This window comes from Dromiciops gliroides, chromosome 4 (genome assembly GCF_019393635.1).
Source record: "Dromiciops gliroides isolate mDroGli1 chromosome 4, mDroGli1.pri, whole genome shotgun sequence".
NCBI classification, from domain to species: Eukaryota; Metazoa; Chordata; class Mammalia; order Microbiotheria; family Microbiotheriidae; genus Dromiciops; species Dromiciops gliroides.
Genome location: NC_057864.1, coordinates 189,649,791 through 189,791,216, shown reverse-complemented (window position 1 = coordinate 189,791,216; position 141,426 = coordinate 189,649,791). Strand labels below are relative to the sequence as shown.

General features: G+C 45.0%; 7 protein-coding genes across 14 annotated transcripts; 3 read left to right on the top strand and 4 right to left on the bottom strand.

Moving 5' to 3' along the window:
* Nucleotides 1-42,824: 42,824 nt before the first annotated feature.
* On the top strand, nucleotides 42,825-76,656 carry UBTF (upstream binding transcription factor). Of its 6 annotated transcripts, XR_006356314.1 has the most exons (22): nucleotides 42,825-43,446; nucleotides 46,482-46,604; nucleotides 48,912-49,087; nucleotides 49,432-49,515; nucleotides 49,618-49,773; nucleotides 52,453-52,517; nucleotides 52,788-52,908; nucleotides 53,278-53,388; nucleotides 53,869-54,002; nucleotides 54,124-54,265; nucleotides 55,248-55,289; nucleotides 56,344-56,457; nucleotides 56,645-56,800; nucleotides 57,776-57,931; nucleotides 58,071-58,181; nucleotides 58,555-58,643; nucleotides 58,789-58,978; nucleotides 61,344-61,391; nucleotides 61,754-61,822; nucleotides 61,950-62,093; nucleotides 62,246-63,646; nucleotides 76,640-76,656. XR_006356314.1 is itself a non-coding variant. In XM_044001607.1 (21 exons), exons 2-21 carry the CDS (start codon nucleotides 46,547-46,549, stop codon nucleotides 62,369-62,371), a joined length of 2,292 nt encoding a protein of 763 aa, XP_043857542.1. In that variant the 5' UTR covers nucleotides 43,044-43,446; nucleotides 46,482-46,546; the 3' UTR covers nucleotides 62,372-64,895. The 6 variants fall into 6 exon arrangements, 5 of the variants coding, with proteins under 5 accessions (XP_043857546.1, XP_043857542.1, XP_043857544.1 ...); XM_044001607.1 differs by lacking the exon at nucleotides 76,640-76,656 and having other exon boundaries at nucleotides 43,044-43,446; nucleotides 62,246-64,895; XM_044001609.1 differs by lacking the exons at nucleotides 42,825-43,446; nucleotides 76,640-76,656 and adding an exon at nucleotides 43,703-43,888 and having other exon boundaries at nucleotides 62,246-64,895.
* Nucleotides 68,282-79,039, bottom strand: LOC122754826 (translation initiation factor IF-2-like). Its single transcript, XM_044003279.1, has 2 exons — nucleotides 77,805-79,039; nucleotides 68,282-68,702 (listed from the first exon to the last, which is right to left on the bottom strand). Exon 1 carries the CDS (start codon nucleotides 79,037-79,039, stop codon nucleotides 78,110-78,112), a length of 930 nt encoding a protein of 309 aa, XP_043859214.1. The 3' UTR covers nucleotides 68,282-68,702; nucleotides 77,805-78,109.
* Nucleotides 78,719-86,818, top strand: ATXN7L3 (ataxin 7 like 3). The gene is made up of 13 exons (XM_044001613.1): nucleotides 78,719-78,870; nucleotides 80,425-80,535; nucleotides 81,011-81,143; nucleotides 81,670-81,841; nucleotides 81,934-82,031; nucleotides 82,186-82,208; nucleotides 82,464-82,509; nucleotides 82,685-82,716; nucleotides 83,048-83,116; nucleotides 83,393-83,436; nucleotides 83,753-83,824; nucleotides 83,921-84,054; nucleotides 84,265-86,818. The coding sequence occupies exons 2-13, from the start codon at nucleotides 80,485-80,487 to the stop codon at nucleotides 84,411-84,413; spliced, it is 1,023 nt and encodes a 340-aa protein (XP_043857548.1). The 5' UTR covers nucleotides 78,719-78,870; nucleotides 80,425-80,484; the 3' UTR covers nucleotides 84,414-86,818.
* An 82-nt stretch (nucleotides 86,819-86,900) lies between these two features.
* Nucleotides 86,901-90,906, bottom strand: TMUB2 (transmembrane and ubiquitin like domain containing 2). Its single transcript, XM_044001612.1, is given in 4 exon segments — nucleotides 86,901-88,288; nucleotides 88,468-89,028; nucleotides 90,273-90,301; nucleotides 90,304-90,906. Coding segments are annotated over 4 exon segments (1,200 nt in total). The 5' UTR covers nucleotides 90,550-90,906; the 3' UTR covers nucleotides 86,901-87,924.
* Nucleotides 90,907-91,094: 188 nt separating this feature from the next.
* Nucleotides 91,095-94,879, bottom strand: ASB16 (ankyrin repeat and SOCS box containing 16). Its single transcript, XM_043964751.1, is given in 5 exon segments — nucleotides 91,095-91,661; nucleotides 92,141-92,254; nucleotides 92,746-93,232; nucleotides 93,722-93,989; nucleotides 94,420-94,879. Coding segments are annotated over 5 exon segments (1,356 nt in total). The 5' UTR covers nucleotides 94,721-94,879; the 3' UTR covers nucleotides 91,095-91,475.
* Nucleotides 94,880-94,919: 40 nt separating this feature from the next.
* Nucleotides 94,920-109,231, top strand: LOC122726790 (60S ribosomal protein L26-like). The gene is made up of 2 exons (XM_043964752.1): nucleotides 94,920-95,029; nucleotides 108,763-109,231. Exon 2 carries the CDS (start codon nucleotides 108,786-108,788, stop codon nucleotides 109,218-109,220), a length of 435 nt encoding a protein of 144 aa, XP_043820687.1. The 5' UTR covers nucleotides 94,920-95,029; nucleotides 108,763-108,785; the 3' UTR covers nucleotides 109,221-109,231.
* On the bottom strand, nucleotides 97,991-122,782 carry HROB (homologous recombination factor with OB-fold). 3 transcript variants are annotated; one of them, XR_006352818.1, is made up of 11 exons: nucleotides 122,689-122,782; nucleotides 121,735-121,785; nucleotides 117,646-118,764; nucleotides 116,204-116,287; nucleotides 114,729-114,866; nucleotides 113,967-114,075; nucleotides 102,847-102,907; nucleotides 102,417-102,502; nucleotides 101,814-101,939; nucleotides 99,953-100,100; nucleotides 97,991-99,164 (listed from the first exon to the last, which is right to left on the bottom strand). XR_006352818.1 is itself a non-coding variant. In XM_043964748.1 (10 exons), exons 1-10 carry the CDS (start codon nucleotides 122,716-122,718, stop codon nucleotides 99,100-99,102), a joined length of 1,956 nt encoding a protein of 651 aa, XP_043820683.1. In that variant the 5' UTR covers nucleotides 122,719-122,782; the 3' UTR covers nucleotides 97,991-99,099. The 3 variants fall into 3 exon arrangements, 2 of the variants coding, with proteins under 2 accessions (XP_043820683.1, XP_043820685.1); XM_043964748.1 differs by lacking the exon at nucleotides 102,847-102,907; XM_043964750.1 differs by lacking the exon at nucleotides 97,991-99,164 and having other exon boundaries at nucleotides 99,940-100,100.
* Nucleotides 122,783-141,426: the final 18,644 nt, after the last annotated feature.

The following is a 141,426-nucleotide window of genomic DNA, read 5'->3' as shown; positions in this document are numbered from 1 at the left end:
CTGAACACAACTCCTGAGACACCACAAATTTACTATCTTTCTCCCCATCCCCACCCCTGGGAAAGCATATGTATCTACTTCTCCATTCATTAGACTAGCACAATGTAATGGACTAGGCCTGACTCAAGCAAATCTCCTGGTGGTTTAGGTCTAAAACTGGAACAAAATGAGAAACTCATAATCTAACTAACAAAAGGAGTTTTACATAGTCATCGAAGTGGGTTGGCCTTCAGAGCAGGGAAGGAACATTAATCCAAGACAAATTATCAGTTCAATTGAGCATAGTTTCCCAGTATTGTTCATGCTGATGGTCTGTGGTCTAAAGCCTCAGGGAAGAGTTCTAACCCTTTGTGTACTGGGTGTTTTATACCTACATGACCAGTAAGTTATGTCAATGGCCCAAGCCTTAATCCTCCAAGCCAATCTATTCATGAAAAACTAGGCTAAGTTGCATGAAGTGGGAAGTCTCTTTGGTTATTGCTCCCACTACACACAAGCTATATGGCATCAGTACATATGTGTCTCCACATTGCTCTTTCTCATGTGCAATGTCCTGTTTTGGGTTGTCATTTCTTAAAATGATTGCATCCACAGTTATAAGCCCCTAACCAATGATTGCCATATTAAGTTGTTGTTGCTAAGTCATTTTTCAGTCATGTCTGACTCTCAGGGACCTCATTTGGAGTTTTTCTGACAAAGATATTGGAGTGATTTGCCATCTCCTCCTGCTCATTTCACAGATGAGGAAACTGAGGCAAACAGGGTGAAGTGATTTGTCCAGGGTCACATAGCTAATAAGTGTCTGAGGCCAGATTTGAACTCACAAAATTGAAGTGATATGTTAATTCATTTAATGAAATAAAATACTAAAGTGATACTCCCCATTTGGTTTCCCCACTTCCCAACACAGAGGGAAAAGGACATGTTAATTCCTTTGATATTTAAAGTTCCCCAGAACCTGGTTCTTTCTTTTGTTTTTTTGTGTTTGTTTTTGGTTTTGTGGGGCAATGAGGATTAAGCGACTTGCCCAGAGTCACACAGCTAGTAAGTGTCAAGTGTCTGAGGCTGGATTTGAACTCAGGTCCACCTGAACCCAGGGCCCATGCTTTATCCACTGTCCCACCTAGCTGCCCCAACATGTTAATTCAAATGAATGGCAGGTATCCTAACTACACTGCCTAATCAACTTACCTTCACTCAAAGCTAGACAAGTTGGGAAACAACGTAACTGCCACTGATTTTTGCTCACTATGTGTACCTCACAAAATTCCCCCTACTGAGAATGCCAAAAGAACACATGCCCAGTTAGAATTAATGTTAAATGAATTTTCCACTACTGCAAAACTCATACAAACTCTATGGGCTTGATCCTGGTATAGTCTTAGGAAAAACACTGAATTCTCAGTTTGACCTTCAAGACTTTTAGGACCAACCCATCACCCTCAAACCCATTTCCATGTCATAAGCAGAGCTTGCATTAAGAAGAAAGTTACAGGGGCAGCTAGGTGGCGTAGTGGATAGAGCATCGGCCCTGGATTCCAGAGGACCTGAGTTCAAATCTGACCTCAGACACTTAACACTTACTAGCTGTGTGACCCTGGGCAAGTCACTTAACCCCAAATGCCTCACCAAAAAACCCAAAAAAAAACAAAAAAAAGAAGAAAGTTACATATATTATCTCATTGTATCCTCATAACACCCCATAGGATCCTTAGTGGCAATATTATTATACCATTTTGTAGACAGGACTCATGTTAAGTGAGTGATTTGCCACAGAACCTGGAGCTGGGATTGAGACCCAGGTCTACTAAATCGAGGCTTCTTAAATTTTTTCCACTCACAATCCCTTTTCGCCCAATAAATTTTTACATGATCCTGAGTATATGGGTATGTAAAACAGGTACACAAATGAAACATTTACTGCCCAATTATTGTGACCCCCCCCCACGTTCAGTTACATGACCCCTTATGGAGTCACGACTCCCAGTTTAAGAAGCTTTGTGCTACAGGGGCAGCTAGGTGGCGCAGTGGATAGAGCACTGGCCCTGGATTCAGGAGGACCTGAGTTCAAAGCCAGCCTCAGACACTTAACACTTAACTAGCTGTGTGACCCTGGGCAAGTCACTTAACCCCAATTGCCTCACAAAAAAAAAAAGAAGAAGCTTTGTGCTGGGTCATAGGGCAATATTGCATGCTGACACTAATCATATTTTAGCTCCTAGATTCTAGCTATCTTATTGACTTCCTTGTCAACCAGTATCTTCCCCAGGAATCCTGAGACAGAATAGCTTTATCTCTTGGGACTTCCTTGGTTTGATCTTTCTGCCCTAGCTAAACAAGCCTTTTCATTATCTCTGTCTCACCCTCTCCAACCTTAGAATCATTAGCCCCTGGGGGCAGCTAGATGCTGTAGTGGATAAAGCACCAGCCCTGGATTCAGGAGATCCTGAGTTCAAATCAAGCCTCAGACACTTGACACTTACTAGCTATGTGACCCTGGGCAAGTCACTTAACCCTCATTGCCCTGTAAAAAAATTTTAAATTTTTTTTTAAAAAAGAAGCTTATAGTCTAGTTGGGGAGAAGTGACATGTACACATAAGATGATCAGAAAACCAGAGAATAACATAAATATGAATAACTAAAACACATCAACAATGTCTGATATTATAATCCCTATTCCAAACCCATAGTTCCCCACCTCTGAAAAGAAGGGAGGGAAGTCAGGGGTAGAGCCAAGATGGCAAGAGGAAAGACACTAAATGCACAGAGCCCCTAATACAATTACCCCAAAAACAGCAATAAAAGAACCCCCGGAGCAGAAAAAAACACAAAAATACAGACTGAGATTATTCTCCAGCTATAGTGAGTATAGTCTAACCCCGTGATCACGCCAACAGAGACCCCATCCACACAGCCAGAGGAATTTACCCCAGAGCCTCTGAATCAGTTACAGCACCAGCGTCTTCTAGAACTGAGCATGTGGTCGAGAGGGTTGAATGGCTGGCCGGGGGGAAGTGCAGGGGTACCAGTGGGGACATAGGGAGCAATTCGGCTGTCCCACCCCAGCGGGGAACCAGGAAGAAATCCTGAGCGGCGGGAGGCCCAGGTGGGGGAGGGGCGCAGGCGCGTCGAAACTAAGAACCACACCACAGAAAGATTTGCTGGCTGGTTGTTTAGTAAGTAGGCTTGAGGTTATCTTTGGACCAGAAAACAGGCCAGGCGAGGGTAAAACCACCTGCCCTCCCTCAAACCAAAACACCTGGGACTCTCTGAAGCTGGGAACAGTAGTGGAACCGAAAAACAGGGCCCCCCAGCGGAGAGTTTAATTCAAGTAAAAGATGAACAAGCAAAGAAAATTCAGAACTATAGAACTATAGAAAGCTTCTTCAGTGACAAGGAAGATCAAGGAGCACCATCAGATGAGGAAATCAACCACAGGGCCCCTACATTCAAAGCTTCCAAGAAAAATATGAACTGGTCTCAGGCCATGGAAGCTCTCAAAAGGGACTTTGAAGAGAAAGTAGGAGAGATAGAAGGAAGATTTAGAGAGAAGGAGGAAAGAATGGAAAGAGAAATAAGAGCAATGCAGGACAGTTATGAGAAAAAAGTCAACAGTTTGAAAAGCCAAATGGAAAAGGAGATTAAAAAACTGTCTGATGAAAATAATTGCCTAAGCATTAGGATTGAACAAATGGAAGCTAGTGACCTTATGAGTAACCAAGACACAGTAAAGCAAATCCAATTGAATGAAAAAATAGAGGACAATGTGAAATATCTCCTTGGAAAAACAGCTGACCTGGAAAAAAATCCAGGAGAGATCATTTGAAAATCATTGGACTACCTGAAAACCATGACCAAAACAAGAACTTAGACACCATCCTCCAAGAGATTGTGAGGGAAAATTGCCCTAATATTCTAGAAGCAGAAGCTAAAATAGAAATTGAAAGAATCTACCGATCACCTCCTGAAAGAGATCCCAAAAGGAAAACCTCCAGGAATATTATAGCCAAATTCCAGAACTCCCAGGTCAAGGAGAAAATATTGCAAGCAGCTAGAAAAAAGGAATTCAAATACTGTGGAGCTCCAACAAGGATAAAACAAGATCTAGCAGCTTCTACATTAAAGGACCCAAGGGCATGCAATATGATATTCCAGAGGGCAAAGGAGCTGGGACTACAGCCAAAAATCACGTACCCAGCAAAACTGTGTATAATCTTTCAGAGGAAAAATGGGACTTCAATGAAAAGGAGGACTTTCAGGCATTTGTGATGAAAAAACCTGAACTGAATAGAAAATTTGACTTTCAAATACAAGACCCTGGAGAATCATAAAAAGGTAAACAGGGAAAAAAAATGATGAGGGACATTAAAAGGTTAAACTGTTTACAGTCATACATGAGAAAATACTTCCAACTCATAAGAACTTTTTCAGTAAGGAATACACAGAGGCACAGGTCTGAACTGAATATGAAGGGATGGTATTTGTAAAGCATTTATATTTTTTTTGTATACCTGTCATTTGTGGAGCAAACAGGGTGGGTTGTCTGGTGTCTGGGGCTGGATTTGGACTCTGGGCCCCCTGGGCCCAGGGCCCATGCTTTTTGCACTGTGCCACCTAGCTAACCCATGATGACATCTTTAAAATAGGGGTGAGGGGTAGGAGGAATAGACTGGAGGGGGGAGAGGGGAGAGGTGGAATGGGGAGAGGTAGCTCACATGAAGGAAACAAGAAAAAAGCCTGTGGAGAGGAGGGGAAGAGGGGGAAGGAGAGGAGGAGTGAGTGAACCTCACTGTCATCAGAATTAGCTCAAAGAGGGAATAACATATATACTCAAGCGGGTATAGTAATATATTTTCACCCTGAGGAAAAGTGGGAGGAGAAGGAGATGGTGGGGCAGGGGAGAAGAGGAGAAGGAGGGAAGGAAAGTTTGGGGGAGGGAGCTGTAAAAAGCAAAACACTTTCGAGGAAGGTGAAGATGTTCTGCATAACACCACATGTATGACATATATTGAATTGCTTGATTTCATAGGGAGAGTTGAGGAGCGAGGGAGGAAGAAAAATTTAGAAAACAGAATTAGCTCAAAGGCCTTAACCTCATCAGAGTGGGCTCAAGGAAGGAATAATACACACACCCAATTGGGAAGAGTAATCTATTTAACCCTACAGGAAAGTAGGAGGGGAAGAGGTTAAGGAGGAAAGGGTAAATGAAGGGAGTGTAGAGCGGGGAAGGGGGCAGTCAGTAGCAAAACACTTTTGAGGAGAATTAGGGCAAAATAAGATAGACAACAAAGTAAATATCATTGGAAGGGAATGGGATGGAGGGAAATAGTTATGATGATTGACTACAATGTCAAAATGTATGGTACTGGGGCAGCTAGGTGGTACAGTGGATAGAGCACCAGCCCTGGATTCAGGAGGACCAGAGTTCAGATCTGGCCTCAGACACTTAACACTTACTAGCTGTGTGACCCTGGGCAAGTCACTTAACTCCAATTGCCCCACCAAAAAAACAGACAAAAAAATGTATGGTACCTACTCTGCTGGGCTATCATGAAAAAAAAAATTCTCTGTCAAGTTCAAGGTACTATATAAAAATTATGATGAACAGAATACTATCAGAAAAACCTGGAAAGACCCACATGAACTGAAGCAGAGAGAAATGTACTGTATACAAAATAACAGCATTAGTGTAAGATGATCTGCTGGGAAGCACATGGTTATTTTCAGCAAGGCAATGATCCAATATAACTGAAGAACTTATGAAAATTGCAGTCCACCTACAGAGAAAAAACTGATGGTATCTGAAAACAGACTGAAACACATTTTTTTGTTGTTGACAATTCCTTAATCTGAAGTTTTGTTGTATCTGTTTTCTCTCACAACTTTGGTAATGTAGAATTGTTTTCCATGACTACTCATGTATAATTTATGTTGAATTGTTTGAGTTCACGGGGTAGGGGTGGGAGGAAGAGAAGTTGGAACACAAAGTTTTTTGTCTTTTTTTGTTTTGTGGGGCAATGAGGGTTAAGTGACTTGCCCAGGGTCATACAGCTAGTAAGTGTCAAGTGTCTGAGGCTGGATTTGAACTCAGGTCCTCCTGAAATCAAGGCCCATGCTTTATCCACTGCGCCACCTAGCTGCCCCAGAACACAAAGTTTAAAAAAAAATTTGATGTCAAAATTTGCTTTTATATGCAATTTTGAAAATAAAAGTCTAAACAAATAAACAAATAAAAATTTTAAATAAAAAAAAGGAGGAAAAAAAAAAGAAGGGAGGGAAGGGGGGCAGCTAGATGGCTCAGTGGTTAAAGCACCAGCCCTGGATTCAGGAGTGCCTGAGTTCAAATCTGGCCTCAGACACTTGACACTTAATAGCTGTGTGACCCTGGGCAAGTCACTTAACCCCCACTGCCTGCAAACCACCCCCCCAAAAAAAAGGGAGGGAAGTATATTTTCTCCACTGTTTCCTGAGATCGAGCTCGTCAACACTACAAGAATTGGGGGGATTTTTATTCCCATTTACACTGTGGTGATATTGTATATACTGTCTAGTTCTACTTACTTCACTCTGAATCATTTCATATAAGTTTTCCAATGCTTCTCTGAATTCCTTATAGTTTCTTTTTTCCTTTGTTATTTCATAGTAATATTCCTATATATTCATATACCACAATTTGCTTAACCATTCCCAATTCATGGGCATCTCCTTTGGTTGCATCTCAGTATACAAAAAGTGCAGTTATAAATATTGTGGTATATTTGGAACTCTTCATTCCATTTCTGACCTCCTTGGGATTATATGCTATGCCTGGAGGTAGGAAATCTGGGTCAACAGGGATGGACATTTTAGTCATTTTTATAGCATGATTCCGTGTTGCTTTCCAAAATGGTTGAGCCAATCCATAACTTCACTAACAATGTATTAGTGTACCCGTCTTTCTGTAGCTCTTCCAACATTGACTATTTCCATCTTTTCTCAATTTTCTGGGTATGAGATAAAACTTCAGAATTGCTTTGATTTTAATTAATTTTATCATTAGTGCTTTGGAACAATCTTTCATATGATTGGTAATAAAAGAAACTTTTGAGAACTGTTTTTTTAAAATATCCTTTGACCAATTATTCATCGGGAAATGATTCTTGGTTTTGTGTTCTATGTTAGCTCTCACTATATTCTGGATATCAGACTTTTATCAGAGATTTCTTTTATGGACAAGTTTTTCTTAATTGGCAACTTTCCTTCTTGTAAACTAGCTGGGTTTTATTCATGAAAAAAACTTTAGGTTTCTCTTAATTGTAAAATTGAAAATTGATTTTAATTCTATTTTGCTAAGACTTAATAAAGATAAATTTAATATTCTTTTTTCATGGTTCCCCTTGTAAACTTCACCCACGACCCAAATCCCAGAGAAACTTGACTAAAAGTCAAGCTTTTACTTTGTACTTAACTCCACCTGTAGGATCCCATCCATCATCCACTTTCCAGAGAAATTTGATAAGTCTAAAAAACTTAAATCTTATTAATTTTGTTTTTTGGTTTTGGTTTTTGTGGGGCAATGGGGGTTAAGTGACTTGCCCAGGGTCACACAGCTAGTAATTATCAAGTGTCTGAGGCCGGATTTGAACTTAGGTACTCCTGAATCCAGGGCCAGTGCTTTATCCACTGTGCCACCTAGCTGCCCCTAAATCTTATTAATTTAAACTATTGTAGCAACTACTCCTATCCCCTGAAAACCTTTGTCTTGTGTTTGTTGTTCAGTCCTATCCAGCTCTTTGTCTTGGCAAAGATACTGGAGTAGTTTGCCATTTCCTTCTATAGCTCATTTTACAAGATGAGGAAACTGGGGCAGCTAGGTGGCACAGTGGATAGAGCACTGGCCCTGGATTCAGGAGGACCTGAGTTCAAATTCGGCCTCAGACACTTAACACTTACTAGCTGTGTGACCCTGGGCAAGTCACTTAACCCCAATTGCCTCACTACCAAAAAAAAAAAAAGATGAGAAAACTGAGACAAACAGGAATGAGTGACTTGCCCAGGGTCACACAGCTAGCAAATGTCTGAGGTTAAATTTGAACTCAGATCTTCCTGACTCCAGGCCTGTCACTTTATTATACCACCTAAGTGCCCCTTTCGTCTTGTGACTAGAAAGAAATAGCTGTGGTTAAGGAGGTGTGTGTGTGTCCAAATGATGTAATCTCAATTCTGACTATGTCATTAATAGCCAATTAGAAGTTTGTTGCTTGAGATTTTACTCTGTCCTCTTGCTTATATAAGACCCTGTCTACCCTCATGCCAGCGTTTTAGTCATCGAGAGACCATTGACCCAATTTATTGGTTACTTGTAGCCTAACTAATTAATTGATCATAGTTGGAACTTTGTCTCTCAGAATCTCTATTACAACATACTCAATATTATGTATTTTGTCTTTTGTGATTATCCCTGGTCCCTTCTTGGTTAAGAATCCTGAAGGAGTGTGTTCTGGAGCCTATGTCAGACAATCAATATAATTGTACAAGGCTCAGTTTGGGGTTATCGTGATTTCTATATACATTGTTATAATCATTATGTATATTGTTTTCCTAGATCTGCTTACTTCGTTCTTCGTATTTCATACTTGAATGCTAAATTTCACTCCAACTATTTAGGCCTTCCTTTATTTTTGTAAAAAGTGTTTTGAGGGGCAGCTAGGTGGCACAGTGGATAAAGCACCAGCCCTGGAGTCAGGAGTACCTGAGTTCAAATCCGGTCTCAGACACTTAACACTTACTAGCTGTGTGACCCTGGGCAAGTCACTTAACCCCAATTGCCTCACTACCAAAAAAAAAAAAAGATGAGAAAACTGAGACAAACAGGAATGAGTGACTTGCCCAGGGTCACACAGCTAGCAAATGTCTGAGGTTAAATTTGAACTCAGATCTTCCTGACTCCAGGCCTGTCACTTTATTATACCACCTAAGTGCCCCTTTCGTCTTGTGACTAGAAAGAAATAGCTGTGGTTAAGGAGGTGTGTGTGTGTCCAAATGATGTAATCTCAATTCTGACTATGTCATTAATAGCCAATTAGAAGTTTGTTGCTTGAGATTTTACTCTGTCCTCTTGCTTATATAAGACCCTGTCTACCCTCATGCCAGCGTTTTAGTCATCGAGAGACCATTGACCCAATTTATTGGTTACTTGTAGCCTAACTAATTAATTGATCATAGTTGGAACTTTGTCTCTCAGAATCTCTATTACAACATACTCAATATTATGTATTTTGTCTTTTGTGATTATCCCTGGTCCCTTCTTGGTTAAGAATCCTGAAGGAGTGTGTTCTGGAGCCTATGTCAGACAATCAATATAATTGTACAAGGCTCAGTTTGGGGTTATCGTGATTTCTATATACATTGTTATAATCATTATGTATATTGTTTTCCTAGATCTGCTTACTTCGTTCTTCGTATTTCATACTTGAATGCTAAATTTCACTCCAACTATTTAGGCCTTCCTTTATTTTTGTAAAAAGTGTTTTGAGGGGCAGCTAGGTGGCACAGTGGATAAAGCACCAGCCCTGGAGTCAGGAGTACCTGAGTTCAAATCCGGTCTCAGACACTTAACACTTACTAGCTGTGTGACCCTGGGCAAGTCACTTAACCCCAATTGCCTCGCTTGAAAAAAAAAAATTAAAAAAAAAAAAAAGTGTTTTGAAGTTGTATGTCCCTAAGTCCTGTGTTTGTCTTGATAGGCTAATTCTCAGATACTTCATGCAATTTATACTTACATTTTTTTTTTTAATGAGGCAATTGGGGTTAAGTGACTTGCCCAGGGTCACACAGCTAGTAAGTCTTAAGTGTCTGAGGCCGTATTTGAACCCAGGTACTCCTGACTCCAGGGCTGGTGCTCTATCCACTGTGCCACCTAGCTGCCCCTATACTTACATTTAAAACAACTGCCTTTCCCATCAATTCTTCCTGGATTTTGTTAGTAACATATAGAAATATCCATAATTTTTATGAATCTATTTTATATCCTGCTACTTTATTAAAGCTATTAATCCTCATGATGAGTTTCTTCACTGATTCAAGGGATTTCTAAGTCAGCTTCTTATGAGGATAAGGATAATTTTGCTTTCTCTTTGCTAATAGATATTTCTTCTTTTTTTTTTTTTTTTTGTGGGGCAATGGGGGTTAAGTGACTTGCCCAGGGTCACACAGCTAGTAAGTGTTAAGTGTCTGAGGCCGGATTTGAACTCAGGTACTCCTGACTCCAGTGCCGGTGCTTTATCCACTGTGCCACCTAGCCGCCCCCCGTAGATATTTCTTCTAATTCTTTGTCTTGTGCCATTGATACATCTAGTATTTCTGACACTATGTCAAATAATATTTTAGAACTGATCTACAGCTAAATTTACTGGGTGGCAGGTAGGTGGCATAGTAAATAAAGTACCAGGCCTGAAGTCAGAAAGACTCATCTTCCTAAGTTCAAATTTGGCCTTAGACACTTACTGTGTGACCCTGGGCAAGTCACTTCACCCTGTTTGCCTCAGTTTCCTCATCTGCAAAGGAAATGGCAAACTTCTCCAGTATCTTTGCCAAGAAAACCCCAAGTAGGGTCACAAAGAACTGGACATGACCGAATAAAAAACTTACTGGGATATCTTCCATTGCTCCCCTAATGCAAATAATGCTAGTTCATGGTTTAGGATCCTTCCATGCTTATGTTTTTTTAGGGCATTTACAGTAAATGAGGATTGTATTTTGTCTAAAATATTTTAATCATGGGTTTTCCAGAATTTATTATTTTTATGACTAATTTGTGTCAATTGTTTTCTTAATCTTGAACCTTGATTGCATCCCTGATATAAATTTAACTTGGTCATAATGAATATTTTTTTATATATTGCTATAGTCTCTATCCTATAATTTCACATAAAATTTCTACATCAAAATTATGAATAATATTGACCTCATCACCTGCTTTATCCTTCCATCGTTTGGAAATCAGGGTCATATTTAACTCATAAAAGGAATGTGGTAGAGTACCTTCTTTCTTTAATTTTTTTTTTTAGTGAGGCAATTGGGGTTAAGTGACTTGCCCAGGGTCACATAGCTAGTAAGTGTTAAGTGTCTGAGGCCGGATTTGAACTCAGGTCCTCCTGACTCCAGGACCAGTGCTCTATCCACTGTGCCATCTAGCTGCCCTTTCTTTAATTTTTAAAGCAATTTATTTGACATAAGGATTAATTGCTCTTTAAGGATTTGCTATGAGGGCTGGGCCTGAAGTCAGAAGACCTGAATTCAAATTGGGCCTCAGACATTGCTAGCTATGTGACTCTGGGCAAGTCACTTAACCCTGTTTGTCCAAATGCCACAAGGGAGTGGCATGTGTGAGGAATGATATCCCAAGGCCTATATCCACACAGACAAGTATAGTTCTTCCTTAAGATGTGTTGAAGTGTGGCAGCTAGGTGGCGCAGTGGATAGAGCACTGGAGTCTAGAGGACCTGAGTTCAAATCTGGGCTCAGACACTTTACTAGCTGTGTGACCCTAGGCAAGTCACTTAACCCCAATTGCCTCACCAAAAATGTAAAAAAAAAAAATTTTTTTTTAAAGATGTATTGGGGCAGGGGCAGCTAGGTGGCGCAGTGGATAGAGCACCGGCCCTGGAGTCAGGAGTACCTGAGTTCAAATCCAGCCTCAGACACTTAACACTTACTAGCTGTGTGACCCTGGGCAAGTCACTTAACCCTGATTGCCTCACTAAAAACAAACAAACAAACAAACAAAAAAGATATATTGGGGCAGCTAGGTGGCGCAGTGGATGAAGCACCGGCCTTGGATTCAGGAGTACCAGGGTTCAAATCTGGCCTCAGACACTTGACACTTACTGGCTGTGTGACCCTGGGCAAGTCACTTAACCCCCATTGCCCCACAAAAAACAAACAAACAAACAAAAAAAGATGTATTGAAGCTATCCTTGAGACTTAATTGGCCCAGGTGGTGAAAGCTCAAACTATTGATGTAGCTTCCTGGGGCCCCACATTAAAAAACTAATGCATGAGGAGTCAGTGTCCTCCCTAACACTGGTTTACCCCCACACCATATGCACAGAAAGAGAATCTATATACCCATCTGGATCCGGACTATAATCTTGCTGAGCATCCTTTTCATGCCATGACTGTGTAAACCTCCTTTTAGTAACTATTAGATGGTCTATAAGTATTTCACTTATTCCAAACCTGAATCTGAAGGCACCAGACCAGCCTGAATCAGAGCCAGCTTCTAATACCCCCAAAGCATCCAAGCACTAAACTAGCACAGGTGATTGAGCAGAAGCAGGCAGGATGTTTCTATATACATTGTTATACTTACTTTCCCTATTTTATTCTCCAGGCCAGCCACCATCTCCCTCCCTGCAATATCAAAAGTGAAAAACTACCCAGACATGACTGACTAAGGGCCTATCTTCTCCTCCCTGTAAAATTCATGACCCTAATCTGCCCTGGTAAATTACCCTGTGGCGGAGATGATGGGGGCAAAGCCACCCTGCATACCAATTTGGAGTAGTGATGGTGAGTAGCCAAAACCTCTCCAATGGCCTACCACTTGTGCCAACTAAATTATTAGGGGATTAGACTGGGTTTTCTAAAATATTACTAAATTATATACTAATGGCTATTGCACCAGTTTTGGCAGTAAACATTTATTATTAATTAATATCACATATTATTAAAGTAGTATCTCCCTAACTTCCCCACTAGTCACAGGCTTACAGGACTAAACAATTACATACCCAGTGTATTGAGCCAAGAGGAGAGGGCACGTGGAAAGTAAAAGAGAGTCCAGGGGAAAAAGTGAGCAGGCGCCTCTCAGCCTAGTCTTCTTCCTCCTTTCCTTACACGCTGATCAGAGCTAATTGGCGGGGCAGCTAGATGGCACAGTGGATAGAGCACTGGCCCTGGAGTCAGGAGTACCTGAGTTCACTAAAAAAAAAAATTTTTTTAATTAAAAAATAAAAAGCTAATTGGCTAGCATCATTCAATTCCATTGGTTGACGTGACTTGAGGGTGGTCCATATTAAAATGAACTGCACCATGACATCAGGATCTAATGAGAAACCCCCAGAGGGGCAAAGGGGAATTCAGATAGGTGTGGCTTAATCCCCTCAATTCACTGGCTCACCCTGAACAGAATTAGGCCCTGAGTTTAGCTAAAGTTTCCTTGACTAAACATTCCAAAGTGGAAGTGGGGTATGTGGGGGAGGCTAGAACTGGGTCCCCACAAGAAATCCATTATTATTATTATTTTTTTTTTTTGGTGGGGCAATGAGGCAATAAGAGACTTGCCCAGGGTCACACAGCTATCAAGTATCAAGTGTCTGAGACTGGATTTCAACTCAGGTCTTCCTTTATCCACCGCACCACCTAGCTGCCCAAGAAATCCATTATTAGGGGGCAGCTAGGTAACACAGTGGATAGAGTACCGGCCCTGGAGTCAGGAGTACCTGAGTTCAAATCCGGCCTCAGACACTTACTAGCTGTGTGACCTTGGGCAAGTCACTTAACCCCAATTGCCTCACTAAAAAAAAAAAAAAAGAAATCCATTATTAATAATTATTTTCTCACATACTTTTCTTCCTCCTATTACCAAAATGTCATTACGTCCAAAGTTCCAGTGACCTCACTCAATGTATCTATCCTTCCTTTGCTGTTCCCTGTTCCCTACCCACTGAGGTCACCTCTTGCCCCTAAGTATCTCAGTCAGGCTTGGGGCCTGACATGCTATTGGCCTATTGAAACATGAATTTCTGGCATAGTTTATTTGTAAAAACCTCCCATTAGTCCTAAAACTGCTAGAACAGACTAGAACAACTCTATACCCCTTATGATTATAAGGAATATAGAAAGGCCAGGATTAAGAATTTGCATTTAAATAATAGAAATGAAGGGACTGCTAGGTAGCACACTGGCCCTGGAGTCAGGAGGACCTGAGTTCAAATCCAGCCTCAGGCACTTCCTAGCTTTGTGACCCTGGGCAAGTCACTTAACCCTGATTTCCTAAAAACAACAACCACAAAAACACACAATCCTAAATAATAGAAATGAGATAATTATAATAATGATGCCCTACCATATACTTCAACATTTCACAGTTACATATGAATGAATGAATAAAAACTCATTAACTAAGTCTTAACTAAGAACTTATTACATAAATTGGTGTAGTTATAAACAGAAAAATAAGAGCTTAGCTGTCAAGGACCTTACAGTCTAATAAAAGAGGGAACATGTATAGGAGGGTAGATGGGAAGGCCCAATGGTCCAGAGGGCTCTATAGTGGGCATATATTATTACTATAACCACAATCATTATTTAGTAATATTTTATTAGTGCTATGGACCAGACTTATGATTTCATTGATATAGAGAACCCCTAGGTAAGACAGCTCCATCTACCAATGCAGGGTGGCACCTTGGTACCTTCTCCACAACTCAATCTCCGTTCATTTCCCAGAGCACTGAGAAGTTACAAAATTTGCCCAGGGTCACAAAAACATCAAGGCAGGACTTAAGCCCAGACTTTCCTAGCTTTGAGACCAGCTCTCTATCCACTATGCCACACTGCCTTATTATTATTATCATTAATTATTGTTATATTATAGAAATTGATTCTCATCATGGCCTGAAGAAGTAGGCGGTTTGTTGTTGTTGTTGTTGTTGTTCAGTCATTTCAGTTGTGTCCAACTCTTCATGACCCAATCTGGGGATTTCTTGGCAAAGATCCTAGAGTGGTTTGCCATTTCCTTCTCCAGCTCATTTTACAGATGAGGAAACTGAGGCAAACAGGGTGAAGTGACTTGTTCAGGGTCACACAATGAGTAAGTGTCTGATGCCAGACTTGTACTCAGGAAGATTAGTCTTCCTGACTCTATCCATTATGCCACCTGGCCGCCCTATTTAAAACATTGTTCTCTCCTATGTCATAAGGTGAAAGATGGGAAAAACCATCAACCATTTGCTGCTCCCAGCCGTGCATGGTCCCTAGAGCTCTATCCTAAGATTTCTCTTTCTCTCTGCTCTCTTTCTTGGTGATCTTAGTTCTTTTGGATTCAGATCTCTATGTGGATGACTCCCAAATCTCTATATCCCATCCTGGTCTTTTTCCTCATCTCCAGTCCTCTGTCACCCACTGCTTGATGGATATATAAGCCTAGATGTCCCAACAGCATGTCAAACTCAACACATCCTAATTGGAACTCATCGTTTCCCCACCAACATCTACCCTTCCCCCTAACTTTTGTATTTATTTTTAGGGTATCACAATCCTTTTAGTCACCTGGGCTCATAACCCATCCTTGTCATCCTTGACTTCAACTCTCTCACCACCCCCAATTGTTTATCAGTTGCCAAACCTTATCAATTCCCCCTCCATATCATCTCTCATATCCATCCTCAACTCTCCACTCCTGAGCACACAGCTGGATTCCTAAATAATAAGAGTAACAATAATAATTGATTGGTGTTTGAATAATAAAGTTTGATTTATCTTCACATTTCTTTTAAGACTTTAAAGAGATTTTCCAAGACGTAGGATAACTCTACCTGTCCTTTGCCATCTCTAAACTAAAATGCTTAGATTAAAATCATCTAGATTAATAAAAAGGGTTTCTGGCAGTCTTGTGCCTTAAAAATAAGCACAATCAACTTTAACACCTGCTTGTCTCTGTGATATGTCTGTTACCTTCTATAATTTCATTAAGTGAACTGGGGTGGAGGGGGAATTCAGATTACCAGGGGTTCCCTGATGAACCCCACTACTACATTCAAAATAAATATAATTTCAAACAAAGGCCTATGCCCTGCAATCCCCTAACATATGGTGTAAAAGAAAATGGGGTGGGGGGCAGCTAGGTGGTGCAGTGGATAAAGCACCAGCCCAAGAGTCAGGAGGACCTGAGTTCAAATTCGGCCTCAGACACTTGACATTTACTGGATGTGTGACCCTGGGCAAGTCACTTAACCCCCGCAAAAAAAAAAAGAAAGAAAGAAAAGAAAAGAAAAAGAAAAGAGGAAAGAGTCATACCCTAGCACATATAAAATTGAGACTTACCCTCATCTAGTGGGCAGCCTTTAACTCAGTGACTTGTGAAATCTCTTCTCTGTTTCCATGATTCTACTTCATTGGCAGGACTTTCCCAGTCACTGTTCCCCAACAATAATCAGTTGTTCCAACATCCTCCATCCTTGGCAAGTGACACAGGTCCTTCCCATTGCCATCCAGAACTCCCTGGAGGCCTCATGATGTCCCTGTCCTCTTCTCTGTTTCCCTGCCTTATGATACTTGGCTCTCTTGTCATTGATGGTGTTAGTTACCTTATTTCTAGGGCAGTCCACAGAGCCCACTCTGTGAAGTGTTAGAGATTCAGCCACCAATGATGCAGCTTCTTCAGGACCACAAGGCCCAGAGTAGTGCCCTAGGCTCCTCTAAAACTTCCATTGTTTTCTGCCCTGACCCTACAGGCCACCTCCCTCCATACAAAGGGGCCCTTCACTAGGCTGGGGCAATATCTCTTTCTCCAGTCACTCAAATGAGGCTTTGTTCTATTCTAGATTGACTTGTGTGGATTCTACAGCTATTTGCCTGTTTCCTCTTCAAGTTCTTTGGATTCCATGCATTGTGTCAGTACCTCCCACCGAAGCTTTTGGAGCTCAGAAAGGCATTCTGGCTTCCTTGCCAGAGGAAAACTTCGAGAAATTATTCAAATTACCTTGGGCTTCAATGTTGCCCATCCATTGGGGAATGGCTGATGATTGTGATGAAATACTTTGTGCTAATGCTACAAGAAAAAGGGGGAATGACTGAACAAGTTGTGGCATATTATTCTGATAGAATACTATTATGCTGTAAGAAATGAAGATTAGGGGGCAGCTAGGTGACACAGTGGATAAAGCACAGGCTCTGGATTCAGGAGGATCTGAGTTCAAATCCAGCCTCAGACACTTGACACTAGCTGTGTGACCCTGGGCTAGTCATTTAACCCTCATTGTCCCATAAAAATGAAACAAATAAATGTGTTTTTACAAAAGAAAACAGGGGCAGCTAGGCGGTGCTGTGGATAGAGCACCGGCCCTGGAGTCAGGAGTACCTGAGTTCAAATTCGGCCTCAGACACTGGACACTTACTAGCTGTGTGACCCTGGGCAAATCACTTAACCCCCATTGCCCCACAAAACAAACAAACAAACAAAAAAAACGCAAACAAGGTTAAAGTGACTTGCCCGGGGTCATACAGCTAATAACTATCTGAGGCTGGATTTGAACTCAGATCTTCCTAATTCCAGGCCCAGCACTTTAACCACTGATTATTATACTAAAAACGAAATAAAACAAAACAATTCCCAGATCTTTTTATATGAACTTTCCTAGTTGATTTTTGAAATTCAAGTGTAGGATTTTATATTTATTTCTATCAAGTTTCACCTTATTAGATTTTTTTCCCCATCTCCTTCTTTCTAGCATGGTAAGATCTTTTTAGATGCTCAGTAACTGAACATTCTATCAATCCTATCCTCAGGCCATCTACATTTACACAAACCATTTCCCATTTCTGAAATACACAGCCTCCTCATCTCCATGTCTTAGAATACTTCTTTTCCTTCAAGCTTTTGTCCAAGTGCCCCTCCCACACATACATAATTGCTAGTGTTTTCTCATCCCTCAAATTATGTGGCTTTATGCCTATCTGTGTACAAGGTATATAGGCCTGCCTTGGAGATATGACCACAGCAAAAAAGCAAAAATGCAATAAAGTGGTTTCCCAGTATATATAAAAGTTATATTTTTTGTTTGTTTGTTTTGGGTTTTTTTGCAGGGCAATGAGGCTTCAGTGACTTGCCCAGGGTCACACAGCTAGCAACTGTCAAGTGTCTTAGGTCAGATCTGAACTCAGGTCCTCCTGAATCTAGAGCTGGTGCTTTATCCACTGTACCACCTAGCTGCCCCCGAGTTATATTTTTTAAATTTTTTTCTTTTTGCAGGGCTCTGAGGGTTAAGTGCCTTGCCCAGGGTCACACAGATAGTAAGTATCAAGTGCCTGAGGCTGGATTTGAACTCAGGTCCTCCTGAATTCAGGGCTGGTGCTCTATCTATTGTGCCACCTAGCTGCCCCATAAAAGTTATATTTACACCATACTGTAATCTATTAATTATGCAATAACATTATGTCTAAAAAACTATGTATATACCTTAACTAAAGATACTTTGTTGCTGAAAAATGCTAACCAGCATCTGAGCTATAAGCAAGTCACGATCTTTTTGCTGATGGAGGATCTTGCGTCAATATTGATGGCTGCTGACTGTTGAGGCTGGTGGTTGCTGAAGGTTGGGGCGCCTGGGGCAATTTCTTAAAATAAGACAACAATGAAGCTTGCCCCATGGATTGTCTCTTCCTTTCACTTGAATACTTAGAGGCCATTGTAGGGTTATTAATTGACCTAATTTCAATGTTGTTGTGTCTCAGAGAATAGGGCGGCCAGAGAAGAGGAAGAGAGATGGAATGGTGGGGTTAGTGGAGCAATTAGAACACACACAACATTTATCAATTACGTTCATCATCTTATTTGAGAATGGTTTGTGGCGCCCCCAAACAGCTACAATAGTAACATCAAAGATCACTGATCACAGTTCTCCATAACATATATACTAATAATGAAAAAGTTGGAAATATTGCAAGAATTACAAAAATAGGACCCATTCACAATGTGAACACATACTGTTGGGAAAACGGCACTGATAGACTCACTTGTCAGAGTCAACACAAACCTTCATTAAATAACAACCACAACCAGGGGCAGCTAGGTGGCACAGTGGATAAAGGCCCTGGATTCAGGAGTACCTGAGTTCAAATCCAGCCTCAGACACTTGACACTTACTAGCTGTGTGACCCTGGGCAAGTCACTTAACCCCCATTGCCCCACAAAAAAACCCCAAACAAACGACAACAACAACAACAACAACAACCAGGGGCAGCTAGGTGGCACAGTGGATCGAGCACCGGTCCTGGAGTCAAGAGAACCTGAGTTCAAATCCGGCCTCAGACACTTAACACTTACTAGCTGTGTGACCCTGGGTAAGTCTCTTAACCCCAATTGCCTCACTTTAAAAAATAAATAAATAAATAACAAATAACAACCACAACCACAACAACAAAACACAATATCTATGAAGGGCAATAAAGCCAAGCACAAAGGAGATATGCATGTATCTTCCCAGTAGAATGTAAGCCCCTTGAGGACAGGAATTATTTCTTTTTTGTCTTTATATCCTCAACACCTAGCATAGTACTCTGCCTATAGTAGGTACTTTGGGAATGTATATGGAATTGAATCTGCAGATTTGATAAACATGACCCTTATGCTCTCATCTTTGTGTTTTCTCATGCATTAAAGGAGGGAGCTGGGGAGCAGCTAGGTGGTACAGTGGATAAAGCACTGGCCCTGGATTCAGGAGGACCTGAGTTCAAATCCAGCCTCAGACACTTGATACTTACTAGCTGTATGACCCTGGGCAAGTCACTTAACCCCAATTGCCTTACCAAAAAAAAAAGAGAGAGAGCTGGAATAGAAGGTCTTCTCATTCCACCATAGCTCCAGATCTATGATCCTATGATGCTAAGTGGATGATAGAAATATTCAGAGCAAATTTATTATAAGGGTTTGGGGTTCCCCCCTCCATGAAGGGGAGGTGAAACTCAACTTTTATTCAGTAAAAAATAAAATTTAATTAATTTCTTTATATTAGAAGCAGCTATGTATTACAGTGAATAGAGCGCTGGACCTGGAATACAAAGTTTATGTTTAGAGTTTCTTATTTGCTTAAAAATAATAAAAGTGGGGTAGGGGCAGCTAAGTGGTACAGTGGATAGAGCACCTGCCCTGGAGTCAGGAGGACCTGAGTTCAAATCCAGACTCAGACACTTGACACTAACCCTGGGCAAGTCACTTAACCTCAATTGCCTCAAAAATGAAAAAGAAAAAAGAAAAGCAATAATAGTGGGGCTGCTAGGTGTTGCAGTGGATAGAGCACTGGTCCTGGAGTCAGGAGGACCTGAGTTCAAATCCGGCCTCAGACACTTAACACTTACTAGCTGTGTGACCCTGGGCAAGTCACTTAACCCCAATTGCCTCACCAAATAAATAGATAGATAGATAGATAGATAAAAGGAATAATAGTAATGTCAATGTTGGCACATCCTTGAAGTAATATCTTGCCCCAAACCAATTATTCTTTAACCATTTCTTCTAAACATTCCCCCTTCAGACCTAGAAAAAAATAACTAAATTTATCTGGAGAATCAAAGGTCAAGAATCTCAAGGGTAGTTATGGAAAGGAAGTGCAAAGGAAGGGAGCTTATCATTATTCAATCACAAACTAAGCTACAAAGCAATAACCATTTGATACTGGTTAAAAAACAGGCAGTTGGTGCCACAGTGGATAGAGCACTGGGCTCAGAGTCAGGAAGATCTTAATTCAAATCCGACTTCAGACACTTAGTAACTATGTGACCCTGGGCAAGTCACTTAACCCTGTTTGCCTCAGTTTCCTCATTTGTAAAATGAGCCAGAGAAGGACATGGTAAACCACTCCAGTGTCTTTGCCAAGAAAACCCCAAATGGGGTCACGAAGAGTCAGACACAACTGAAATGCCTGAACAACAACAAAAGTAGATTATTTCGCATACAGAAGCAAATGAACACAGTGTTCAGAAAACCCAAAGACCCCAATGACAGGAGCAAGGACTCACTCTTCCCAAAAAACTACTGGGAAAACTGGAAAGCTATCTAGCAGAAATTAGAATCAAACCAACATTTCACATTATATACTGCAATAAGGTTCAAATGAACCCATGGCCTAGATATTGTGGGGATTAAAACTGTCCAACCTATAACAAAAGAAACTGAGGCAGAGCTCTGAGCCAATGGCACTTTGTTAAAAGGTCCATGGTATCCTCTAATGAAGTAGACCTCAGATCTTCCTTATGATCTGAGATGCCCCCTTCTTCCAGGATCTTAGTTTTACAAGGTTTGATACCTGAACATTCTTTTTTTTTTGGGGGGGGGGAGCAGGGAAATAAGGGTTAAGTGACTTGTCCAGGGTCACACAGCAAGTAAGTGTCAAGTGTCCGTGGTCGGATTTGAACTCAGGCCCTCCTGAATCCAGGGCCAGTGCTTCATCCACTGCACCGCCTAGCTGCCCCGATACCTGAACATTCTAAAGAGATTATACAAAGTACAGAATCCCATTGGAAGATAGACCTTGCTTTGCAGGCCAAAAATGATACATCAACTAAAAATAGTATGGCATCAAGGGTGGGGTGGGGTGGGGTGGGGTGGTCTCTGGCTGGGCAAAGCATGGGCCATCTACATTGACTAAGTGACCATAAGAAGGTCACCTGTTCACGTTGGACAAGAGAGTATGGTCCAGAGATACAAGAATAAGTTGGAGGACTTTCCATGTAATTGAGTCACCTCCGCCACACTGGGCCTGGTCACCATAACAAGGAAAAACAAAGGTGGAGGATTCCTATGATTAAGCAAATGAACCTACAATCTGCAGCTCATAGCTCTGGGGCCTAATATATATGGAATCATCTCAAACTGATTAATAATAATTGGAATAGGGATGGGGTCCAAATGAATTATTTCTCATATTCTCCCCACTTTGATCCACAGAAAGACCCCAGTCTTTCTTTAGATCATTACAATCTATTTGTTTGTTTATTTTTACGGGGCAAGAGGTGGGAGAGGGGGGGTTAAGTGACTTGCCCAGGGTCACAAAGCCAGTAAGTGTCAAGTGTCTGAAACCAGATTTGAACTCAGGTCTTCTTGAATCCAGGGCCAGTGCTTTATCCACTGCACCACCTAGCTACCCCTCTAGATCGTTACAATCTAAATGCATGGAGCAACACAAGACCACTAAGGGGACCATTGCCTCACCGAGGCACAAAGGTGACATTAGGGAAGAGGGAAGTGGGCACAACTTATAACATACTGATTATGTTCTATTTGATTAAACATTAACTCATAATATACTAAATATGCAATAAATGTCTGAGGTAACTCTCTCTGTCACAAGGGACAAATACCTCCTAGCAAAACATGCCCTACAAGATATGTAAATTGTTGAAGGGGTTATATGGGGTATATGACATCCTTGAAGCAGTCTTTAAAACATTTCCACAACTAACACAACATAGAGCCCGATAGCAATAGCCTATAGCAAACCCACCACAAATTACACAAAGAAAAATCAGCTGTTGTGGAACAACTTGTTTCATCCCATTTTATACAGTTGCCCGGTCTCTGAAACATCCTCTGACACAGTCCTGTGGTCTTCTGAAGATCTCTCCTCTAGGAATACTGGAATGACTGGGGTTTCAGAGTGGCTTCTATTGGATTTGCTTCTCTAGTTTAGGTAACTTGAAGAGATCCCCTTCTCTGTTAAAAAAATCTCTGATAAAATAGATCTTAATACAATTCTAGTTTCCTATGACAATAACTAGGTCATGTAGAGAGACCTAGCTCATACCTTAATAGCACAAATATGAATATCACTAGACCAGAGAATTTACATTTTTAGGTTGGCAAATTCAAATAACAACTGACAATTTTTAAAAAATTCTGATGGGGGCAGCTAGGGGGCGCAATGGAAAGAGCACAGACCCTGGAGTCAGGAGTACCTGAGTTCAAATCCAGCCTCAGACACTTAACACTTACTAGCTGTGTGACCCTGGGCAAGTCATTTAACCCCAATTGCCTCACTAAAAAAAAAAATTCTGAACCCTAATTTTATATTTGGCATATATAATTACCTAGTCTTGTTACAACTACTTATTAAAATGAACTGAAAATTTTTCACTCTAGTTATTCTCCTTAAGATCCTTATCCCTCTATTTCCTCCCTTAGGAGGATGATATTCTGCTAGAGAACTATTAACAGAACACCTTTTTTATAAGATGATGACCTCTGATACACAACTGAATTTATTTAAAAGTTGCTAAAATAAAACCAGACCAGGCTGGAGCTCTAGGCTAGATAGGCCTTTTCTTAACTTTCTGAACTCCACATGTTCTTTTTTTTACTAATACCTGGTATGCTTTAATAAATGTTTAATGCCCCCCCCAAAAAAAAGTTGCTAACATATTTTCAATTGTAACAAAAAGTTCTGGGATGGGATGTATAAGTAAGTACATTGAGTAGTCAATTTCAAGACAATGTAGATCAAAGAAGTTATTTATAATAAAACATGTTTGCCTTTCAGGACATACTCAACATCAAGGTGGTAATAATAAATCCAAATAAAATTGACTTTTCCCACTTAGGTAACACAAGATATTCTATCACTTTTTTAAAACCAAAACTGATGTTTCTGTTTTATGCTTAATAATTAATAGCTCAGATATGCTCCAGTATTAACCTATGAAATAAGGATTTAATATGTATTCATACTGATTTATACAATATAATATTTATTTTTTATACTGCAATGATTAGAAAGAAAATAGGGACATTACACAGTAATGGAAAAATACTTTCCTAACTTCATGTCAATTCCAGACTAGAGTCATATAGACAGCCCATTGTATTGAGCCAGGCTTAAAAGGTGGGATATTTTCCACTAAAGAGGAAATATCATATTGGAAAATTTGAGTCAGTAAAATTCTACATGGGCACATACCAAGAGTCATTCTTCCAGATTTCCCCATGAGAACTCCACCTGTAATCTATGGATGTCAATCCCACAAGGTTACTGGCGTCATGGATCATTGGCCTAATAGGATTCCTTGATGATTATACTGGAATCAGACTCAGAATAATATCAATTACAGTTCCATGAGGTCTAAAAGCAAGTTCTAATAATGATAGCTTCATAGCTTTAGGTGGATTTAGGGTTTTTTTTTGGTTTTTGGGGGGTTTTTTTAGTGAGGCATTTGGGGTTAAGTGACTTGCCCAGGGTCGCACAGCTAGTAAGTGTTAAGTGTCTGAGGCCAGATTTGAACTCAGGTCCTCCTGAATCCAGGGCCGGTGCTCTATCCACTGCACCACCTAGCTGCCTCTGTGGATTTAGTTTTTAAGGATCACATATCCTTCATGTAGATGAAAAAAGTTCATGGTCTATAATTTTATATTTCTAAAACAAGTCATGTTCTTAGGTAAGCTCTGAAGGGTCTTCTTCCTTCTAAATTTGCTTGCCACGTTCTAAAGAGAACACAAACTCAATATAAAATAGAGCTATAAGAAGAATCATTATATTAAGAATACACAATTCCGGGGCAGCTAGGTGGCACAGTGGATAGAGCACCGGCCCTGAAGTCAGGAGGACCTGAGTTCAAATTTGGCCTCAGACACTTAACACTTACTAGCTGTGTGACCCTAGGCAAGTCACTTAACCCCAATTGCCTCACAAAAAAAAGAAAAAAAGAATACACAATTCACCTGAAACTTGAGAGAATTTCAATTGTTACATCATGAGGGCCTGAATTAGAAAATTAGTCTTTGTCTCTCAACATTATTAGATAGATATTTCAGACAAAACTTTTTCACATATAAAATTCTTATATTTGGCCATTTTGAATTTTGTTGTTTGTTTGGTTTTTTGGTAAGGCAATTGGAGTTAAGTGATTTGCCCAGGGTCACACAGCTAGTAAGTGTCAAGTGTCTGAGGCCAGATTTGAACTCAGGTCCTCCTGACTCCAGGGTCGGTGCTCTATCCACTGAGCCACCTAGCTGCCCTCCAGCCATTTTGAATTTTGAATCAAACCAATTTTGAAAATTGTGTTGTATCTCCCACTAATAATATTATCATGATGAAAGAGTGTTGTAGGATGGTCTTTTATAATCTCAACAACCCACCAGTTGTAAGGCTCATGGTTTCTATTATTTGTGATTAGAAGACAATTCAAAATGATCCCTCACTGTACTAACATCTATAACTTAATCAAAAGTAACCAATAGGGTTCATCTTCTTTTACACTTGCCCCTATCGATGGAATTTGCTATGTGAGGAGAAAGACAGGGACACAGCAGTATTAGTTCTGTTTGATTTTAGGTATAAGTCTCAAAATTAACTAGATGGGAAAATGTCTTATTTACCAAGAAGGGGACAGGTCAAGAGAATCCTACTTTCACCTTTGAGAGGTCCCAGGGACCTGTGGCAATCCTCATACTGCAGGGGCACATGACATTTCCCTTGAATGATGAACCAGCTGGATCAGAAACTTACACCTAGATTCAAGATTTAGAATAGCAGAAAACTGAAGTCCTAAGAGACGCTTCCTCAAACAGCAAAATTTCACTAATTACAGGTTAGGGCTAGATAATTGTTATTTTTCTCACATATTAGCTTCAAAATCTCATCTAAAATTCCATCTATTCATAAATCCCAGCTATTTATAACCATCATTCCCCTACCTTGGTCCACAGATAAAGAAAAAAGGGAGACCATGAGAACATTAATAGAATACAATGAGATGAGACCCCCATCAGAGTCCATGTAGACAAGAGGATCATACCTGGGTACAATTTCCTTGATGAGAGCTATGGTATCAGATGGAGCTGTAGCTTTAGAAATAGGGAATATTTCAACCTTGGTCAAGGACTGACTTGGGCACAATAATAATATTTTTCTGTAAGTGCTCAAAGAGGGGTGCAAGTTAGCAAATGGTCACCAGTGGATGTGACTTAGAAGGCAAGCTGGAGATGCTAATTCACTTTTGGTGGAGTTGTGATTGAATCCAACCGTCCTGGAGAACAATTTGGAACTATACCCAAAGGGCTATGAAACTTTGATCCAGCAATACCACTGCTAGGATTATATCCCAAAGACATCCCAAAAAAGAGAAAAAGGCCTATTTGTACAAAAATATTTATAGCAGCTCTTCTTGTGGTGGCAAAGAATTGGAAACCAAAGGGATGCCCATCAATTGGGGAATGGCTAAATAAGCTGTGGTATATGATGGTGATGGAATATCATTCTGCTATAAGAAATGACAAAGCAGGATGATTTCAGAAAGACCTGGAAAGACTTGCATGAACTGATGTATAATGAAGTGAGCAGAACCAGTAGAACGTTGTGCACAGTGACAGCAAGATTGTTTGATGAAGAACTGTGAATGACAACTATTCTCAGCAATACAATGATCCAAGACAATCTCAAAGAAATAATGATGAAGCATACTACCCACCTCCAAAGAAAGAACTGATATTGATGGAACACAGACTGAAGCATGCTATTTTTCACTTTTTTTCTTTCACTTTTTCTTTTATTCAAGTTTTCTTATAGAAAATGACAAATATGGTAATATTTTACATAATTGCACATGTTTAACCTATATCTGATAGCTTACCACCTCAGGGAGTGGGGAGGGAAGGGAGAGAAGAAAGGATAGAATTTGGAACTCAAAACTTTAAATTAAAATGTTTGTTGTTTTTATCTTTTTTTTTTTTTGCAGGGCAGTGAAGGTTAAGTGACTTGCCCAAAGTCACACAGCTAGTAAGTGTCAAGTGTCTGAGACCAGATTTGAACTCGGGTCCTTCTGAATCCAGGGCCGGTGCTCTATCCACTGCACCACCTAGCTGCCCCAAGTCATTTACTCTTATTATTTTCTAGTCTGTAAAAAGAAAATATGATCTAATAATCATATAACAGATATATTTATAACGTAACTGTATTCAGATTGAAAAAAAAAGGAATAGGGGCAGCTAGGTGGCACAATGGATAAAGTACTGGCCCTGGATTCATTGCCCCACGCAAAAAAAAAAAAAAGAATAAACTTGTTTTAACAGCTTCTCTTAGCCTTCTTGTATTTAAAACATCACCATTTAGGTGATAACAACTTAAACTCCTTTCAAACTTATTACTTCCTAGAATGTCATTTATCACATTCCCCCTACCATTTTCATGCTAATCATAGTAGTTTGCTTAGTGCCTACAACTTGCCAGGCCTTTTCTGTGTCTTGAAAGTTGCTTAAGCCTGTTTTTAGTAATACATTAAAATGTTTAGTCTATAATTTCTCAATTTGTTAACATCCCATGCCAATTAGAAAAAGTACCTGTAAATGGGATAGCATTTTGTTCAATTGTATTCCTTAAGGTCAGAATAGTATAGTGCTCATCATCCTTTATACCAGTCAGGCACTGCGTTTAGCACTTCACAACTATATGTTTCTCCCAACAACCCTAGGAGATAGGTGTAAATGTTCATTATTCCCTTTGTACATGGAAGGACTGATTCGATTCTCTAATTTACTATCATTACAATATTTTCAGTCCAATCAATTTTGATTTATAATGACTAATGGCAATAACTAAACTTCATTTTGCACAAGGTTCCATTATTTTTAGTTGGATTATATTTAAAAAAAATTCATGGTAACACTCCCAATTTCCCATTACTGCTTCTTTATTTCTTTGAATCACCCAAAGACTCAAATCAATTCCTTTGAAATTTTCTAAATTGCTAATCCTTGTATAACTATTTAAACCAGGGCAAAGAGATAATCTTTTCTCCATCAATTAATTAGTTAATATGCATTTTATGAAATTTACTTTGTAATCTTAGATTGATTGGGGAAGGAAGACATGTAGCAACTGTCAAAGGGCATTGCTTTTATAAAAAATTCCTAAATCTTTTCTATTTCAAGAGGATTAAGACCCTCTCTGAAACCTCCTTTTCGAAATTGCAAAATCCTGAATTTACACTGCCAGTGTAAGCAAACTTCAACTTTTTTTGCTCATGCTTCACTTTTCTTATGCAACACTGCTCTTTCTTTCTTCTACTTGCTTAATTCCTCTAGTAAACCCCCTTTTTGGTTCTTTAGTGGTTACAACTGCACAGTTGGCACCAATTTCATTTCACACCAAAAATTTGCCTTTTGGGCAAAAAAAAATCACAGTTTTTGTAAGTCATAGGCAAATACAAACTTAGCACAATGAGTTCCCCATTTTAAGGTGTAACAGATTTCAGCAAGATTTCTTCAAAGAAGAAATCATTATTTCCTTCCCAAGTTAACATCTTTTATGCTGGAAAAGCATTCATCCAGCTATTTTGACAATGCCCAAGAGAGCTGGCCAAAGCCCAACTATGGCACAGGAATGTCACAGATATTGGTAAATAATTTTTAAGTTCTGCTTTTCCCTCTCAAAATTTCAGTATTTTATATTTTTATATACCATATGCTCATTTTAATTTGATCTTTTCTAATCCAAGGACCCCCTGATCATTGACTATCATCATTTATGGCTTTTCATGGCATTCAGACTGGCCACCCTTACTTTCAAAGCTGCTATCACTTTGAGCTGCTCAAGAAGGCCTTGGTGTGACCATAATCAGTCCTAATACCATTTGTTGCTATTTTGGGGGGGCGGGGAAATGAGGGTTAAGTGACTTGCCCAGGGTCACACAGCTAGTAAGTGTGAAGTATCTGAGGCCAGATTTGAACTCAGGTACTCCTGAATCCAGGGCCGGTGCTTTATCCACTGTGCCACCTAGCCGCCCCAGTCCTAATACCATTAAAGCTACTAAGGACCTTTCTGTCCTATTAAAGGGCTACAGGGCTCCACAGTTAGCCCCCACTCTCTGCAACTGCAATCCCAGTGCCCTGCTCCTCCAGTCACAGGCCTGGCCACCAGCAGCGCTGCCTTTTCCCCTTTCCCCTTTCCCCTTTTTAGGTAAATTAAACTATTCCTTATATTTTTAGGTTTTGGGAAATAAAGGTTCCTATCCTGAAGATTCACGTGGTTCAATCCCCTTCAGCCTTTAAGAGAGGCTTCTTGTGATCTGGTTACAGACTTGGTGTCCAGGCTCATAAGACTAAGAGATCCCCAAGGAGGCCCTAACTGGTGGTACCCTCTAGTAGGTGTGCATGCACCTAATTTATTCCTATATCTATCTTTTTTATATTCTTGCTTAATTCTATCTTTAATAATTCTTTCCCTAACTCATTTTAGTCTTATTTATACAATTTGAACTTATTTTCACTAACCATCTGATTTCAACACAAGTTTTACTGTTTTAATTTATCTAAGTAATTGATTTCAACTGTAGTAGTATCATCAAACTTCACTTACCTTTAGCTGCTTTCTGATTTCAAAACAAGTTTCCTTTTTCTGGGAGTATTTTGGGATTCACCTTCAATCAGGAGTCCTAATCCAGGACTTGCTGGGTGCCCTCGGTTTGGTTGTTTAAAAGCAGTAAACAACTGAAGGGTATATGAACTTCAATCCTACCCATTTTTATTCTTTTATAAAGATGGTCTAAGATTTCCTTATTCTACCTTCTAATAATAAAAATTCCTTCCTGCAATAAACTTGTCCCAACTTTAAGTACAGTTTTTTCAAGTGTACTTGTGTGTGTGTGAGGCAATGAGGGTTAAGTGACTTGCCCAAGGTCACACAACTAGTAAGTGTCAAGTGTCTGAGATCGGATTTTAATTCATGTCCTCCTGAATCCAGGGTTAGTACTCTATCCACTTCGACACCTAGCTGCCCCAGAATTTTAAGTGTCCTTTTATTGTACACTAAAATTAAAACCAATTTCACAGACTAATACCCCAAAACTTGAGGCTTAGAGATTCGTTAGCTGAAACTTCTTCAGCCTTAGCAAATGTGTTTCTTTTTCAATTCTGGGTTGTGGAATTAGGTAAACTCACAGGAGTTTTATTCTAAATTCAACTACATTATTTTCTGAATTTGTATTATTTTAACATTTCCCTGAATTCCTATTTCATTGACTCTCTCCTGAACAAGTCTCATGATTAATGACAGTTCTTAGAGTGCAAACTTCAGCTTTAAATCAATTCCCAGTCATTTAAAAGGTCCCTTTTAAGGAATAACTGATCTGTGAATTTTGTTGTTGTTTGCATTAAATTCTACAGAGTTTTCTAGTACCCCATAAATTTATCAAAATACTTTATAAAGACATCCAGATTATAATTTAGAAATTAAAGAAATTTGATTGTTCCTTTTTCACAAATTTGGTTTCCAATCCTTTTTTAATCTTAGTTTGCAATTAATTTCTGTATCTATCTTTCATCTCATCAATCTCCAACATGGCCAGCGTTGGAAACAGAAAAAAGAGAGAGTTTTGTCCTCTTTTAAGACTTTTTTTGAAAGCTTTTTTTTTTCCACAGCCTATTTCTTTTAGTTGATCATGCCAAAAGAAAAGGTATAGGTAAAACACCTGTTAGCTATGGGTTAGTACAAAGCACCAATAGCGTAGCAGACAAAAAAATCACTCATCTTTTATTTTCTTTTAAAGATTTTCTTAACTCTATATAGTCCCTTTCTATCTGAAGTAAAGAATCCACTATTCCTAAATTTAGTTTCATCATTTACAAAACAGACACACACAGAACATATAACAAGGCACAACATTAAATCAAGCCTGAACTTCTCCTAAATTTTTTTCTAGATTTTGAAGTCAAGATCTTACCTGTCTCCTCTATTAAGTATAGATCTTATGACCATCTTGTGGCTGGGGTCCTGCTGTCAGCCTAAGGTGATTCTTCTGTTTCCTAATTAAGTTAATGCTTTTAGAATTTCACCCAAAAAATGTAATTTAGTAAGAATACAAAATTGTTTTAGTCTAAATTGCCAGTTGGGTTCACCCACTTAAAGTGCACTTTCTATTTAGAACAGGTCCCTAATAGAAGAACTGGTTAAAGTTCTATTCTTTTAGACTTTTTGCCAAAGTATAATCACAGGAAGTAAAACTTCGAGACAATGAAGGATTTAGCAATATCAATAGTTCATTTGTCCTAAGCTAATTTCAAGAGATTGTTCAATAAAATTCCCTAACTTTTTAAGTAATTAAAAGTTCCATGCTTCGGCCAAAACAATCCACTAAACTCCTTATTTTCTCAAACCAAACTTTAACAGCTTAATAGCTTTTTCTTTAGACACTCCCCAACAGGGAGTCCACCCGTATCCCAATGGGGATCCTATAGGATACATTTCTCCTCTTATGCCTGACCCCATGGCTCTCCTGGGGATGTCCCCAACCAGGAGTGGAACTTCCTTCCTCAGAGGAACTTCTCCCAAGAGAATTGTACTACATTCCCAAGGTACCCACCTTTTGGTTTATTCTATCTGAGAAGTTCCCCACTGAAAACACTGGAGACCATCCCCTTGACTGTCCCTTGCTGGCCTGAGTTCCACCTTGGGAGTCTTTCCTACGGCTAACATTGTAATATTCAGGGTTTGTTTTAAATTCTCCAATACTTCCAATTTTTAATTTCTGGGCTTAACCCCTAGGGTCCTAAGACCAGTCAACTGGGGCCTAAAGGTCCTTTATAAGTGAATATTCAGCAAAATGTATACCTACTTTCCTTTAAAACTTCCTAAAAAATTAGCTCTGATTGTCACTGACTGACTTAATCCTAAGAATATACGTGATAATAACCTGGCTCACTAAATGAAAGGGAGCTCTCTCCTTTCCGCATATCTGTAAAACTAAAATGTACTTTCTTCTCAGGTCAGAAGAGGTTGGGATTATTTCCACAGTGGTCACATGCCTAGACATCTTACCATTGAGGTAGGGAATCTCTCACCTAAGGCTATTGGGTCTGGCCTGAATTACTGTTCCCTCAAGGTAGTGTCAGAGCACTTGAGTGGGAAATCACTCTCCCAAACCCTACCCATCCAGGGACTAGTCATAGGATCCTCTAGATGGGTTCCTCACTCCACTGTGAGCCACTAAAAATTCCCCCTCAACCAATTTGAGAGATTTCTCTACTGATGACAAGAATGATTTAATTACTCTTTGTTAAAAGAATTTAAAGGCAAAAAAAATCTATTTTAACCCTGTCAACAGGAAGTTTTAAAATTAACTAAAATTGTACAAAAATATTTATAGCAACTCTTTGTGGTGGCTAAGAATTGAAAATCGAAGGAATGCCTATCAATTGGGGAATGACTGAACAAGCTGTAGAATATGATTGTAATGGAATATTATTGTGCTATAAGAAATGACAAGCAGGATGATTTCAGAAAAACCTGGAAAGACTCATATGAACTGATATATAGTGAAGTGAGCAGAACCAGGAGAACATTGTACACAGAGCAATTGTGAATGACTTGACTACTCTCAGCAATACAGTAATCTAAGACAATCACGACTAATGATAAAGCATATTATCCACCTCCAGAGAAAGAATTGATATTGGGGCAGCTAGATGGCGCAGTGGTTAAAGTACCAGCCCTGGATTCAGGAGTACCTGAGTTCAAATCCGGCCTCACACACTTGACACTAGCTGTGTGACTGTGGGCAAGTTGCTTAACCCCCATTGTCTAAAAAAAAAAAAAAATTGATATTGATTGAACACAGACTGAAGTAAGCTATTTTACACTCTTTTTTTTTTACTTGAGTCTTTTTATATAAAATTACTAATATGGTAATGTTTTACATAATTTCACATGTATAACCTATACTGATTGCTTGCAACCTTAGGGAGGGGGAAGGGGAGGGAGGGAGGGAATGAGAGAGGGACAGAATTTGGAACTCAAAATTTTAAATAAAAAAAATTAAATTAACTAAATGGCTAGCTGGCTGAAAATGAGGAACTAGCAATTCCACTACTCAATCTCCCTGGTCTTAACAAAATGAAAATAAAGAAAGCGAAGGGGAGGTGGGGAGCTAATAGTAGCCTATGTATAAAAAGTTAAGATTATGTCCAAGGGGGGCAGCTAGATGGCGCAGTGGATAGAGCACCGGCCCTGGAGTCAGAAGTACCGGAGTTCAAATCCAGCCTCAGACACTTAACACACACTTACTAGCTGTGTGACCCTGGGCAAGTCACTTAACCCCAATTGCCTCACTAAAAAAAAAAAAAAGATTATGGCCATATGATTTGTTATAAAAATTTAATTTGAGTGCTCTGGAGCTTATAAATTTAGCTAGATCAGTCACAGATTTAAAGTCTCTCTTAGTCAAATTAAGAACCATCCTTTAAGAAAATGAATTTAGAGTAAACCAAGGTAGACTCATCGGTCTTCAGATTACAGAGACTTGCCTCAGGCTCGGAGAATTTGGGTGCAGACAGGGAGGAGATTCCAAGCTCCAAGGTCCAGTGTTCAAGGGGAAGCCATCAGCAAAAATTCTACCCAGTGTGCATTTCCTTTTTGAATCCCTTGAATGGACCAGCCTAAAAAGATTAAGGTACATGCACAACAGTCCCATCCAAGGGCCATTATTGTGGGGATTAAAATTATTCGACCTATAATAAAAGAGACTGAAGCAGAACTCTGAGCCAATGGCACTTTATTAAAGGGCCAATGGTCCCCTCCAATGAAGTGGACCTCAGATCTTCCTCAAGATCTGAGATGCCCCCTTCTTCCAGGATCTTATCATTACAAGATTTGATACCAGATTTGATACCTGAACATTCTAAAGAGGCTATATGAAGTACAGAATCCTACTGGTTGATAGATCTTGTTTTGCAGGTCAAAAATGATGGATCAGCTAGAAATGGTATGTCAGCAGGGAGGGAGGGTCTCTGGCTGGGCAAAGCATGGGGCACCTCCATTGACTGAGCAGTCATAAGATGGTCACCTGCTCATGTTGGACAAGAGATTGTGGTCCAGAGATACAAGAATAAGTTGGAGGACTTTCCATTGAGTAATTGAGTCACCTCCACCACACTAGGCTACCATGGTCACCATGACAAGGAAAAACAAAGATGGAGGGCCTCTAGTTAGCTTCCTATGATTAAACAAGTGAACTTAAAACCTGCAGCTCTGGAGCCTAATAAACAGACCTTATAATCACTACTATGGAATCATCTCAAACTGATTAATACTGATTGGAATAAAGTAGGGGTCCAAACGAATTATTTCTCACAATATAAACGCTCACCTCAAAAACAAATTAGAGAACAAAGGAAGAGACACCTTTCATGTCTATGATAAGAAAGAGTTCATGACCAAACAGGGGATAGAGAGGATCACAAGAAGATAAAATGGACAATTTTGTTTATATAAAATTGAAATCTTCTGCACATACACTTGCAAAAAATAAAATAAAATCAGTTAAAATTAGAAGGGAAACAGTTAAATAAGGAAATTTGTCCAATAAAGTTCTGATATCTGAGATACATAGGAACTGATTCATATAAATAAGAACAAAAATCATTCCCCAATAGATGAGTGAACAGAGTTAAATGACACTTGCTCCCTAATCAATAAGCCCTTATCATCTGACTCATCATTTCTTCAGGAGGCTCCACCTTGCTGTTCACTTCACTTCCAGCTCAACTCACTCCCTGAATTGCTCCACCTCCCTGCCAGTCACCTTGCATGTCTCCCATTCCCATATCTTTCAAGTCCCATTAGATTTTGACTTAGGGACTGGCTTGTTTTCTTGTATTGGTATCCCAGCACTTAGCACAGTGTCTGACACATTAAAAAATGCTTAACAAATAATAAATGGGGGTACAAATGAAGATATACATTTTCAGACATGTTCAATGTGTGAATTTATTTTATTTGACTATGTTTATTTGCAACAAGTGATTTTTTTTCTTTTTGTTGTTTTTTTTAATTAGACTCTAGGAAAGAAGACTAGTAATAATGATGCCAAAACAAGAAGAAAAGGAAGAAAAGACAGTCATTGTAGCATTTTTTAAAAAATAGAACAGAAATTGTGTTCAGAAGCAGACAGACAAAAACAGTTTTGAAAACGACATATTGGCTTAATTTTTTTAAAGCAGCAATTCATATAAAATCTTCTCTGTTCTTCTAGGTATATTTGTTGGTGGTGGTCAAGCTAAGAATAAAATAAAAGAAAATTTGGTTAAAAGTAGTTTAGGACATTGAATGGTTAAGTGATTCATCAACTGGTATAGATTAGAAACAGATGTGAACCCAGGTCCTTCTTATTCTATTCACTATGTCATACTGCTCATTTTGAGTGAATGCTATTTTTTAAGGTTTTTTGAACCAACCTTCCTTCCTTCCTTCCTTCCTTCCTTCCTTCCTTCCTTCCTTCCTTCCTTCCTCTCTTCCTCTCCTTTTAATCTGGCCAAATGTAAACTCAAGAGAAACCTCGCTTGCTTGAATTTAATAAGAAACCAATCCCTCCTTAATAAAGGAGACTGAGTGTCTTAGTCTCAGGGAATCCAGATTCCTTTCTCTGAACTTGAATCAATCTTCTCTTAGAAGCTGATTAGGCCTCTGATTCCAGTGAAACCTGAGGACTTGAGAACTAGACTTTGTCTCCTTGACACTGATTAGGCTTTGATACAGATTTTTCACTCAGGTGGAACCAATGACTGCAATATCATTTCTTAAACATTCCGAGACCTTAGAGGGAATACTTCCACAATACTCTCTTGGAAAATCTGGCTCTTGATGTTCTGGTCAAACCTACATGTCTGGTCTTGTTTCTTTCATGTTACTCCTCCATGAATTCTGTGTTGGGCCAAACTAGTCATTTCCCAAACTCAACATGCCCCTCCCTGACTCCCTGCAGGCTGTCCTCCACACCTGAAAATTTTCACTCATCACTGCCTTTAGCTTCTTTCTGGAAGGCTCACTTAGGGGCACATAATTTATTCATGGAATCAGAGCATCTCTGAGCCTGGAAGGGACCTCACAGGCCCTTTGATGAACTTATATCTGAACAAAAACCCTTCTTTTTTTAAACTATAGAGCACTGAGTGATCAATTAATTGCCACCAATAAGGAGAGTCCTAGTCACACTTATTTTATTTTATTTTTTAAGTTTGGCAATTGGAATTAAGTGACTTGCCCAGGGTCATACAGCTAGTAAGTGTTAAGTGTCTGAGGCTGATTTTGAACTCAGGTCCTCCTGATTCCAGGGCTGGTGCTCTATCCACTGCACCACCTAGCTGCCCCTCACACTTAATTTTAATTTGTAATTTCTTCAGTTGGTATCTCCTCTGTATCATAGCAAAGGGTCTTTGAGAATTGCTGTGGCTAGCCTCATGATGGAAGCTAGGCTGGTCCTCTAAAAACAGACATGCAGGTTATCATCAGGTTTATCCTTCCTACCAGGAATTATAATCACCCCACCTCACCATTAGTGAGTGAGGAATTTGAATGGCCTTAGCACCTTGTAGCTAGGTAAGTGAAGTAGATAGAGTACTGGGCTTGGAATTAGGAAGACCCAAGTTCAAATAGGGCCTCTGACACTAGGTGTGTGACCCTGGGGCAACTCACTTAAGTTTGAGAAAGAAAGAAAGAAAGAAAGGAAAGGAAGGAAGGAGGGAGGGAGGGAGGGAGGGAAGGAAGGAAGGAAGGAAGGAAGGAAGGAAGGAAGGAAGGAAGGAAGGAAGGAAGGAAGGAAGGAAGGAAGGAAGGAAGGAAGAAAGAAAGAAAGAAAGAAAGAAAGAAAGAAAGAAAGAAAGAAAGAAAGAAAGAAAGAAAGAAAGAAAGAAAGAAAGAAAGAAAGAAAGAAAGAAGAGAAAGAAAGATTGATTCTCAGGCAGCTAGGCGGTGCAGTGGATAAAGCACCCACTGGCCCTGGATTCAGGAGGACCTAAGTTCAAATTGACCTCAGACACTTGACACATACTAGCTGTGTGACTCTGGGCAAGTCACTTAACTATCATTGCCCCCCCCCAAATCCCCCCCCAAAATAACAAAACAAAACTAGTTTCCTCATCTGTAAAACGAGCTGGAGAAGAAAATAGCAAACCACTCCAGTATCTTTGCCAAGAAGACCCCAAACGGGGTCACAAAGAGTAGGACATGACTGAAACGACCGAATGACAGCTGATCTTGTAGTGTCCCAGACCAACTCTCCAACTCAAATCCCTCTCCTACTCCCTCCCACACTTTTCAGCTCCTGTTTATGTGTTGTCTTTCCCTAACTAGAATGTAAGTTCTGGCATCGTCTCTTTGTGTCTGTACTTAGCACTTAGTAGTATCATGCTTAATATATAGTAAGGCTCGATAAATGTTTCATCTATCTTGGTCCCTCATTAATTCCAAGGAAAGCACAGTTGTAGGAGCTGAAGCTCTCTTAGTAATACCTCATCAGTTTTCTATCAAGTATAGTGTGCCCTCCCCTTACACTTATACTTATACTCATACTTAACACCATCCCTGGCAGTTTTAACAGGCTGGGAAGGGAAATCAATTAATCAACAAGGACTTATTAAGTATTTACTGGGTGCTAGGCACATTTGGAGTGGGAATGGCAAATACATATAAAAATATAGTATGAATATAAAGTTAATGATTATATTTATATAATTAACATATAAATATAGCATGTTCAATATAATAGATATTATATATTTGTCATTTTATGTTATATACTATACTATGTCTTCCACCTTCAAAATGCCCAGAAAGTCAGGCAGAAGACCACAGACATAGGAAAGGGGTTGCCAGCAAAATAAATGCTAGCTCAGGAAAAGAAGTTGGCAATCATTTTAGTATGACCACAAACGGGCCCAAGATGTGAGTAGCCTTCAGGGCTCTGTGTTTAGAGGGAGGGAGGGAGGGAGGGAGGGAGGGAGGGAGGGAGGGAGGAAGGAAGGAAGGAAGGAAGGAAGGAAGGAAGGAAGGAAGGAAGGAAGGAAGGAAGGAAGGAAGGAAGGAAGGAAGGAAGGAAGGAAGGAAGGAAGGAAGGAAGGAAGGAAGACCAACCTGGGATGCAACAGTGATCAGTGTGGTACTATAAAATGCTCAGTCCAGGTCAACCCTAGCACTTAGTTCTGAGATGACATAAGAGGCCCTGAAGATCCATCACTTTGCACTTCCAAGAATCAGGAAGGCCTAACCCCAGGAGGTAGAGATTGACACAGAAGCCCAACTAACCCAGGAGGAGGCCAAGCAAGGGCTAAGCACCTCATACCAAAAAAGCACAACCCAGGCCTTGGCAGAAAGTCCAAGTTCAAGGACTAAAGTGGAAGAAATGAACAAACCACCAAAAAGAGACACCAATTAGTATAAAAAAAAAATAAGGTAGATCTAGAGATGGCCCCCAATCTAGCCCAGGAAAGCAACTTTATAACAACTGCAAGCAGAAACTCAAAGGAAAAAGATGAATTTCCCACAAGATAGTCAAGCCATGGATATCTAGAAAAAATAAAGAATTAAATTAAATCTCTGGAGGAAAGAATTAGAAGGTGAATTAATAGATTGAAAGTAGTAAACCTACTCCCTGAAAACAAAAACGGACCAAAAGAAGTCAGCGTCTCCAAAAGACAATGAGGAATAGTAGAACAAAATCAAAAGATTAAAAAATTGAGGAAAATGGAAGCTAATATAAAAAAAACTAATTTGGAAAACAAGTCAAAGAAAGATAATTTTGATGTCATTGAACTTGAAAACCATGATTTTTTTCAAAGCCTAGACACTATATTTCAAGAAACCGTAAATGAAAACCATCCAGATTTATTTAAAGACAAGAGTGAGGACAAAAAGAATCCAACAATAACCTCCTGGGGAACAAAAAAAATCAAAAGGATAAAACCCAGGAGTTCCATAGCCAAAATCCAGAGCTCCTTTATCAAAGAAAAAAAATATTACAAGCATCCAAAAAGAAATAGCTTAAATACCAAAGAAACACAAACAGGATCATACAGGACCTGGTAGCTTTTACAATGTATGGAAGATCTTGGAACATAATATTCTAAAAGGCAAAAAAAAAAAATTGACTTATAACCAATAATAGTTTTACCCTGGGAAGCTGAGCATAATCCTATTGGAAGGGGGGGGGAAGAAGGGGGGGAGATTTTTTTCCTCATGTTGCAAGCATTTCTGATGAAAAGACCAGAGTCAATTAGGAATTTTGAAAAATCAGCATCAGAGTCCAGAGAAACCTAGAAGACTAAATTTAGTTCACCAAATGAAAGGACTTGTATCATAATACAGTACTAAAGCTTCATTAGGAGAAGAAACTAGCATCCCTTCAGAACCCTAATATCTTCAGAGTATATAGCAGGGGCTAAATTAGAAAAACAGGACTTGATGGTAGATTGGTTCTGTTCTAAAGATTTTAAGAAAGAAAAGAGGTGATAGAATAAGAGGAATATACTAGTGTAGAAAAGGAGGAAGAAAGGGGTGGAATTTGATATTTCTTGTAATTGGTGTGCATTTAAAGTGCACAGAAACAAGGAGTGAGGGGTAAGAGGAGTGGGCATCAACTAAACCTTCCTCTTATTTGAAACAAAGGAGGGTTGAACAAACACACAATACAGTTTTTTGTAGAAATACATTAAATTCAATAGGGAAACAAGGCTGGGGGAGGGCAGTGTATAATTTGAGGTTGTGGGGGAGCAAAGAACTAGAATCTAAGGGTGTGCCCAGTAATCGAGGAATGCCTGAACTATTATTACTCTGTAAAAAAAAAGGCAAAAAAAGATGATTTCAGAGAAATCTGAACAGCATGAACTGATTCAGAACCAAGAGAATGATTTGTACAAGGACAATAACATTATAAAGGAAAACAACTCTGAAAAACAGGAACTCTGATCAGAGCAATAGCTAACCATGTCTCTCTTAGAGGACCTGTTACCCACCTCTTTGCCACTCCTAATTGGCCTTTTTACCCTTATCTTTTCTTTTCTTTTTTTGTGGGGCAATGAGGGTTAAGTGACTTGCCCAAGGTCACACAGCTAGTAAGTGTCAAGTGTCTGAGGCTGGATTTGAACTCAGGACCTCTTGTATGTAGGGCCAGTGCTTTATCCACTGTGCCACCTAGCTGCCCCCGTTACCCACCTCCTGACAGAGATAGTGGACTAAAGGTACAGAGACAAACATTTGGGGATATGGCTACTATGTGGATTCATTTTGCTTGACTATACTTGTTCATTAAGGAGTTTCCAGTTGGTTTGGGTATTTTTTTTCTCTCTGTTTTTAATTGGGGTTGGGGACAGAACTGTATGGGTGCAAGAAAGTTTAGCAAAAGTGATTTTTTTTTTAAGTGAGGCAATTGAGGTTAAGTGACTTGCCCAGGGTCACACAGCTAGTAAGTGTTAAGTGTCTGAGGCTGGATTTGAACTCAGGTACTCCTGACTCCAGGGCCGGTGCTCTATCCACTGTGCCATCTAGCTGCCCCAGTGATTTTTTTTTTTAAGAGAACGCTGTTGAAAACTTTTTTAAAAATTTCAGAAAAGAAGCAAATTCATAAGAAAGGATAAGCAAGCCAGTTTGGAAATTAATATGTGAAGTTTATTGTGCACTTTAAAAAAATAGTATGAAATGGAGATACGAGGTTTCATATGCAATCATCTTTTTGCATTCTGCCATGTATATGGAAACTCACTTTTTTTATATTTCTGTTCAGGATAATGAAATAAAAAAATAAAATTTTATTTTCAAAAATCCACAAATTTTGCTAGAACATTTCCTATAGTACATTTTGTCTGCATTTCTCTTTTGCTTCAACAAACAAGCTGATCCTGTAGTGGGGATTGTTAGGCCACACCATCATGCCCACAACAACAAAAATGGAAATGGAAGAAATTTAAAGAAAAAAAAATCGTCATCATGCTCTGCTCCCTTTGTACTATATTTATCGCGTTGTATCTATCTCTTCTAGCAGAATATAGGTTCAATGACGGCAGAGAGTTGTGCCATTAAAAAAAAATGGCCTTCCTTCCCTAATGCTATTTGACATAGTAGAACCTTAAATCAGTCTTTGTTGAATTGCAAAATTTCCAGAGTTCCCTGAGCCTTCCCTGGTTTGACCCTGGGCAAGTCCCTTAACCTCTAGGTCTCAATGGGCTCATTATTTTTTAACCTGAGGGAGTTGGGCAGCTAAGGTTCCCTCCGACTCTAAAGTTTTTGAATGAAGTTCATCTGTTGATTTAGCTGTTTCTACTATTTATACCACTGAGGGATTCCAGTGCTGTTTTGTGGCCTGTATTTGAAAGGATGGGGAGCCACTTGGAGAATTTTTAGCCAGGCTCATACCTAGTCAAAAGTAGGAAGATAGAAATGCTGAAGTTCTGTAACTTTACTCCATGTCTTTCAAGCCATGGAATCCTGGGAGTAGGTAGAGAGGCTAGGATTGCTAAGGGAGGAAGGGTGGGTCCAGGTTGGGTGCAGCTAGGTTCAAATCTGCAGATTCCCAGTTATTCACTTGTTAACCTCATGAAGAAGGCAACAGATATAAACAAAACAGCCTGCTTCCAAATGGGAAGGGAGCCATCTGTGACTTTTGTCAATCAAGTACTACAAAAAAAAATCAATAATTGCCAATCCTGTAAGTCAGAATCACTCTGCTTCATTTCAAAGCTCTCTATGTAAATGCCTCTTGGCCCAGCAGCATATTAAGACCAGGCTAAGGGCCAGGACACTGGCTTCAGGGTCTAACCTGGAGCTGAGTGGGGGGATGGATATGCCTGGGCCTCAGTTTCCTCCAGTACAGCAGGAAAAGGAGGGAAGGGAGGCCGATAGTACACTCGACTTCAAGGGTCCTGTCGAATGGAAATAACAAGCCCATAACATACTGTGAGTACAGAGAACATACATCCACCAAAATCACACTATTAACAATCAACAAGCATTGATTAATTGTCTGCTGTGTTCCAAGCACCAGGAATAAGAATATCCTAGCCGAAATCATCCCAACTCAAAGAAGAAAACTGCATTCAGAGCACAAAATTTTGGCCTGGGCTTCCCCCCACCCCCCCACCCCGTTCTTGATTATGTAAGTAGGCAGATGTGTGATGAGGTTATCCTAGGAAAGTGTTTTGAATCCTCCCTGGAAACAAGAGGGAATACACTAGCGTCTGACCATCCCCCCATAACACATGCCTTGTGGGTGAGAAAAGCAACAGTATCCGCACCAGAGTTTGCACTTGAGTGCTGGGTGAGCCTAGCAGTCCTCTAACCGGGAAGATGGCGCTGCTGGAGGGGAGGCAATCCACCCCCCACACCCCCTTCTCACCCAGACCCTAGTGGAAGCCTCGCTGGGTAACTCGGCCTCCTCTCCTAGAAGGGCCCTCGGGTTCCCAGGGCTAGATAAGCCACTTCCTCAGTGCAGGGGGCAGAGATCACCAGCTACCTTAAGCCTCCGGGGGAGGGGGGGCGCCGAGGCGCCCTCCACTTTCCCCCCAGACTCTCTCTTTTGACAAACCCCAAGCCCGGGGAGAGGTAGCTAAAAGTGAAAAATGCCTCCTCCTTCCCTCCCCGCCCTTGACGCAGGCCTAACAGGAAGGAGGCCGCCTAGGAGTAGCGGGAGATCCCGACCGGCCTCTGCAGGCAAAGGGCCGGGGCTGCCTGGGTCCCTCCCGCACTTCTCGATGCCGGGAGCTGGTGGTTGGTGGGGGGTCGCGGGAAAGACTGCTCCTGCCGCCCGCTCTCTCCGGGATGACCCAGGCCTTTTTGACAAGCAAGCTGATCCCGTGGTGGGGATTGGCTAGCCGGACCGTGACGCCCATAACAACAAAGGTGGAGTTGGAAGAAATTAGATTAAAGGGGAGAAAAAAATTAAAGGGGGATCTCGCTGGGGCGAAAAGGAGACAGACGGAGAGGGAGAAAGAGGAGAGAAGGCAGATCCAAGTCCCCGTCTCCACCCTCTCACAAGCCCTTTTCCTGGAGCCCCGCCTCGCTCCTAGCTCTCCCTTCGCTCTCGAGTTTGGGTTTTGTTTTTTGGGGGGGTTTTTTTCCGCCTAGGGGTGGGAGGTAGGGGGAGGCTTCTCTCCGGTTGGTGCCAAGCCTCCCTCTTCAGCATCATCACCCACCCTAGGGGAGAACTTTTGGAGAAAATCACGCGTATTACGAATTCCACGGAGGGGCATAAAAAACCGACGAAGGCCCTAAAGGAACAGGGATGGAAACGGGCGAGGGGTGGGGGCCTTTTTGTTTTTCTGGAAATATAAGAAGAGAATTTTGACATATACCCCCCCCTTCTCTTTCTCCTCCTCCTCTTCTTTTGGCTTCAGTGTTGCAAAAGCAAAGAGCAATAAAAAAAAAAAACGCGCACACAGACATACACCGAGAGACACACTCACACACACACACACCACCCCAGTCGCGAGAAGGGAGAGTTGAAAAGAAGCAAGAGGGAGAGAAGCCAGGGAGAGAAGAGAAGGGAAGAGAAGGGAAGGGAGGGAGGGGTAGTGTGAGGGGGAAAAGAGAAGCAGGTTCCCTAATAAATCCACCTCCGTCTCTCTCCCCCCTCACCCCCCTCCCCTCTTCTCCAGCCCAGGGTAGGGAAGAGAGGAGCCGGAGAGAGCAGATGGAGGAGTGGAGTCCGCTGTAGGGCTGTGGAGCTTGGCTGGAGGATGGAGGAGCCGCCAAGCGCCCGGCTGATTGGAAGAAAAAAGCAGAGCGATGGAGGCGGGGGTAGGAGGACGATTTCTCTGCGGGGACTGGCGGCGGAGTCCACGCCCGGGTCGGGCGCTGCAGAGCTTGGCTAGCTTTCAACCAGCGCTCCCCGGCACCAGCCCCACTCGCCCCCCACCCCCGGCCCTCCCGGCGGCTCCGCAGGTGAGTGCGAGAAGGAAGGGGAAAAGCCAAAAAGAAGGGGGATAGTGTTTTTTTCTTTTTCCAGTCCCCCAGCGGGAGGGGAGGGGTCGGTGGGGGGAGATTGAGGGAGCTCGGCCGAAGAGGAGGGGGAAAGGAGAGGCCGGGGAAGGCCTGGGAGGCGGCGGCGGCGGCGGGGCTGGGGCACTGACAGGGCGAGCGCTCGGAGCGCTGCTGCGCTGCGCCGGGGCGGGCGGACGGAGCGGGGCGGGCGGAGCGCCGCGCGTGTGGCTCGCCATTAGCCGTCCCTCCGCTTCGCCATCGCGGGCTTTGTCTGGCGACTCGCTCCCCTGGCGTCGGCTGCAGCAGGAGCTGCGGATCGGCTCCACGTCTCGCACCCTCGCCCAGCCACCGCTCCCCGGATTCCCCCCGGTCCGCGCACCCACACGTAGACACACGGAGCCGGGTAAGGAAGCCCCTGCGTCGCCGTATTTCAGGGTAATGGGGGAGCCGAGAGAGAAGCTGCGGGAGGCGGACCTCCATGCGCTCGGGGAAGGCCCGAGCGAGCCACGCCGAGCTGGATTGAGCCTGCTCCTTGGAGGCGCCGCTTCAGACCCGATTCCCGCGGCGTTTCCGGGGTGTAGAGGAATGGAAATATTTTTTTTGGGGGGGGAAGGTTTGCTACAATTTTTTAAAAAAAACAAGATATTTGGAACTGTTGTTTTTCTGGAAAGGAGAACGAAGCCCAGCGAGGAAGGGGAGAAGCGGTAGCCGCTGCTACTGCGGCCAGCTTGTCCCCCGGCCCCGCAGCGCCGGTTTGGGGGTGAAGGTAGTGGTAGCGAGAAGGAACTAGCAGGGGGAAGAGCATGGATTATGCCCCAGGAGGTAGTGGGAGAACCAAAATTTCTGTGCCGAGCTCCGCAGAAAGAAGATAGGAGATTATGGTGGAGATTCCTTTGCTCCTTCCCAGGGTCTGGGGGAACCATGGTGCCCCCTCTCCTGGGCCCGGGCCTTGCGACCTCCAGCTTTGGCCGAGGCTGCTAGTTCCCCTACGGGTCTGGGGAGGTCGCTCTCGCCGTCAGTTCACTCCTTCTCCCCGGCCCCGATCTCCGCCGCCATCCGGGCGGCTGCGTGTCTCTTTCCCTCGGCCCCCCCCTAGCCGCCACCAGCCACCGCTGCTGCCGCCATCTCCCCCCCCTTCCTTCCCTCCGCCTCGGCCGCCCGGGTCCCCCCCAGCTCCCCGCCCCTCCTCCCAGCTGCCCCCCGTGGAGCCCGCCCGGGCTGGGCTGTGGGAGGGAGAGGAGCCTTCGGGGCGGGCGGGCGGGCGCTCGCTCCCCGGGGGTCGGTGTGCGCTCTACGGGGAAGGACGCGCTCGCTGCCCCGCTTCTCCCGCCCCCCCTCCCCGCTCCTCCTCCTCCCTTCTCCCTCCTCCTTCCCGCTCCGGCGGCGGAGGCTGCAGCGGCGACGGGGGGTGTGCTCGCAGAGCCCGGGGCCGGCCGGCGGGCGGGCGGGCTGCCTGCAGGCGGAGGGCGCTGTGCTTTGTGCTTTTCGCCGCGAGGAGCAGCAGCAGCAGCAGCAACAGCCGCCGCAGCCACAGCCGCCGCCGCCGCCGCCCCAGCAGCAGCAGCAGCAGCCGCCGCCGCCTCAGCAGCCGCCGCCTCAGCAGCCGCCGCCCCAGCCGCGCTCGGAGGAGGAGGAGCTGCCGCGGGAGGGAGCTGCGGCTGTGCCCGGCAGAGCGGGGGAGGAGGGAGCCGCGGGAGCGGGGCACCCGGACGCGGAGCTGCGCCCGGTAATCGGGGCCGGGGCTGGGGAGGAAGAGCGAGAGCTTGCGCCGGGGGAAGGCGATCGAGCAACGTGAAGGGAGGGGACCGAAAGCCGAGGCTGCTCGGGGGAACGGTACCCCGGGAGCGCGGAAGGGGAGAAAGGGCCAGAGAACGTGGGCTGGGGCCGAGGGAGCTGGAGCAGGAGAACGAGGACGAAGCCGGAGGCCGCGCGAGGGGGCCCGAGCCCCCGGGAGAAATCCTGCCCTGGGGGGAGCTGGAGGAGGAGGAGGCTAGGGGGAGAGAGAACGCGGGGCAGACGGCGGAGGACGCACGGGACGGCCGGGCGCGAGGAGGCCCAGGCCGAGCCTGGCCGCGGGGCGGGGGAGCCCGCGTTCCTCCCGGGGCGGGAGCCGCAGTTCTCCCGGATCACCGGAGGGGGCGGCGGGGACGGCGAGTCCTGTACGCCCCCGCCTGCCTGCCCGCCCGCCTGCCTGCCTCCCTCCCTCTCGGCCTTGGCTCGGCTCCCCGGGGGCCGGGGCGGGGGCGCCGCCTGGACTGGGCCGCGGGGCCCGGGGGACGAGGAGGTGCTGACTCCGGCCGCTGGGGCCGCGGCTGCTGCTGAGCCCGGCTCCGGATCGGGGGGCGGCAGGGTCCCCCGGGGCTGGGGGCAGGGGGAGCTCCAGTTGCCCGGCCTGGGGCGGGCTGGCGGCTCGGGGAAGGGAGGGGTGGGGGAGGGCGGTAGGAATCTGGATCCGGGTCCCCGGGGGCGGTGCGGCCTCGGCGCTCCGGGGCTGGCGGTGCCTGCGCAGCGTCCGGGTCCCCGCCGGGCTGCGGAGGCGGGGGGAGCAGAGAATGGAGGGGGGGGGGTGGAGGAGGAGGAGACTGGCGCGCGCGCGCCCCTGTTCCCGCGGCGGCGCGCGCCCTTTACCCGCCCTTCTCCTCCCCCCCCTCCCCTCCGGCCACCCCCCTCCCTCGCGCGTGGAGAGAGTTTTGTTTTTTCCTTGGGGTGGAGCTCGCTGCACCCTGGAGCCCTGAGCAACCACACACGTGGGGGCCTGGGAGTACTCCTGCAAGCCTGCCCACCTCCCCTAGGCAGAGCCCTGCTGCAGGGGGAGGGGGAAGGATGGGAAGGGGGAGGGAGGAGGGGGGCAAAGAAGGAGGGGGGGTCCTTTGCCAGTCCAGAGGGAGGGTGGGAAGTGTGGAGACTGCCCCCTTTCTTTTAGGGGGAGAAGTTGAAGGGGAACGTCCTCTTGCTTCCAGCCGGACTAAATTGGGGAATGGGTGTGCTCTCTCCAGGGTGAAACGCCTTTCACTCCCGGGCTGGCTCAACAGGACAGAAGTGGAAGCTGGACAGCTGGACAATGAACGGAGAAGCTGACTGCCCCACCGACCTGGAGATGGCCGTACCCAAAGGCCAAGGTGGGAGAACCCTTACCCTCACCCCAACTCAGGGCTTAGGAACCCACTTCTCTGTGGGGATATGGAGCTGGCCCTTCTCTAGCCTCAGTTTCTCATCATTACCACCTCCTCCCCCATTTAAGATGAGAGGTCTATAAGCCTGGGGGCATGGTGTTCTCTTCCATCCTGTGCACTGCTTTCAGCACTACCTACTACTTATACTTTGAGCAAAATCATCCTTTTTGGGGCTAGGGGGTAGGGGTTGGGCCTTGAAGGATGGGCTTCCATAAAGCACAAAGAATAAGACTTTAGAAGCCCTTTGAGGGCAAGCAACCTGTTTTATTTATCTTTGGGTCCCTCGATGCTCTGCACACAGTAGGCGCCTGATCAGTATTTGTTGAATGAAGGCATTACAGATCAAAGCAATTGCTCTCCTCTGCTCCTACAAGACTGGACAGATCTAAGTTATTTGTCCTCCATTTCAGAAAATACCCCTGCTCTCCCGACCCCCATACATAGAGTATATCCCTTTTTCCATCCTGGTGTTTAAGAATAAGTATTCAATCTTCACAGGACAAAATGCCCTGTTTCCTTTAGGCTCCAGCCAGCTGGGGAAGTGGGGATGGGAGGTGGGGGTAGCCATTTGATGTGAGGCTATAGAGAATTCACCTCTCACTTTGGGTTTGGAAGGGTAAGGGTTTGGGTATGAAGAGGAGAATTGGTGTTTAAATTGATAGAATTTTCGGGGGTGGCTGGCTTCTTTATGGTTACTTTACTCCCTAGCCTATATTCGACAACAGAGTTCAAACCTTTTTTCACTCTTGGAATACTGAAAGAGTTGTGAGAAGGAGGGGGAGGGTGGGGGAAGGGATAGGGATTGGAGCATCTGGCATTGCCCTGAGAGGATTATGGGTCCGTGTGACCTATGCTAGGAAGGACCTCTGTCTGTTGCAGGTTACTTACTGGATAAAAATGAAAATGAATAAACCACTTTGATTCTGGTCCCTGGGACAGCTGCTTAACACTCCCTTCTTTCTCCCTCACCATCCCTAAACCAATACAGATACAGTGCAAAAAAAACCCAGATTCTGGTTTTGGGTCTAGACTTGGAACAGCTGTTTCAAATCCCCATCTTTGGTTTCTTATAGAGTTGGGCCAAGAAGGCTAGGCATTCTTTTCCAAGGCACCCAACCCTCTTCTTTCACTCCCAGGGGATACTGCCCCTATGCTTCATGGCTGTAGCTTTTTCAGATTCCTACAAGTCCAAGTCCTTCTCCAGCCAAGGGGCAATTCTTCTCTCCTCCCACCCCGATTTCAATTCCATTTCTCCTACCTCTGTAGAAATTCCCCCGTGTATATCCCTTTCTTGTGGGATATGGGGCGTTGAAGATGTTCCTCTTTTACCCTCTGGTTTCAAGATGTGATCAAGAAGCATCTGTGTGAGTCTCAGGGGCTCTCCCACATCCACAGCCAGGGTAGGGTGTTAAGCCTCAGCTACAACTTGGCAGCTGTTGCCTCCCCCGCTTCCTCCCCTCTCAGAAAAGCCAGCTGAACTCCGTGGGCTTCGAAGCAGTCCCTACATCCGGCCCCATTGGGAAGGGCATCCTCTATGTCCCTGCAAGCTTTTGTTCCTCCCTTTTTTTCTCCATTCCCCGCCCCCCCCCCCCAGGACCCCTTTTGTTGCTTCTGCTACTTAGCCTAAGCCAAAGTTCTGTTCCTTAATCTGATGAGGTCTCTTCTTTTCTATATGATTTCAGTTTCTTTTTTTTTTTTTGATATTGAGAGTATTATAGGGAATGATTCTAGGACTAATCCCCAACAGAGAGGTGGCAAGGCCCAGTTAAAATTCCAGCTCTGCAACTTGTTACTGTTTGACCTTAGACAGTTCACTTCATCTCTGCGTCTCTGTTTGCACATCCATAAAATAAGAGGGTTGGAAAAGATATCTTAAGGTCCCTGCCCAATCTGTAGTCTTATGAAAACACTGCTAATGGTGGTGGGAGACAAGAAGCAAAAGATGCCTAAGGACGGCAAATTGAAGCTGGCCTCAGCTCACCTCTTCTCTGTGGGATGAGGAGCCTTCTGCCATGCATTTCTCAGGGAGATAAGTTTGGCCCTGAAGGAAGCTGGGCTTTGGAGGGCAGTGTAATTTGGCAAAGAAACATTTTTGAATACACCTACTCTGCCAGGTGTACTTAACAAAAGGGACAAGAATACAAAGACAAAAAAGTGAAATAGCCCCTGTCCTCAGTGAGCTTATATTCTACTGGGTAGAGCCCAGCTGTAGCCTTTTGTGATAGTGACATCCACCTGGCTCCCTCCCGACAGACCGCTGGTCCCAGGAAGATATGCTGACCTTGTTGGAATGCATGAAGAACAACCTGCCTTCTAATGACAGTTCCAAGTTCAAAACCACAGAATCACACATGGACTGGGAGAAAGTTGCCTTTAAGGACTTCTCTGGGGATATGTGCAAACTCAAATGGGTTGAGATCTCCAATGAGGTAACCGTCTCTAATAAACCCACACCTGCTCTATTCTCTCAAGGCAGACTACCATCATTTGTTCCATGTGGATGTCGTTATCTACCCATTGGAGTGTGTGTGTGTGTGTGTGTGTGTGTGTGTGTGTCCTGTCTGTCTGTCTGTCAAGGGCGTGACTTGTCTTTCCCCTAGTAACTTGGTAGAGAAGGTGCTTTCTTTTGCTGATGTGTAAGAGCGTCTATTACCTGGCTTGGGACTTTACTTTTTACTCTGGTAATATGGTTATTACCTAAGAGAATGAAGTCTGGGACAGCAGCGGTCCCAGCCCCTGACATCCCCAATGTCATTTTTTTGTCCTTCCTAAGGTAAGGAAGTTTCGAACATTGACAGAACTGATTCTGGATGCCCAGGAGCATGTCAAGAATCCTTACAAAGGCAAAAAACTCAAGGTGGGTCTCTTCCAGACTTGATGAGTTAAGAGGGAAAATGAGTCTGGGGTAGAGGAAGGAGAAGGCTGAACCTGGCTATCACTTTGGCCTTTCTCTTTGCAGAAACATCCAGACTTCCCCAAGAAGCCTCTGACCCCTTATTTCCGATTTTTTATGGAGAAACGGGCTAAGTATGCAAAACTGCACCCAGAAATGAGCAACCTGGATCTGACGAAGATCTTGTCTAAGAAATATAAGGAGCTTCCTGAGAAGAAGAAGGTGGGGGGAGGGGACAAAAGGAGAAAGGAGGGGAGGGGTGTGGTTCCACTTTCCCTGTGGAGGCGAGGGCACGCACATAGACACATGTACACGTGTGTGCATGCACCTGTGTGCACACGGGCGCGCGCGCACACACATACACAGGATGTTTAGAATTGTGGTAACTGGGCACACCCATTCACTTACAGGCTTCATCACACATAAATCAACTACTAAGGTGGGGATAGACTTATCCTGTTATACAAGGCCATGTATTCTCTCAAGAAGGCATGGTACAAGTATGTGGACACCTAGATATACACAAATCCTGTCCCATAAACACTTATTTTTGTATATGTATTCCCCCACATACATGCATCCCCACACACTTGGCAGTCCCGCAAATGCTTCATCCAAAACTTGAATCCACATTGTAGGTATGCATGCTTTTCTGTTAACACAGACATGCATAAAGGCATGCTCTCTTAAAAACACATTGATAGCATGGACCCACTCACAGATTAAGATTTCAGTTTCAGGAAGACTAGTGGGCAGGAAGCTGGACATGAGCTGCTGGGATTGACCAAACCCCACAGAGCTAGAAATGGGAACAGTGATTGACAGCTTCTTTATAGAGACTTCCACACCAAACCAAACGTAGGGGGCAGGGAGGGTATGGGTGGGTAGGTGGATGAATGGATGGAAATAAACAGGTAGAGAAACCAGTGTAGCTATAGGATTAAGGATGAAGACTAAGGAAGAGATTGGGGGAGGGGAAGGGGGAGGTGGGCAACAGTGGCTAGAATTTAGGATAGTTAAGACATGGAAAAAGGAGACAAGCAGGAATCAGAGAGGGGAGGGAGAGAGAAGAGACTGAACGAAGGAAAATGGAGGCAGGAGGAAAACAGGAGGTGAGGACAAGTTATACATAGGGAAGAACATCAATCTAAGCCAAACAATGAGGACAGTAAATTTGTAATTTAAAAATAGTTGTAAATGTATTTCAAAGTCAAATGGGAACCCCATCTCTTTTAAGTCATTGCTTCCTGCCCTGGTTGGACCAGAAGAGTAAGAGGTGACTATGCTTAGATGGCACATGTGCACCTGTGTATATATATTACTGTTTACATATACACATGGAGAGAGAGGGGCAGGCAAACAACACAAAAGGAGAAGCAGCAGCAGCATGGTCTCATGGAAAGAACCATCAACCTGGGAGTCAGGTAGCTTGGTTTTTTGCATATGCTCAGTGGGTGACTGAATATATGTCACCAGTCCTCACTAGGCTGCCTTGGTTTTTGTTGGCTGAGGGCTTTCCCCTTAGTGAGATAGATTAGCTTTCAGCATGGTCAGTCTGAGTTCTTTTAGGGATAAGAATTAAAGTAGAACTGGAGAGAGGATGGAAACACTGAAAGGGTAAAGGAAGTTAGGAAAGAGACCAGACTGAAAGATGGGGAGAAGATGGTGGGAAGGGTAAAAATGTAAGAGTAAAAAAGAGAATTAATTCTTCAGTGAGGGAAAAAATAAAAGAAGGGATCATTTTAAAAAGAGAAATGGGAATATAAAGATATAATTCAGAAATAGAAAGGGAAGAAGACTGAGGGAACTGGTGGGAGGTGAGGAAGATTATAAGCAAATCCTGATTGCCTCTTGCTCTCTGTGGTCTTAGATATGTCTTGTGCCTCAGCTCCTCAATCTGTAAGGTAGAGTTTGGACTACATGATCTCATAATTGGCCCACCAGCCCTAAACCTTATCATCTGCAGTAGGAAGGAGAAAACTATAGGAAGAAACATGATTATAAATAAGGATTAGATAGAAAATGTCTATGGGAGGGAGAAATATTAGAGAGGAGGTAGGGTGTAATTGGAACAGGATAAGAAGGGAAAATAAATAGGAATGGAGAAAGGCAGTGAGAGAAGGGATAAGAGGAGCACCCCAAAGTGTGACCCTAGAGGAAACCTGGTAGCCAAAAATCAGAAATTGGTAAGGCAGCAGCTCAATTAGGGCATACTAGCATGAGAGAAGCAAAGCAATTCAGGGCTTGATAAATAGCAAGTGACCCTTATGGATTTGAAATAACCCATTTTCAGGAAGAGGTCACTCTTATAATGAAATGGGACTAGATCATGTTTAGGGTTTACGAAACGCTTTGCACACCCTCATGTTGGAGGCCCTCGGTGGTCTTGTGGAAATTGGTAGTTGAGCCTGTAAAAGAATGAGATGCTTGGCCAATGTCACACTGTTAGGAAGTATTGGAGGAGGACCTTTGGACCCCAGTTCAGATTTGGTGTACTTTTCCCATTGGACCCACCAGTAATTCTGACAGGCAAGTAAAAAGTGGGGCACAGAGAAATGATGGAACCATTATTCTAGACCCAGAAAAGACCTTGAGGCTATCTATCTGAACTGCTCATTGTACAGATGGGGAAATGGGTGTCTCAAAAGTCACACAGGTGGTGTCAGGTGAGATTTAGACCCAGTGCTTAGATGATAATTTAGGGATACTGACTTAGCTGATCTGCCCTTGCTGTTAAAGACAGGCAGACAGTAGCTCTCTGGCTAGCCAGACCTCCTTCCTTTCCTAAGCTCAGTCTCCTCTTTTGCATCAATCTCCTATTGGGGTGAATTTATGGGACTTTCTGCGGTGTGGGGAAAGGCAGACTTTGCCTGCTGGGTAACCCCTCCTCCCCTCCGGCAGATGAAGTACATTCAAGACTTCCAGAGAGAGAAGCAAGAGTTTGAACGAAACCTGGCTCGATTCAGGTAAGGGAGTGGGATCAGAGGAGGGGCTTACAGAACTTGCCAGAAGGCAGCTGGCTTAGGACACTGTGTTCACTTTGGGGAAGGATTCGATTCTGATGAAGACCCCTGGTGGAGAACGTAGCCTGATGGGGGAGGCATGGGAGGTGGTCACAGCCTCTGGCCAAATTGGCACTTAAGGACCTTGGTGGTTCTGATAGGGATGGAGAGGGGTCGGAGCAATTGGGTTGGGATTCTTGTCCCAGCACCCACTTACTGGTACCCTCTGGCTAGGGAGGATCACCCTGATCTAATCCAGAATGCCAAGAAGTCGGATGTGCCTGAGAAACCCAAAACCCCCCAGCAGCTGTGGTACACCCATGAAAAGAAGGTGTATCTGAAAGTTCGCCCTGATGTGAGTGGGCTGGGGTTTGGGAGGGTCTGGGGGGAGGGAGGTTTGGGTAATTGCGCCAGGAGGGGCCATGCACGGCGCTGGGGAGCAGGAAAGGAGAGCCCATGGGCAGGGGGGCAGATTGCACGGACAAGGCCGGGGGCTGGACAGTGTGCGTGTGTGAGAGTGTTTGCGCACGCTTGTTACCCTGAGAGAGGGAGAGAGGGGGGCCTTCCTTGGACCCTCCTCTCCATCCCTTCCCTTCCAGCCCGTGGAGGACGCTGATGTGTCCTCCCGTGGCTTCCTGTCCCCCCTCCTTGGGGGAGGGGGTCTCTCTGCCCCCCTCCCCCTGCCCGGGCTGCCTGTGTGTGTCTGACGGCTTTTGGTTTCCAGGCCACTACGAAGGAGGTGAAGGACTCCCTGGGGAAGCAGTGGTCTCAGCTCTCGGACAAAAAGAGGCTGAAATGGATTCATAAGGCCCTGGAGCAGCGGAAGGAGTATGAGGTCAGGCTTCCGCTGCATTCCACCACTGGGCCCCCCAGCCCCTCACCCCAGCTCTTCATGACTTGGGGCGGGGCAGGGGACCCCCAGAGGGCCCCCTCACCCCTCTACCCTCACCCACTCTACTCCATGGCCACCTCGCTCTGTTTTTGGGAAGTTACTTCCAGGCTGAGCGAAGGGAGGTGTTTAATCCCTGGCCCCAAATAGAGGGAGGGGCCATCTGGCCCCCTCTCCTCTCCCTTATCCCACCCTTGACCCCTCTTAAAGGCTCAGGCTAGAGCAGGGCAGGGCGCTTTTAAACCACCCCACCCCCACCCCCTTTTGCCAGGGGGTGAGGGTATGGCCAGAGAGCTGGCTGCTCCCACCCCCCCAGCAGCTTTTTTCCTCCCCTTTGTGCCCAGAAGCGCCGGCCTCCCACAACCTATCCCTGCTAACCCCTTGCCCCCATTCGCCCTTCCCTCCGCCCTACCCCTGGTTCTGCAGGAGATCATGAGGGACTACATCCAGAAGCACCCAGAGCTCAACATCAGCGAGGAAGGCATCACCAAGTCCACCCTCACAAAGGCAGAGCGCCAGCTCAAGGACAAATTTGATGGGCGGCCCACCAAGCCCCCTCCGTAAGAGCTGCTCCCAGGAGGGGAAGGGTGGGATGGGGGGGGGCTCTGTGAGGGTGGCAAGTGGTGGGCACGCCTTGATTAATGACCCCCACTTAATCGCCTTCCCCTCCCTCTCCCCCAGAAATAGCTATTCACTCTACTGTGCGGAGCTGATGGCCAACATGAAGGACGTACCCAGCACAGAGAGAATGGTGCTCTGTAGCCAGCAGTGGAAGCTCCTTTCCCAGAAGGAGAAAGATGCCTACCACAAGAAGTGTGACCAGGTGAGTGTAGGTGTGGGAAGGGAAGACGTAGAGGACCAGCCACCCCACTTCTGGTTGCTGCCAACACCCAATGGGCATGTGTTCTCTCCAGGCATGGATGGATGGATGGATGGATGGATGGATGGATGGATGGATGGATGGATGGATGCAGGGCTTCTCAACTAGATCTTCAGACTCTAACAAAGGGAGGGGCCCATGAACTTGAATGAGAAAACAAAATCCATCTTCTCCTCCCCCCATTAATCTCTGGCTGAAATTGATCATTTGTTTCAATTACTTAAAAACATTCTTCTGAGGAGTCCACTGGCTTCACCAGATTCCCAAAAGTCCAGGACACAAAAAATTTTAATGATTGTCAAAATCTGGCACATCCACTCTTAAACCTTTTGGTCTCAGGACTCCTTTTTTTTAATACTCTTAAAAATTATGGAGAACTTTTGTGACTGATATTTACCATATTATTGTGAAAATAGTTTTGATGATAAATCCTGAAAGTATCTAGGGAAGCCTCAGGGGGCTCTGGAACATACTCTGAGAATCGCTAGCTCCCTCCTCCTCCTCCTCTCACTCACCCATACGTCCTCTCTGAAATAGCAGCAGAACCTAGAGGCCTTATCTCCTCTCCCTACAAGGGCCATTGTACTTCACAACATAGGACCTTGAGGTTCCTTCCTGGTCAGAAACTTTGTTATATGAGGTTTGCTCTTCAAGCCTGTGCTATGGCTGCTCCTTTCTGTCATGCCTCCCATCGACCCCCATATGTGAATGGTGTTTGTAGACCCTGGGGGGAAGCTTTAAAAGTTTAGAAAGGATATGTCATTTCTATAGTGGACGAGCCTTCCCTGACCTAATGCCGGGCTTGTCCAGTCACATCCCCACCCCCCCACCCCCCCCACCCCCCGCCAAAAAAAAGAATGAAAAAACAGACTTCTATGACCAACTAACTGTATATGACATGACCGTGTCCTCCCTGCTTCCCCAGAAAAAGAAAGATTATGAGATTGAACTCCTGCGCTTTCTGGAGGTGAGTGTTACACATGGGCAGCCCCTGAGAGAGAAGGGATGGAGGTAGGGGCACAGTGGAGAATCCAGCAGATCCTGGGGTTGCATCTGACTAGGGGTAGGAGAATGCAGCAAGACAGACCCCTCTAGGGGGCAGTTAGGTGGCACAGTGGATAGAGTACCGGCCCTGGATTCAGGAGTACCTGAGTTCAAATCCGGCCTCAGACACTTAACACTTAGTAGCTGTGTGACCCTGGGCAAGTCACTTAACCCCAATTGCCTCACTTAAAAAAAAAAAAGACAGATCCCCTCTAGTTTTTCTCATAGATGCAGTGAGGTGACAAGTCAAGTGGAGATGTCATCACATTCATTCAAATCAAAGTGAACCACCAGATCAGTTCAGGAGGTTCAGTAGCAGGCAGAAGAATAGTGGTTCATCAGCAAGGCAGCACAGTAGATGGCACAGGCCCACCAGGCCTGGAGTCAGGAAGAACTGAGGGCAAAGCTGTGTGACTTTGGGCAAGTCACTTAACCTTGTCTGCCTCTGTTTTTTCATCTGTAAAAATAGGGATAATAAAAGTTCCCTCCTCTGAGGTTATTGTAAGGATCAAATGAGATAATAATTATAAAGCACTTAGCATAACAAATGCTTTATAAATGTTAACTTATTGTTGTTGTTACTGTTACCATTATTATTATAGCACTTAGCACTGTGCCTGGCATGCAGTAAGTGCTATATAAATGTTAATTACAGCTATTTTATTCTCCCTTCTAGAGCCCTTGCTCTTGTCAGAGGACTTACCTGGGTTCACATCCCACCTCTGGTACTTCATACCTTATGTGACCTTGGAGGAGCCACTTTCAGTCCCTGACACTGTTTCCTCAGCTGTTTAAAAAAATTAATGAGGAATTTGGCTTCTGAGGCACTATGGATCCCTACGACCCTAAGGCAGAGCTTACGTGAAAGCTTAGAAATTCCTGACTCCCCCTCCAGGGGCTCAGTCAAGGAAGGAGGGGAGGCAGACAAGGAAGAAAAGAGCAGCCCCAACACCCCATGTTCCTTCCCACCCCTTCAGAGCCTGCCTGAGGAAGAACAGCAGCGTGTCTTGGGAGAAGAAAAGATGTTAGGCATCAACAGGAAGCGAGCTACCAGCCCTGCCTCCAAGAAGCCTTCTCCAGATGGTAGCAAGGTAAGGATGGATGGAGGGGAGCGGCGCAGCACCCCGGGCTCAGAGACCAGACCCCAACCCCTAACTTCGTCGGATGTGTATGTAGGCTCCCTGCCACCAGAAACAGACAAGTCACTCAGTGCCCCATGCTTTTCAATGGCCTCTAAGGTCCCTGCCAGGTTCCCGCTAAGGTCCCTGTTTTTGCCAGGGCGGCTCTGAGAAACCCAAGCGGCCTGTCTCCGCCATGTTCATCTTCTCGGAGGAAAAGCGACGCCAGCTGCAGGAGGAGCGGCCTGAGCTGTCAGAGAGCGAGCTGACCCGGCTCCTGGCACGCATGTGGAATGACCTGTCCGAGAAGAAAAAGGTTGGGGGGATCATAGAGTACCTCCCCCCACTTTTCTAGCTCCTGCCAGGAAAGATAGGGACCTTAGAAGCCATCAAGCCCCAACCCTCTCATTTTACAGATGGGGAAACTGAGGCCTGGAGAAGTTAGTAGGATCCTCAACTTAGAGATGTACCTTTGGGAGAAGAGAGCTACTTGGAGACAGCCCATAAAGAAATATACCTGCTTTTCTCCCTCACACCCACACCCATGTCTATTAAACAGCACCAATGTAAACCCAACAACCCTTCCTCCCAGTACAGCTTTTTGAGCCAGGTTGTTAGAGGTAGTTGTTTGGTAGTGTAGCGGATAGAACCCCAGGCCTGGAAAAAGGAAGACCTAACTTCAAATCCAGTCCTGGAGATGTACTAGCTGTGTGACCCTGGACAAGTCACATCACTGCTGTTGCCTCAGTTGGTTCCTCTGTAAAATGGGATTAATAATAGCACCCACCTCCCAATGTTGTCAGGATCAAAGGAGATAATGTTTTGTAAAGGGCTGATTACACAGTACCTTATGCTTAGCACTGGCCTGTAGTGAGCACTCTGTGGCCCTTGGCAGCAGTAGAAGATTAGATCAGAGGATCAGAGATTTAGAGCCCATTGAGACCAACTCCCTTGTTTTACAGAGGAAATGAGCATAGATAGAGAGGTCTGGTGACGTTCCCAGAGTCACAGAGCTAGTAAATATCTTGGGGTAGGATTTGAACTCACGTCTTTCCAAGTGCCAGTACACTCTCCATAGCACCACCTAGAGGCCTCGGGTCTGATAAGGTGGAGGAAGTCTCCTAGGAAGAACCTTAGTGGGGTTGCCCTGGGATAGACCTATTGAAACATCTCTTGTACATTGTATCATTGTTCTGAGAAAGTTATGGCTGAGGGTGGAGGCATGGGACCCACTGGAAACAGGTGTCTCCTGAAGGCAGCCTGACTGCCTTTCTGACCTTATTCACCCCAGGCCAAGTATAAGGCAAGAGAGGCGGCCCTGAAGGCGCAGTCAGAGAGGAAGCCTGGGACAGAGCGGGAGGAGAGGGGAAAGCTGCCCGAGTCGCCCAAGACTGCAGAGGAGATTTGGCAGCAGAGCGTCATCGGCGACTACCTGGCACGTTTCAAGGTTGGAAGGCGGTGTGAGGGCGGCTGAGGGGAGGGGGAACGTCTTCCTCCTAGAGTCCACGTGAGCAAGCCGGCTTGGGGTGCATGTAGAGACACCCCCAAGGACCCTCCCCACATCTGACCGACTTTTCCTTGGCCAGAATGACCGGGTGAAAGCCCTGAAGGCTATGGAGGTAACCTGGAACAATATGGAAAAGAAGGAGAAACTCATGTGGATTAAGAAGGCAGCTGAAGACCAGAAGAGATATGAGGTGGGGGGAGGTGTATGGGGGGGGCAGCCTAGGGGGGAAGGGGAGGGTTCTTATCAATGCCAGCCCTAGCTCTCTTCCATCCAAGTCCTCTCTGGCTTCTCTGACACCATCCTCTTGTGAGGGGGCAGTCATATTCTATTACATACATTCACTCACCCACCCCAGCCCTGTCATTTGCCTAGCTAATGCCCTTACTTTGTTCCCTCAGAGGGGTGGGATTAGGTAGGGGCAGGGATTATTGCTGTGTCTGGCACCTAGTAGATGCTTAATAAAAGTTTATGCTGGGAATGGGCCATGTCTTTGAGGGTTGGGTATGTGGGTGGATGGGACTTGGAAACTGATTCAAGCTTTCCCTCCCCCCCTCCTCCTGTAGAGAGAGCTGAGTGAGATGCGGGCTCCCCCAGCAACTGCCAATTCCTCCAAGAAGATGAAGTTCCAGGGGGAGCCCAAAAAGCCTCCCATGTGAGTTATGTCCTGGGCAAGGGGGGGTAGCTCTGACATCCAAAAGTTGATGCTAGGATGTGGGGGGTGTGGGGGCAGAATTCTTTCCCCCAGAAGGTCCCTGGGGCTGTGGTTGTGACAAGACCTCTTGTTTCCTCCCCCTTAGGAACGGTTACCAGAAGTTCTCCCAGGAGCTACTGTCTAATGGGGAGCTGAACCACCTGCCTCTGAAAGAGAGGATGGTGGAGATTGGCAGCCGGTGGCAGCGAATTTCCCAGGGCCAAAAGGAGCATTATAAGAAGCTAGCAGAAGAGCAACAAAAGCAATACAAGGTGCACTTGGACCTTTGGGTCAAGGTGAGAGCTGGGGTACAGAGGAAGCAATGCTTGGGGGGAGGAGGAGGAGGAGGAGGAGGGAGACCTATAAAAGCAGTCACCTTCCCATAAGTATTTCTGAGCTTTCCAAAATGCTCTCCTCACAATAGCAGCCACACACAGAGTAGGTAAGTGCAAGTATTATTCTCTCTGATTCACAGGTGATGAAACTCAAGCTAGGAAAATTCATAGGATTGTAGATTGAGAGCCAAAAGGGGCCAGCTCCCCCTTCATACAGATGAGGAATTTGAAGCACAGGGAAGTTTAGCATTTGCTCACAATCACACAGCTTAAGTCTCAGGCAGGATTTGCACCTGAGTCGTCTTGACCCCAATTTCAGGCCTCCTTGGAGTCTCACAGCTGGTAATTGTTAAAGCTGAGATTTGAGTCCAGCGTCGTCCCTGTTATGAAAATTTGATATTCTTTCCACTACATCGGTGCTGCTTAAGAAGGAGTCCTCTTGGGGAGGCTAGGTGGCGCAGTGGATAAAGCACCGGCCCTGGATTCAGGAGTTCCTGAGTTCAAATCTGGCCTCAGACACTTGACACTTACTAGCTGTGTGACCTTGGGCAAGTCATTTAACCCCCATTGCCCCACAGAACAAAACAAAAACAATAAATAAATAAATTCCTCTGTCTTTGGGCAGCTAGGTGGCTCAGTGGATAGAGCACTGGCCCTGGAGTCAGGAGGACCTGAGTTCAAATCCAGCCTCAGACACTTAACACTTACTAGCTGTGTGACCCTTAGCAAGTCACTTAACCCCAATTGCCTCACTAAAAAAAAAAAAAAAGGAGTCCTCTCAGTGAAGTTCTGGCCTATTCCACCATGCAGTCTTCCCTGTGTTCTAGGCCTAGCATGATGATGGATTTCCATCGTGTGGCCTTGGACCTCAGAGAGATGAGTAAGATGCTTGCTACTTGTCCCTATCCTTCCGTGCCATTAGCAGCAGAAAGGAACACCTGACTAGCTGGGTGCAAAGTTGCAGAAAAGGACTTAGACCTAGAGGCAGCCAGGTGGCACCATAGGGCACAGAGCACCAGACCTGGAGTCAGGAAGAGCTACCTACCTGAGTTCAAGTGGGGCCTCACATACTTCCTAGCTGTGTGGTTCCGGGCAAATCACCTAGCCTCAGCTTCCTCTTCTGCAAAACCGTCACAGTAATAGCACCTCTCTCCCTGGTTGCTGTGAGGATCAAATGAAGTATTTGTAAAGAACTGTGCAGGTCTTAGAGCACGATATAAATGCTAGCTCGCCGTCGTCATTATTTTTATTATTATTATCATAGTGCAGGGGGCAAAGGCATAACATTAGTAAACGGTGGAGTTTGAAAGCATCCAGTATCAAGAAAATCTGTGCATGTGTGTGAGCGAGTGTGCTCTGCTCAGATTCAGCTGTGTGATTAATCACATTAGGCTTCAATTCAAATTACTCAGCAATAACAGCCGACAGTTGAATAGAGCTTTAGGCTTTGCAAAGGGCCACCCTCACAACCCAGTGGGGGCAGACCCAGCAGCAGTTGACAAGCCCAATTTACAGATAAGGAAAGTGAGACTCCTGAGAGAAACTCAGCCATGGTTGTAGCAGGGCTAGTCAGTCAGTGTCCAAGGCAGGTTTACAGCTTGAGAGTCCTGACTCCCACGTCAGACAAGCATGTTGCCCCTGTCTCTGTCACTGCTGCCTCTTCCCAGCAAGGAAGGAAAGAGAAGAGGGAGAGAGATGGGGGGGGGGGGAGAGGAGACATGCTCAAAGAAAAGCCAAGATTCTCATAGAACCAGAGAAAGAGGCCTGCACTGCCTTAGAAACCATGTAGGAGGGGCAGCTAGGTGGTGCAGTGGATAGAGCACCGGCTCTGGAGTCAGGAGAACTTGAGTTCAAATTTGGCCTCAGACACTTAACACTTACTAGCTGTGTGACCCTGGGCAAGTCACTTAACCCCAATTGCCTCACTAAAAAAAAAAAAAAAAAGAAACCATATAGGTGTACACGTAGCCATAGACCAGGGCTTGTTACACCAGAGCAGCAGGGGAAGGCCAGGTAGTTAGACCCTGCCAGCCTTAAGAGGCCAGTTGTGCAGGTTCTGAAAAATGGAAGCCTAAAAAGTGTCAGGCCCATTCTCCTTGTGTTTGCAGTATGTGGTAGAGATGAAAGGGGGGCGGGTGTATGTTAAGAGAGAACCCTTCTGCCAGCCCTCACCTTGTCTGCTCCTCCTCTAAATCCTTTGCAGAGATTTGGAGTGGGAGGGCTAGAAACCAGAGGCAATCACCCAGGTTTCTACAGGGGTCCAAAGGAACTTTTCCCCACCTTTGCTGCTGAGTGTCATACTTCTCTCTCCCTTTTTGTCCTCCAGAGTCTGTCTCCCCAGGACCGTGCTGCTTACAAAGAATACATCTCCAATGTGAGTCTGGGGGGGCGGTGGGGTATGGGGAGGGAAGGATCTGGGCTTGGTGGGAGAGGAAAGGCCTAGGCAGAGAGATCCATTGGTATTGAAAATTAATTGTAAAAAAAGAAAGAGAAAATTAATTGTGAGGGGGCAGTTAGGTGACACAGTGGATAAAGCAGCAGCCCAGGATTCAGGAGGACCTGAATTCAAATCAGGCCTCAGACACTTGACAGTTACTAGCGGTGTGTCCCTGGGCAAGTCACTTAACCCTCATTGCCCTGAAAAAAAAAAGAAAGAAAATTAATTGTCCCAGAAATAACATGGCTTGAAATTCAACATTGTTTGCTTCTGCTCCCCTTCCCATCCCTCACCTACAGAAACGCAAGAGCATGACCAAGCTTCGGGGCCCGAACCCTAAATCTAAGCCCACCATGCAGTCCAAGTCGGTGAGTGGGAATGGGGAAGGAAAAGGGGTTTTTGAAGGGAAGGGGGCAGGAAGGAAGAAATGCGATCTCTTTGGGTCCAGGGAGGAGCTCTTAGTGGACATCAATAGCTCCTCCCTCCTGCCTCCAGGAATCGGAGGAAGATGATGACGACGAGGAAGAAGAGGAAGAAGATGAAGAGGATGATGACGACGATGAAAATGGAGACTCCTCAGATGAGGGGGGTGATTCTTCTGAATCCAGCAGTGAGGATGAGAGCGAAGATGGGGATGAGGTGAGAGCTCGTATGCGGGGAGTAGGGGGATTGCCGCCAAAGGCCAGGAGATGGTGGTCCCTTCCAGGGCAAGTGCTAATGGTTCAGTTTTCTCCCGTGTGGGCAGTGGGCAAGGCCCCCCCCAAATCACTGCTCTTCTTTACCCCTTTCAGAATGACGACGACGAAGAGGATGATGATGAGGACGAAGACGAGGACGAAGACGAGGACAATGAGTCAGAGGGGAGCAGCTCCAGCTCATCCTCCTCGGGAGACTCTTCTGACTCCGATTCCAACTGAGCCCTGGGGTGGGGGGGGAGGCCAGGCCTGCCTCTGTACCCCCAGGGGTCTGGGAAAACCTTTGGGGGCCTGGGGAGGGGTTGAAGGGCGAGTCCCCTCTGTGACTCCTATTTTTTTCCCCCTCTAGTTCTGCTCCTGCCCACCCTCATTTTTTTTTTTTAAAGCAAAATGCATGGGGGGTGTGAGGGTGGGGGGAGCCCAGGCTAGGACTCTGCAACCTTAGAGAAATATTAGCCCTGGGGGAGCCTCCAGGGGAATGACCATCAGACTGAGCCAGTGTCTGCCCTTCCTCCTCTGCCCTGCCCTCTGGATCTCCTCACAGCCCCCACCCCCTAGTTGCCCACCCTGGACCGTGGATCTCACTGCACTTACAGCTCCTAGCATGGACATTGGAATGGGGCTGGGGGGAAGGAGGGGTGCAAAGGGGTTGGAATGGGTTTTCAGGGGTGGGGAGGCCTTGAAGGTTGGAATGGGGCTCTTCTCACTCCCTGCTTTCCCCATTCAGGGGAGGGAGTTCAGAAGCTGTGCCCCCTGCTCACCCCCCCCACACCTCCCCTGTGTGACTGGTTGCCTTGACCACTGCGTTGGAACTGGGGGTATGGGGACATTTGCAGGGGGTCCTTTAAGAAGATGGGGGGTGGTCCTGAGTCCTCCTGCCCTGGCTTACCCCTTGCAGGAAGGCGCTCTCCCTGCCCCGCAGGGCAGCAGTCTTTTTTATATATGTGTATATAATTTTTTTTAAGCTCTGAGCTGTCAACGAGATGTTTCCTACCGATCTCCGCTACTGTCTCTGTCTGTTCTGTCGTTTGGGGGTTAGGGAGGACTGGGGGAGGGGGTCATTTTTTAAAAAACTGTCGAGTGTGGACGCGTGACTATGGCTTGTATATAAGCGTGTCTGAGTATTCCAGTGCCTGCGTGCGTGCGTGCGTGCGTGTGTGTGTGTGTGTGTGTGTGTGTGTGTGTGTGTGAGTGTGAGAGCGAGAGTGAGTGTGAGAGAGAGACAGAGAAATGAGGCCTGACTCCTTGAGCCTTTTCATTAAGACAGAAAGAAGGGAATTGGGAAGCAGACTGGAGGCTGCCCTGCCTTGTCTACCCTGCTCTGCCCCCAGGGGAGAGAGGCAGGCCCCCAAGTTCAAATTCCAAATTCTTGCTTGAGAGACACTTTGTTGGGGGGGCAGGGGCAGGCGGGACAGGAAACCTGTATGGAGTGACTGCTCCCTTGTTCCCTCAGGTTTGTGTGCATGTGCGAGTGTGAGTGTGTGTGTGTGTGTGTGTGTAAGTATGTGGGGGGGTCTTTTTTTGGGGGGTGGTAATGATTCTCTGACCTAGATGGCATGAGGTTGGGGGTTATCTTAGGCCCTAGGGAGTTTTGTTTCTGGGGAGGGGCTGCAGACTTGATTCTGGTCAGCTAGGCTGAGGAGCAGAGGCTCCAGGACTGGGTTGAGAACTTTAAAATATTTGTATATTTCAGACTTCACTGCTCCCAACTACCTTTTGATTCCTCAGGCTGGGCCCCTACATCCACCCAGGTAGCCTGGTTTTTATTGTGATGTTTCATTTTGCTAAGGGTTGCTGGATGCAGCCAACCCTCTCCCCCCCAACTCCCCAATTCCTTAGCCTACCTGACACCCCCAAGCCACTTTGGATTTATTTCTGTGAATATCATTTTTTAGATGTTTGACTAAATTTGGATTTAAAAAAAACAACAATCATGTCAGTGACTTATTTAGGTTTTCCATTTAATTTTTTCTTCCATGATGGGAAAACTAAGGGACAGAGGGAAACTGGAAATGGATGTTGGGTGGGAAGAGGAGAAACTTTGACAGGCCCAGTCTTGAGTGATTGGTAGACTCTCCCAAAGGTAGCCAGACAATCTATGCCCTGACCTCAGGAAAACACAGATGCTATGGGGTGATGGGGGGAGGGAGGGGGTTTCCCCCATCCCTTTGTCCTGTCCCCCGGAGATGGTGGAGGGCTTCATCTGTTTGCCACTGGACGTGTTTGCCTGTCACTCTCCATACCTTAACACCTAGCAGGAAATCAATCCCACTTCCTGCCCTTAGATGACTGGCTCTACCACTGTTGTGTTTCAAGTGGACTATGTTTTAGTATAAAAGACAAAAGCAAAAAAAAAAAAACCAAACCTGGGACTTTTTCCCCCCTGTATTGAAAAATTCTTACAGTGCAGACAAGATTGAAGATGGGGGGGTGGGGGGGTGTTGGTACTGTAAGAGGTCACACTAAGTGCATTTTGGCACTGGGACAAGTTGGTAGGGTGGGGTTTTGTTTTTGTTTTGTTCTTTTTAAGGGGGGAGCCTAAGGGAGGGTTATGGAGGCCCCCCCTATTTTTTTTCTAATATTTAAAGAGTGTTTTGTAGGTTTCAACAACTATGGCCACAACTTGGATTTCTATCACTGGGAAAGGGGGGGTGGGATGGCTGGAGATGTCTGGCTGCGGCCAACTTTGGAAGTTTTGTTCCCCCCTCCCCCCCTTTTTTTGTATAATAAAGTGGAAAAAGGTTTGGCTGATGTCTCATCACTGCGAGTGGCTTAGGGACAGTGATGTTGGTGAAAGAATAAATTCAGAATGCAGTGACCTTGAGGAGGTAGTTTTTACCCTGACCCCTAGTTCTATATCCAGCCCTTCCTGCCCCAGAGGTGTGTGTGCAAGTGTGGTTGTAATGAGAGGTTCCCCCCCCCAATAAGTTTAGATCCCACCCTCTTAAGCAAAGTCCCCAGCTGCCTATTACTTCCTGGTAGTTTTGTCCTCTATGAGACAGGCACTTGCTAGATGTTCCCATTGGCTTTCTAAGGAATAAGGGAAGGCGGGGAACCCCAGCATGTACTAAGGATGAGGGTAAAGACCTGGGAAATTGGATGGTGGTGAAAAGAAGGGTGGGGCGGGCAGCTAGGTGGCACAGTGGATAGAGCACTGGCTCTGGAGTCAGGAGGACCTGAGTTCAAATCTGGCCTCAGACACTTGACACTAACTGTGTGACCCTGGGCAAGTCACTTAACCCCAATTGCCTCACCAAAAAAAGTGGGGAGGAAGGTTGGGGGTCACTGGGAGAGGGTGGTTTCATTCTTTAACCCATCTGATGTTGGGAAGTGCCTGCCTCTAGGCCTTCTGGATTTCCAACTAACTGATCAATGGAAGCTTTTTCCCAGGATCAATGGTTTCTCTCCATCTGCTAACAGCCCAACTCGAATCTGATGGAGAGGGAAAGCAGCTTCTGGACAGGGGAAGGTTTTTCCTAAACACCTGCTATGCCTGGGGTATTGTGCTAAATGTTGAAAATAGAAGGATTCTGACATTTTTGTTATCACGGTCCCTTGGGCAATTAGTGAAACCTATAGACCCCTTCTTGGAATATGATTTTAAATTCATAAATGAGGATTACAAAGGAAACCAAGTACACTGAAACACAGTCATCCAAATATTAAGAATGCACAGATGTCGGGTTATCCCATAACAATCCTGGGAGGGAGGTGCTATTATCCCCATTTTATAGATGAAGAAACTGAGGTTAAGTAGCCAAGGCAGAATTTGAACTGAGGTCTTTTTCCGTCCAAAAAAAGCTAAAATAAGACCTGTTTTGTATTGTTTGAAAAGATAAGGGGGTGGAGGGGTGCAGCTAGGTGGATAAAGCGCCAGCCCTGGATTCAGGAAGACCTGAGTTCAAATGTGGCCTCAGACACTTGACACTAGCTATGTGACCCTGGGCAAAAAAATAAAATAAGCCTCAGTTAGCTGGAAAATTAAATAATAGAGATTATCCCATTCCCTAGCCATATGAGACCATAGCTTTATAGGGTGTTTGAAACAGAATCAGTGGGAGTTCAAATAGAATTCCAGGATCCTTAATCCCTTTGTCTGATCTAATTCGACCTCTTGAGGCTTCAGAGTCTTGATACTGAAAAGCCCATTGGTTAGATCCTCTCCTAGGGAATCCCAAGAATCTTTGCACCCACAGCCTGCCAACTAGCCCTTAGTCTAGACCTACCAACTTCCCAGGTTGAGCTAGGTAGAGTCACTTGGCTGGGGGCTGGGGGCAGAAGAAACAGCTTTTTCCTCCTTTAAATAATAATAGCTCGGGGCAGCTAGGTGACGTAGTGGATAAAGCACTGGCCTTGGATTCAGGAGTACCTGGACTACCCAAGTTCAAATCCAGCCTCGGACACTTGACACTTAACTAGCTGTGTGACCCTGGGCAAGTCACTTAACCCTCATTGCCCTGCAAAAATTAAAAATAATAATAATAATAATAGCTCTATAAATGAGTGGGCATTTGTATTGCATTTTAAGTCATTCTCTCCTTTGGTCCTCACTACCACCTTGTGAGGCAGGTATTACAGGTGTCATCCCCATTTTGTGGATCAAGACATCAGCTCCTGAAAATTAAGCCCATGATCACATAATTAAGAGGGGTCCGAAGTGAGGGGGCAACCAGGTGGTGCAGTGGACAAAGCGCTGGCCCTGGATTCAGGAGGACCCTGGGCAAGTCACTTAACTGCCATTGCCCCCCCCAAAAAACAAACAACAAAACAAAAAAAACGGGAAAAAAAGTGAGGGGACAGCTAGGTGGGCAGCAGATAAAGCACCAGCCCTGGATTCAGGAGGACCTGAGTTCAAATCCTGCCTCATATACTTGACACTAGCGGTGTGACCCTGGGCAAGTCACTTAACCCTCACTGCCCCACCAAAAAAAACCCAACAGTGACCTGAACCCAAGTCTTCTGAGTGCCAAATGTACTGTTCTTTCCCCAGGCTCTGCTGCATTCACAGCACTTGGGCTAATGAGTAGGCTCTAGGATCCCATTCCCTTTTTACACAAGGGAAGATGAATTACATTTAGAGCTGGAAGGAACCCCTAAGAGATGACCTAGTCAAAGCCCACAGAGGCTTGTTTGTTTGTTTTGTTTCTTACATGGATTCGAATGTATTTCCTTTTCTATTGAATAGAAGGTACTGGGAGGTTTTCTTCTGAGCATTTGCATGGTAAAAGCTAGAGTTTATTTCTTTTCACATTGATTAGGGGGTACAGGAAGGTGTGCTGAAAGCCAAGGGATCCAAGGCCTGAAAAAAGCTTGGAACCTCCAGCATTACATCATACCTCTCTGGTTTATTTGCAAATTTCTGAAAACTCCACCTAGTGGCTGGCACTGTGGCTGTGTACCCCATCAGCTTGGCCCACGCTGAAGAGGAAGTCATCAACTGTAGCCACCAAAGGGGAAGGGCTAGAAAGTTGGTGCAGGTTCCAGATCAGAGTATATAAATAAAACACTGGGGGGGTGGAGCTGGTAGTGATGATGATAACTTACATATAATGCTTTAAGGTTTGCAAAGTGTTTTACAATTATCATCTCATTTTGTCCTTACCACAACCCTGGGAAGTAAGTGATAGCCCTATTTTACAGTTGAAGAAACTGAGGCAGAGGTTAAGTGACCTGTCCAGGGTCACACAGCCAGTAGGTGTCTGAAGCTACATAGTAGCCTAGGTGTGGCTAGTTCCTATCAAATTCAAATCACAATAAAACATTTGGGGGGGGGAGGGGTTTGTGGGGCAATGAGGGTTAAGTGACTTGCCCAGGGTCACACAGCTAGTGTCAAGTGTCTGGGGTCGGATTTGAACTCAGGTACTCCTGAATCCAGGGCCGGTTCTTTATCCACTACGCCTCCTAGCTGCCCCCACAATAAAACATTTATTAAGCAACTACAGCTGTCATAGGCCTAGGGTCAGGAAGACAGTTTCCTGAGTTCAAATCTGGCCTCTGACACTTAGTAGCTGCAAGACCCTGGGCAAGTCACTTAACTTCAGTTTCCTCATTTGTAAAATAAGCTGGAAAAGGAAATGGCAAATCACTCCAGGATCTTTGCCAAGAAAACCCCAATTGGGGTCATGAAGAGTCAGATACAACTGAACAACTGTGCTAGGCATTAGGCATACAAGATCAAAGCTAAAATACTCCTTAAGAAGCTTACATTTTACAACATCTGTACAAATAAATAGAGGCACAAAGAAATTTTAAAAGGAAGAAAGTGCTTATAAGTGAGGAGGGGGAATCAATAAATGCTTCATGTAGATCATTCTTGAGCTAGGCTTTGAAGGATTCTTTGAGACAGAGGAGAAGGGAGAGGAAGGAGGAGGGAGAAGGGGAGGGGGAGGAAGGATGGGAAGGGAGAGAAGGGCAAGGGAGGAGAGAAAAGGGGAGAAGAGAAGTGCATTCCCAAAACAGGGCATCAGTAGTGCGAAGAAATGATGGCAGGAGGTATGGTAGCTGGAGGTAGAACAATGCTTGCCAGGAACAACTAGCTGGTAGGCTTGTTTTACTGAAAAAAAAAGAAAGTGAAATTTGGATAGTATACAATAAGGCTAAAAGAGCAAAGGGAGGGGCAGCTAAGTGGTGCAACGGATAAAGTACCAGCCCTGGATTCAGGAGTACCTGAGTTCAAATCCGACTTCAGACACTTGACACTTACTAGCTGTGTGACCCTGGGCAAGTCACTACCACTATTGCCCTGCAAAAAAAAAGAGCAAGGGGGCTTGGTTAGAGGAACACTTTTAAATATCAGGCTGAGGTTTTGTGTGTTTTTTAATCCTAGTCGCAATTGGGAGCCATTGAAGATTTTAGAGTGGGGGAGAGATGGTCAGATCTAGGTATAACATCTGTGATCATGATCACTAAGTGATATCACAAGCATTGCAGAGGTATAAGTAGCCCAAATCAACTCATTTGCTACCTTCCTTAATAATAGCATTTTGGGCAGGGGTGGGGTTTAGGGAGGCAATTGAGGCTAAGTGACATGCCCAGGGTCACACAGTGAGTGTCAAGGGTCTGAGGTCACATTTGAACTCAAGCACTCCTGAATCCAGGGCCCGTGCTCTATCTACTGCACCACCTAGCTTCCCCAATAATAGCATTTTAAGGTTTGTAAAGCATTTTGTATATCATTTGATCCTCACCACAGCCCTGAAAGATGAATTATCCCCATTTTACAGATGAGGAAACTGAGGTAGATGAAGCTTAAGTGACTTGCTTAGGATCACACAGCTAGTAAGTTTCTGAATCAGGATTTGAACTCCAGTCTTCCTGAATGTAGACCCAGCACTCTATCCAGGGGCCAGCCCACCTATCTGTCTCAAGCCTTACTACCACTGCCTTAAGCCTATAGAAAGTCAGTGTGACATTATAGATTTCATTTTTTCAGTGAGGGAGTATAATATCCAAGTTGTCTATCACATTACTCTCTCCTTAAGCCACCAACCAAGGGCCTCATTTCACCTTCGAAATCCTTTTTTGAAAATAATAATAAACATTTTTATTTAAAGTTTTGAGTTCCAAAATCTGTCCCTCCTCCCCTTCCTCCTCTCCCCACTCCCTAAGGCAGTAAGCAATCAGATATAGGTTATACATGTGCAATTACATTAAACATGACCACATTGCTCATTTTGTATAAGAAACCTTGAATAAAAGAAAAAAATGAAAGAGTAAAAAATAGCATGTTGCAGTCTGTTCAATCAAAGTTAGTTCTTTCTTTTGAGGTGGATAGTAGGCTTCATCATTTGTCCTTTGGGATTGTCTTGGATCATTGTATTGCTGAGAATAGTTAAGTCATTCACAGCTCTTCATCAAACAATATTGCTGTCACTGTGTACAAGTCCTGGTTCTGCTCACTTCACTTTACATTAGTTCATGTAACTCTTTCCAGGCCTTTCTGAAATCATCCTGCTTGTCATTTCTTATAGCACAATAATATTTCATCATCATCATATACCACAGCTTGTTTAGCCATTCCCCAATTGATGGGCATCCCTTTGATTTCCAATTCTTAGCCAGCACAAGAAGAGCTGCTATAAATATTTTTGTACAAATAGATCTTTTTCTCTTTTTGGGGATGTCTTTTGGATATAAACCTAGCAGTGGATTGAAGGGTATGCACAGTTATATAGGCCACTGGGTATTGTTCAAAATTGTTCTCCAGAACAGCTGAATCAGTTCACAACTCCACCAATAATGAATTAGTGTCCCAGATTTCCCACATCCCCTCCAACATCCAACATTTTCCTTTTTTGTTATATTTGCCACTCTGATAGATGTGAGGTAATACCTCAGAGTTGTTTTCATTTGCATTTCTCTGATCAATAGTGATTTAGAGCATTTTTTTCCTATGACTATAGATAGCTTTGATTTCTTTGTCTGAAAACTGCCTGTTCATATCCTTTGACTATTTATCAATTGGGGAATGACTTGCATTCTTATAAATTTGACTCAGGCCTCTATATATTTAAGAAATGAGGCCTTTATCAAAGATACTTGTTTCAAAAATTCTTTCCCAGTTTTCTGCTTTCTTTATAATCTTGGTTCACCCCAAAGTCTTAACCCTATTATCAATCAATAGACATTTATTAAGGGTCTGCTCTGTTCCAGACAGGATGTTAAGTGCTGGGGATACAAAAAGAGGCAAAAGACAGCCTCTGCCCTAAAGGAGCTTCCAATCTAATGGAGGAGACAACACACAAAGCAAGCATTAAGGGTGGTCTCCGTGTGACTCCCTATCCAGGGTACAAGCCTGGATCCAAGTCAAATTCACTCTGCTCCTGTGGCTTTTTGTTTCTTATGCCCACATTTTGGTCAGGAAGATCCTCTTAAAGAAAAAAGAAATAGGGAACTATGAGACCTGAACACACATATATAGATCTAATCACAAAGATCTCCTGAATCTGTTTCCCTTATGAGAGGCAGAGAGAGACAGACAGATAGGCAGAGAGACAGAGACAGAGAGAGGGACAGAGAAAAACAGAGACAGAAATTAAATACTTTTGTAGTAATACTCCCCACATTTGTTTTAGGAATATCGATTTGACAGTTATGTGCAAGACGGATTTGGGGTTTTGTTGTTGTTGTTGTTGTTGTTGTTTTTTGTTTTTTGGTGGGGCAATGAGGGTTAAGTGGCTTGCCCAGGGTCACACAGCTAGTAAGTGTCAAGTGTCTGAGGCCGCATTTGAACTCAGGTCCTCCTGAATCCAGGGCCGGTGTTTCATCCACTGTGCCACCTAGCTGCCCCCTGGAAGACAGATTTGGGAGGAGAGAGACTTGGATCAGGAAGACCTATTAGGAAGCTATTGTAATAGACCAGGCAAGAAATGATGAGGGGCTGAAGTAAGGAGGTAGCCTTGTAAGTGGAGGAGAAAAAAGGATAAAGGCAAGAGATAGGGTGGAAATAGAATCAAGGAGATTTGGCAACTGATTAGATATATTATTAGATATAGAGGATTGAAGATGACACCAAGATTGCAGGCCAGGGTGTCTAGGACAGTGGTGGTGTCCTTTATAAAAATGGGCAAATCTGAAGAAAGAATGGGTTTTGGGGGGAAATATAATGACTTGTGTTTTAAACATGTTAAGTTTGATATATTTACAAGAACATCTAGGTGGCGATGTCTACCAGGAAGTTGGTAATATGGTACCAAAATTCAGGAAAGAGAGTAAGACTGAATATAGGGATCTGTGAATTGTCTGGGGAGAGAGATGGAGTCAGAGACAGACAGAATCAGAGACAAAGAAAGACAAAGACAGAGAAGGAAAGAAACAGAGACAGAGATGGAGTTACAGAAACACCCACAGAGAGAAACAGACAAGAGAGAAAGATACAAAGACACACACACACACACAGAGAAACAGATAGGCAGGCAGACAAACCAAGATAGAGGCTGGGGAGGATGATAACAATTTAGCAAAGGAGACTAAGAGAGAGTACCATCCCAGAAGGCTAAGGAGGAGGGAATACCCAGGAGTAAATGGTGGTTGTATGAAAAGCTACTGAGAGAATGAGGAATGAGAAAAGGTATTTGGATTCAACAGTGAAGAAATCACTGTCCACCTTGGAGGGAGCAGTTTCAATCAAGGGGTGGGGTTGGAAGCCAGATTGCAAGGAGTTAACAAGTGAGTGGGAGGTGAGGCATAGGCAACAATGTAAACAACCTTTGGTGGAATTAGAGGATCATAAATCTAGAACTGAGAAGGACCTCAGGCCCCATGGAGTTTTAGAGATGCCCTGTCATTTTACAGATGGGAAAACTGAGGCCGAAGGAGGCTAATTAGCATAGCTAAGGTGACAGGTAACAAGTGGCAGAACCAGGCTTTCTCCCCCCCTCCCAAATGAAGGTTAAGTGACTTGCCCAGGGTCACACAGCTAGTGCCAAGTGTCTGAGGTGGCATTTGAACTCAGGTCCTCCTGAATCCAGGGCCAATGCTTTATCCACTTTGCCACCTAGCTGCCCTCAGAGCCAGGCTTTCAATGCACACCTTCTGACTCCTGGGCCAGTGTGTTTTCCATGATGCTCCCTATCCATTTCAGCATGAGGGAATGATCATATCAAATGAAGGGAGACCTGGAGATGTTTATTGTTGTAAAAGAAAGAGCTGGTGCACATAGAGAGATTAGAGATGGGAGATAGGGAATGATTGAGGGGGCAAGCTTTGGGAGGAAATGGTATCAATAGAGGAAAGCTATGTGACCCTGGGCAAGTCACTTTAACCCTCATTGCCTCCACAAATAAATAAACAAACAAATAAATTTTAGAATCTACTTTAAAAAAAAGAAAGAAAGAAAAAAATGGCAAACCCATTTCAGTCTCTTTGCTAAGAAAACCCCAGAGTCGGACACAACTAAACAACAATATGGTTCCCTCTGGCTCCAAACCTATGATACTATAAGGATGTCTTTTTTTTTTTTTTTAAGCAGGAGATGACATCCTCCCTTAAGAGGAAAGGGGGAGGAAGTGATAGAAGTCTGGAGAAAGAAGGTTGTAATCAGAGTCAATCAAGATAAAATGAGAGGACTGTTGTGCTGTAAGAGCCCAAAAGAGATTAGATAACCTAAAACTGTGGTAAAACTCAGATAACTTGGTTATTAGGCCCTTTTTTGCCTTTGTAAAAGTTGTAGTGCTGCTTTTTTTTCTCCCTTACATCCTTAACGCTTCTCATTAACTCCCCCACCCCTTCTTTTGATTTGTTTGTTTGTTTTTGGCAGGGCAATAAGCTAGTAAGTGTCAAGTATCTGAGGCCAGAATTGAACTCAGGTCCTCCTGAATCCAGGGCCCGTGCTTTGTCCACTGCCTGCCCCTGGAACCCTTCTTTTGAACAAATGAATACAGTTAAATAAAACAAATGTCCACAATGGCCATGTCTCAAAATGTATGCTTTGTTTCACATTTTTGTCTGCCACCTCAGTGCAGAAAGGAGGGAGACAGGCTTCACCATCAAATCCGCTGAAATAATTTGTTGTTCAGTCATATCTGACTCTTTGTGGCCCCATTTGGGGTTTTCTTGGCAAAGATGCAGGAGTGGTTTGCTATTTCCTTCTCTTGTTCATTTACAGATGAGGAAACTGAGGCAAACAGGGTTAAGTGACTTGCCTGGAGCCATACAACTAGGAAGTGTCTGAGGTCACTATGTAAATTGTTCTTCTGATTCTGATGACCTTGCTTTGAATCAGTTCATATAAGTCTTCCCAAGTTTCTCTGAATTCTTCATATTCAGAGGTGATTTCTTAAGGCACAATTTTATCTTGTTCATATGCCAACATTATTCATTCTCCCAGCTAATAGACATTCTCTTTCCTCCCACCTGTTTGCTATCACCCATCACAAGAAGTACTGCTATCAGTATTTTTGTATGTATAGGTTATATCTCTGGAAATGAAAGGTTCCAACTTTCCTTCTCATTTTACTGAGGAGGAAACTGAGGCCCAGGGAGGTTAAATAATGTGTTCAAGATCACATAAGTGTTGGAGGAGGGATTTTGACTCATATCCTTGGACTCCAGAGACAGGGCTCTTTCCACTATATCATTCTTATCTTTGGAGCAGTTTAGGTGATGCAGTAGAGCGCTGGGCCTGAGTTTAAATTTGATCTCAGATACTTAGTAGCTGACTAAAGACTTCTCTTCCTGAGTTCAAACCTGGCTTCAGACACCTACTAGCTGGGTGACCCTGGACAAGTCACTTAACCCTATTTGCCTTAGTTTTCTCATCTGTAAAATGAGCTGAAGAAGGAAATGACCAACCACTCCAGTATCCCTGACAAGAGAACCCCAAATGGGATCACAAAGACAGAACAATAGGAACATCAAAATAGCTGGACCAATGCCCCATTGGCTTCCTGGCAACTAGGTGAGAGACAGCCCCCAAGGCCCCTCCAACACCTTGAGGCCCACAGCAGTTCCTACTCCTCACCCTCTAAAGCAAAGCTTCTTGAACTGTAAATCACTATTCCATATGGAGTTGCGTAACTGAATATGGGGATCCAAAAAAATTGGCAATAGTAAAAGATTATGTAGACCTATTTTATACACCAATATACCCAGGGTTGTGTAAAAATTTCTCTGGTGAAAAGGGGTCACGAATGGAAAAAGTTTAAGAAGCACAGCTCTAAAGGAAGTGTTTCCCAATTCCTCTTAATGCTAGTGCCTTCCCTCTGTTGATTATTTCCTCTATATCCTGTGTATAGCTTGTTTTTGCACAGTTGTTTGTTGTCTCCCCCATTAGACTGTGAGTTCTCAGAGGGCAGGTATTGTCTTTTGCCTTTCTTTGTAGCCCCAACACTATATTGAGTGACTGATTCTAACTAGTGTGGGAAAGAGAGGTATATTTGGCTAGTTAGTATAATTTATATGCATAGTCTATTTTTTCTGGCTCAGCAGTCAGTCAAAAAGCCTTTTCTTCCCCACACAGTAATCAGATAGAAATCAGTTATAGAATACCTGTGCATGCTCTGAAATGAGGAGCAGGACCCTCTGTTATGCAAGTGGATTATACCAGGAAAGAAAGTGCACACATTCCTAAAGTGGGCTCTCATTGGCTAATCCCGTCATGTAAAGGATGGCTTTTTTGTAGGGAGAGGAGGGGAACACATTGGGAAGTGAAAGTGATATAAAAACAACAGATAGATAAATAGATAGATACCTAGCCATTTATTTTTTTTTATCTTTTTTTTTTTTTTTTTAGTGAGGCAGTTGGGGTTAAGTGACTTGCCCAGGGTCACACAGCTAGTAAGTGTTAAGTGTCTGAGGCCAGATTGGAACTCAGGTACTCCTGACTCCAGGGCTGGTGCCCTATCCACTGTGCCACCTAGCTGCTCCTAGACCTGGATTTTTTTTGTTTTTTGTTGGGTTTTTTGGCAGGGCAATGAGGGTTAAGTCACTTGCACAGCGTCACACAGGTAATAAGTGTCAAGTGTCTAAGGCTGGATTTAAACTGAGGTCCTCCTGAATCCAGGGACAGTGCTTTATCCACTTTGCCACCTAGCTGCCCCCGATACCTAGCTATTTAGCTAATGTTTTTGTGTCAAAAGAAAGAAAACTGCCTGTTCAGATTCCTTAACTATGTATCTGTTGGGAAATGACTCTTGTTCTTATATATTTAAATCTTGTATATCAAATCCAATCTTATATATTTACATCTTAGATATCTTTATTGTAGATATTTGTTGCAAAGATGTTTTCCCCAATTAACTGTTTCTATTCTAATTCCAGATACATTAATTTTATTCATGTTGTCTAACTTTTCCCAAAGGACTTCTGTGGCACATGAGTAGGAAGAGAGAAAGCAGATGGTGGCAGTAACCTAGGAGTTTGGCAAGGACTAGCTGGTGAGAGGACAAGAAGGTAAAGGGTCTAAGGGTAGCTAATAATATGAATTGGTCAAGGCTTTGAAGGCATGGAACAGAGGACAGAGAACAAAACAGGGAAGGATAGAAGGACTGCAGGCCACCATGAGGATAAAGAACAGATGTGGGAGGGGCTAGGCAGTGGAGATAAGAATTCAGAGTTGAAGGGGCAGCTAGGTGGCGCAGTGGATAAAGCGCAGGCCCTGGAGTCAGGAGGACCTGAGTTCAAATCCAGCCTCAGACACTTGACACTTACTAGCTGTGTGACCCTGGGCAAGTCACTTAACCCCAATTGCCTCACTAAAAAAAAAAAAAAAAAGAAGAATTCAGAGAGTTGGATGCAGGACATGGAATAATTATGTTACAGGTTACTCTGAGGACTCCTGAGTAGCTGAGGGGAAGAAAAGATGGAGGTCATGGGAGTTGAAACGGTTTAACTGTGAGCTCTCAGTGTTCCAGGAGACATTTCCATTTATTTTGAAGTCCCCAAGTATGAAGATTGGGTTTTGGACTGGAGAAGAACCTGTCTTGAGTTCACTGAGAAAAGACTAAGACACTATCAAAGTTGACAAAAAAGAAAAATAACAACCGTTTGAAGGTGTGTGTGTGTGTGGGGGGGGGGGACGATAGTGGAGCTGTGAATTGGTTCAATCATTCTGGAAAGCAATTTTGGAACTTTGCCCCTAAAGTTACTAAACTATGCATTGTTTTAGACATACCATAATTAGGCCTACATCACTAGACTTTTTGATCTAGAAATACTTAGGCTATATCACAAAAATATCCAAGAAAAAGGATCCATATGCAAAAATATTTAGAGCAGCTTTTTTTGTGATTGAAAAGAACCGGAAACTAAGGGAGTGACCTTCAGTTAAAGAATGGCTGCATGTAAATGTAATGGACTTGTAATTGTGCTGAATTAAATGATGAAAATGACATTTGTGGGAAAATTTGTGGGAAAACTTACATGAACTGATACAGAGTGAAATGACCAGAACCAGGAGAACAATTTATACAATTAACAACAACACTGAGACTTAAGAACTCTGATCAATGAAACCATCAGCCTCATTTCCAAAGGACCCAACATGAAACGTACTACCATCCTCTGAGAGTGGTGATATATTCAGGATGCATATTGAGACACATTTTTTTAACATGGTCAGTATGCGAATGTTTTGCTTGACTATGCATATTTGTTAAAAGGGCTATGTTTTTCTTTTTCTTTTTTTAGTGGGGGTAAAGTGGGAAGGAAAGAAAATAGGTCTTTAATTTTAAAAAATTCAACACATTTGAAGACAATGAATTTTCAAAGATTTAAGAATTTTGAACAACACAATGACCAACCAGGATTCCAGAGGACCCATGATGAAACATGCTACCCACCTCCTGAGAAAGTGGTGATGGAATAAAAATCCAGATTATGACAAACAATTTTTGGAAATGGCCAGTAAGAGAATTTATGTTTGACTAGGCATATTTGTTACAAAGGCTTTGTTTTTCTTTTCCTTTTTTTCCCTGAGGGAAGGTGTGAAGTGGGAAGAAGAAAGATACTTTTGCAAGTGAAAACTTAATTTAATTATTATTAAAATAATAATCGAGTTATTTTTTTAATGAAAAGATTAAGAATGGCTTGGCCATCGCTAGAGAACTGGGACGAGGAGTTCGACTAGTGACACAAATAGATGGAATGAAGCTCTGAAGGAAGAATTAGCATCCTTAGTACAGTGGGCGGGGCTGGCAGGAAGGCGTAGCCACCATACCTGGAGGCAGAGGGGTGAGCAGGGCCTGGGCTGGGAGTCTCGAGACCCTCCACGCAGCTCAGCTCGGAGAAGGTTGCAATCAGCAAGAGCCTGCAGCATTCTTTATTCTACATTCCCCAGGACACGCCGCCTGCAATGCGAGAGGCGGGGCTTGCTAGGGAAAAGGGCGGGGACTGCGGGTCCGAAGTCGTTCCTAGGGCGGGGGGAGCGGGCGCCCGAGTTCAACGCTCCCCGCTCCCCGCCCTGTTAGCCCGCAAGGATTGCAACAAAGTATCCACCTCCTCGGAGCGCCGCTCACCGCCACTTTAAACACCGCTTCCGCCCCATGCGGCCCTATTGGCCTGGCGGCAGGGATGCGTGCTTCCCATTGGTGGAGAGAGGACAATCGAGGCCTCGCCCCCTCCCCACGCTCTCTGGGGAGGTGCTGCCGTCGGGACGTTCGGCCGCGGCGTGGTGCCCCTCCTCTTCGCTCGGCTCCCTCCGCCTCTCCCGCCCCATCCCCGCCCCCTATAGCCAATGCTGCCGAGCGGCGGCCCGCGGGGCAGATGCACGCGCCGGGACCCCGCTAGCTCGAGCGGCCGCTGCGCGCGCGGAAGGGAGAACAGGCGGACAGGAAGTGAGGGAGGGGACAGCGGGAGAAGGGGAGGGGCCCGAGGGTCGAGGCCGCTGCGGGGAGGCCGAGCGCGGGGCGGGGTGGCGCGCGCGCCCGGCTTGCCTCGCGCGCGCGCTCTGGGCTCCTCGCGCCGCGCCCCCCGCCCGGGAGAGGCGGGCTGGATCGTCCCGGGGCGGGGGGGAGGTTGGAGGGGGAGGGGCGGGGTGAGGTGAGCAGGAGGCGGTGACGAGACAGCGAGGCCAGGAGGGAGGGGAAGGAAGGGGCCATGGCCGCCCGCTGAGGCGGCGGCTGGGGGGAGGGGGCGGCTCGACCCCCGGCTCCGGGAGGCGAGGCAAGTACGGACGGACGGACATGGGTCCCCGGAGGAGTAGCAGCAGCAGCCGCCGCCGTCGCCGCCGCCGGAGGACACGGCCCTGAGAGGCCCCGGGGCCCCGGCGCAGCCCCCCGGGCGGGGTGAGTGAGGGGGAGGGGAGGAGCTTGGGGTCCCATGCCTCCGCCCCCTGACCCTTGACTCTCGCGCCCTCTGACCCGCCGCCGCCGCCGCCGGGCCCGCGTTCTCTTCCTCGCCCCTCCCCCCAAGTCCCGGAAGCAGTGGGTGTTTCTTGGTCCCGGGGTGTGGCATGCCCTTACTCCCCCCCCCCCCCCCCCCCCCTTTGCTCTGGGGTTGGGGAGGCCCCGGGGGCCCAGGAAGGGGCCGCTCTTTGTTTGGGAGGGAAGACCTGGCTGCCCTGAGGGGCTAGGACAATAGGCACCCCGAGCACCCCTTCCAGCGGGGCTGGGCAGGGAGGCTGCTGCCCTGGCCTAGGAAGTTGGGGCGGGGGCAGGGGCTTGTACTCCCCAGGACTGTGTAGTGATGGGGACCGGTGTGGCCTGGGCTCCTCCTTCCCTTACCCCCCCCCCGCCCCAGGCAGTGTGATGCAGCATCAATGCAGCAGTGGGGAGGGTAGGAGAGTCTCCCAACCTTAGTGCCTTGTTCTCATACCTTCTTTAAATAAATTTTTTAAAAAGCCCAAACCAAAACCCACTACCATTCATACACCCAGGGGCGGTCTCAGCCCTAAAGGGCGGGGGGAGGGGGGGCATGTGAGGGGCGGTTCTCCTTGACACCTCTAGAGACTCCACATTTGGGAGGAGGGAACCAGTGAAATAGGTTACTGCTTTCTGCCATGCTGTCCTCTTTGGGCATGGGATTGCTTGGGGGGAGGGGGAAGGGAGAGGTCCTTCTTCCTTTCCCAGCTCCTAGTCCTTAATCTATGCAGAATAATAGCTCTGAAGCTGGAAGAGCTCAGTTCCACCCTCCACATTTTACTGATAAGGAAAGGGAGGCCCTAAGGTTAGTAGGTTAAGTAATGTGCCCAAGGTCACAAGTATTAAGTTGTGGAGCCAAGTTTAGAAGCCTAGTTCTGTGATTCAAAATCCATTGCTCCGGACTATAATGCAAAAATCCAGCTCTGTTTAACTTCATCCAGCTCCTGTGACTTAGCCTTTTGATAAGGTTAGCTTCATTCTTTTGGTTTGGTTTTGGTTTTATTTCATGAGGAGAGAGCCAGGGTCCTGCCAGTTACTATGAATTCAAGCAAGTCATTTAACCGTTCTGGACCTCGATTTCTTAATTTGTAAATTTTAAAGTGATACCATTGGACTAGATGATCCCTAAGATATCTTCTTCCTTCAAATTTCTGTGAGAGTTCAGTGAAAGTCTAGGACAGGGAATTACTTAAAGTGGCACCACTCCAGGCTTTCTGTGGCCACCATGGCAAAGCAGAGGTTACTCTGGGGATGAAATGTATGTATGTTGGTGAAAAGGGTTACTTAGGAATCTGTATATTTTCCCCCTCCCCCAAGGGACTTAGGAAGAGTTGAAATGGCATAAGGTTTCCAGCCACTGGAGGAATATTCTTAAGGTGGAAGACCCAGGAATCACTAAATTGCTGGGGGGGGAAGACCTAGCAGAGGTGCTGTGAACTTAACCTAGCCTCCGTCCCCCCCAACCCTCAATGTGTACAGCTGTGTTGCTGCCTGCTGTGCTATGAGCAGTCAGAACGTCTTCTCCACGAGAGTTTGCAAATGAAAATGGAGGAAATGTCTTTGTCTGGCCTGGATAACAGCAAGCTGGAGGTAAGGATTCTCCCACCTGTTTCTCTGTCATCTTTGTTCTCTGGGCATCTCTATTTGATAGCAGCAAAGAGGAACCCTTGGGCATAGCAGTACAGTAGAAAGGGCACTGGAGGATTTGGAGTCAGAAAAAGGCTTGGGTTCAAATCCTGCATTTACCATTTTCTACCTGTGTGACCTTGGGCAGGTCACATCAAATTTTCCATAACTTAAGTTTCTCTCTTTGAAAAATGAGGAGGTTGAATTAAAATGTTCTGTGGGTAGACTAGATAATCTCTGAAGTCCCTTTCAGCTCCAGGAATTTGTGGTAAGTACTTCTTTGGGGGAAGGAAAGCCTTGAGAGCAAGAAGAAAGAACAGGAATTCAGGTTGGTGGGGCCCTCTTGTACCCAGGTGTGAGGCAGTTGTAGGGGACATTAAGTAACAAGGCTCAAATAACAAGGGCCCCTGCAACCACTCTTGTTCTTTGTGGGGCTCAGGCCATCGCTCATGAGATTTATACAGAACTGGTGGAAGATGCTTGTCTGGGACTCTGCTTTGAGGTACACCGGGCTGTCAAGTGTGGCTACTTCTTCTTGGATGACACAGACCCCGACAGCATGAAGGACTTTGGTGAGACTCAGATGGTGGAACCATACAATTCTGTCCTAGAGGATTACTTCCTGTCTCCACAGACTGTGAACCTTGGCCTTAGAGGGAATCATTTTCCCTGCTTTGTGGCTTGGGGATCTTAGGGTTAATTGTGGTATGGGGCTGGATCTTATGGACTAACTCTACTGGCTAGGAACTGAGTGGGAATTGAAAATATCTAATGCAAAACAGTGTTGGCTTTCCTGGCCTGGGGGCTTGGGGTAGGGGGAGCAGGTGAGCAGGGTGGGGATGTGCAGGCAGGCATCTATTCTTTGTCATGGTCCTGGACCAGCCCAGGATTGGTACCTCTCTCCTGCCTGTGCCATCTCTGCCATGATTGCTAAGCCCTGAGCTGGGTACAGACATGGCCTTTACACCCTAACCCTTCTCCCTGCCCATGAGGAGCTGTATATCATAGCTCAAGGGCTAATCAATTTAGGGCTGATTACTCAAGGGGTCTAAAGGATCCTCCTCCTTACCCTGATCTCTGTGACCCTCGCCTCCCCAGAGATTGTAGACCAGCCTGGAGTGGATATCTTTGGGCAAGTGTACAATCAGTGGAAGAACAAGGAATGTGTTTGCCCCAACTGCAGCCGCAGCATCGCTGCCTCCCGCTTTGCTCCTCACCTGGAAAAATGTCTGGGCATGGGCCGGAATAGCAGTCGAATTGCCAATCGTCGGTGAGTAGGCAGAGGAAGCGGCCTATGGGGAGCTCTCGGGAGGAAGGGGGCACGAAGATGTCCTCTAACCACCTCCCACCTCCTCTGGGCAGGATCGCCAGTAGCAACAACATGAACAAGTCTGAGAGTGACCAGGAAGACAACGATGATATCAATGACAATGACTGGTTCTATGGCTCGGAGAAGAAAGGTAGCGTGGATCTACCAGGGGCTATCTCCGGGAAGGGGTAGGGGGGCGGTGCCTAGTTCATGTTTCTTGTCATGGGGATATTGTGCTTTTCCTTATGGGGCCACGGATTTGGAAACTTGAGGTAATTGCAATCATCTCCCTTTTCTCCTCATAGCAAAGAAGAGAAAATCAGACAAGGTGAGAGATGGGCAGATAGAAGAATAGTGGAGTGGGGGGGTACACAGAAAAGATAGGTTTCCCTCTGGGCCCTCAAAGAGCCTTTGTGGACTTCAGGCTAAAGATATCTTTGGTTGACCTGGCAGCAGGGGAGATAAGTACTAGGGCAGAGAGCCAAGGCGGGAGTGGGGACTTGGGATATTCTTATGCCACAGCCCCCCTTGCCTCTCCTGCTTTTTTGCTCCACTATACCCTAACCTTTCTCTCTCTTTCCAGAACCCCAACTCCCCTCGAAGGTCCAAGTCATTAAAACACAAAAATGGTAAGTGGGTCCAGGGAGGGCTTCAGGCTGTGACTCTGGGGATAAGAGACTAAGGAAGCCATCCTGGGAGAGTTAGCGACCCTTCTGTCATCTGCACCTGGTTATTTGCAGGCCCATCTACCTGTACCTCTACATCCAATCCTCCTCCTGTTTTGTTTTGTTTTTTCTTCTTCAGGGGAACTTAGCAGCAATTCAGATCCTTTTAAGGTGAGTGAGGCTAGTCCTATCTTGGATAGTTCCTCTCCATTTTTTCATCCTTGGGTGGGGTGAATTTTTCTCCATCTGGGTTCAGTTGACTCAAGTTGGGAGTGTGTTGCTCATTGTATTGGAGTAAATTGCCTGATGTTCTAACAACCAGAAACAGTGAGTGGTTTGGGGACCTCCTCCTACCTGGTTTCCTTTCAAGTACAACTGAAAGGATTCACTTGAAAAACTGTGATCATAAAACCTTATGACTTAAGGGACATTATGTGCCCACTAGTAGCTCATCAACTCTTCCCATCTTCCCTGTCACTGACCTTCTCTGATCTTTTCACAGTATAGCAACTCTTCTGGGATCAACTATGAAACCCTAGGTCCTGAGGAGCTTCGAACCCTGCTTACCACAGTGAGACCCTAGGAAGGGGAGGTATCTGGGTCTGGGAAGGTGTGAAATGAAAGAAAAACTGGGAAGGAGGTCAAGATAGTTGCAGGACAGACCCCTCCCAACAGTTCCTTCTGGCTAGCAGCCTCATCTGTTCTGATTTGAGGGTTGAGGGAGGAAGTGGGTAAAGTTGCTGTAATTTTAAGATGTGGCATCTAGAATTTAGGAAGGAAGGAATATTTAATAAAATGGTGAAATTTGTCTTTTTGTCCTCACCTCAGTTTTGTGTTCCTCTTATAGCAATGTGGGGTGATCTCCGAACATACAAAGAAGATGTGCACAAGGTAAGCAAGGGGTGGGAGTGGAGTTAAGCTATGAAGAGTGTGGAGCGCCAAGCTAAATAGCATTAGCTACTCTCCAGACTTTTGAGATGGGCGGTGGGTTTCAGATTTCTCTGGGAATGAGTCCCTCTCCTTTGATGCGGAATCATAGAGATACACTAGACACACTGTCATTGGCAATAAAACCTCCCTGCTCCTACTTTGTTTTGTACCATGTGGGAACCAGAACTTTCTCTACAAATCCTCTTCCTTTACCAAGGGAGGACATGTCCAGAGGGCCCAGTAGGCATCTGGGCCATCACAGACATTTCCCTTACAGGTCCCTTCGCTGCCCCCAGCACACAGATGAGCAGAGACGGGCTGTCCGTGTCTATTTCCTGGGCCCCTCAGCGTAAGCAGCAAATGTAAAGGGACATTGGGATTAGGGTGGGGGTATGGAGTGACCTCGGATGGTGACCAGTGTCCCTGGTACCTTTCTTCCCTCCAGCCCTTTGCCTGAGGCAGAGGGCTCTGTAGAGAACGACAGCTTTGATGTGGCTGAGAGCCAGGCCTTGATGAGCCGGCTACAGTGGGACGGCTCCTCTGATCTCTCACCCTCTGACTCTGCTTCTTCCAAGACGAGTGAGAACCGGGCTGGGGGGTGGGGGGCAGTAAAGAATTTGTAGTTTTCTCTGTGCCCAGCACACTGTCAAAGAATAAAACTTGAAAGGGTTGAGTGCCCCTCTTCCAACCAGGGAAGCAGAAGTGTAGAAGCGTCTGCCCTATGGATTAGATGACGGGGCAGTTTTAAGTAGCCTTCTCCAGATTCATTCCCTGTGCCTTCCTCTTCAGGCACTAATAACTCCGAATCAAGGAAGACCAAGAAAAAGAAACCCCACCTGAGTCTGGTGGGGGCAGCTCCAGGCCTCAGCTCCAACAAGAAGAAGAAGCCAAAGCCCCCTGCGCCCCCCACACCGAGCATCTATGATGACATCAACTGACCAGAGGCTCGAGGGTGTACCCTTGTCTGGGCCAACACCTCCCCACCCCTATCCCCATCCTGGTTGACAGGTGGCAGCCTTGAGCAAAGGCCGGGGATTTGGGGGTATGAAGTTGGGGGGGGGTGGGACAAGCCAGCTTTGACCCTGGTTTTTACCACAACATGATGGCAGGACCCTATTGACTGTGCACGACCCTCAGGCGTGCAGGACTCAGACCTGGACATACTCTGCCTTGAACAAGTTTTTCGGGGGAGAGTGTTTTTCTATTTATTCTGTGATTTCCTGGATGTCCAGCTGGGATTGAGAGGAGAGGGGGCCCGACTTGGCTACCATGCTAGGGTGCATACACTGCCTGCCTTTCACCCTAGGGATTGAATGAAATCCCATGGAAGGTGCATTGTGGCTATCCAGGGGGCTGTGCATTGGGAACTGAGCCCCAAAGAGGCCCCGTCTGCTTTCCTCAATGTGAATGGGTCTGGTGCTTGTGGCTGAGGGCTGCTCTCCTGGCCGGTGACCCCTCTTTGGAGTGGGTGGGTAGGCACAGAGTATTCCCTTCTTGGGGCACTTCAGACTAGTCCCCCCTCCACCTTTCTCCTCAGTATCTTAGGGCCCCCTGGGCCGTGGGAGCTGCTCCTCTGTTGGAGAGCCAAGAGGGGCTGCCAGAAACCTCTGGCTTCAGGGAATGGGAAGGGACAGGGGAGGAAAAGGAAACTGTTTTTCACAACTTTCCTTTCTCCCTTTTCCCAAACCCCAGAGCCCTTGGGGGACAGGGCCCCAAAGTGAGTGGGAACGGTGCTGCTTTATTTGAAATGTTTTCTTACCTCATCCCCTGCCCTGGGAAAGGGCCCAGCCTCACCCTCAGGGTGGCCCCAACTTCCCCCTGCTTACCCTTTTGTCCTGATAGGACTCCCCAGGTCCTTACTTGCTGCTTGCTGCCCTCTTTCACTCCTATGTGCTTTGGTTCATCTCTTGCCCTTCCTCCTTAGCTTTTTTCCCCCAAGTTATTTATTCTGGGCTTGTAATCTGACACTCTGAGGAGAGTTCTGATCTGATATAGTGGGTGGGAAGAGGGTAAACTGGTGGTGCCTGTAGGTTTATACCAGAGGAGAAGGAGATGTGCTGTTAGACTAGATATTGCCCATTCCTTCCTGCAAAGTTGGGATGAAAGGATTCCCGTCTCTTTCCACCTTGCCACCCAGAGCTAAACTGTAAGGGCTGGAGGACTGGGGTGATTATCAGCTTTGAAAGTTGGTGGGAATACTAGACTTGAAACAGACACTATCCTGAGTAACTTCGCCTCTGGTGAGCATATAGTGTTCCTTTCCTCCCAGGCTGGAGGAATCTATCCCTCATCTGGCCTACTAGATACTAGCATTAGTACTCTGGACTGGAGAGCCAACAGAAGTAGCAGATTGGGACCTTCCTACCCACCATCTCCAACTCCCTGGCTGGGCCTGCTTACAGATTGGTTTTTAATCCAAGAATTTTGTTTTGTTTTTTAAAGGACAAAATAAAGCCAAACCCGAGTGTGAGCTAGAATAGAGGCTGGGCCCAGGGCAATCCCTGCCCTTATTTCCATAGCCCTCCCCATTTAGAGGAGGGAACCCAGAGCCCCTCAGCCCTTCCAAATCATGTCTTGGAAGCAGGTTGGTATTGGAGGGGAAGGGGCAAACTGTTGTGCTGGCTGGAAGAGGGTGGGGTGAGGAGATGGAACCCTCAACCTTCTGAGAGGTGGTTGTAGTTCCCAAGGCGAAGTGATGGTCCCTTTGCTATACTGAGGCCCAGGTGGTTCCTACCTTCCCCTTCCTGTCTGAAGAGGGAGACCTAGGAAGTACTTTGGGGAGACTTCCCAGTGTTCACTTGCCCAACTTTCTTCACTTCACCTCTCAGGGCACAGCCCAACTCCATGCTGGGCTATACGAGATGAGCCTGGCCCAGCTGGGAATTTTAGGGAACAATTTCCTTCCCTTTGGGGGAAGAGGGCTTATTGCCCTTTAATTGCTGGGTTAGGAGCTTCCCAGGCCTCTCCCTTCCCTTTCTCTAGTAACAGGCTATGTGGATTTTGCTTCCCATCCTTCCCCCTGTTCCCAGCTAGATGTATTGTCCACCCTGTAGCCTATCATGTGTCTAAGTATGTGTGTGGGGGTTCTGTATTGATTTTTATGTGGCCGGTGGCTTTTCTCCTTCCATACATCACTCTCCCCCTGCATGCCCAGGGGCCACCTGCCTGGCATTAACGCATGCTGGGGCCATTGGGAGGGAGGGGGTGTTGTTGTCCTGTGGTTTTGAAATTTTATTTTTGCATATGTAATCCATCTTGTACAGGTAGCTAACTTTGTAAACGCTGTGTACTCCCCATCCCCCATGGCTGCTGGTGTAAATAAATTGCATTTTTCTGTTGTTAACTAGCTTGTTCATCCTCCACAGTCACTCTGGGGGAAGGGCTGGAGACTGACCCACTTATCAACAGAATGAAAGCTCAGAGGCAACTTTGAGTGACCAAGGCTGGCCACAAAAGTAGAACTTTATTCAATCACAGGCAGTGGGCATCGAGTCAGGAGCCACAGGGGCAGAAGTCTCCATGCCACACAGGCAGTTATTTCAACCATAGAGGGCATGATAGTGCAGATAGTTCTTCACGGTGCCCTGGCCTTGGATTTGAGGCAGTAGCAGTCCTAGCCCTATTCCTGCACTTCTTGATCCTAGGGTCTCGCCTCTGACTCCCAGAGTTTTGTCTCAACTGTAAAGGGCTTTGTAAAAAAACAAGTACGCAAGCAAAGTGCTCTTGAAAAGGGGAGAACCTTGGAAATTTCAGAACATGAGAACCATCCTACTATCACTACTTGGGGCCAAGGGGCTGAGGAGAAGAGCTGGTCCAAGGAGGTACCTTGGCCCTGCCCACCCCGTTCCTGAAACAGACTAGATTTGGCCATCTTGGAAAGAAACTATTGACTTGACCATAGAAACAAGAGGAGGTGGTGTGGTTGATGACTAGGCACAGGGGCCCCATTGCCCCTGGCAGAAGCATGCTGTGGATACTGCTATGCTCCTCTAGCTGGCTGCCCAATACAGAGAGCAGCCATGCAGGAAGCTGGACAGGCCAGAGGCTCCAGTGCGTGCAAAGCTGATGGCACACAAGAAATGGGGGTGGCTGGCAGGGCCCCCCCTCTATATTCTAGGGTCACCTTTGAGCCTGCACCTCTACCAAGTGGGACCATCAGCACAGAGCCCACCCAAGGGGAGGGCAATCACTCATACTGGCATCAGGTGTGTGTCTTTGGGGGAGGGGGTGGGAGTCCTCATTTCTACCTGAGAGTTGTTACTGGGCAGGGAAGGGGCATGGTCACCCTGCTTGGGGGTAGAGCTGAGGGCATGTGCCTACCTCCCATGGAGGGCCCACATCCCTTTTACTGACCACCACTGGCCCCGGGGTCCTTGGCACCCAATTCTGGGCAGGGAAATAGGGAGGGGAAGGAAGACTGTGGCTCTTCTTCCCACCCTCATGGTGTCTTTATCGTCCATACATCCCAAAAACCAGGAAGCTGAAGAAGACAGTGACGCCTACCAAAGAGACAGTGGCAGGTGCTGTGAAGAACTGTCGATAGTTGATACGGAAGTACCAGACTACACCCAGCAGCACCACAAATACAGGCACCATGAGGCTGCCCACATTGACGCTGAGACCTGGCGGCTCTGTGGTGGGAGAGGTGGGCAGTGCAGAGGGGCTGGAGGCTGTTGACCCTGGGGGTGATCGGTGACAGTGGATTACACAGTTGTCAGTGATGTTTAGGGATCGCAGAGTTCGAGCTGGATCCTGCAGCAGGCGGCCTTGGTAAATCAGTTTCATCTGAGTCTCCTGCCCAGGAAAGTATTTGCTATGAAGACAGGAGACAAAAGTCAGAATGATGAACAAACAGCTGGAGGACAGAAAAAAATAAAGGGACAAATTTAGGGAGAGTAACTTAATTGCACATTCCCAGAGACCCCTCAAATGGTGCTAGTCTTGTGCCACCCTTCCTACCCAAGGGTCAGGAACCTACCTTCCCTTGCTTACCTCTTGAGGGTGCCCACGGTGTCCTCAGGCCTGGCCACAGCCAGCTCCTCTGTGTCATTGAGGAATTTGAGCCGAACGTTGATGAGGCCAGGGTTAGGCAGAAGGTGGGTGCTACCCTCAGACCTCAGGGAAGCTTCTGGACTGTTGCTCTCACCACTAGATGCCCGATTAGTCAACCCCTGTATGTCAAGCAGGTGGTCGAGGCCTGGCTCAACCCCACCCCCAGCACCAGGCTCACCTGCTGAGTCCCCCCCACCTTCCTCCTCAGCTTTATCCTCAGTACCCTCTTCAAGATGGGTGGGCTCAGCTGGCTCTGAGGTGCCTGGCCCCCCGACCAGGTGTTCCACATGACCAAGACGGAGCACAGAGGTGTCACCAGCTGCCACAATGGTGCCCAGGAGCTGGCTACTGCCAGCATCTGCCACGTAGGTGGAGAGCCAGGCCAGTATGAGGGCCAACACCAGCACCACCACACCCACCACCACTGTCACCTCATTGCCCACGCCTTCAATGAGGGTGGTATCAGGTGGTTCCATGGCTGGAATTCTCACTGGGTCTGAGCTGCAGGGGCACAAGGAGGAGAGTATTAGGTGGGGCCTCGAGAGGGAAGCTGGGGTCTCTTGTTTTTGTCATAACTGTCCCGATTCAAAGGAAAATGGACTCTGGTACACTTCTGGAGAAGTAAAACCTGTCCTCCAATGTGTATCTCAAACTTCCAAATACCAGGAAATACAATCCCTTCTTGGGTCTCTTTTCTAATCCGAAACCTAAGGGTCTCTCAGCATGAAATGCTATTAACATGGAGGGAGGAAAAACATTCTTTGGGTCCTGGGTCATGCCAGGTTCTTCACTAGCCAGTTTTGGGATTTGTTTTTGAGGGTGGTGGCAGATCTGCTGTAGTGGAAGTGGAGGTGGCCTCTGGTGAACAAGGATGTCCTTTAAGGACACAGCACTGTCACCTGAAGCTTCCCAAACCTGACCTTTCATTTCCCCTTTGCCCCCAAAGCAGTGGGTCTCATAGGTTTAGAAAAAGTTGTCACTGCCTTAGGAAGTGTGAAGGCAGACAAGACCCAGGCCATTCCCTGAGGATCAGATGCCCATCTACCCGCCTGCTCCGGGGTCATTAGGAAGCGGAGCCGACTGGGATCCCTGTTCCTCGCTCTAGGCTCACTATAGGTACACAATAGAACGCCCCAAGGCAATTCACAGCATCTTCTACCCCAAGGACACACTCAGCCCGCCCCCTCCGCCACCCAGCAGAATTTGGGTAAGCTTCCCGAGGGCAGACATCCCCGTTAAGAACCCCGTATGGCGCCTACACAGAAGAGGAGTTTAATGAACTGCTGGTGCCATGGGGAGGGTTCGGAGGAGGCGACTACCTTGCCCACCCCTCCCGTCTCCCCGGGCTCGGGTTCGGGCTCGGACTCGACCCCTGCCCCCATTAAAGAGGCAGCTCGGGGACGGTCCCCTCGTGGCTCTCCCGGATACGGGGCTGGGCAGGACAGGGGCCCACGTTCAGGTCCCGGGCCTGACGTGTTTACCTCCCAACCTCGGGGACGCTCCCGGGGCGGGGTCAGAGGTCACGCCCCGCCACCCCCTCCCGCAAGCTTGGGGCGGGGCCAGGGCCAGGAGGGAGGGGCCGAGGGGCGGCCGCGGGGGGTCCTGGGAAACGGAGGGTACCGGCTGGAGAAGGGAGCGTAACGCCCAGAACCAGGGCAGGGGGACCGGACGGACGGCGGCAACCCAGGGCCCTCACCTAACCTGTCCAGGCGTCCTGAATGCGCCGGGACAGTCCCGGATCTCACCTGCCCGTCCGGGGAAGGCGGGGCGGGGGGGGGCACCAGGAGCCCCTGATTCCTTCCAGGACCGGGTCTTCCGGCTCGTGCCGGAAGCTACTGGGTTAAGAGACGGGAAGTCCCGCCTCCGCCCTCTCCCCGCCGCTCTTGCGGCGGACGGGAACCGCTGTAACAGGGTCCATTTGAAAAACCGACTTCCGGGGAAGCTGCGGGCAGAGGCCCGTAGGGAAGAGGGCGGGACCCTCCGACAGGCACGACAGCAGTGATAGGCGGGGCCAGAGAGCATCCTTGGCTCAACTGGGTGTGAAGAGGGACAAGCCGAGTAAGGCAGGCCGGGCTCGGTGGGCTCCTCAGCCCCTTCAGGCCTGGAGCTCTCTTTACTATCGTATCTAGACTGTACGTGGAAAGGACCTGAATTTTATAGATAAGGAAACTGAGGCCCCGAGAGGGGAAGTAATTTACCCAGGGTCACAGCTGGAAGGAGCCTGCCTGACTAAAGTCTATCTAGCCAAGCAAGCACCCCCACCCCTTCATTTACCGATGGGGAAACAAGCCAAGTTAAAATTCAACAAATATTCACTATGATAAGTAACTTTCCTGAGGGTCCAGTTCACAGGTAGAACCAGGATTTGACTCTAGACTGCCCAGATCCCGGCCATGTTCCTCTGGATCTTTGTCCCGCTGTGTTCTCCTCTCCCCCCCCCTTTTTTTTTTTTTGCCCAACCCCCACCATCTCCCCAATGAGACTGAAAACGAGGACTGTTGGATTGTGATCATTGATTGTTCACAGACCACACAGAGGTCTGCTTTGCACTTACCAAATAGCCCATATGCCTTGGGGTGGCAGGAAGCATGAGAAAGCTAGCTGGCAATTCAGAGGTCTGGCCTGGAAGGGAGGAGGGGTAAATGGGCAATCTGTGGAGGGGATTCTTGTCATGTTTGTTATGATAACGCACATACTTGGGTTTGTCATTGTGTTGTTTGCTCGTTTAATAAAAACTCCTCTTGGGCATCCTTCCCATTAATTGTGGCTTTTTTTTTTCAACGGGGAGGGGTGGAGGAGGAGATTGTCCATGGTGTCCTTCACTCTATTTGAGTGGTCCCATGGGCTTAAAAGGCTGAGAACAACTTTTCCAGGAGCTTCTTCCTAGGTGAGAAGGGTAGTACAGCCACAGATAGACCCAGGCATCCGGCACCTTCCCCAACTCAAGCTCACTGAATGCTCCCCTCAATCCCAAGGAGCATGTAGTCCTTCAGGGCAGGGGGCAAAGGAAGTTGGGATACAGCAAGGCGACATCGACTCCTGAGGTAGCTCCGGAGGGCATGTCTTGCCAGGTGCTGCAGCCGCCGAGGCTGGTTTGCCATGCTTAAGGCCGAGTTGTAGAAGGCTTCATGCTCCTAAGCCAGGAGAGAAAGTTAATTCACTCAATATTCTTGCCTCACAGCTCTCTTATTAGGGCACAGTCTAAGTCAGAGGGAGAGAAGGGCACTTATTATGATTGATGAAATGTACCTGGGCAACAGGTACAAAAGAGAGCACTGATTTAGGGGACTGGTGGAGCATAGGGAGAAGGAAAGGTCTGTTTCAGCCAGGAGGATGAGTCTGCGATGCTTCTCACATAGGCTATTCATACTTTATTCTTTCTGACCAGGTGTGCATCCTCCTTTTCCAATACACTTCCACAATTCCCTCTTATACGAGTAGAGCCCACATGGCTAACACCTCTTCCTAGCTCCTCTCCCCATCCAGACACCTCTGTATCTTGTCTTTTGGGGAGAGGGAACAACAGGGGTGTCTCTGTTGGTGAGGGCTCCAACTCTGCCCTTGTGCCCTGCATAGGGCTGAGCCCACGGGAGGGCCATACCGTCGGACATACCTGCCACAGCTCTGGGGGCACAGCTTCAGCCCAGGTTTCACTGGGTGGGACACAAGGGTAGGCATTGAGCAGTACTTCCAGGGCTTGTGGAGATGAAGCACACAGCTTCAGCATCTGTGGGAGGAGGGCAAGGGAGGACAGAACACTAGAAGGAAGCACTACTCATCTTCCCCTTACCCCAGGCCCAGCCCAGGTGAGTGTGATCTCCTGAAACCTAGTCCCACCTTGTTTGGAGAGGCTCTGTGGGGAGGATGTAGGATATTAGGGTTTTCCCTTTCCCTTTTCCATGCCTCACTTGACTTTTCCACTAAGGCATGTTCCCCAATCTTCTAGCTTACAGCTATTTCCTTATCTATTGGACCCCAGATGATTCATTTCCTGCCCCTTGATTTCTACCCCACATTTGGCACATAACAAATACTAGGAGCTAGACCAGGCCTAGGAGGAGCTATCGGCAGGACCAAGGCAAGAGACCCTCTGGGACATGCCTCCTTCTCAACAGCATCATCTGGCCCCAAAGGTCAGAAATCTGGCCACAACCTGACAGCCCAGCCTTGACCTTCCCTTCTTTGCCTCTTGCCCCCCAGACTGTCCTGGCCCGTCACCTCTGGGTGGATGGGTTGAGCCCCATAATCCAGCAGGGCAGTGATGAGGACCTCAGGCTTCCCGTTGGGGATATCCTCAGCTGCCTGTAGGGCACAGTCCATGGGTGTGTGTCCGGCCCCGTTGGGAGCATCAGCCTTTGCCCCGTGGCGCAGCAGCAGTTCAGCCAGTCGCTCACAACCGTTGACACAGGCATTGTGGAGTGGTGTGTGGCGCTTTCGGCCTGCTGCCTGGGGATCTGCCCCTGCCTCCAGCAGCCTCCAGACAACCCCCTCATGCTGCTGGTCTGGCCCTTCAGCCCCAGCACAGGCTGAGTTGAGGGCAGTCTCACCTTGGCCTGTACGCAGGGCCACATCAGCCCCATACTGCAGGTACAAGGTTACGTGTTTTTCCAGGCCCCGACCAGCAGCCACATGCAAAGGCGTGATCTTGCTTTCCCTTGAGGCCAGGTTCACAGATGCTCCCATTTCCAGCAGTAATCTGGCACATCTGAAGAGTGACAGGGAAACTAGTCAACTACCTACCTGAGATCCTAAGCCCCTTGGGCCTGTCCCTCTTACCTCTCAGAATAAAGTGAGGATCCAACTAGTCTGAAAGCTGTTAGAGCTACCAAATATTGTGGAGGTAGAAGCTCAGCAGCATCCTTGCACACAGCCTTTCCTTTGACCAGCTTCTTCCTCCAGATCTGCTCTAGACTTCCCTATTGCAGAAAGCTTTCCCCATTCCCCTTAGCCAGCATTCCCTCCCCAGCCTATGACTCTCTGGAGCTCTGCTGAGCGAGGGAACTTGCCTTCTTTTCTGCAAGGCACTGGGATAGGTATACAAGGATAAAGGCATAGTCCCTCACCATAGGGAGTTTTTCAGTCTAGTAGGGGAATCAAATGAAAAAAACAAACATAAAATGACTGACTATCCAACATATGAATGACTATCCAGCTGTTCTATGCCAAGTGACATCTATGCCCCAAAGGAACCTACTGTAAAGACTCAGAGGTAGTACAGAGGTGGAGGGGGGCCATTCCTTCCTCTGATAGCACATTAGCATTGGCTCCAAAGTCAAGCAGCAACCTCACACAGTCTGGATGGGCCTGGGCACAGGCCTCATGCAAGGCCGTTTGCCCCCCGATTCAGGCATCTGGATCAGCACCCTGGAGAATCAGATGGCGGACACAGTTCGTATAGCCTCGGGCTGCCAGAATTTGTAATGGGGTCATCTGTTTGGTCCTTGGGGTCAGTACCCAGAGGCCTGGGGAGAGAGGGAGCAAGAGAAATGTAGCATTCATTAGGCTCATGCACAGAATAAGACAAAACCGGGAGGGGCAGGAAAGGGATGGACACAACTCTTTCTTCCAAAGGGAATAGAAGAACTATGGAGTGGACAGGGTGGAGCATCTTCTAGATGATTAGAAAAATAGATGGCTAGGAAAATTCTCAAGATACCAGATGAAACACTGGGCATTGGCCAGGGTGTGTCACAGATCACTGTTATTCCTCTACCAAAAAAGAGGTGTTGAGGGGTAAGCTGGACAGCATTTCCTAAGAACTTGGGGAACATTGGGAGAAAGGAGGTCCTATATTGGTGTCAATACCACCAGTGGATCTAAAATTCTCACTCAATGACATTCTTTTCATTCTCCTCTTTCTACCCACTTAAACACCTTTTTGATGACCCTTACCCAGTTCAGCCGACCATGCCAGCTGGTCAGTGACAGTCTCCACAATCATGTTAGCTGTTGCTTCATCCTGGAACAGGGCCTGGATCCGTTGCAGATCACCCACAAACAGGGCATTATGGACAGCTGGATCCCGGCAATAGCAGGGGGTCCGGGTAAGTTGGGTTCGGGTGCTTGGGGGGCATCTCTGGTTGTAGCACTGCCGGGCAGCTGCCCGGCGTCGATCTTCCCATTCTAGCCATTCTTGCTGCAGGCGAAGTGAGCGCAAAGTGGAAGAAGTGAAGGGGAAAGTCTCCTTTGCCATGCTGTTGTGGGCCCAATTTATGAGAGCGGGTGCCCAGGCAATACCAGCTCACACTACCCTGCCATCTCTGCTCTGAGGAGCCCCCCTTTGCCAAAGCTGTTTATTCAGGAGCAGCTGAGGCTATAAATAGGCCTCTCTGGCAATCTGATCAACAGGTTTTGTGCAGCGTCATGGTCCCAGCAGAGAAAAACTTAGGCCTGAGCCCCCTCCAGAGGCCGTACTGTCTTATTAACATGTTTACTTCCATGCTGGGATGTACAGAAGGTCCCAGCTGAGGCTACCCTCTGGATCCCAATGGCAAGGTCCAGGGTGAGTAAAGCAAGTTTGGGGGGAGGGAAAAGAAATCAAGTGGCCAGGGACTTCCTAGTCAGAGAAGCTCCATTCATCAGCTGTTTGGATGACTGACGACCCCAGAAATAAGGGAAGATGGAATTGGTTGCCAAGGTTAGCAAGAGGAGATATGCTTCCAGCCTCCACACAGGATGAGGACAAAACCTAGAGAAGTTTCCTTCCTCACAGAGACTAAGAGGAGGGGGCCAGCAGTTAGCCACTGCCCACACCCTTATCCCCTTCCCTTCCATTCTCCCTCTAGCCCAGGCAAGAAGCCAGGGGACAAATAATAGCCTGAAAAGGGTCAAAGGGCAGTCTATTCTCCTCTCCTACAGCCAAGCTCCTAGCCCCCAAATAGTCTGATCTCTCCCCTGGGAGTTCCCAGGTGGCTGGGAAGTTATAGGAAGGCAGACACTGGATGACCACTTATTGGGGGGGGGGGTGTGTGTGATAGTTTCAAGTGGGTTCCTGCTTGGCTTGGACTTCGTGTCTTTCCCACACCAAGATTCAAGAAAGTGGTCTAGCAAACTCATCTCTCCCCATGGGGATGGCAGCTTTACTTATACACCTCTAGAGGGAGGAATGATGCCAAGAAACAGCATGTGTGTCAGTATCGGGATCAGCAATCCAGCTTCTGCCAGCTCTCCTGGTGAGGGAGGCAGCTTTCCCAGTCATCCTAAGACAAATCAGGCACCTTGTTGGATGCCCTCAATTACCTGAGCACCTCCTCCCTTCTGACCCACCAGGCTGTGTTATTCTCCAGGGGATTAAAGGCCTCTATTTGTTTCAAAGCTCTCCAGAGCTCTCTACCTTCAGCTAAAGCTGTGTGACATTACAGGTGTCCATCCTTCCCACCTCTACCACCATGCCTCCAGCCCTGCTTAATAAGGGTACTTGAGTCCCACTTTAGTTTAAACACCCAAGGGGAAAGCTAGGTGGTACAGTGGGTAGAGTGCCATCCCTGGATTCAGGAGGACCTGAGTTCAAATCTGACCTCAGATACTTGACACTTACTAGCTGTGTGACTCTGGGCAAGTCACTTAACCCTCATCACTCCACCAAAGGGAAAAAAAAAAGTAGGTGGGTGGGGAAGGGAACCCTTCCCTCTCCTGACCAGAAAGTGCTTAGAGATCTTCAGAGAAAGGCATCTCTATAGACCCAGCTATGATTAACCCTATTAGAACTCATTATTGTCTAATTAAATTTTTAGGGGCAGCTAGGTGGTGCAGTGGATAGAGCACCAGCCCTGGAGTCAGGAGTACCTGAGTTCAAATCCGGCCTCAGACACTTAACACTTACTAGCTGTGTGACCCTGGGCAAGTCACTTAACCCCAATTGCCTCACTAAAAAAAAACAAAACAAAACAAAAAAACAAAAAAAAAAATTTTAATGACTGTTTCATTTCTTCGAGGGGGGGTGGTGAGGAAATGAGGGCTAAGTGACTTGTTCCGGGTCATACAGCTACTGTCAAGTATCTGAGGTCAGATTTGAATTCAGGTCCTCCTGAATCCAGGGCCAGTGCTTTATCCACTGGGCCACTTAGCTGCCCCTCCCCTGTGTGCCACGTAAAAAGTAAACTGCCACGGTAGTGTGTTCTCCTTTCCTCTCTCAAAGGGGCACAGAATAGTCAAGGGGAATTGTGGGTGGGGATGGGAGGTGGGGAGAAGGGAACAGGAACAGTCTCTGGCCTTCTAGGTCTCTTCTTGGCTCCTTTCCCATCCTTGACTATCAGAGAGCATTAAACTGGAGGGCTTCCTCATCGTGGCGCCCAGAGTATCCTTGACTGTCTTTTGTGCTTCCCAAGGGGGAACACGATTGTCTTCTATACCCCCATATTACTATGAACAGACAAGGGCACAGATTCTGGGCAAGGTGCCAGGCGAGATACAAAGGACACAATCACCGTTTTCCACAAGTTTACACTGTAACTGAAAGGCCTAGACACACAGCACTAACAACTGTAGCACAAGGTAGAATGTGCTCAGTGCCTTATGGGAAAAATAGCAAAGGGTGTGAATGCCGAAGCTGTCTATTAAGTTCCTTTAACTCCATCAGCCTCAGTTTCTTCCTTTGTACAATAAGAACATTTCTAAAGTCCTTCCCAGCTCTAAACTCTGCAGCTATTTTTCATCTTTGGGTATTTCAACATATATTAGAGTCCAGAAGAGAAAGGCCTGTGGGCAGGAAGACCCCAAGAGAGTTTCACAGAGACAAGACTGATCTGGGCCTTGAAAGCTAGGTGGGGAGTCTGATAGGCAGAGATGGGACGGGGGCAGGAGGAAGGAGAGGAGTATCCCGGATAGATTTGGTAGAGTAAAAGTGGTTAGGCGTATATGCAGCTGAGGGGTAGGAAAGGGTCCAACTCAGTTGTAGTAAAATATTCATGTGAGAGAGGTAGATCAGGGCCAGTCCAGGGTGCCAACTACGGCACAAGGGTCAGTCCCTTGGGCTACTCCAGTGTGCCTTTAAAATTTTTTTTTTCGGGGCAATGAAGGTTAAGTGACTTGTCCAGGGTCACACAGCTAGTTAAGTGTCAAGTGTCTGAGGCTGGATTTGAACTCAGATTCTCCTGAATCCAGAGCCAGTGCTTTATCCACTGCACCACCTAGCTTCCCCTCCCCTGTGTGCCTTTGCATTGGTTGCTCTTCATGCCTGAAATGTCTGTCCTCACTTCTGACTCCTACAATCTCCCACTTCTTTGAACAGCCAGCTCATGCACCAACTCCTACATGAAGTCTTTCTTAATCTTCCAAGTGCCAGTGTCCTCCCTCCCAAGCAACCTTACATTTCATTACTCGTATTTCTTCTGCACAGACACACACACACACACACACACACACACACACACAGGTACACTCTGTAGCATCCCACCTTAGAAGATCAGATCCCCGTGATAGGGCTTGTTTCATTCTTTATTATGTAGCACAATGTCGAAGACCTGGAACTTCAGAAATGCTTATTGAATGACTGACTGCCTCCTCCACCCCCTATAGCTTTTTCTTTTTTCTCTTTAATCTCCCAATGGAGATGCATTTTAGAAAAGGGGAGATGAAGTTTTAGAGAGAGGCACCAGGCCTGAATGAGGTGGTCCCTGAGGGCAAGTTGGTCACCCAAACCTAGCCCCAGACGGCCTTTAGATCCTCTCCTTTCCTGGCAACGAGCAGCAGGTGTTAGGCCAATTCTATTTTCCTCAACTGCATTAACTCTGAGACATTTTGGGAATGGGACAAATATAAAGAACTGTGACCCATCCTTCTCCTTGACCAGTCCCTGATTTGGGAGGAAACCACTGAAATCACTGGGAAGGCCGGCTCTCCCTCACAACATTATGGCTCCCAGGATCATGATGGGTGCAACACACAAGGATGTACTGAAGAAGCTAAGGGAGCTGAAGTCACAAGAGAATTTGGCAGGAGAATAGCATAGCCTGGAGTCCAAGGAGAGTCACCATACTTTGTTTCATAATATAGCACACAATACTCTAATTCCCTGACCCTAACCCTAGAAGCCTCCTGCACAAGTGATGTTGTTTTAGGGGAAAATAAGTAACTCACGCTTAAGTGAAGTAGTTTTTCAGGGGCAGGATGAGAGTAGCAGAAGACATGGTTCTGAGGGGAAAACGAACTGATAATTTAACACCAAGTGGAGAAGTGATAGAGGCAAATAGTCTTCTAAGCCCACATTCAGGGGCATCATGTCCCTATTTGCTCCTGTCTCTCCAACTATCCACAGAATGGAGACCAAAGTGATAAGAGGACTAGGAAAACCGTCTGTGATCAAAACAGACGCTTTCTGTGGCTAGGTTGTTTTCAAGGTCAGACCCCCATTGTCTCCAGGGATAGAAACTGTTAAGAAGAAGATGCTCTGACCTGGAAGATGAAGAAAGCTCTCTAGGAAACAGGCAGTGGAGGGGCAGCTGACAAGCTCACAAGGTTCTATCTGCTAAGGCAAGAACACAGCCTTGCCTTCATCCACTCATTCACCAGGCTAGACATGTCCATGCTTGACTTGCCACAAACAAGCCAATGCCAGCTCCTCGTGGTCCTGCCTCACCAGCCGCTGTCCTCAGAGAAGAAGTCTTCGGACAGCTCCTCTAGAAGCCCATCCAGATCATCTGCACAGCACAAAAGGGAAGGGTGAGAGTGGTTAGCTCAGACACCGGGGACTTAAGTCTTCTTGGATGACTTGACCTTACTCTCTGATACCCTAGTGGGGAAACCTACATAACTGTCCTTTTATGGGATTGGAAGAAGGTGTCCCCAGACACTGCAGTTGGCTGGCCTTTAGATGTGCCCCGCTCCTTCTGTGGAAGGATCCCACCCCTAGTCCTGGGGCATTCTGATCCCTCCATGTAGATTTCCCTTTTTTGTGGGCTTCAATGCATGCCAAGGATGCAGCAAACTTTAAATCAGGTCCCCCCACCCCCACCCCCAGCCACACACACACCACAGCACCACCACACATTCCTATAGTCCTTTAAGTTTTACAAAGCACTCCCAATAACAACCATGGGGTAGATAATGCAGACATCATTACCCCCACTATACAGCTAGGGAAAGTGAGGATTTGAAAGGTGAAATAACAAATCTATGGTCACACTGATAAGAGATCCATTCATTACTGCCAATAATCAAAACTAGAGGTGGAATCACTGCCTCAAGCACCCCAATAATCACTTACAATCCTCCCCACCCCTGCCCATCCCCCATCATGGGGTGCTATCCTCTTCACGGCCAGGGGGCCAGCAACACAAGACTCAGTCAGGGAGGGTTTTTGAAGACCCGAAGCTCCACAGACAGGACAGAGCTGACAACAGTCAGGAACCTGGCTGGGTCATTCTTTATGCAGGAGCAGCAATAAAAGCCAGCATCTCTTCTCCCAGACAGAGGCTGACTTTCTCACCTGCTTCAGGAAGCTCTTCTCTGGAAGCTGCCTCCCCTCTGGCCGTCCTGTGCTTCTCTCCTGGTTTCCCATTACAGTGAAGAGCACTACAGGAGCTCTCAGGAGCAGGAGGCTGAGATGGAGATTCTGACAGGACAGGTCCGGGAATCTGAAAACACCCCAAGGAACAGAACAGAGAATCTGGAGTCTTTCAGCCTTTATCAGGGTGGGACCAGGGGCGGGGGAGGCAGGAGGCACACTTGCCCAAATGGGCTTCTAAGCTCACAAACATGCAGCCAGGACTGGCACACTGTTCACGGAAACAAGCTGTAGCAGCAATTACCCAATACATCCAATAATCCAAAAAGCCATTTGTTGCATGTTGAAATCAAACTTCCCTTCCCAATCCTCCCTGAATTGGTTGATATTACAGGGCATTTGAATTCCCTGATCACACACTGACTGATGGCACACTTCTGGAGAAACTGGCCTGGGGTTAATAAGTAGCCATGGATATCCCATCATTAGACAGGTCTGCTTGCCTTTTTAGGGAATGCATTTTGTAAGGTAGAGTGAGGGCACTGTGGAAAGAGTTTACAAATAAAACAGATAAATTAAAAACAAATTTTCTAAAACATTAGCGGTGGCTAATGTAAGAAGTGGCTTATCTCTACATAGAGAATCAAGAGTAGATGGTTTTTAAAAAAACAAAAAAAACAAAAAAGAGTAGATGGTTTTGTTGGTTGTTGGAGAAAGGGGAGAAAGAGCAGACAAACTGAGATATAACCAGAGAGAGAATGCCAGGGCTGTCAGAGCCCTGAGAGAGGCAGTGCAGGGGAATGAAACATTGGCCAGGCCTGGAGTCAGGGGAGATGAGTTCAAATCCTGCCTTAGACACTCATCAGCTGTGTGACTCCAAGCAAGTCACTTCACCTCTGTCTACCTCAGTTTCCTCATCGGTAAAATGGGAATAACAGTACCCCACCCAGGGTTGTTGTGAAGATCAAATAGAATAATGATTGTACAGTGCCTGACACAGAGTAAATGCCATATAAATATTAGCCATTATTCTTATTGTTATTAAATCCATGGTCACTTAGGGTCCTCCAAGAACCCCCTTAAGTGACATAGGGAGAAATTTCAGATAGCTGGGCCTGAGGCCACACAACTAATCAGCGGCAAAGTTAGAACTCAGGTCTTTGGACCCTGAGCCCACTACACTAAGGCAAGTCCAAAGACATTAGGGCCCTGCCAAAGAAACATCGTGTTGAACCTAACACAGACCCAGGATAGGTTTGAGGGTTTGAGTACAGGGTATGGGGGTAGGGAAGGGCTATGCCTAATGCTCCAGAGAATCCAAAGCACCATGCTCTCAGGACAGGCACAGTAACACAATGTCCTGGAGTTCAAGTTTCTCCGCTGTCAACTCCAAGGACCTCTGGGACCCATCTCCTCCTCCTCCAAGACTGCAGCGGCAAAAAAAAGGTGAGCTGTTCATAAAACATTAGGTTTGCTGGTCTGTTGGCTGGCTGTGGAAGCCCTGTGGCTCTCCACAACCTTTTCCACCCTGGGGACCTTAGTTAAATTTACAGTGATACTCAGCACCTCAAACTCTGGAATCTCCAATAAGATACAGGAAGCTCACTGGGAACCTGACCTGCTCAGGTAGACACTCACTATGCTCACCTTACTTCTTTGTCAGCAGTGGGGACCTGGGGAAAGAAGAATCCCCTTACTCTAAAAGCATGGCTCCCCAGTGTTAGCCACTTTGGGAAGCAGAGATACTAAGGAATACAGAATAGAAGGAAGCAGGAGGAAAGAAGGAGAAAAGAAGGGATCCTTTGTCTTCTCCCAACTCCCTGGTGTTTGAAGGCCCTCTTACCTGGGCAAAGGGCTGAGAGCTCCTGGGGACTCTCCCATCTCCTGAATCTGGGCTGTAAATCTGGACCAGGTTGTTGGGTGTCACATTGAGGTAGTGATTTCGGAGTGATGGTGAGAACACTCCAATCTGTCGAAGATGGGAAGGAGATGGTCACAGTCCTGTAGGTACTCAAAGCTCAACCCCAAGTGGCACCCATCTGGACATAAGATTCTGATGCCTTATATCAAAGTCACACAGAAATCTCTACAGCTTGACCCAAGTCTCCTCTCCCTGCCTCACCTAGCACCAGGGAGAAAGAACCGAAAGCAACAGAACAGGAGTAACAGGCTATCATGTGAGATAATGGATGGACAGCACTTAAAGTACTGTATCAGGGGCAGCTCTTAGAACAAGCAACTTCACCAAGTGGCCCAGAGCCACCCTCTCCCTGCTTGGGTTCTGGGGGAAAATGAAGCCAGCTGAGCCATTATGTGGGAGTCATAGCCCTGGGACAGAATAACACAGGTGAAGCATTTTTCAAGCACTACATCAATGTGATTCGGAAGGATCTCCAAAGCCAGCTTGGTTTGAAATAAATGGTCCTTCCTGCTCTGCCTCCTTTACCTGCTTCAGCAGCAGGACAGAGCCAGTCTTCAGCTCGTTCTGTTTCTCTTCCAACAGCAGCCGGTGCACTGTACCTTGCATCTCTCCTGAAACAGACAAACAGGTCATCCAGATCCAGCCAAAGCCATAGCCATAGCCATAGGCCAGTGCCTCCCCCTCCTCTTGCTATAACCTCCCAGGATCAATGTGACAATGGATGAAGCAGCACATTTACAATAGCATATTCAGTTTTAGGTGCCTAATTTAAGAGACACATCCATATGAGGTTGACCAAGACAATTAGAAATCTTAAAATGCCATAGATGATAATTTCATAGATGTTTATAGTAGGAATTCTTGTGGTAAAGCAAGCATATGCACCCCCCTCAGGGGCCTACACCCTGTAGAGGGGGAGACCGTAAATTGAGACCAAAGAGAATCTTCTACTCACCATGTGAGTAGGCTCATCAGGTTCCTCCCATCCACTGACCCTCTTCCTGGACTCATGTCCCCTATGATGAGCAAAGTGACACGCTCTCTCCATCTCCTTTCCCAGTAAAATGGAATCTCAGATTACCCAAGAAAAAGTACTCTCTCCAACCTTACACCAAATCTCCTGTCTCCCCAATTTGCTCTACCCACCACTCTACTCTACTCTAATTTAATCCTCTAACTTACCTTTTCTTTTTGCCTTGTGTCACCCACTTTCTCCTTCCTCAGTTTACCTCTTCATGATCTATTTCCTGATCTTTGTTTCTCTTTGTCTCCCTTACAACCCAGAAGTAGAATCTAGACTAGTAATTGGGCCTTGAGATTGTATGACTTCAAATTTTCTTCAATTTTCCCCAAATTTTCCCTCTCCCAGTTCAACCCCAACCTGCTTCACTAGTCCCAAACCCCTCCAAGCCATCTACACTATTTCCTTCCATTATTTGGCTAAATGTTTTTCTCTCTTCTCCTCCTTTTTCTCCCATACCCTGCTCTCATGGAAACTATTCAGGGGTGGGGAGGAGGTAAAGACAGAGAGGATGTCACAGACTAAAATGCTTCAGGGGCAGTCACCGCAGGAGGGAGTGAGATGTTTAAGAATGAAATTCTTAAGCTAAAAAGAGAAACAATCCCAGAAAGGAGAAAAACATGGGATGTGGCTGAAGAGATTATATGAATATACAGGGAACTTACCAACCAACTTAAATTTAATATAAATGTACAGAATATGGAAGCAAGGCCAGGTAACAAGATGAATAAAGCAACATAGCACAGTGCTTTAAAAATAATGCCTGTGGGCAGCTAGGTAGTGCAGTAGATAGAGCACCAGCCCTGGATTCAGGAGTACCTGAGTTCAAATCCGGCCTCAGACACTTAACACTTACTAGCTGTGTGACCCTGGGCAAGTCACTTTAATCCCAATTGCCTCACCCAAAAAAAAAAAAAAAGTGCCTGGAATGTCATCTCGAAACAATCTGAGGCTAGAGAGGGAATCCGGAAACAAAAAAGGGATTTTTAAAAGGTCAAATTGGGGAGAAAAAGAGGAATCATGGAAGGGATAGGAGCTTTGCTTGGAGAAGATGGGATGATACATGACAACAGAGAGAAGGCAAAGCTGTTTCTTCCTTGCCTCATTTCTATCATCTCTGCAAATGAGAATGAACTTCACCCACTGGAAATGATAGACCAAGAAGGACTAAAAGGGTGGTGGTGATGCCTAAAGTAAATGAGGAGATAGGAAGAGAACACTAAGCTGCCCTTGATGAACTCAAGTCACCTGGTCCAGATGAATGACATCCTCAGGACCTGAAAGAACCAGCTAATGGGACTGCTGAGCCAGGGTCAATGACACCTGAAAGATCACAGAAAACAGGAGCAGTACCACAAGGTTCAAGGAGGGCAAATGTTGTTCCAATTTTCAGAAGAAGGGAAGAGAACAGAGCCTGGAAAATATAGGCCAGTGAGCTTGACTGTGACTTCAGGAAAATTCTGGCACAGATCATGAAAAAGATGGTCAGCAAAAATCTAGAAAGGGAAATGGTGATTACAAAGTGCTAGTATGGATTCATTAAGAACAGGTTGTGTTTTACAGGACTGCACAAATATAACATATCAGATTGCTTACTGTCTCAAGGAAGGGGGAGGGGAGAGACAGAGGGATAGAATTTGGAACTCAAAACTTAAAAAGAACCCCCCCCCCAACAAATGTTAAATTGTTTTTACATGTAATTAGGGGGAAAAGATAGATAGGTAGATAGACAGACAGACACAAAAATATAACAAACAGGTCATGCCAGACTAACCTTTTCATTTTTTGACAGGATTTCATATATAATATATATATACATATATATATACACACACATACACATACACACACACACACTCAGAGTAGTTGCTAATAATTCTATGTTGGTGTGGCAAGAGGTCTCTAGTGGAATACCCCAGAGATCTGTGCTTGGCCCTGTGCTATTTAACATTTTTATCAATGACTTAAGATAAAAGCAGATATGGTATGCTCCTCAATTTTGAGATAACCCAAAGCTGAGAGAGATTTCTTTTTTTTTTCCCCCGTGAGGCAACTGGGGTTAAGTGACTTGCCCAGGGTCACACAGCTAGTAAGTGTTAAGTGTCTGAGGCAGGCTTTGAACTCAGGTCCTCCTGAATCCAGGGCCAGTGCTTTATCCAGTGCGCCACCTAGATGCCCCAGAAAGAGATTTGTAATACACTGAATGACAGTCAGGATCCAATAGGATCTCCCCAGGCTGGTGCTTTGGGGCTTAATCTAAGATGAAATTTAAAAGGATTAATATAAAGTCTTGCACTTGGATATAAAATAATCAACTTCACAAGTAGAAGATGGGGGAAGTGTGGTTAACTGGCAATTCTGAAAGGATCTAGGAGCTTTTGTGGCTTGCAAGCTATGAGTCAGCAGTGTGATATAGCAGCCAAAAAAGTGATGTGACCTTGGACTGTATTAAGAAGGGTGTAGCTCTTATTTATTTTCAAATTATATATTTTTTTCAATCAAATCAGTCTTCAAAAATCAATCTTGTCTCCTTCTGATCTCAGTTCCTCCTTACCCCATGATGAGAAGAAAAGAAAAACAAAATATCTACTATAATCACATATAGTTAAGCGAAATAAATGTTTGCATTGGCCAAGTCCAAAAAATATATGTTTCATTCTACACTGTGAGTCCTTCACCTCTCCATTAGGAGGTGAGTGGTATGTTTCATAATGAATTCTCTGGAATTGTGGTTGGTCATTACACTGATCAGAGCTCCCAATTCTTTCAGTCATTAGTTTTTTGGGTGTTTTTGTTTTTGTTTTTGAGGGGCAATGGGGGTTAAGTGACTTGCCCAGGGTCACACAGCTAGTAAGTGTCAAGTGTCTGAGGCCGGATTTGAACTCAGGTACTCCTGAATCCAGGGCCAGTGCTTTATCCGCCCCCAGTCATTAGTTTTTATCATACTGTTGTCATCATCTAAATTGTTCTCCTGGCTCTATTCACTTCACTCTGTATTAGTTCATACAAGTCTTCCCAGATTTCTCTAAAACCATCTCCATCATCATTTCTTACAGAACAATTTATAATTCCATCACATTTATTCACCATAACTTGTTCAGCCATTCTCCAATTTATGGAAACCCCTTGAAACTCCCATTTTTTGCCACCCCAAAAAGAGGTATAAATATTTTTGGACATATTTAGTTTGTTTTGCTTAAGACTAATGCCTCCCTTAATCTAACCTCCAATTCTTCCTTCTCTCCTTTCCTTATTTCCCTGTTGAGTAAAACATATTTCTGTACCTGTGTTTATTCTTCCCTACTGTAATGAGTTCAAACGAGAGTGAAGTTCAAGTTTCAACCACTCTACCGAAACTCCTTTTTGTCTAATTACGTGAGATGATTTCCCCTAACCTTCCTTTCCTTTTCCACCCCTTTTTTCCATTTGGTTCTTAAGATAATAAAGACATAATAGAACCATTATCAGGCCATATCTAATTAGACTAACTCTATGACCCCTAATGACAACAGGGTTCAGAGGGGACACATGTATTATCTCCCCATATTAGAAAGTAAGTCATTTATTCTTGGTTAATTCATTCATGTTTATCTTTTTATGTTTCTCTTAACTCCTGTATTTAATCTTCAAAATATCAATGAGCTCTGGTCTTTTCATGAGAAAACAACAATAGTCTTCTGTTTCATTAAAGATCCAATGGGGGGGGGGCAGCTAGGTGGTGCAGTGGATAGAGCACTGGCCCTGGATTCAGGCATACCTGAGTTCAAATCCAGCCTCAGACACTTGACACTTCCTAGTTGTGTGACCCTGGGCAAGTCACTTAACCCCCATTGCCCCACAAAAAAAAAAAAAGATCCATTTTTTCCCTGCAGTATTATGTTCAGGTTTTCTGGATGACTCTTGGTTGTTGGCCTATATCCTTTTGTTCTGGAATATCACATTCAAATCTCTATGCTCCTTTAATAGTGGTGGCTGCTAAATCATATATAATTTAGTGGCTCCTCAATTCTTGACTTTTTTCTTATACATTCTTTTTTTGGGGGGGGGGGCAATGAGGGTTAAGTGACTTGCCCAGGGTCACACAGCTAGGAAGTGTCAAGTGTCTGAGGTCATATTTGAACTCAGGTCCTTCTGAATTCAGGGCCAGTGCTTTATCCACTGTGCCACCTAACTGCCCCCTTGACTTTTTTCTTTCTGGCTATTTGTAGCAATTTTTCTTTGACCAGGAAGCTCTGGATCTTGCTGCTATGATGTTCCTGGTAGTTTTTAGTTTGGAGTTTAAGGAGATGACTGGTGGCTATTTCTACTGTGCTCTCTGGTTCTAAGAGATCTATGCAATTTTCTTTTGAGATTTCTTGAAATACAATGTCTAGGCTTTTTTTGGGGGGAGGGGGTGGGGCAAGTCACTTAACCCTCACTGCCCCACAGGAAAAAAAAAAAGACTAGACTAGTCATTTGTTCATTTGACATTTATATTATGCCTGTTAACCATGGATATATCCCAAGGTTCTGCCCTGGTGACTTTATTAGCTACCATGCATTCAATTACCACCTTTATGCAGATGATTATCAATCTATATATCCAGCCCTGGTCTCTCTCACGGACACCAATCCTACACCACCAATGGCTTCTGGATATCCCATACACATCTCAAATTCAACATGCCCAAAGCAAGAACTCAGCATCTTTTCCCTCCAACTTACCCCTCTACTGAACTTCCCTGTTACAACTGAGGGTAGCATCATCTTTCCATTCTTACAAGTCTCACTTCTTCAGTGTCATCCTTCACTTCTTCCACATATTAGTCTTTGTGAGTGTGTGTGTGTGTGTGTGTGTGTGTTTTGGTGGGGTAATGGGGGTTAAGTGACTTGCCCAGGGTCACACAGCTAGTAAGTGTCAAGTGTCTGAGGCCAGATTTGAACTCAGGTCCTCCTGACTCCAGGGCCAGTGCTTTATCTACTGCACTACCTGGCGGCTCCCCCATACATTAGTCTTGTTTCAATCTCCACATCTCTTCTATATGTACTCCTCTCTTCAACTAATAGTCATTACTCACTGTTCAGGGCCTCATTACCCCTTACCTAGACTATTACAAAAGCCTCAACAGTCTCCCTCTGCCACCCTATCCTCCACACTGCCATTTTCTTAAAGCACAGGTCCAACCATGTCACTAGTTCAATCAATTCCAGTTACTCCCCACTGCTTCTGTGATCAAACACAAACTCCCATTTTGACATATAAATTGCTTCACCACCTGATCACATCCTACCTTTTCATTCTTAAGCATTATTTTCCATCTCAAATGGATTTATTCCCTGTTCCACACCACATGCCCCCTCCTGTCTGTCTCTCATGCCTGGAATGACTCTGCTCCACACCTCTGCCTCTCCTCAATCCTTGGTTTTCTTTTTTTCTTTTTTGTCACACGGCTCTTAAGTGTCAAGTGTCTGAAGCTGGATTTGAACTCAGGTCCTCCTGAATTCAGGGCTGGTGCTTTATCCACTGCACTACCTATTTGGTCCCCTTGGTTTTCTTTTAGACTGAACTAAAATACTCCCTTCTCACAAAATCTTTTCTGACCCCCACTCCTGCTAACTTACGGCCAAAACTGCCTTATATCTGTTTTATGTATGTGACACACAGAGATATAGATATAACATATATATACATATATCTATATATCTGTTATATACACATGTCATCTACCCCATTATAACATAAATCCCTTAAGGGCAGGGACTGTTTTAACTTTGCCTTTGTAGGGTTAATACAATGTCTGAAATACTACAGTAAGTGTATAATAAATGCTTTTTGATTGATTTGCAAAATCTTATGAGTGATCTTTTCAGGTGGTCCTGCTTGTGCAGCCAAAATGAAGTTCAATCCCTTCGTGACCTCGGACCGCAGCAAGAACCGCAAAAGACACTTCAACGCACCCTCACACATCCGGCTCAAGATCATGTCGTCCTCACTCTCCAAGGAGCTGAGGCAGAAATACAACTTCTGCTCCATGCCCATCCGGAAGGACGACGAGGTCCAGGTTGTTCGTGGACACTACAAAGGCCAGCAAATTGGCATGGTAGTGCAGGTTTACAGAAAGAAATACGTCATCTACATTGAGCGTGTGCCGCATGAGAAAGCTAATGGCACAACTGTTCATGTGGGCATTCGCCCTAGTAAGGTAGTTATCACTAGAGTAAAACTGGACAAAGATCGTAAAAAGATTCTTGAGCGTAAAGCCAAATCCCGACAAGTTGGAAAGGAGAAGGGCAAATATAAAGAAACCATTGAGAAGATGCAAGAATAAAGTGGTCTGTTGTACAGTTGTAATTAAAAATGAAAATTAAAAAAAAATCTTATGAGTGAGAGAAATGATTATTTCTTGTATTAATAACCAGTTACTCAATTAGGATCAAGGTTTTTCCCCTTTCTACTTCCTCATTCAGAAATTAGCCCCTGTAAGTTAATCAAGCAGCCCTTGAAGTATAGGGATGATAATGAGAGGGAAAACTGAGATTTGTTCAAAAGGTAAAAATTTTAGTCTAGGTGAATTGATGGATTCTGGCCCACTGTGTTTTGCTCAGACAGATTCAGGATTATACGGATTCTTCCTTTTGTCTAGATTACCCTAGACGAGTGATATGGATATAGATCAAGGCTTCTTAAATTTTTTCCACTTGTGTCCTCTTTTCACCTGAGAAATTTTTACTCAACCCCATACATAACGTTTTACTGTTGCCAAATTTTTTGCGACCCCCAAATTCAGTTGTATGACCCCATTTAGGGTCACAACCCGCAGTTTAAAAGGCTTTGATATAGATGTCTCAAACCAACACTAAGTGATCATGTCCCCCAGACCCTCATTAGAATAAGCCTACTTCATTATAATATTCATATTTTTCATTGTTAACCAGTCAGAGTTGATTGCCACTCTCAGAAACACCCACTCTTCAAGAGTGTCACTGGCCCCTTTTATTAATTATATGCTAGCATGATTAATAAAATGATTAAGTGGGGCAGCTAGGTGGCGCAGTGGATAAAGCACCGGCCTTGGATTCAGGAGTACCTGAGTTCAAATCCGGCCTCAGACACTTGACACTTACTAGCTGTGTGACCTTGGGCAAGTCACTTAACCCCCATTGCCCCGCAAAACAAAACAAAACAAAACAAACAAACAAAAAAAAACAAAAAATAAAATGATTAAGTACCAAGAAATTATGTCTCTCAAAATTTTTATAAGTCACAATAGTATTTCAAAAAGCAATGAGAAGTAGTGAAGGGAAAAACGTTTATGAGACACTCCCAGCAACAGTTTGAACTTGCTCTCTGAGAACCAGCCTTCCTAAATATGGAAAGACAGGCTGGCCACTGATGATAAATTTGTTGGAATTTCTTTGTTTCATAGAAACAAAGAAAAGTACAAAATGGCCCTGTCTTAGAACCCTAGATAATCTCAACAGAGATACCAAAGAAGCCCTCTCCATTTCTGCAATGACAGTGCCAGAGAGGTAGAAAAGCATGTAAGAATCAAAGTTTTTAAACCATCTATAAACTAACTTATCTGTTGGTCCTCTAAATGTGAGATCTTTGTCCAATGGCAACAAATGGACACACTAATGGGGAAGGTGAATCAAGTCAACTGGACATTCTCATTATAATCAAAACCAAAAGACAGAAGGAAGCTACAGCTAAATTGAAAGATGGCTCACAGATTCTCCTTGTAAAGACAAATGAAGAAGGTGGAGTTAGTTTTATCATGCCTTCAGAGGCAACAGGAAACACCCTTCTTTGGGACATGTTCACCTCATGCAATACTCATGATAAGTGTCTGTACAAAGACCACTAAGGAAATAATTGCAATGTATATGCCAACATCTGTTTCAAAGGCTAAAGAGGTAGAAAAATCTTAAGAAAAATTCAGAAGACCTTCCGCATTATGTCAACATATAATTTGATTCCAAGAGACTTTCAATGCAAAAGTAGGAATAAGTGAGGATGGCAAAACAAACAAAAAAACCTACAAAACACAAATCAGAAATAAAGACAAGGAGGCCAAAGACTTGTAGGTAACACAAAAATTCACAGCTGTAGAGCATGAAAATTCTGAGGAAATAATTAGAAAATACTTGACATGCAGAGCATGTTATTTCATCACAAAAATTAAACTAGTTACCTTTTAACAACAGAAAGCAACTAACTTATTATCCCTGCTGTAGAAGTCACTCTTGAATCAGTTGTCTGTATATGGTCAGACCACTGATTTGGTAGAGAAGAGATCAAAATTAGTACAAAGCTAGAAAAAGAAAAATGATACAAAATATAAGGCATACAATTAAAACAACTCCAAAGTGACCTATTAAAAGTTATTGATAATGAAAATATAGACCAGAAGTCAATGAACTTTTATTCTGACAATTATATACATTTATTTATTTATTTATTTATTTATTGGGGGGGGGGGTGAGGCAACTGGGGTTAAGTGACTTGCCCAGGGTCACACAGCTAGTAAGTGTTAAGTGTCTGAGTCTGGGTTTGAACTCAGGTCCTCCTGATTCCAGGGCCAGTGCTCTGTCCACTGTGTCACCTAGCTGTCCCTCTGACAATTATATTTAATGTAGTTCCTGGATTTATCTTGGCTGGTATACTCCCAGGTATAGGAAAAATACATTATCTGATTCCACTGATGAATTGGTTAGTTTTGCTAAATTGCTTTTTCTCCCTTCTTTTTATCTTTTGTAACCATAGGTATCAATAAATTTTTCTAAAAAGTAAATTAAATGCCATAACAAGGAGACCAAAAGAACTTAAATCAGCAAAGATTTGGATTTATTTGCCAAGCTGAATCTAAGGGAAATACCAGTTTAGAATAGAAACTTATTTGTAAACTCTTAACTGGAATCATCACCACATCAGAAAGAAGAGTAATACCAGTTTAAAGAAAGTTGGGTGAGAGAATTAAGTTAGCAAAGTCATCCCATGAGTGAAGGATGAAACTAGAAGAACAACAGAAGATCGAAAAGATCTGCTAAGATTTTTATGATGATTTCTTTTTACTATAAAGAAAAGGTAATTGATGAAATATCAGTAACTATTTATTCTCATTCTGTCAAGCTGCTGTCACTGATCCACCTTTCACCTCTAACCTGGTTCTCCATCTCACTCAATGAGAGTTCACTCCAGATGTCTCATGCTGGTGCCAGACCATTACACTGTGCTCCTGCAGGCCAGCTTTCTAGCTTACTGCTGCACTCCCACCTTCACCATCTCATACTCTGGAAATTAATTCCTGGAAAGGGCCTGTCAAATGATTGCCCTATGACTGGATTCACTGTGACTAAAACACTACTCCCTGGCCCTATGTGTGTTTTATTACATTGTTAGAACATCAGCTCCTTAAAGATAGAGAATGTTTTGGGTTTTCTGTTTGTATTCCTAGTGCTTAGCACAACGCCTGACATCCCTGATGGAAATATGGGAAGAGAACTGACAAGCTTTTATAAACAGTATTCTGTAATAGAACATATCTTTACCTTCACAAAACTGATGGAAAGGAGCAGAGAATATCAAATCCCACTGCAACTGAGTAGTCTGTTGACTACAGAGGAAATTTGATTTGGTAGAACAAAATACTACCCCCTAAAGGGTTTACTCCAACAAGGTGTATCCCATGCTGACTGCTTCAATTCACACAACACTGAAGAATCTTCTAAAAGAAAGTTAAAAACCACGCCAAGAGCTCAGCAAACCTATCCACAGAGGAAAAATCAAGTGGATGAAGAAAGCCTATTGTCTAGCTTATGATTTGCAAGTGGATGAACAGCTTGTAGAGCTGGTCCATCAGTACACATACATCAGATAGACACTGTAGATGAACAACGAACTGAGCCTAGAACTGAATAGGAGGTAAAGAGAGGACCAAATTAGTGTTTTAAATGAGCCTGAGATCTCCTCTAAAATAACGTTTCACAAAAACAAAAACAAAAAAACCCCCAACATTCTAAACACAAACATTTTTATGGTGATGCTATGTGGCTGTGAATTATAAAATACCATTATCTCCAAGGAATAAATTGCAAGCCATCCAACAGGCAACAGGCAACAGAAGGCTCATGGTAGGCATAAATAGGTTGCACCACCTGACCCAAGATGAATGCATGCAAAAAAAGCAAATTAAAAGATATCATGTAAAACTACACAAGAAATCAAGTTGGTCAAGTTGTATGAGCAAGAGATAACAGACAGAAAGCCCTCATGCTACAATGGTAACTCTGTAATGTTAAGACACTTAGAAGAGTCTCGATACATTGTGTACATCTCCCAAGGAGAATTTCCAGGACGTGGACAAAAGTTGCACAGGATGAGAAAGCATGATGGGTTGTGATTTGTAACTTTAGAAGGAGCATGCACACTGATGAGACCATAGATGTATTCAAGTAGAATCATCCATCTAGAGCCAGGAGAGGCCCTAGAGTCCATTTTGTCCAACCCCCTCATTACAGACGAGGATACTGAGGTGCCAGAGAGTGTTTTGTTTAAGGTGATGAAAGCAGTGTCAGGGGTGGCCAGTGAACCCAGGGCCTGTCTCCAGAGCTCTTTCTACTGTACCAGGGAATATTTCAATTGGAGAAAAGGAGCACTTGGTTCTGGAGGTAGAAGAGAGAACATAAAAACAACCTTCAGATATATGTGTCATTTAGAAGAGAGACTGGATTCCATGTAGCAGAGAACATGAACCAGTGAGTGAAAGCTACAGATGGCCAGGAAGCCTGGTTCCACATGAAGGAAAAATGTTCTAAACCTTAGGAATTATTGAGCAATGTAATAGACTGCCTTGTGATGCAGCAAGTGCCCTGTTGTGATAAGTGTTCCAAGCAGAGGACAGATTGGTCAGATATACTATTGAGATCACTAGCTTCCACAGTCCCTTCCAGCTCCTAGATTCCAAGATTCTAGCACATCTCTAAAGGACTAAGGATCACCTGTTGCTATGGACTGTAAAGTCAGGGAAGACCCTCCCCAGAGACCAGTTGGGCCCCAAGGCCCTGCTCCTCACCTGTAGGATCTCTGAACACCACACTGGCATCTACTGTACTTCGGCTCAGGGATTTGATCATCACTGCCATGGTGGGCACTTTGTTCCTGGGAAGTTGCTTCAGGGCAGCCTATTTAAAAGGACCAAAAGAGATCATGGGAAGCTGCTGCTGGAGAGCAGGGATCTACAGGTTGGAGGTGTCATTTATACCAACCCAAGTGAAACTGCTTTCTGTCCTAAAGATAATCTAAATGGAGCACTCAACTTTCTCCTTCCCATGCTGCTTAGAGGCACATTTTTTCTTCAATTTTTTCTCTTTTTAACTATCTGTACATTTATTCTATAAGAAGGTACCCTGACATACATGATGACACATATAAATGGATTACCAAATACACCCTATACAAAGCAGGGTCCTTTATCCAGCCCCACTCCTGAAAGACAACCTGCTTCTACTGTCCCACTAAACCCACTTCTGGGGCCCTAGAGATACTTCAGAGATGGGCAATGGCTAAGCTTTTCCAGGTCAAAGATACATATAGATAGCACTGGCCCTGCATTCAGAAGGACCTGAGCTCAAATCTGGCCTCAGACACTTTACACTTACTACCTGTGTGACCCTGGGCAAGTCACTTAACTCATTGCCCCCCCCCCATAAATAAATAAATAATATATGGGTGGATGGAGCCAACGGTTCAGGGATAGATTTGGGGAAAGCAAGGAGAAACCTTTCCCACCATGAAAAGGTGGGGAAGGAGGGGTAAGGTAGAACTTCACTCTTACCTTCCGCAATACCATGACGATACTGTATGTGTGGAGGAAGCAGGCAGGGTCTTGGTCATCTAGTCCCAGGTCAGCTTTCATAGTCACCCAGGGGCCATGCTCAAAATCTTCTTCTGAGGGCTGAGAACTAGGTACTTCCTGGAGCAAGGGTGGGAAGTGGTGCCTGGGTGAATGAGTTTCCATCCCACTAAAGATCCTTTGGCTTAGAAGTAGGTGGCAGAAAGGGGAGATCTCTCTCCTAGCCAAGCACAATCTCTGTCTCTTTCTATCCATGCCAAAGTTTAGAGATGAAGTACTTTCACAAACAGTTAAGGAAAATGCTGTCAGATCCTCTTGGAGGGTCTTGATTTTAAAGAACCAAATTTTTCAATCTTTGAGGTCAATATACCCAAAAGGAGCTTTGGAGTGCAACAGGAATTCAGCTCCTAAAGACATCTGGCAGCTTAAAAATGAAATGAAATGACACATGCTCTTTTTCTTACCTAGCTCAGCTCTCAGTGGCCTTCTGGCTTTAGCTCTATAAGGCTGCTGAAGGCCCAAAGACCATCGCACAAATACTTTGAGTTCAGATCATTATTTACTGTAACAGTTGAAAAATAGAGAGCCCAATAGATATGGGGGGTGGGTAGTACTAAATAAAAACTATTTTAAAACATTAAAACTAAAGACAAAGGGGCAGCTAGATGGCGCAGTGGATACAGCACCAGCCCTGGAGTCAGGAGTACCTGAGTTCAAATCCGGACTCAGACACTTAACACTTACTAGCTGTGTGACCTTGGGCAAGTCACTTAACCCCAATTGCCTCACTAAAAAAAAAAACAACTAAAGACTAAAAGCTTTCAAATGAAAGGACAGATAAGCAGAGTCAGAGTCTGGGGTAGATGACTGAGTTTTAAATGCAGGGATCTGGCTAGATGGAATTTATCAAGAATTTATAACGGGAAGATATAGTGGAGACTATCTAGTCCAAATCTGCCCCTGCTACTCCCACACCTCATGTTACAGATAAGAATACGGAGTGCAGAGAGGGCAAATGATTTACCCACCATTCACACAGGACATACTGGCAGAAAAACTCGAGTTACCCAATCAGTCATTCTCCAAGATTGAACCAAATAATTCTTTCTTACCCCTAACTTTGAAGGAAGGAGATATTATAGCCCTTATTTTCCAGATACAGAAATTCCAGTCTCAGGAAAGAGATTAAGAGTAGATCTGTACCATCAATTAGGAGGCTGGCTGACATGAGAATAGGTCCCTATCCAATGGGGCCTTTTGTGGCTGTCTCCTCTAGTCTCCAACTTGAAATGCCTCTTTGATGCTACAATATCACTGAAGATGCCCAAACTGTTAAATTGTTGGGAACTCATTCCCAAACCTGTGACAGGGATGCTTCTTCCCATATGACCATCCCACTGAATGGAGAAATCCAGTACTGATTTTGACAAAGGGACAATGGCCACTGAGCAAGTTACCTCTGTCCGGAACTTAGCTAGTGCACCATGAGTTGGAGTCTGAGGAGTTGAAATCATGATCTCCTCCAGATTTTTTCCACTGTGCTAAAAGGAAGGAGAGAGAATGCAGTTCGAATGAGAACAAACTCAGCAGATGTTATTTACTAGTACAGCTCTGCGTCTGGGTTACATAACGTGTTCGGGAAAACTATAAGAGACAATTAACACATTGCATCTTTCCATGTTTCAGGAGCCTCACTAAGAGGCTTAAAAAATATGTTTCTGGGGATCTTTGGAGGAACATGAGGAAGCTGCAACTGGCCTAGGTTGAAGAGGCTACTTGTTAGGGACAGCTAAGCTATAGACTGCACCCCCTCCTCCAAGCGATTCTAGATAAGCAGAACAGTACTGCTTCCCATTCTTCAGGCCAGTGGGCTATCCTCAAGATTAAACATCTTCCCTTAGTGTGGTCCAGGACAAGAGAAGTGGCTAGTTCCCAATTAAACATTTCAATGGGACTCTATCTAGCCTTAAATTTCTTTTCAGAATTCACTCCTACCCTCGCGCCCATTATAAGCAAGTGCAGTCTACTCAGACATTCCTCCAAATGCAAGCTAATTGAAGGGTTGGTCAATGTTATTTGGAAATCAAATTCTCCTAGCAGGAGTCTCTGCTGCCCTGAGACCAGTCCACAGCATCTCCACTAATCCAGGATCCTAAACCTTGCCAATGTCAAGTCCAAGTTACAGCTATAACTCCCTTCTTCCTTACTGCTAATTTGTGTCTCTTTTCTGTTAGGAGGATCAAGAAAAGAGCAGCAGTGAGTGAGATGAACAGAACCAGGAGAACATTATACACAGTATCAACAACATTATGTGTTGATCAACTGTGACAGACTTGACTTTTCTCAGCAATACAATGGTCCAAGATAGCTCCAAAGGACTCATGATGGAAAATACTCTCCAAATCCAGAAAAAAAAGAACTATGGAATCTAGATGCAGATTGTACCATACTATTTCTATTTTTTTTTCTTTTTTGAGGTTTTTCCTTTTTGTCCTGATTCTTCTTGCACAACATGACTAATGCAGAAATATTTTTAATGTGATTGTATATATATAACCTACATTGGATTGCTTGCTGTCTTGGGGAGGGGGGAGGGACAGGAGGGAGGAAGAAAAAATTGAAACTAGAAATCTTATGAAAACAAATGTTGAAAACTATTTCTACATGTAACTGGAAAATAATAAAATACTTTTATGGAAAAAAAAAGAGCAGCAGCATTTTCCTACTTCCTTTTGCCCCTTTGCATTAGAAGTACCATTTTTTTGTTCTCTTTCTCCCCAGTAGTTGGCACACTATTTCTTGACCACTTGGATAGAATGTTGCCAAGACATGTTATTACTGAAACTTTCTATCCCCTCAAACCTCCTGACAATTTGCCTGCTTCCTGAATATCATTTACCTGGTGAGGCAAGATCCCAGCTGGTCCAGGAAAGCGGCGTGTTTTGGCTCGTGTGGACACATGGGCAGGCGTTCCAGGTGTCCGACTGGTAGCAGTAACTAGCTGTACAAGGTGGTTTGTGACGATAGGGGTCTGAAGAATCCCCGAGGATGCCAGGGAAGTACAGGGGGTGGATGGAGTAGAGACAAGAGATTCAACAGAAGAGACCTGAACTCGGGATTCTAAGGGTCTCTGGCCAGACCTAGCCACTGGAAAAACAGACGAGTTTGGATTGGGAACAGCTAGCCCTACAACTCTAGGTCTTCCACTTTCCCAGGAGCCTGGAGATTGGAATGGTGGAGGGGTTAGGGAACTATTTTGAGACTTGTTCTGAGCATAACATTTAGCAACTTGGAGAGGCTGAGGCACATGGAGATGATTGCCCCTAGGCCCAGCTTGCCGGGGAGTAGATTGAGTAGGAGTTCGTAAACCAGATGGGAGAATAAGGCTGCTGGAAGCACCGGGTCTCATAATGAGCTGTGGGGTCCCATGGTGGGAGGTGGGATGCGAGAGTAGGGGCTCAGCCAGTCTGGTGACTACTGACCCTTGGCAACAAGATTCTCCCAACTCAGATATCCGGGGCCTTTTGACTTGCATGGGGTCCTCCTTCTGCCTGGGAAACAGGCTTTTCATAGGTCCACTTGAACTTCTCTGCCTCAGCTCCATGCATGAATTATTGAACACATCCTGTTTACTTGTCACAGTGGTACCAGCCACTGGGTGTGGGTTCACAACAGAAAATGGTGCATGAGGTTCTGTGGTTAATCCTTCGGGGGTCACTCTGTCTAGATCTCTAGCTCCCCCAGCTAAGCTGGGAGAAGGGGACAGTCTTAGGAATGTTGATGTCTTAGAAGGAGAACCCCCTCCTGCCCTGGGCACACCAGGGATAGGCAGTCTGGACCCCTGGGCTGACAGGCTCGAAGCCCCTGCAGGAAGAGTGGGGCACAAAGTCAGCTGCCCAGATGTCCGGGCCTGCTTGGCAGCTTCGGGCTTGGAACACACAGGTTTCAGGCATCCTGGATTTACAGAGAGTGAACTGGAGAACTTGTTTTCAGTGTCCACTACAGCCGACAAGAAATCCTGCCAATAGGACCAGAGGAATCAGGTTTTAGTGTCTGGGACAGCTGGCAGAATTTTAAAAATAGTGTTTCTGCACACATTCAGAAAAAAAAAGGCATGAGAAAACAGTTCTCACCTCCTCTCACTTTGACCTTGAGGCCTAATCCCATACCATCCTTGACTGAGTTTTATGCCCTTTTCAATGCATGATGTCAATACAGAAAGAATAACAACCTATTTGGATGAAGATCTCAGTGTAATCTAACAATCACTGAGCTGAGTTGATGTAGCCTGAAACAAGGGGCCACATAGTTTCACAGCAATCTAGTCCTTATTCAAGAATCTCGAAGTACCTGAGAAATGTCATCTTATTATCCTTGTTGTTGGGAAACAACAACATACTAAAAGAACAAAGGCTCAGAAGTGAACTGTCCATTTCCAGCTACTTTTCCCAGCAGGTTAAATCAAGCAAAGCTCCTAGTTGGTAAACAAGACAAGGCTGGCACTTACTAGCTGAAAAGATCTGTTCCCTAGAATCAATCAGAACTGCGGACTTTAATCAGCAGGAAGCTGGCTAGGAAGTCCAGAAGAGGATGTTCTCCTGCCTTGTGTGTTATCACAACAGTCAGTGAACCCCAGAAGGGACTAGTTTAGGAGTTAGAACAATTAGAAAAGAACGACTGTTATGATAAAGCCCAAACGATGTCTAATGTTTATGGATCCCCTGCCTTCCTAAGAGCACCTTCCTAGACATGAGGTCATTCATGGAAGATGGGGGAAGACTGTCTTCCCATTTTCATGGAAGGAGAAATCTTCAAGCATAAACTTCACCTCCCCCCAATCCAACCTTGAGGACACATAGTCATCCCCAATTTGCAACTGGAAGGTTCTGCTGTCACCTGGCAAGACTAACAAGGGTTATTTCATCAGTCTTTTTTTTTAGCTTGTGATCACACCTCTCCAAAGCTGAGAGACAAGGCAAGAGCAAACCTTCTGTTCAAGAAAACCTGACAGTTCTGAATTTCATAGTTGAGAAAACAAGAAACTTGGAGTTCCCATACCATGAAGCAACCCACAGATACCAGTTTTGAAGGAAGTGACCTAGGTACTTAATAAATGCTTACTGACTGACTAAAATAAGCCTAATACCCCCTCTCTGTGAGCCCACTTCCTCTTCCCTCAGGAGGGAGAATCATGTAAAATAAACTCTCAGCTTAGCCTAGTGAGTAGGGGGTGTCTTTACATAGCATTCCTCATACAAAATCTGTCACAGTGCCATGCTAAATTATGCACACAAAAGCATTTTGAGGATGATGAAAGGAGGGAAAAGCATATATTACATTAAGCATATGAGAACAGTTGATGCATGAGACCATTGTCCATTCCTTGGAGAAAGAGAATAAGCTACATTTATATTAGCAGAGTGTAGGTTACAATTGAAGCAGCCCAGCACAGCAGATAGAGGCCTGTTTTTGGAGTAAGAAGGGTCCAGTCTGACATCTATCCTAGCTGTATATATAAACTAGCACAGTGCCTGGAACCTAATAAATGCTTGAAAAAAATGCCTGTTACTCCAGGGGGCAGCTAGGTGGCACAATGGATAAAGCACCGGCCCTGGACTCAGGAGTACCTGAGTTCAAATCCGGCCTCAGACACTTGACATTTACTAGCTGTGTGACCCTGGGCAAGTCACTTAACCCCAAATGCCTCGCCAAAAAAAACCCCACAAAAAACAAAGCACCATAACAAAAATGCCTGTTACTCTGGTTGTGTGACCTTCAACAAGTCACTTAACCTCTCAGTGCCTTATGCAGCTCTAAGATTATAAATTATAGCTGAGTTGCTGGCCTGGATTGGATATGCTTCCACACAAGTTCACTACAGAGAGGAGATAACAGTTTAGTACCATGAAAAGGAAATGAAAAAGGCTAAACATCTTGGCCTCGGAATCAGAAGATTTGGGTCTCAATCCTGAGCTCTACCTGAATCATTTACGTGACCTTGAATAGGAAGTTAACTTCTCAGAGTTTCATAGGCTAATAAAAACCTACACTAAGAATTTGAAAGCTGGAAGAGTTAGAAATCATATGGTCCACTTACAGACAAAAAAACCCCTAAGGTCCAGAGATGTCTAAGTAGTTTGCCCATGATAAGGCAGTTATTTATTTATTTCTGGTGGGGCAATGGGGGTTAAGTGACTTGCCCAGGGTCACAGAGCTAGTAAGTGTCAAATGTCTGAGGCAGAATTTGAACTCAGGTCCTCCTGAATCTGGGGCCGGTGCTTTATCTAGTGGGCCATCTAGCTGCCCCAAGGCAGTTATTTAATAATAGCAAAGCCAGGACCAGAAACCAGATCTTTTGACTTTTTTCCAACCCTCCCTTTTCCATTGTTTTCCCTTTCTCCATTTCTTCCTCCTTCCCTCTCCCCGCCCCCTCAAAAGAGACTGGGTCTCTCCATCTTGCCCAGGCAGAAGTATAAATGATAGTCATGGGCCAGGGCCAGATTCACCTACTGATCAATAAAGGAGCTTTGACCTATTGTTTCCAACCAGAGCCAGTTTGTTCCTTCACTGACAGCCTGATGCTTTCTAATTCCACCCCAGTCCCTCCTGGGGATTCCTAATATTGATACTGAATTTAGTACAGACATTGGCTTGGCCCACTGTACTTTGGAACTCCTAACCCATGAGATCTGTGGTAGAAATCACACCATGCTGCCACTCAGAATGCTTATATCTCAAGTATATCATAAAGATATACTTAAATGGAATGTCATTCTGAGATTTCAAGTAGTAAACCACCTTTATTTTCAAGACGCATAACTAGGCCTTTAGCTTTTTCTCTATTTTCCAGTCTCTCAAAGACTAAGAAAATCTACCACCAAAGTCAACTGAAAGGACTGGAATCAGGTGGATATGTTCTAGGCCAAGATGTTTACAACCTAAGTGAGAATATCTCTCTTCTTATCTCAAATCACAAATGCTTCCTCACCTCATCTTCAAATTCATCTTCCACGGCAAATAGGTTCTGCAAACTACAAGCCTGAAAAGACAATAAAGCAATTTGTGGGAAGGGGGGGAAGGGGGAGAAGAGGGAGGGAGAAGCATGTGAGTGAGAAAATTACTATTTACAAGTACATTCTGTCCCCATCATTTCTCTTCCCACTTCTAACGACCTAACAAAAGTGTCAGGACTATGGTTTTTTAAAAAAAATTTTGTTGTTGTCTTGTTTTTTTGCAGGATTTTTTCCCCAAGACTCAGAAGCCGTCCTCCCCATAATATAGCTTATCCTGAATCATTTTGCCAGAGGTTGCAAAGAGGAGGTTATTGAACCCTGGGTTCGGATCACCCCAAAGTCAAAGCTGGGAACAATTATTCCTCAGGCCAAGCCCTAGAGGCACCAAAGAGAGAGGGGGAGGGGATGGGGGGGTTCAGTACCGAAACCACAAGGGGTTCAGGAAATACCCACTTTCAAAGGCTGGAGCAACCAGACCCCTCGATTTGGGTCGGGGAGATTGAAAGTAAGGTCTCCCCCTACCTCGGCCTTTAATTAATGCCTATCGGATGGAAATGGAATTGATTTGGATAATTTAGGGTACTGCAGAGAGGCTCTTTCTCTCTAGAAAAGGTTACAGTATCGGGGGAAGGGGGGGGTTGGGAAGAGAAGGACCCCTGCCCCAGGTGGAAGGGGGAGGGGACTCCCCAGCAAGAAACTCCAAAGACCTTGGCTCAGGTGCGCTAGCGAACCGGGGAAGGAGGGGGGCGGTTCCCCCCTCCCCTTCCCGGCTTCCCGAACTTCTCTGGGGGCGGGGCCACGAAGCGAAGCAAAACGCCTCGAGCACGCCGAAAGAGCAGGGGGAGGGGAGGGAAGGGCGCCCTTGTTAATTTTTACCCCGGGGCGGGGGGGGGAGTGAGGCGAAAGACCCTGCGACCATTTGGGATTACCATGGCGAAGGTGGGTGGGCTCCCTTTCATGCTCCGCCATGGATTCGGGCTCAGGCCTGGGCCAAGGCCTGGCGCGGCGGGTGACGGGAAGTAATAGGCCCGGACTCCGGCGAGGCAGTCTGGTTGAGGCCGGAGCTCCAGCGGCTAAAGTGACGGGCACCCGGATCAGGAATCTGAAGCCAGCGGGCAGCTGGAGAAGCGCAATTCCTGGGGCCTGGATTCGAAACGGCCGCCACTCGCCTACGTCACCGACGTCTTAAAGGAGTGGCTGGGAAGGGGAAGAGGGCGGGGCGCGCCAGGTCTGATTTCTCTCCGGAGGACACAAACCCCTCCCCGTCCTTCTCTAACTTAAAGGCAAAGCCGAGAGCTCTCTGCTGCTCCCCAGCGGCTCCTTCTGGAGAGACTGCGTGCTCCAGGGTCCTAGATGTAATGGGGAAGGGAATTTAGAGATGTGCAAGTCATGCTCCCATTTGACTGCGGAGGAAGCAGATCGAGAGACGGGGAAGGGACTTGTTCAAGGTCACTAGTAGTAAGTTAGCAGACTCGGGTTCCGGGGCCGCAGAAAAGGTTCTGGCTCCCAGTCCACTTCCAATCCCAGCCCGGGCCCTGCCTCTGAGTCTGGGTCTGAATCTCTCCCCTGCATGTGGATGCTACTTACATCGTCCACTTCTTTGCCTGGGGCTCCTGAAAGCGCTGCGGAGTCCAAACTGGCTCCTTGGCTGACTGGGGAGCCTGAATGTCCTTTCTGGACCCAACCCCACAAAATGGGTAGCTGGAGAATGGACACTAGAGGGCGACCACAACCCAGCCCAAGGAGAGAGACCGAGTCAGTAGAAAAAGGTGTCCAAGGATAGGAACAGTTCCCCAGTATCTGCAGGAGTCCCCTCATCAAAAGCACTGAGGACCAAAGAGGACCAAAGCCTCCTTTGCTACACAAACAGCAATAATGGATGGAAAATTTCTACACACACACACCCACCCCCCCCACCCCCCGCCCTTTCCTACTTCGTTTTATCATCAGAGACCAGAGAGTCAGCAAAAGCTACATACCTGGAAGGCTCTTTGGGGGAGTGGGGGGGGGGGGAATTGCTGAAGATTGCTTAAAGATCTATGCTGTACTCCTGTATTTTATAATGGGGATGCCTCTAGGTTATAGTAGTACCATCTCTGTGGATCTTCCCCATGAGTTCTGACACGACTATTTTCTCTTTATGAATCTGAGTGGAGTAATAATAATAATAATTAGGACTTATGTAATGCTATTTTTATTATTCAGTCCCGTCCCCACTCTTTGTGACCCTATTTGGAGTTTTCTTGGCCAAGATATGGGAGTGCTTTGCCATTTCCTTCTCCAGCTCATTTTACAGATGAAGAAACTGAGGAAAACAGGGTGAAGTGACTTGCCTAGGGTCACACAGCTAGTAAGTATCTGAATTTGAACTCATGAAGATGAGTCTTCCAGATTCCAAGACTGGTGCCCTATCCAGTGGGACACCTAGCTGCCCATATAGTATGGTAAGGTTTGTGAAGCACTTTACAAATATCTCTTTTGATCCTCATAATGACTCTGGGAGGTAGGCACTATTATTATTCCCATTTTACACATGAGAAAACTGAGGTAAACTGAGGTGAAGTGATTTGCCCAGGGTGGCAGAGCTAGGAAGTGTCTAACACTGTTTTTGAACTCAGGTCTTTCTTGACTCCAGGTGTAGCATTCTATCCACTGGGTAGAAGCAAAATTCAGTGGGGAAGGAAGTCATAGTATGGTGCTAGAAATAAAATTCAGTAATCTAGTTACTCTTTCCCCTGCCCCCTCCATCTTTAGTAACTCTAAGAGAATGACTAAATGGAAAGCATTTATTAAGTGCTTACTAAGTGCAAAGCATTAAGTTAAGAACTTATTTCCCATGGGGGGTGGGGAACAAAAACATACCTGGGTTTTAGTTCTCTCCTCTCCTCTGGATTTGACTTGGCACTGCTCCCTGCTACTGGCCTAGCCACAGAGACCCAATTGCCATGAATGTCCTCCTCAGCTGTATTCAGCCAAAGCACCCAGTAGTCAGAGTAGGGCTTACTCTTTAGCTATCTGATCAAGGATTCCTCCAAGCTGCAGTTTATATCTCTAGCAATATCACCTCTCCAGCCCTTCTCCCTTCCCTCCATTCACATGACCACCACCAGAGCCAACATTGATTTAGTGCCTACCATATGCCAGGCATTGTGTTGGGTGCTGGGGAAACAAAGAAAAAAACTGAAATAATCTCTACTCAAGGAGCTTTCATTCTACTTGGAAAAATATATGCATAGAAATGATATATAAAGTCATTTTTTAGGAGGCAGGGCAGTAGCAACTTGGGAGGGGTTGAGAATAGGAGAGGCTTCCTGTAGAAGACCTCAATTGAACTAAGCTTCGAAGGAAACTAAGGATTCTAAGGGGGGGGGGGGGTGAGAAGAAAATGTATTTTTGGAATGCGGGACAGCCTGTGCAAAGGCACCATGGGAGATAGAACACAGGTATAGGAAACAACAAGGATCAAGGGCATCTTAGATGGAACACAGAGTTCATAAAGGAGAATAATATGGAATAAACCTGGAAGATGCCAGATTGATAAGGGCTTTAAATGTCAAACAGAGGGGTAGCTAGGTGGTGCAGTGGATAGAGCAAAAAATAAAAACAAAAATGTCAAACAGAAAAGTTTGTATTTTATCCTATGGAAAGAGGGAGCCACTAGAGTTTCTTGAGCAGGGGAAGACAGACCTGTGTACTTTAGGAATAACAAGCTGGCAGTCCTTGTGAAGAGTATGCTGTGGGGGGCAGCTAGGTGGCACAGTGGATAGAGCACTGGCCCTGGAGTCAGGAGTACCTGAGTTCAAATCCAGCCTCAGACACTTAACAGTTACTAGCTGTGTGACCCTGGGCAAGTCACTTAACCCCAATTGCCTCACTAAAAATAAAAATTAATTAATTAATTTTTTAAAAAAGAGTATGCTGTGGAAGGGGAGAAAAAAGAAGATCAGTTAAGTTGTTGCAGCCTCCTCACTGAGTTCCTAGGTGCCAAATACTGTATCAGAGACCATACCCTGGAGGAACTTCTGCCCTGTCTCCCCCTCGTCCAGGTGGAGCCCTTTAGTTTTGGAATGATGAACTATGATCAAATCAATTCTGCCATAGTTCAAAGCTTTATAGGATATGTCAATCTACTCCCTAGATGGGGTGTATCAATCCATACCCCTGTTGCCCTTCTTACCATCCCAGTAACTTTCAGACAAATGGACCACCACATCTCCCCTCCCCCCGGCTATTGTTCTCTCTTCCCTCCTTTTAGAATATAATTTCCTTGAGGGCAATGAATATATTTGCTTCCCCCCACCTTTTATTTTTGTTGTTTTTGTGTGGTTTTGTTTTGTCTTGTTTTGGGGGAGACAATGGGGGTTAAGTGACTTGCCCAGGGTCATTCAGCTAGTAAGTGTCAAATGTCTGAGGTCCAACCTGAACTCAGGTCCTCCTGAATCCAGGGCCTGTACTTTATACACTGTGCCGCCTAGCTGCCCCTTTTTTGTAGTTGTTATTTGTATTCTCAGTGACTAGGGTCAGCTAGATGCCCCAGTGTATAGAGTACCAGGCCTGGAATCAGGAAAATTTATCTTCATAAGTTTGAATCTGGCCTCAGACACTTACTAGCTGTGTGACCCTGGGCAAGTCACTAAATCCTATTTGCCTCAGTTTCCTCATCTACAAAATGAGCTGGAGAAGAAAATGGCCAAGCATTCCACTGTCTTTGCCAAGAAAACCCCAAATGGGGTCACGAAGAGTTGGACACGACTAAAACAAGTAAACAATAACAAGAAGAAGTTAAACACAGTGTAAGCTAGTGAGGAAAGGCTTTAGTAGTTGGGGGAATCAGTAAAACGTCATTTAGAAAGTGGTCCATGAACTATTTCATGGAGAGGGATTCTAAGATGCAGAATTGAGGAAGGAGTACATTCTCAGCATGTTGGACAACCAGTGCAAATGGAGATGGGAGATAGAGGGCTTTGTATATGAGGGACTGGACTGTACAGAATGTTTGCTGTGAGGGCTTGCCAAGATCATCCACCTTCGGTGTCCACCTGGCACTCTACTCTCACCTGTGGCTCCAAGAAGCTGGCTCATTCACAAAGGCCGCACCCTGATAAAACTGTCTCAGCAGACTGGCTAAACCAGGTGTTGGGGTAACTGACAGGCCTCAGATCCATTAGTAAATTAGGGGGATGTCTACCCCAACCATGTGAATACTTCCCCCAGTGAAATGGATGGATGAGAACAACTTGTTTCAACAGCAATGAAGACCTCAGAAGCAAACATTGTGTAGCACTGAGAACTTAGTTATGCATGACAGAGCACAAGGTCATCCACTGTATCCCAGGTCATCCCACATCTTGACTTTGGTTTCACCACTGAACTTAAATGACTCAGGAAGAGAGAGTGAGGCTGCCTGCTTTGTGCAGCTCTGCCTCACTCAAATCCATTCCTATGATGTCATTGGTCCTCTTCAAAAAGGAAGGACAAACAACAATATAAGGAACAAAGAAAAGGCAGTTTGGTTGAATCACAAAGTGTAGGAGGGGGAGTAATATACTTGCTTGGAAAAACAGGTGGGAGCAGATTATAAAGGACTTTGGAAGCTAAACAGAGGAGTTTATATTTGATACGAAGGACAACAGGCAACCACTGAAGTTTTACTGTGTGAATGATGTGATCAGGTCTTTGCTTATGGAAAATCACTTGGGCAGCTATGCAGTGTTGAGAGAAACTTGAAGCAGGGAGACCAATTAGAAAGATCATTGCAATAATCTAAGTGAGAGGTGATAAGAATCTGACCTAAGTTGGTGGCTAGAGAATAAGGGAAAAGTAGAAATTTTAGACTTGAAAAATTTTAGGCATATGACAGAAAGCTGGTAGGATGAGGCATCTGAGTGTTGAATTGTGGAGGCTTCCTCTTACAAAATGAGTCTGTCCTTTCATTTTCACGGTCTTTCTCTGAAATTCTAAGTTCTCCAAAGGACAGCAGGTGACCAAGGCTTTCAGGGTATCAGGAGACTTGAACCAAAATGGAAAGGAAGTGGGTATTCAAGGGAAAAGGGAAAGGCTCTGCAAAACTATCTGAGAGAGACTTAACCAGAAACAGTAGATAACAGTGTAACGATTGGAATGATGCTCTGCCATGAGGAGAAGGTGTCTGAGGGCAAGCCATGTGGTCAATGTCCTTGGCATCAGGAAGTGACATTTGCTTGTGGGTACTGTCTATCAAGGCTACCAGCCAATCAACTTGAGGAGCCTCCCATTTCTGGGAGGAGGACACGAAGTAGGAAGCGGATGCTGGGGGTGGGGGTGGGGGTGGGGGGTGTTCTCTCTTTTTGGTTCCTGACCTCGCCATGGTGGGTCAGATGATAGGGTCTCTTAGAAATAGTTAGATTTTTACCTTTCTCTCTGATCCAAATGCTCTTTAATAAATACTTAAACACTTAAGTACTCTTGCTAAAGCTTATAATTTATTGGCGACCACTCATTAGATTTTAGATAGTATAGCTAGAATTTTAGCCCCTTACAACAGGGAATCCTAAAACCCAATCTAGGATGAGACAGAAAGCACACAAGTGCTTGGCTCTGTGTTGTCTAACATTTTGGGGCAGTGGATAGAGCATTTGACCTGGAGTCAGGAAGACCTGAGTTTACATCCAGCCTTGGATGTTTACTAGTTGTGTGATTCTGGACAAATCACTTGAGTTTTGTCAACCTTGGTTTCTTCATCTTTAAATTGGGAAACAGGGGCAGCTAGGTGGCTCAGTGGATAGAGCACCGGCCCTGGATTCAGGAGGACCTGAGTTCAAATCCAGCCTCAGACACTTAACACTTACTAGCTATGTGACCCTGGGCAAGTCAATTAACCCCAATTGCCTCACCCAAAAAAAAAAATAAATAAATAAATTGGGAATCATAATAACATCTCCCTCCCAGGGTTTTTGTGAGAGTCAAATGAAATAATATTTGTAAAAGACTTTGCAAACCTTAAAGTGCTATACAAATGCTAATGATGATGATGATGAAACTTCAGATGGCACAAAACTAGCAGGGATAACCATCACACTGAATGATAGTTATAATTTCAAAAGATCTTTACAGACGAAAATATAATAAAATGAAATTTAATGGCATGTGACACTCATGCCCCTGGCCTCCTTACCTGGGGCTCTTGGATTGTGTGCCTTGATTACAACTCTCTTTAAGCTTACAGAGAGACAGTATGTCACAGTATTAATTTTCCAGCAAGGGAATGTAGTATCTGAGTTGTCTAACAAGTAATGCTTTTCTTGAGCCATTAGGGCATTGGGTTTATCAATTTTTCTCTGGTGCATAAGCAGGGGAGCCTTCCTAAGAGACTGCAGAATCTGGAGACGGCTAGGTGATACAGTGGATAAAGCACCAGCCCTGGATTCAGGAGGACCTGAGTTCAAATCCAGCCTTAGACACTTGACACTTACTAGCTATGTAACCCCGGGCAAGTAACTTAACCCCCATTGCCCTGCAAAACAAAACAAAACAAAACTTTCTCGACTTGAGACCACAGAATCCCTATTAGCCACCAGACAGCACTAAGCCTGCAAATGCCTAGGTTTTTCTTCCCCTACTAAGCCCTTATTTCCATAGCAATGGTAACTAGTCTGGATTAACTCTCAATAGCCAGGTCCAAAATTAACATAAAAGATCAAATATAATATTACTCAAAGAAATAAGCTATAACTTATGCTTGCATAACTAACTTATAAACCCCTATCCCATCTGGGCTCTCTTCTTCATAGGCTTCTGCATCCTCCAGATTCAGAAACTAAGTAAACCTAGAATGTTGTAATTATATAGCTTATTGTATAGAAAAAAAAGTTAAAAGGAAATAAATTAAGCAATCCTGTAGAGAGGCTTCTGCCTTTCTCTCTTTCCTCCTTTCTCTCTCTTCTCTCTCCTCTCTTCTTTTTTTTTTTTTAGTGAGGCAATTGGGGTTAAGTGACTTGCCCAGGGTCACACAGCCAGTAAGTGTTTGAGGCCGGATTTGAACTCAGGTCCTCCTGACTCCAGGGCCAGTGCTCTATCCACCACGCCATCTAGCTGCCCCTTCTTTCTTCTTTTTTTGAGGGGGAGATGTTTTCACTTTTTTGTTTTGTTTTGTGTGTGTGTGTGTGTGTGTGTGTGTGTGTGTGTGTGTATTTGGGTTTTTTTTTTAATTTTATATTTCCTAGTTACATTATAAAACAATTTTAACATCCATTTTTAAAACTTTGTGTTCCACATTCTCTTCCTCCCTTCCTCCCCTCCCCCGAGAAGGCAAGCAATTCAATATAAGTTATACATGTATGGTCATGCAAAATATTTCCACATTAGTCAGGTTGTGAAAGAAAACAGACAAAAAAAAACTTAAGAAAAAGAAACTAAAAAATATGCTTCAATCTGCATTCAGACACTATCAGTTCTTTCTTTGGAGATGGATTGCATTTTTTTATAAGTCCATCAGAGTTGTCTTGGATCACCGAATTGCTGAGAATAGCCAAGTCATTCACAGCTGTTCATCTTGCTATATTGCTGTTACTTTGTATACAGTACATCTTACTTTACATCAGCTCATGTAAGTCTTTTCAGATTTTTCTGAAAGCACCCTGCTTATCATTTCTTACAGCACAAGTGTTCCATCATAATCTCATCCCACAATTTGTTCAGCCATTCCCCAATTGATGGGCATTTCCTCAATTTTGAATTCTTTGCACCAGAAAAGGGCTGCCATTAATATTTTTTGTACATATAGATCCTTTAACTTTTTGGGTTTTTATCTCTTTTTGGATACTGACATAGTGTGGTATTACTAGGTCAAATAGTATGCATGGTTTTATAGCCCTTTGGTCATAGCTCCAAATTGCTCTACAGAATGTTTGAATCAATTTACAACTTCACCAAGAGTGCATTAATGTCTCATTTTCCCCATATCCCTTACCACATTTGTCATCTTCCTCTGCTGTTCTTTCTTCATTATTTGTCTATCTTCTGTCTCTGTGTTTCTCTTTTACTCCTGCTCCCAGGGAAAAAAAAGAAATTAAAAACAAAAGAGATTAAGCAAGAGCATGGTTAGGGGATCAATCAATCAGCAAACATTTATTCAATACTTAATATGTGCCTTGCACTGTGCTAGGTGTTGGGAAAACAAAAGAACAAAATAACCCCTACTCTCAAGGAGCTTACATTCTATTGAGAGAGACAGCATGTACATGTATAAGTATATGCAGCATAATTTCATAGAATAAATGAATGAAGTTAAATACAGGATGAAGAAGAAGGGCAATTGTAGTTGAGGGGTGATAAGAAAAAGCTTTATTTAGAAGTGACACGTAAGGGACAGCTAGGTGGCACAGTGGATAGAGCACCAGCCCTGGATTCAGGAGGACCTGAGTTCAAATCCGGCCTCAGACACTTAACACTTACTAGCTGTGTGACCCTGGGCAAGTCACTTAACCCCAACTGCCTCACACCAAAAAAAAAAAAAAATAGAAGTGACACTTAAGATGGAAGGAATAGGAAGGAAGTGGGGGATTCTTCAATCTAGAAGTGAAAAGGGAGTGAATTATAAGTATGGGGGATGGCCAGTACAATGTCTAGATACCGGAGATAGAGTATCATGTGTGAGTCACAGAGAGAGGCCAGTTTGGCTGGACCATAGAGTTGTCAGGAAAGAGAATAATATGCCGTGGTAAAGGGATTGAGTTTGTTCTATTCTACCCCAGGGGGGAAAACTAGGAATAAATGGTAGAAGTTAAAAAGAGGCACATTTAGGCTTAATTTTATTTTGTTTGTTTTGTTTTTCAGGGCAATGAGGATTAAGTGACTTGCCCAGGGTCACACAGCTAGTAGGTGTCAAGTGTCTGAGGCCGCATTTGAACTCAGGCCCTCCTGAATCCAGGGCTGGTGCTTTATCCACTGTGCCACCTAGCTGCCCCTCCATGAATTGGATTGTAAGAGAGGGAGGGCTGTACAAGGTTACCAACGTCACTCTGTCCCCTGGAGCCATCTGGATCGAATGGCAAAATATAGATCAGGACAACTGGAGATGGCCCTAAATGCAATCAAAACTTATATGCTTTTAAACTGAGACCTGGGAAAGTCCTTATCTTAAAAAGGTCAAGGTGTTCCACTGCATCCCTAACAATGAAAGTGCAATGAGATGCCTCTGAAAGTAATGACTCTCCCTCATTTAAGATCTTCAAAGACTGGATGACCATTCCTCATGTATATTGTTTTTCATTTTGTTTTGTTTTGTTTTTTGCGCGGCAATGAGGGTTAAGTGACTTGCCATGGGTCACATAGCTAGTAAGTGTCAAGTGTCTGAGGTCAGATTTGAACTCAGGTCCTCCTGAATCCAGGGTTGGTGCTTTATCCACTACGCCACCTAGCTGCCCCTCCTCATGTATATTGTACAGGGGATTCCTGTTCAGGACTAGATGAACCTCTGAGATCCTTTCAGACTTTGAGCTCCTGTGATACTAATATGTGGGGAAAACTTGGCTGGGGGAAGTTAATGTTTACCTTGTATCTGCTTTATATGTGTGATGTATACCTCTATGTGTTTTGTATATACTTATACACACATCTTGTTTGCCCCATTATCATGTAAGTTCCTTGAGGGTAAAAACAGTTGCACTCCTGTATCTCCAGGGTCTAGTATGGTGCTTGGCACACCATAGGCACTTGATAAATACTTGCTTGCTTGACTAATATTTTGCTATGCAAATATAGCCTGTTATAGCTGTTTTTGTTTTTTTGTGGGGCAATGAGGGTTAAGTCACTTGCCCAGGGTCACACAGCTAGTAAGTGTCAAGTGTCTGAGGTCAAATTTGAACTCAGGTCCTCCTGAATCCAGGGTTGGTGCTTTATCTACTGTGCCACCTAGCTGCTCCCTAGCCTCTCATAGCTGAACAGGATCTTAGAGATTTTTTTTTACTCTAGCCCCCCTCATATTAAAGATGAGGAAAATGAGGCCTGAAGGAATCAAACTATCTGCCCACAATCAAGCACCAGGTGAGTGACAGAATGAGGACCAGAATCAAGTCATTAGCATCATAATTTAAGTAACTGGGCTAAGGTTATGTATTCTACCCAATATGAACCAGTTGGTATTGCTCTAGCCCATTACCACAAAGTTTGCCCCTAATAATGACCAGTTTGCTGTAGAGGCAATATGGTATTGCGGAACAGACACTAGACTTGACACCAAGAAACTTAAGTTCCAATCTTGATTTTGACACTAGCTGTGGGTGAGAACGGCCATCACTGAGCCTCAGTTTCCTTCTCTCTGAAATGGGAATAATAATATGTGTATTACCAATCTCATAGGATTCATTCAATCACTCAAAACATTCCACAAGCATTTTAAAGTGCTGGTTATATGCCAGCCACCATGGGGTGGCACAGGGTTATTGTGAAGAAAGAACTTTGTAAACCTTAAAGGCCTCTGAGAACTTAAGTAGTTATTATTATGGTTGCAAAGGCAGCTAGGCAAGATACTATGAATGAATCAGTACAATTCATCCCCACTATTAGAAATACAACTTTAGGGCAGATGGATGGATGGATGGATGGATAGGTAGATAGATGATAGATAGTAGATAGAAAGAAAGAAAGAAAGAAAAAAAGAAAGAAAGAAAGAAAAAGAAAGAAAGAAAGAAAAAGAAAGAAAGAAAGAAGATGGATAATTAAATAAAACTTTTTTAAGCACTTGTTATGTGCCAAGCATGGTGCTAATGCCAAGCAAGCAGGATAGTTCATACTCTCAGAGCTTACATTTTAAAAGGAGAAGACAACATACAAAGATCTGCTGATGGGCAGAAAGAGGAGGGGTAGTACCCATGTGGTAGCAGAGATGGCTGATCAGAGTGGCCCATTTCATGCCAAGACAAGTGGAAAGCTTGACTACCTAGGCCAGGGTACCCAGGATCAGAATTCAGTATTATAGTGGGGGAAGGTAAGGATCATGGGACAGACTTACTAATATTGGGTTGGTAGCATCATCTTCTTGTAATAAAGTAATTTATACATTACATTATAGTGCTTGTCTATATATATGTGTGTATATATATATATGCGCTAAGCTTATTTTTGTATCTATGCATGTGTTTGGTATATGCCATATGGTTACAGTGATGGCAGTTTACATCTATTTCAATATCTTTTCATGTGCTTTTGTTGAGAGTAGAGCTTTTCCTATTTTTGTTATGTGAATGTGTATTATGCATGTTCTGGTATACATGTATATACTTACCTGTACTGGTGTGGTTCAGTGAGTCAGCACATATCTATAGGGAATGTATGTGCAGATGTATGTTTGTGGCGTGTAGCTTGACTTATGGGTTCAGTGCTATGTTGTATCATTTCACGTATGTTCATATCCTGTGTATGGAGCTATACAAATGTTTGCTTGGGAGTGTGTTTTTGTGCAGCATCTGGTTTTGTGTGGCAGTGTGGCATGGTAGCTAGAGGAAGACCTCTGAAACACTGGTTGTGTGATCCTGAGCAAGTCACTTCCACTTTGTGCTCTGGCAGCTCTCTAAGTTGCAGAGCCAGTGATGATTTGCATTGATAGAATTTTCTTGCCAATGAAAGCACAGGTTCAGTCCAAGACACACAAGCACACTTTGTCTAAGCTGGAACTAGCTGAAGTTGTCAGGAGACAAATTAATTTGTTGGAGGGCTGGTAGAGAGGTTAGTGTCTAGTTGCGCCAGATAGTGCGCCCCACAGAGTCCTGATGAACACAAAGGAAGAAGCCCCTGGGATATAATAGCTTCTCCCCTTTCTCCCCTGGGCGGTTCCCTGGGGCACTTACAGTCTGCTAGTTACACCCTGGGAGCATATGGACCTATCTGTGAAGCTGTGTATACATATGATTATGTTGTGTTTATCCTCACGTGCATAGCCAAATCCCATTGTAAAGCACCCAACTCTACTGTGTGTGGATCTACTTCAATCCAATCAAAGCAGATCCCGGCTATGTACACAGTGACATGCATTTCTCCATCTCTCAGCCACAGGAAGCCTATAAAACAGATGCTGCCCTTGTCCCTGACACTAGCTATGAACAGATTTTACTCAAGTTGTTGATGGGTAGTTGTGTGTGTGTGCCCACAGAGCCACTGCTCCCCAATCCTCAACAGGGGAATGAATCACCCCGATAAGCAGGTGAGTCATTCATGAACACTTCTGATTCCTGGGGCCAGGCCGGCAGGCAGAAATCCAACGCCAGCACCCGACGCCGTCAGCTCAGCCTGCCAGCCCATGGAATCACTCTATCCCACGCATTGCAGATGTTGCTGAAGAAATTGACACAGGGAGAATAAAGGCTCCAAACAATCCTCCCCCCAGCACAGCTTTGGGCTCCTCCCTCTGTCTTGCATCCCATTCATCTCTCTAGTCCCTCAATCTGTGGAGGCATCAATGCATATGAGTCATCTCCCTCAGCCCACTGAAAGATGGAGACATCCAACTTGTCTCTCTCAGCTCTTTTCTCCCCCAGGAGGGGGTGGGGAGCTCTAACAAAGTCTTCATTTCAGCCAGGAAGTTGGGAGGAGGGAGGGGAATGGCAAGCATGGTTGACTGAGTCCTTGTAGACTCTATGCCCTGGTTAGGATTGGGAGCTGAATTATGGGGAGAAAGGGCACCAGTTCAGCTTGGAGCTGTTAAAGGGATAGGGATAGGAGTTAGGGGGCGAGTTGGTGCAAGCTAGCCTTCAGTAGGAGGGCCTTGGGCTCGTAAAGCAGATCAAGGGGACAAACTGGGGGCAGCAGGGAGGAGTTGGGGTTGAGAGGCTCTGCCAAGGAGAGAGTTATAGGGCACCACCACCACTACCTCACCACCCACTATTGCTGGGGGATGAGAAAAATGGAAAACCTGGGAGCTCCCTAAAACAACCCTCCTTTGTCTTGTAGTAAGTTTAGGGAGCTACGACTTACAATAACTCTTTTTTTTGTTTTGTTTTGTTTTGGTTTTGGTTGGGCAATGGGGGTTAAGTGACTTGCCCAAGGTCACACAGCTAGTAAGTGTTAAGTGTCTGAGGCAGGATTTGAACTCAGGTCCTCCTGACTCCAGGGCCAGTGCTCTATCCACTGCACCACCTAGCTGCCCCTAATAATTCATTTGTACAGCACTTTATGAAAGCTCCTTGAGGACATGACTGGGGTTCAGATGCCACAGTGGATAGGGTGCTAGGCTTAGAGTCAGAAAGGCCCTCATTTAAACCTTTTCTCATATATTTCCTAGCTGTGTGACCTGGGGAAAATCTTAAAACCAAACCAAACCAAACCAAAAAACCCAATCCTTTCCAAGTCTCAGTTTTCTTGTCTGTAAAGCAAGGGAGGGGCTTGGATTTGTTGGCCTTTGAGATTTTTTTCCACCTCTAGATTTGTGATCCTATGTTTTTACCTTTCATTCTATCCCCAGTGCTTAGATCAGTATCTGGTACATAGTAAGCACTTAATAAATGTTGTTTGATTTACAAAAATACTGTACTTTCTTCAAATCAACATAGGTAGATGTTATTCAGTCATTTGTGGTTCTTCTTGACTTCATTTGGGGTTTTCTTGGCTGAGATACTGGAGTGGTTTGCCATTTCCTTCTCCAGCTCATTTTATAGATAAGGAAACTGAGGCAAACAGTGTTAAGTGACTTGCCGGGGGTCACACAGTTAATGTCTGAGGCTGGATTTGTACTCATGAAGATAAGTCTTACTGACTCCAGGCCCAGTACTCTATTTCCTGCACCACCTAGCAGAAAGGACAAATATTATTACCACCCCCATTTCACAGATGAGAAAACAGATTCGGAGATTATGACTTGTTGAAGATCATACAGCTAGCAAGTGCTGGAGCTGGGATACGTACTCAATTCTGGTTCCAGGTCCAAAGCTCTTTCCATTATACTTCACAGCCTCAGTCAGATGCCTCCCTCCTATGTTCTGACTAGATTGTCAGCATCTGCTACCTTTTTCTCCTTGGAGAATATGAGAATTATCCTGAGGAGACCAAATCCATGGAGGATAGGCTTAAGGCCTTTGCCTCCACCATTTCTCTAGTATATAATAACCTCCTCTTTCCCTTCCATCTCTTCAAATTCTACCTTTCTTTGGGGCCCAGTTCAAATCTCACCTCAAAGGCTGTAAAGCCTTTGTTTTAAATATTTTCCCCAGAAATCAAAGGCATCCCCTCATTATATTATTTTTGTACTTTAAACAATTTTTTTTACATCAGTATCACTGCCCAATAATCCCCCTCCCATTAGAATAAAGATGTATAGATTAGTGTGAAAAAATGAATCCTTTGAAGTAGTTACATGTATTTGAATTCACACTTATTTGAAATGATAATTATGCATAGTAGTTGGTTCCGGCCCAATGGAAACATGCAGTGTGAATTTGAATAACGAGACCATTTTAGGGGTGTCATAAATTCGAACTAGTTGGGACCTCCCTGTACAGTTAAGCAGTAAATTCATTTGTACAGCACAGTGGATAGAGTGCTCGACATGAAATTAGGAAGACTTAAATTTGAATCCTGACCCAGGTGCTTACGACCTTAGTTTCCTGATCTTTATAATGAAGTGACTGGGCTGGATGACCTCTATAGTTTCTTCCAAATGAAATAATATTTTGAAAGCACTTAAGATAGTCCTTAATTTATAGAAGGTACTTAATAAATGTTTATTCCCTTCTTCCAGCCCTAAACCTGGGATTCTGCATAATCCATGCACTGGCCATGCCTGATTCATTCCACACTTAAAGGGGCTAGAAGACATGCTTTGCCATCCAATCCTTTGAAGTCTGTGAAGAATTTCTTCACTAACTATAGTGATATATCATTACTCTGAATATCTCTTCTATTTATAGTTAGTGCACCAGTTCAATTCAACAAATTTTTTTTTTTTTTGCAGGGCAATGGGGGTTAAGTGACTTGCCCAGGGTCACACAGCTAGTAAGAGTCAAATGTCTGAGGCCGGATTTGAACTCAGGTACTCCTGAATCCAGGGCCGGTGCTCTATCCACTGCGCCACCTAACCGCCCCCTAAACAAATATTTATTAAACTATACTGTGTATGGTGCTAGGTGCTACATGAAATACAAAACTGAAATAATACATGAGGGAGCAGCTAAATGTCTCAGTAGATAGAGCACCAGCCCTGGAGTCAGGAGGACCTGAGTTCAAATCCAGCCTCGGACACTTGATATGTACTAGCTGTGTGACCCTGGGCAAGTCGCTTAACCGTGATTGACTCACCAGAAAGAAAGAAGGAAGGAAGGAAGGAAGGAAGGAAGGAAGGAAGGAAGGAAGGAAGGAAGGAAGGAAGGAAGGAAGGAAGGAAGGAAGGAAGGAAGGAAGGAAGGAAGAAAAGAAACAAAGAATCTGTGGTCCCTGTCCTCATAGAGCTTCCAGTCTAGAAGGAGGATAGGAAACATACACAAATGCTGGTCTTATGAAATAATACACAATTGGTGTATCAGATTGTTTCAAGTAAAAGATTTAGATGAGGTCCCAGGTATGCCCAGGTGAGGAGAGGGACTATGAACACTTCTCAATTCCACAGTACAAACAGGATAGAGTTGAAATTGGGGCATTTCTGGTATTCTGGTATTTCTGGTCTTTAATCTCTGCTATAATTTGTCATTCCTTCATGGCATAGCTATATTTCTTTATGTCTTTATGAGCTACTTGAAGGCAGGGACTGTTTTTATCTTTCTTTGGATCCCCAGCTCTTGGTACAGTGCCTGGCATATTAAAAGTGCTTTATAAATGCTTGTTGACTGACTAATTGACATTTTTGTATGTCTCTATATTTTTCTTCTTCTCTAGTAGTGTCTATACCAGTATTCTAGAATATTTCAGGTAGGATTGTCCAGTATTGCCCCTAAGGCCATTTAAAGTGGTAGAAGATTCCCTTAAAGATATATGGGACTGGGGGCAGCTAGATGGCGCAGTGGTTAAAGCACTGGTCCTGGATTCAGGAGTACTTGAGTTCAAATCCAGCCTCAGACACTTGACACTTACTAGTTGTGTGACCCTGGGCCAGTCACTTAACCCCCATTGCCTACAAAAAAAAAAAAAGATATATGGGACTGGGGGCAGCTAGGTGGTACAGTGGATAAAGTACCAGCCCTGGATTCAGTAGGACCTGAGTTCAAATCTGAGCTCAGACACTTACTTACTTGACACTTACTAGTTGTGTGACCCTAGACAAGTCACTTAAACCCAATTGCCCCACCAAAAAAAAAGAATCTATGGGACCTTGCCACCAAGGGGTGGGATGTCTTAGGAACAACATCTACTAAAAGTGGAAAGTCCGTGCCATGTAGTCTAAACTAGTTTTTCTCTATAAGGGCAATAAAACTGTCCTTGAAACTTATTTGGTTCAGGGTGTTAAGACTTGAACTGTTGAAATAGATTTTCTAGAAACTTAATACATAAAAAGCCCAGCAAAAGAGGAGGAAGGGGTCTTTAGGCTTGATGGATTCCTTGCTGCCTTTCAAATCATCACATCTGACTGATTATGTGGAGGGGAGCTGTGTCAAACCGAAGCAATGGTATATTTTAAAAGAGTATCCTTTCCATGTTCTTGTCAAGTAAAGTTGGTTTTGTAAATTGTTATTTGGTTTACAAGTATTTTATTTCATTCTAAACCTAAGCCTGAACTACAACCCTGGACTTAGTCAGGCCTGGTCTAAACTGAGGGGAAACCAAGGTGCTTGAAGTAGCAAGAGGAGGAGAAGAAGCAAGGAATGTTTCCAGTTGATAACTTTGAGGGAAGTGTTTAGGATTAGGGCCATAATGGGGGTGTTTTGTTTTCAGTATTTATAGTCCTGAGAACTGGCCACCTCTGCCAACAGTAAATTCTTAGTCCCTCCCCTAACTCTCCTGCCTAGTTGCTTTGAATTCTTCCCTTTCAGTTGGAATGTGCTTATGGAGAGAGAGTGGGGGACCCCAATGGGAATGCATCTTATGTTACTAATAAGAGCTCCAGAGGTCCCTGTGGTCCATTATTCTTGGGTAGAAAAGGAATACAGAAAAGGTGTCATGACCACATCTTAGAGCCTAAATATGGAGAGAAGTCCGGAAGTCCTGCCCTGGCTTGACATTGGCTTGGATGTAGGCCCATGGAGGTTTCCTCACTTGGATATGGAAGACTCCTGGATGGAATCTCTAAACCTCACCTCCTACCCCCATCCTAGCAACTAGGTAGCACCATAGTGCACAGAGACAGAGCATTGGGCCTAGAGGCACGAAGACCTGAGTTCAAATGTGAGTCAGACATTTAGTGGTTTTGTGACTCTGGGCAAGTCACTTAACCTCTGCCTGCCTCAGTTACCTCAACTATAAAATGGGGATAATAACAGCACTTACCTCACGGGGTTGAGGATCAAATGATATAATCTATGTAAAGCGCTTAGCACAGTTCCTGGCACAAATTAGGCACTCTATAGATATTTGACTCCCTTCTTACTCCAACTGCTATCATGAATGGAACTATCTCTTGAGATAGTATCAGAGTTTGAGCACTTTGGCGGGGTGGGGAGGGGCAAGAATTCTATACAGGGAATTTATAGATCACCACCTAAGATCACTTCAGACCCCAAGATGCCATGATTCTATAAACTCCCTGACCTGGGCATGTTGGCATATACTGGTGGTCCCAGTGGCTAAGGAGGCTGAGGCTGGTGGATCATTCTCTGGGTAGGAATTCTGAGCTCTTATAGAACTAAAATCAACTGGGTATCAACACTGTCTGACATCCATATGGGGAGTCCCTGAGGGCAAGGAGCTACCATGCTGCCTAAGGAAGGGTGAACTGACCGAAGTCAGAATAACAGAGTAAGTTTGTTTTGTTTTGTTTTTCTTTTTTTTTTTTCAGCGCAATGAGGGTTAAGTGACTTGCCCAGGGTCACACAGCTAGTTAAGTAGCAAGTGTCTGAGGCTGGATTTGAACTCAGGTCCTCCTGAATCCAAGGCCAGTGCTTTATCCACTGCGCCACCTAGCTGCCCCATAACAGAGTAAGTTAAAGCTTCTGTGCTGATTTATATTGGGGTCAGGCTCTGAATGGATGCTGCACTTCCAGCTTGCATGAATGAGAGGAGACAAAAAACAAAATAAACAAAACAAAATTTAAAAAACACTCTTTAAAACAACAACAAACTGACAAAACCTCCTTGATTCTGGTGTAATATTTTTCTGTTCTTTGCACTGGACTTGGACTTGGGAGATCTAGGTTTGATTTTCTCCTTACTATCTATTCCTACTTAATCAGAAATTTATACTGAATTGAGGGGATGCCCACCAATTGGAGAATGGCTAAACAAGTTGTGGTATTTGATTGTGATAGACTACTACTATGCTATAAGAAATGATGAGCTGGTTGATTTTAGAAAAACATGGAAAGACTTGCATGAAATAATGAAGAGTGAAATGACCAGAACCAAGAGAACATTGTATACAATAACAGCAATATTGTTCTAAGAACAACTTTGAATGACTAAGTCATTTTGAGTATTATAAATACTCAAATCAACTACAAAGGACCTATGAAAGAAGATGCTATCCATATCCAGAGAAAGAACTGATAAATAGACATATGTATAGTACGGATTTACATATATATCTATGTAACATACAGTTTTACATTTACATGTAT

What these genes read in the sequence shown, in the direction of transcription:
- ATXN7L3 (XM_044001613.1), top strand. Translation starts at nt 80,485, where the DNA reads ATGAAAATGGAGGAAATGTCTTTGTCTGGCCTGGATAACAGCAAGCTG. An exon ending in AGAAGAGAAAATCAGACAAG is followed by an intron (nt 82,209 to 82,463) that starts GTGAGAGATGGG and finishes CTCTCTTTCCAG; the next exon opens with AACCCCAACTCCCCTCGAAG. An exon ending in CTCTGCTTCTTCCAAGACGA is followed by an intron (nt 84,055 to 84,264) that starts GTGAGAACCGGG and finishes CTTCCTCTTCAG; the next exon opens with GCACTAATAACTCCGAATCA.
- LOC122754826 (XM_044003279.1), bottom strand. Translation starts at nt 79,039, where the DNA reads ATGCCACACCCCGGGACCAAGAAACACCCACTGCTTCCGGGACTTGGG.
- HROB (XM_043964748.1), bottom strand. Translation starts at nt 122,718, where the DNA reads ATGAAAGGGAGCCCACCCACCTTCGCCATG. An exon ending in TAGCTAAGTTCCGGACAGAG is followed by an intron (nt 114,867 to 116,203) that starts GTAACTTGCTCA and finishes CCCTTGCTCCAG; the next exon opens with GAAGTACCTAGTTCTCAGCC. An exon ending in CTGTCCTGCTGCTGAAGCAG is followed by an intron (nt 101,940 to 102,416) that starts GTAAAGGAGGCA and finishes CATCTTCGACAG; the next exon opens with ATTGGAGTGTTCTCACCATC.
- LOC122726790 (XM_043964752.1), top strand. Translation starts at nt 108,786, where the DNA reads ATGAAGTTCAATCCCTTCGTGACCTCGGACCGCAGCAAGAACCGCAAA.
- UBTF (XM_044001607.1), top strand. Translation starts at nt 46,547, where the DNA reads ATGAACGGAGAAGCTGACTGCCCCACCGACCTGGAGATGGCCGTACCC. An exon ending in ATCTGAAAGTTCGCCCTGAT is followed by an intron (nt 52,909 to 53,277) that starts GTGAGTGGGCTG and finishes TTTGGTTTCCAG; the next exon opens with GCCACTACGAAGGAGGTGAA. An exon ending in ACTTGGACCTTTGGGTCAAG is followed by an intron (nt 58,979 to 61,343) that starts GTGAGAGCTGGG and finishes TTTGTCCTCCAG; the next exon opens with AGTCTGTCTCCCCAGGACCG.